Source organism: Bactrocera oleae, chromosome 6 (genome assembly GCF_042242935.1).
Source record: "Bactrocera oleae isolate idBacOlea1 chromosome 6, idBacOlea1, whole genome shotgun sequence".
Taxonomy (NCBI): Eukaryota; Metazoa; Arthropoda; class Insecta; order Diptera; family Tephritidae; genus Bactrocera; species Bactrocera oleae.
Window position 1 is genome coordinate 69,523,951 of NC_091540.1, and position 110,143 is coordinate 69,634,093.

The 110,143-nt window shown below is 35.2% G+C and overlaps 2 protein-coding genes across 3 annotated transcripts; one reads left to right on the forward strand and one right to left on the reverse strand.

Moving 5' to 3' along the window:
- Positions 1-1,808: 1,808 nt before the first annotated feature.
- Positions 1,809-2,962, forward strand: LOC106623906 (brachyurin). Its single transcript, XM_014243542.2, has 2 exons — positions 1,809-2,165; positions 2,232-2,962. The coding sequence occupies exons 1-2, from the start codon at positions 1,822-1,824 to the stop codon at positions 2,827-2,829; spliced, it is 942 nt and encodes a 313-aa protein (XP_014099017.2). The 5' UTR covers positions 1,809-1,821; the 3' UTR covers positions 2,830-2,962.
- Positions 2,963-28,772: 25,810 nt separating this feature from the next.
- PVRAP (PVR adaptor protein) lies at positions 28,773-99,018 on the reverse strand. Of its 2 annotated transcripts, XM_070112119.1 has the most exons (7): positions 50,876-50,964; positions 50,392-50,729; positions 47,208-47,951; positions 44,146-44,251; positions 30,323-30,635; positions 29,777-30,123; positions 28,773-29,688 (listed from the first exon to the last, which is right to left on the reverse strand). In XM_070112119.1, the coding sequence occupies exons 3-7, from the start codon at positions 47,744-47,746 to the stop codon at positions 29,488-29,490; spliced, it is 1,506 nt and encodes a 501-aa protein (XP_069968220.1). In that variant the 5' UTR covers positions 47,747-47,951; positions 50,392-50,729; positions 50,876-50,964; the 3' UTR covers positions 28,773-29,487. The 2 variants fall into 2 exon arrangements, with proteins under 2 accessions (XP_069968220.1, XP_069968221.1); XM_070112120.1 differs by lacking the exons at positions 50,392-50,729; positions 50,876-50,964 and adding an exon at positions 98,890-99,018.
- Positions 99,019-110,143: the final 11,125 nt, after the last annotated feature.

A 110,143-nucleotide genomic window follows, 5' to 3' on the forward strand; every position in this document is an offset into this window, starting at 1 on the left:
GCATCACACTTCGGCCGAACAACTCACGATGCATTATGTTCGCTGGCTGTGCACACGTGACATAATTAAAAGCATCATTGTGTTCATAAATCGTTGGAACGTGCCATATTATTTGTGTTGCTGCAGCAACAACAACAACGTGTTGTAAGTGTGTACAAACAAATGCTGCTGTAAGCCTCACATGTCGCCAACAGCTGTTGCTGCTCACAGACAAATTATGTTTCGGCACACATACACACACACACACACATCCAATCACACAAACGGTATATACTTTACGGCAACAAAACAACATGGAACAACGCCAGCAACTTCAGCTAAAATAGCGATAACAATAAAAGTGGCAACGCGTGGCAACAGCGAGAGAATATAACGTCGGCTTTGGTAGTAACCCATAAAAAAGAGCTTAAAATACGCTTAATAATCATTAGAATCAATAAAGTAGCATAAAATATGAGCGGCGCTTAGCGGGGTTGCATGCAATTATGTTACTGACGCAATGCGATGACTACTAGATGAGCTGAACGCACTTGGACGGCTTTAATACTGGGGAGTTTTAATAACCAAATATTATCTCTGTACTTTGGATGACTTGTACGAACAAAGTGACCGGGCACCCTTAAAAGTCTTATATGAAAGAAGCTTGAGGTTATTGCTAATGCGGTCATGCACTACTTGAAAAGTTGTGAGCGCACAGTCAGCGTGCTCAGAGCCAGTATGGACGCTAGGCTATCGGAGTGAATGCTCCCGTGAGAAGACTCTAACTCTTACTCTTTCTCTTGGCTACGAAAGAAAAAGACACCACAAATGAGAGAAGAAAAATTTGATATATTCGAGAAAAAATTTCATGTTTTTAGAAAAATTACTTTTTCATTTCGGTTGCCAAGATGCAAAAAGAAGTGCTTATCGACAAGGCACCAAACGCATTACGATTCTTATTAGAACAACTATGACATCATTAATCTTTCTCAAGAACTTAGAAACCTGTGGTCTAGTTTCAAAATAATGATATATTGACTCTTTCGTAGAATTTGAGAAGAGACTTGGTGGTGCCATTTTTTACGCGCTCATAACTGTACTGAAAGTCATTCGGAATAGCGTTCAGACGCACTCGTCGATTAATTAGTGGAGGAAAGGAGAACTCTGTGGTCTTTGAAATTTTATACAAAAATAAAATATATTGATGGATTAAACAATTATATTGCACCATGGACGATAAAAGTTTGGAGAGATTAGCTGAGATTTTTATGACGTCACTCATTTTTATATATTTACGTTCATCGATTTTAGCCATCTTCTACTAGTTATTTAGTTTCAAAAACTTTTTGAAAGCCAAAGTGTAACGAACATCATAAAACTGTTAGTTCAAATGGCTGCGCCTAACAGCGAAAAGTTGCCTCCTTAGTGAGTATGTAAACTAGTGGTTATTTTTAAAGATTAAGGCCAATTCAGAATACATAGACAAATAATTTTTTATTTCAATGTTTAACTAGGTGAATAGTGTTGATAGTTAGTTAGTTTTTAGGAAAAAAAATATCGCAGCGGATGCTAGCAAAGTAAGACAATCAGCCGAGTGTTCTTCTGCTGACGCTCCACTAAACTGTACTAAGCTTCGATAACACCATGAAGCTTTAAATCTGTTAACTGATGAACACTCTCCGATACAAGCGACTACAGTAACATACATACATATAGTTTAAAATAATTACAGCGCACACATACTTTTACGTACTTTGGCTTTACCTACAACTAAGAATCTATAAAAGCCTCAAACGCTACTTATTCATATTTCCACTGCAACACAGAGAGCCTCCGATAACGATGGCATATTATTCGCTGGTGTTATTCATTTGTGCCACTACTATTTTCACTACCGCATATGCCACATCTGCAACGGTGCAGGAAATGCATCGGAATTACTTTGGCGGCGGTATTTACGATTTCTGGTATTGGGACCTCGCCTGGCTGGTGTGGGACAGACAGTGCTCCAGTTATAACATAACACGCGCGGTGGATACGCGCATTACTGGCGGCGACCTGGCCGCGCCCAACATGTTCCCCTATCAGGTGGGTTTGCTGTTGTTGCGCGCACCAAAAGTCTACCAATGTGGCGGCACTCTGATATCAGTGAGTTATGTGCTCACCGCAGCGCATTGTTTATATAAGTAAGCTAAATTTGCAAATGCTCTACTCGTTTGAATAATAATAATTATTATACGTTCGCAATGCAGGTCGACGCGCGGGAAAGTGTTTTTGGGATCCATCGATTTTGCCAATCCGCTCACCTCGGCTGCTGTTTACAATGTGAGTGAAAGTGATTTCATCGTTTATGAACGGTATGTGCTGCACGGTGGTCGTGATGACATCGGTCTTGTGCATCTGCCGTCACCGGCCACACTCTCTGCCGCCGTACAGACAATACCGCTAGCGCCGCGCTTCATGACACAGTCATTTTTGGAGCGTGAAATCGTCACCACATCTGGCTGGGGTCTAACAAGTGACAGCGCTAGTGAAAGAATGATGTTCAATTTGTTGTTGTACTATGTAGATGCGCCCGTCTTGCCGCTGCGTGAGTGCGCCTGTTATTATTTGCCCGGCTTGGTGCGTGGCCCCAACCATATTTGCGCGAGCGGTGCTGGCGGACGCAGCAGCTGTGATGGCGACTCTGGCGGTCCACTAACCTATTACTATCGCAATAAAAGCTATTTGATTGGTTTGACTGCCTTTGGCAGCGCTGGCGGTTGTGAAATTGGTTATCCAGCGGTGTACACGCGCATAACGTCGTATCTGGATTGGATAGTTGCGCGCACGGGCATAAAAGTTGATTGAACGAAAGTGTGCGCTGCGTGTGCAAATACTCTTCGTCAACTGAGAGTATATTTGTATTTGTATTTGTCTTTGCTTGGCTTTTAACGTCGTGCGTTAATTGCTTGTTTTGCTATTTACTTGTATTGTTTGGTATATTTTGTGCAATAAAGTGTTCCACTAACGGTATTTATGCATACTATTTTCGTTGTTTGCTTGTCTAATGCTTCGTGCAAGCAATAGCGTCGTGCAATTTTCGTAATCGTCACCCACAAAGCGACCCAAACAATTAACGCCTAATTGAACGCCATTAATTATGCAACGCATGGTGGGGAGGCAGAGAAGCGTGTGCGTGTGTTGTTGTAGAAAATTGCTCTGGAGAGTAAAACAACAAAGTGTGCCGAGAACAAAGCTATCAACGCCAAAAGATTGCTGTAGTGGAAATTGTTCAACTGTGCGTCTAGCGCATTGACTAAACGCTATACAAATGCTGGCACGTAGCAATTGAGTAGATGTTCACTCACACACACATACACATTCACAAGCATTTAGAAAGTTCGTGTTATTGCTATTTTTTTCATCTTCCACTAAGTGCTTCTCTGCTCTTGAATTTTGTCTTGTGTGGCACATTGTTTACGCCTGTTTATTGACTGGTCTGCTTTGCTATTGCCTGGTCGATGGAAGTGACAGTGCGTATGAGCAACTAAATTGGGCAATAAATTTTAATCAGCTTACATCTACCAAAAGTCGTTAAATTAATTGTAATCTATTTATTTACGTTAAAAAAAATTACTAAGTAAAATGTGTTACAGTTGGCTTTCTGGCAATTATTTAATTTTTATATAGTTGGTGGGAAATTAAACTACAATCTCAATGAATGGTCGCTTAAGGAGGTGTTCCAATATAGAGGACTGAATTTTGCGCATTATTTTGACGCTTGATAAAAGAGAAAAATAATTAATACAAATATCAGCTATATTTTAATACTTTAAAATAAAATAAAAAATTTCAGCAAAATTACACGTTGTTGATGGGGAGGGGAGAAAATGCCAAATCCATCTTACCACGATTTTCACACTTCTAGTCATCTGAAATAAAAAAGAAATGTTAGAATCGCAATCAGTAGAAATATTATTATAAAAAAAAGTTTAGGATCTGAAAAAATTATCCGAAAATGCCAAAATGAAAGCTTGCGGTTAGCGTTGGTGGAAAAATTTCACTCCGATGTAGGGTAGCGATGTTAACATTGAGTTCGCTGACTGTGCGCTCAAGACTAGTGAAAGGATGTCCAGACTCCTTATCTCTAGCATCGAGTTATTTTATGATGAGACTAATTTAATTGCCTGGCCACAACGGTATAGCAGAAAACTGTGAAGCTGATGAGCTTGCTAGGAGAGGTACTTTTATCTCAATAACTGCGGAATGGTAACGGTAAATCGTAAGAAGTCTTTGCTCTTAGCAAGGTTCACCTTTCAATGGTTGTAGGAGTTTTAACTGGACACTGTCTGATCGGGATTCACGCAGTAGGTTTGAATATCTTACCAGATACCAGCTGCATCAGCTGCATGGAAGATTATAGCATAAAATCATCTCAATACTTCCTTTTCCAATGTCCGGCTTTGGTAAGATCAAGGCAAAAACACATAGACATCCAGGTGAAATAGAAATAAAATACTTAATCGGATCAACCGTCTTACCTAACCTAATCTAATCTAACACAGTTTTACAAGTATAAGCTGAGCTAAAGTAATATGTTCCTGAAAAATGCAAGTAAAATATTGAGGCGATATCGATGTGCAAATCCAGAATGCCTTAAATCCAATTATCGCAATATAAGTTGACCAAACATTGGTAGAGCCATGGGCTTTAACATTTTTAGACATGTTGGTGATGATGTTTTAGATCAAGGGTACAAGCAAAAAGTGTACATTTTTGAGTTTGTGAAAACTTTCAAACCTCTAGCAGATCGAAATTTAAGACTAAGTTTCAAAGTATCAAAATAGTTATTTATATAAAAATCTTTTTACAACAGTTTTTCATTATTTTGACAAATTTTAGATTGTTTCAAAATTTCAAAAATATTTTGGGTACAGGAAAATCAGGCACCAGCGAACTTTTATTTAATAAAAATAATAACTTCTTTCCAAACGTTTTGTATTTATATAACTTAAATAATTTCCCTCCGTTCCACATAGCACTCAAGCCAATGAGCAAGTTCCATGCAAACTTCAATTATTCGCACTTTTAAGGAAAATTTTCTTTTTGCGCAAACTTGCCGAGTCGTTATAACAACAATTCAAACGATAAGCGTAAGACCCGTTACGCCCAAGTCGATAAGATATTACACCAAAGTACAATTTCAAATTTCATTCATTGTTTTCTTACTTATGCAACACAACTATATTTATTGCACTGCTGCTGCTTCCTGCACGCTTGGCTTCCTCTTTTCTCATTACACTTCGGCATTTCTGTTACTTTTATGTTTATCCGGAAATCTGCGAAATTGTGTCAATATCAATAAAATTAGATTACAATCGAAATCGATACGTGAAGCAAGCAGTGAGGTGAAACATAAAATGTGGCATATGTGTGTGTGTGAACGTGTGTGTTATGTTGGGTGGCTTTGGGATGTCGACAGCAAAACTGCAAGATTATTGTTGAAGTAGCTGGCATGAGATGGTGGCGTCAAATTTAGTTGTGGCATATAGCGTGCAATACAGTGTGGCAAGTGGCGTGTGGCATGCGTCAAGCTACAAGTCACATATTCCGGCTGTTAAGATGACTGACAGACGGAGTGTTGTTGCGTGTTGTTAGCTAAAGCCGACACGTACTCTAACTGATGGGTTCTGCTTGTGAGTTTGGCGTTATTTCGACACACACACGCATGTGTACACACGGAAATACTAATGATGATTTGTGTCTCGACATGCTGTGACTTTACTGAATTGTTTTGAAAAGCAGGTCAACATTTTGAAGTGGAGTGAAATGGTAAGAGTTTGCTCATGTACACACACCTTGAGGGGAGTACTCTGGAAATTTACAGCTGTGTGTTGATTATTTGTGTATTTGAAATTCGGCAGAATTTTCTAGCACCGAATGGCTGATGTTTAGAAGCTCTCTCATGAAAGACTCTATTGAAGATTTTGATCGCTATTAAATCTAGTTTAAAATAAATGTAACTTGGAACATCGTTTACATAAATTTTTAGACTGCTTGAAGTCCACGTCTTAGATTTCAAGCTTATGCAATAATCTTAATTTATATACCGTCAATATATACAAACAATTTTTAGAACCAAAACCCATATAAATAAGCAGCGTGCACAACTTAACCACAACATGGCCAACCGAAATGGCTTTTGAGCTGCGCAAAGTTTATTTGCGTGTCCTCTGCAATTTTCAAGATTAAACTTACGCACAAGTAAGCACTTGGAGCATCTGTGTTACATGCCTACAAACATACATAAATATAATATTTACAGTGGCAAAATCTTCCACACGCATCGTCAGCAAATTGCCGATTTTTGTTTAGGGTCAAAGTTTTGCCAACATCTCCTCGGCTGGACGCGCTCCAGTTGCACTAAGTGCTTTGCTCCTTTGCATTATCACAAATATTATTTTACATTTTGATTATTATTTTTTGTGTGACTTTTGCGCAACTTAAATTGCTGACACCAGCAACATAATGGCATAACTGTTGCTAATGAAATTTTATTAGGCCTGCTGTTGGTATTAAAATTATGTCGCTTAAATTTTTATTTTTTTTTTTGCTGACACAGTTGGGTTGGTCCTGCTGACACAGTTTCGTAAAATAAAATTGGCAAAGTTTGCTAAAGTGCCTGCGATAATATTATTAAAAAACAGCCGAACGATTTAAAGTGCGTACAAAGACAGGGTTTATAATCATATTCCGGAATATAAAAAAAAATTAGCGCAGCTGGAGAAAATATGTATACATTAATTAGATACAATTTTTGATGGAAATCATAATTTGTTAGGAGGAATGGCAGTATTGCTTATATTACTTAAAAAAAAATTATATTAAATATATTATTAGAATTGAGCAATACAAACCCATTCAGTGCGTGGTTGCAATTCTTTTTGGGAAATACAATTTCCAGAGAAAATTGTAAGAGGGTTAGAGGATTGCTCTGTCCATTTCTCTTTAACTATTTTAATTTTAAGAGTTCAGCAATCGTAAAGGTCAAACACTTTCCCAGATATTAAATTATTTAGCCATTTGATCTCACTTCAGACCTATCGTAGACTAGACAAGGCAGAAAAGCTAAGTTCGCTACGGTATGAAAACTTGCGAAAAAGTTTCTGACAGGGGCTGGTAAACCTAAAAGTGGAATAAATATTATATAAAGTAAGGTAAGGCGAAAAAAAAATTTTTTTTTGCTTAGCTTGGGGGTAAAATTTGTGGATTATAAACCTAGAGGCAGCTTTTAAAATAAATTTCGAGTTAAAATTTTTATTTCGTAAAAATGTTTGATGTTTTAGAAGTTATAGAGAGTCAACTTAAAAAGGTTTTTTGTGACCATTATTGGAGTTTTAAAAAAAGTCTTAAACGGTAACATGCTTTCTTTAAGCGTTAAAATAAATTTTGAGTCAAAAGTCAAGTTCGGTATAGTATATATATAAATGTGAAGAGTTTTAACCAAAATAAGATTTTTTTTTTGTCCAAAAAAATTTTAATTCGATATATACTTTAATTTACCTCTAGTTGTTAAAGATTATTTTTTTCCAAACATTTTCTTAATTTATAATACAAATTTTACCCTCAGGCTAAGCAAAAAAAAATAAAAAAAATTTCGCTCCACCCTAATATATAGTAGGCGAATGAGCACAAGGTTAAAGTCGGAGTTGGTCATTTGAAGTCTATTGCCAACGCCATTTCTAAAGTTACAGAAGTTTCCGAAACACTCCAAGAAAAAGGAAATTTGCGTGAATAACAGTAAATGTAAAGTATATTTATAATCAAATAGTTTTATTAAGTAAAAAAAAGGGTTGGTATGTAAATATAATAAACTATGCATTTTGAACTAAGACAAAATTTTTGATTACTTTGCTTTTTGGTTAGGTTAGCTCCTATGGGTGATCGCCAAGATGGCAGTCGCACTTGGCTGCTTCTAACTTCAAAGGAAAGAGGTATGTTTGCGCAAGTTTCATTTGGATGCCTAAATTGATAACGAAACTTTAAAAAATTTAAAACAAAAAAATATTATTTATGACAGCATTTAAATACGTTTTTGTTTTACATTTTGTAAACTCAAAAAACTAATTTAGTTTCACACAACCCAAGAAAATCTCACAATTTGCAGTTTTCAAAACCGATTGCATTTTAATTGAGCTCCAATACGCCGAAAACATACCTTCTACAAAGATATGACAAATCTCGACAATTGCTTCGCATGTTGTTCGCCGCCACTGCGTATACGTGACTAAAATGTTCGATCAGTTACTTGTGGCACAGCCAAAAGGCAAAGCAGAAAGGCGAAAACAAACAATTCACACAGGAAATGCCAACGCTTATCCAGGACTAGTAACGACCTGCCGCTCTTAATTTCCGTTCACCAGTGGGTAGGCGATAAATTTTCGCAAGGGTGGCCTTTCTACGGCTTGCCGTTGTACCCGGCCACTGCCGTGCAAACTAGCCAATGCTTAGCCTTCAAGGCAACGGTGAATTTTTGTTTTTCGTATACGCAGCCAATCTGCAACTGCGTGGGCTACTCACCAATACTCACACAAATAACATACTTATCCTAGCTAGTCGTTGTTGCATATGCGATTTCAGGCTGCAGCGTAGCACTCACGAAAGTTTGCAGTGTTTTGCACGCTTTCAATGGTTCCAACTTGAAGGGCCTTCGCATTGTGCGGCGTTCCAGGCATTCGGTGTTACTTCTTCTGTGTAATTGCGCCACGTCTTTGTGTTCACTCGGGGCACCACAGTGCTCCGGCGGATTTGCCGTCCGTCCATCGTCTGTGCTGTCTTCGCCGCCGAAGGCGTGAAAGTGGAAAAGTTTTGCTGGCATTTGCCAACACTTCACCTTACCGAAAACCATTTTAAAGTACTTGTACGAGTATGTTCGTCCATTGTTCTAATGGAAATTTCAATTTCTCACCTCACACACGAACAGCACGCACTTCCGTCACTACGTCTTTATAGCAGCAATGCTTAAAGCAATTCGAAATGCTGGCTGAGTTGCTGCTGCACACACACTTACTCGTACATAGCATCGTTTGTGTGCTTGTGCTTGCTAAGCGGTGGCGGTTTTGCGTAGAAAACTTTTGACGGCTTTTACGTAACTGCTGACCTGATTTTATGTGGTCTGTGATTATTGTGTTTGACTAGCTCTCTGGCTCTTGCTGTACTATGAAATTTAAGTTTTTCTTTGAGTTTTGTGTGCAAAGATAACGTAAGGATAATCATTTGGTAAAGAGTTGTGAGTACTTCTTTGATGAAGACTGCATTATAATTAGCATTTATCTCATTCATCTCATGGTTGGCTTTTGTAGTGGAGGAAAGTAGTACGAAAATAATAAGATAATAAAGCATCTCATTAATTTGACCGTATTAAAATATTTATATTAAAAATTTTCTATGGATTTTGGAATTAATGGCATATAGAATAAGTACTAATATTTTCTTGGTCAAAACTTTTACTATATAAGAGTTGATTAAATAACTGGAGGGTAGCAATAAATGTTATGTTATTATTTTTTCAAATTCTACAATACCAAAATTTAGAAATATATGGAAAATAGTACATTGTATTTAATACTTTATGATCACCCATATTCGAATGTGAATAGGCATATAAAGAAGTAGAAGGAGGGTGTCGATTACTATTCTTTCTAGGTTACTGATAGATTTTAGATAAGAATCTACTGAGTTAAAATGATAAACAAAAGCCGAAGTGTGTTATTTTCTTCCAAATGTTCTATGAATTTATACTTTCAATTAACAGATTTGAACATTTCCATAAAAGAGGTAAAGCATTTTATGAGAAGCCTTTATATTATATGATATGATATTGCTTATTAAGTTGCGTCTAGTATTAGCTCTAAACTTTTGAATTTAATCAGAAACTAAAAAAGAAGCTGCTGACTTTAATGAGTGAGGAAGTCATGGAGCTATCGGCAGGCATTATTTTTCAAATAGCTTGATCTTTTGGAGCATATCTAGTAAAGCTCATCATAAATTGGGCAATCTTTTGAGTTTTTATAGTTTGGTTAGGATCTCGGTATGGACCGCTATACAAGTTCCAAAAATAATACAGTTAGTTGTTTTCAACGCAGTCCAAAATCTTTGAAATTGAGAGAGCTCGAACTAATTTACTACTCTTAAAAAGATGTGCTCGTCCTTGTTTATATAAGCATCTATTTCGGAAAAACACTAAGAGTAAGTCAGGCTCGTTTTTGGCTTTCACGAATATCAGCCTGATTAATCAACCTAACTTAACATACCCAATACCATGATGCGATTCTTAATTTGAATTACTCGCACAGTCTTTATATCCTGAATAGGTTACCGCAAAGTTTGTAACACCGAGATGAGTACATCGGAGACCCTATATATGATCAACATGACTAGTCTATTAATCATGTCCGCCGGTTCGTCCGCCCGTATATACGCGAAATAGTCCATCAGTTTTTGAGATATCGATCTGAAATTAGACACCAAATGGCTGCTCATTTGTCGGCACCGCCGATATCGGACTATTATTGCATCTAGCTGACATAAAAACTGACCTTTCAAAATCATGTTCTGGTCGAGAAAATTATTTTATTTTTACATTCCACGAAAAAAATATTTAGATCGGACCTCTGTAGCATATAGTTACCATACAACTGAATCCAATTGAATTTAGTTTTTCGCTCAAAAACGACCTTTTTTAGGTCGTTTCGAGGACTATTTTGCTTGCTAGAAAATCCAAGAAAATAGTTAAGGTTATCTGAAAATATCTTCAGAAACATATTTGTAAACATTTACAATGGTGTTAAACCAGTAACGTCCGAAGCGTAAAAACGGTGAATTCTCATAGTGTTGAATTCGATTATAAATTGCACAATTTTATCATTTCGATTTGAGCAGTTCGAAAATTGAAAACCGCCAACTACTAAGTTCTATTTAACTGCAGAGACTGCGGTGTAGCAATTTTAAATGCTTAGGAAGAGTCAATGTAGTCCGATGTATTCGTTCATTAGCTCATTTCGGCGCTCGTTTATTTGAAATGACACTTAAAATGGTTGGGCAATAATTTATATGAAATCCCTTTAGCTGCGACATTGTGCCTGTGACCATTTAAGTACACATACATACAGATAAGCCAGCAAATAAGCGAAGTTGGAGGTGTTGAAAGGTACAAAGTGGCCAATGTGCCAGGTATAAAATGCCGCGACGTGAGCAATTTGAAACGCTCGCTGGATATATTGCTCATACTGCGCGCACAATGAGCATTTGCGGTGGCAGCAAAGACATATGTATGCGCATACTACATAAGCACTCAAATTTATTGGCATCGTGCTGATAGCGAATTGCGAGCTCCAATTGCGCGAAACGATTTTATTGTCACGGCCATGGTCATTGCCCACTGCCAGATGGCAGATGGCAGGCAGGTTGTAGAAAGCAGAAGACAGCTGTTCGCAGTCACCTTGGCTAATGTGGTTCGCTTGCGCGGAATGCGGAAGTCATGGAAAATGGTGACCCCGTGGTTAGTGGAAAATGTGGATGATTGGAGTTCACCGAAAATTTAAGGAAAGGCGAAAGCAAAAAATTTGGCTGACGGATGTGACTAAGTTAAAGATGGTTATTTTTTTGCTTTGCTACTTATTTGTATTGCATTTGAGATATTGAATTCGATTGCTCCATAACCTATCTTTTCGGAACTAATTCACACGATATGTGTTGGGTGCGTACTACCGTAAGCTAGCATGAATCTTGGGTCATACTACAGCATATATACACGCGCATACAGATCCATTCACTTATTTAAGTACCTGTCCGCTTTAGCTTCTTCTGAAAAATTCGCTTTCGAAAGCGATAAATTGTTATTGCCTCGTTAAGGTATTGGTTATGTTTATTTGTGTGTGTGTATGTGTGTTTGAGCGTGCGATAAACGTATGTGTGAACGAGCTCTGGCATTCATGTGTTATCCAACCGGAATCCTTTAATTTATCGCCACTAAGGTCAATAGCAAACACGGATACATATAAATAAGCATAAATTGTCGCTATGTGATCGTAACTGAGGAAGTGAGAGTGAGCGATAAATTTAATATGCTTTTGCCTTCTGTCCCTACAAATAGACATACATATGTACGAGTATATGTGGCAGTTATTGCTTGCGGCAGGTGAGCTGAGGAAATATGTCGCAAATGATATTAACTGTGCCGCAATTTGTGTGCAATTGGTCTAGGCAATGCTCTCAGAATAAATAAATTGCTGAGCAAGTTTAGAGTTTGTAGTCTGCGGCGGCTTTACTGCGACTATATATGAATACGTACGTCGTATCTAGAAACAACTTAAAATACGTTAGCTTATAACTGTCTTCGCTGCTGTAATAAATAGTAAATTCGAGAGTAAACTATTTTAACTTTATATATCATAGACTTGGTGACTTTTAGTGGTGATATAATTAAATTAAATATCATCAACTAACCCTTTGGGATTTTTTTTCTGGATCTATGATCTCGTAGCAAAAGTGCTCTTCAACGTTGTTTGTCATACGTTAGCTGCACAAACTTTGAGCAACAATCAAGATCATCTGATATTACCGAACTACTTAAATTAATATATTCGTACATATATTGGGTCTATGACTATATTCACGTTTGTTTGTTGCTTTTTCGAAAATTGAACGTTTATTTAAGAAAACATGTACAAAAGTTTTATTCAAAGTAAATAAATTGCTGAGCAAGTTTAGAGTTTGTAGTCTGAGGCGGCTTTACTGAGGCTTAATCTTAGAAAGAAAGAAATCAACTTAGATTGCGTTAGTTTGCAACTGCCCTCGCTACAGTAATAATAACTAGATTCGACAGTAAATTATTTAAACTTTATATATCATAGACTTGGCCTCTTAGTGGTGATGTAAAAAAATGTACATTTTTTTCTGATCTATTTATGATTTCGCAACAAAAGTGCTCTTCAAAGTTGTTTGCCATACGTTAGCTGCACAAACTTTGAGCAACAATCAAGATCATCTGATATAGTTTGGAAATATATATTAATATACTAAAATTAATATACTAATATTGGGTCTATAACTATATTCGCGTTTTTTTTTTTAATTTGAACATTTATTTAAGAAAAATAATAATTGCCATCTTTCTGGCGATTTGTGCTTTCCATCCCAAAGAACTGAGCCGGCTTGGCGACCAAAAAGAAATCAAGCTAATTTCTGATAAACTGTTCTAATGTGAACCGTATTCCAATGATGGCATTCTGCACCGACCGGAACAAATGGTAGTCAGAAAGGACAAGGTCTGGCTATAAGGCGAGTGTGGCAAATCTTTTCAACCACTGATTTTGAAATAGCTTTTAACCGGTTTGGCAACATGAGCCCGAAAGTCTAGTTGAAAATTCGTTCGAAAAATGAGCAACAAATTTCGTCTCAAACACTGACAGGCTAGTTCCTATATATACAAACGGACATGTGTAAATCAATTTAGCTCGTCACGCTGATCATTTATATATATATACTTAGGGTCTCTAACGTTTCCTTTTGAGATCAGCCTAGTTTTTTGATAGTGTATAGGTATAGTTTAATAACAAATATAAAGAATCTCGTTAGTTTTTTCTCCCTATATATGACTATATAATACTAGAAAATATCGCGCTCGCCTAAATTGATTCGTACCGAAAGTGAATAAAATAGGTTCGCTATTTTACTTGAGTCCTAACAAATTGCGAGAGTATCTAGAATTTTTTAGACTGATCTCTTGCCTCATAAATAGTTTGACTTTCATAATAGCTGCCATACAATAAGTAAAGCTTTATGCACTGCCTGCACGGTAATTTTTTCTCTTGCTTCATTTATGAATACCAAAATTTCTCAAATCCCATTATATATATACAAGTGTATACCTATATATTGTATCAGGTTTTACTTAATTTCATATTACTTTTTCTAATATTTCTACTTCATTTGATGCGAAATAGTTAAGCCACTGTACGTTTTTCGTTACCACATTCACCAGATGGAGTGTCTTTAACAATTTTAAAGTTTCTTTTGTTCTCTTCAACCGAAACATTTTCATATATTGCTTTTAGAGTAAACCCATGTGACATTATCTCTTTTGTGGCCACCGCACTTTCGTTGACACTTGCTTAAGTCCGCCTGATAAATATTAATAAAGCCACTAAGCCACTGAATACAATGTAACTTAGCAGGGGATAGACGCTCACATATACATGTATATAGAAATATGTAAATATGTAAGGATGGATGTATGGGTATCATACTTAATATGTATAGATATATTTGTGTTTATGTGCAGCATGTATTTTGTCCACTTTGCAATATCATTGTATCTAAAATAGACTCAGTCAGTCACACACACATATACACAGATAATTCATCGTTACAGAGACATGGCTTACATTGTGCATTCTATTGTACGGTGTATGTGTGTGTGTTGGTTGTGCGTGAAAAATCTGCATAACAAAGCGAAGCAAGTCCAAAGCCGAGTTGAGTCAGCTCATGGCTGTTAAAAAATTTCTATGTAACAGTTTACGATGAGCAACAATGGCACTGGGATTTAGTGCAGCTTTGCAAGTGCAAAAAAATATGAATGAGGAAAACTAGAAAAATGAATATCACAAAGTCAACTATGTTAAACACTGCTGCGGAAACAAGTGCAACTTTGCTTCGGCATTTTGTATGGCAAATATTGGTTTTTGCAAGCAGCAGCACATTGTGGTTGCGTGTGTGAGGACCAATCATTCGCCGTTGATAAATTTATGAATATAGGAACATTCATATTTAAAATTCTGGAAATTTTGGAAAATTTTAAAAATTCATATTGTGTGAATTTAATCAAAAGCAGAACTTGCTAGAACTTCGAAGATGGCAATATGTCACATTAATAATTTTCTACGATTTGTGTGAAGTATTAACCATAGTTTATTTTATGTTGTAGTATCTAGACTATATTTTAATTAAACCTGCAGTAGTTTTGTGAACCAGTTGCTTTCAGTAAGCTTATATTGAGCGTGTGGAGAGACATTTTTGGTTAACACTTGCATATATTAATCTAAATGTAATCTTTTTAGAAGTGCCGTTATAACAGGAATTACTTGCATACACACACACATGCTATCCATTCCTTTTTAACACGGTTGCACAACTGACCATGCAATAGATTTGTGAGTAATCCGTATTGTGCTCCGAAATGCTTTTGTATGCCACAATGTCACATAGCCAGACATGCAGTTATGCAAAGCGACCCAGCAGGAAATTTAATATTGGAAATTGCATATCATAATTCCTACACTCTTGGTCTGCTAAATCAAATTCCAATTGTCTATGATGCTAAAACTTAGAGAGTGTCTGAATTAATGGGTTAAGCGAGTATAGAACCGTATTAAGACCTAGTTCTGACAATTTATTCTTTGAGTACAAGTATATTATATATATTTCTATAAGGATATAGAAAATTTTACTTGAGTCTGTGAAATAAATTTTATACCAGCATTTTATTTTAAAATTAGCCAATATTCAGATTATTTTTGTCAAAAAGCGAATTTATTGGCTTTAAGTACACATTTAAGGGCCAATCAATTGCTGGAATTGTAAAACAAAGAAACAAACGTTAACATCGGTTACACCGGAGTTATAATACCCTTCACAAATACAAAAATTCTTTAGAAGAACTTGATTTCGTTCGTTCAGTTTGTGTGGCAGCTATATGCTATAGTGGTCCGATATCAGCGGTTCCGATAAATAAGCAGATTCTTGGGGGGGAAAGGGCGTGGGAAAATTTTCAGACATATATCTCGAAAACTGAGGGACTAGTGCGTGTATGCGAGTATACAGGCAGACGAATATTGCTAAATCGACTCACCTCGTAATATTGATAATTTATTTTATACTTTTTAGGGGCTTCGACGTTTCCTTTTAGTTGTTAAGAGCTAAACCTGTTGAGGGTATAGAAATAGTGATTTCTCGGTCAAAAAAGAAAATTAAAGTTTTAATCATATAAATTAAAATTTAAAATAGTTTAATTCCAATAAATGTCGTATGTATGAATATTAAAGCAGCTATAGCACTACTCATGCGCAACTAATATTCAAATGCACGAAAATGGGCAGAAGTTCGTGTGCACCCAAATACCGATTCTCAAATACGAACAAACCAACGCACACATGAACTATGCACATCCAATTGTTTATCAGTTGGCGCCACAAAATTGACCGCAACAATTGCAGCAACAACAACCACGACAACAGTGTATATGAGCGGCAGCAATGTTTGCAATGAGCGCACGGCCACAATATGGCCAAATGAGCCCACAGTGGTAATTGAGATGATCAAATTGCCACCGCTGCTGTCATTACTCTGTTGCGTTGCAGCAATCATTGTCTCGGTCAAAGTGACGCAGTGCTGCAAGCAATTTTCCATATTTGATGATATCGCAAGCGCTCAATTAGTTATTGACCGGCGAGCAAAGTTGGTCAAGTTCAATGAATGCATGTGTATGTGCGCATATAGAGAAATATATATGGGCCGCAAAGTAAATGCAATTTTATTAAGTGATATATGAAGATTGATCTGTACGGTTGCTAATTCATGAAATATCTACAATATAATTCAGACTTTAAGCGTACGAGGTGTGTTCAACGGAAAAGGTGAATTGTGATTTTTCGTGGGCGGTGTATGCATTGTCGATATTTTGTTTTTGTTATAATCGGACACATATGTTTATCATGTGCTTGCATTAGGAACGAAATTCTAATAGCTGTTTGTTTTTGATTAAGCTGTGTCCATTTGTCTGTTCGACCGTAGCTGCTATACAAACTGAACGATCGGAATAAAGTGCTTGTATGGAAAGCATTTTCATTTGATGAGGTATCTTCACGAAATTTGGCATGGATTATTGTCTACATATACATACATCATACAAACTGAAGTAATATTTGTGAAGGGTATTATAGCTACGGTGCAACCATGCACATTTAATCCATTTGAACGAATTGTTGTATGGTGAAAATGAAAAGTTATTCCTGTAAGAATTAAACGATCTACACAAAATGTCTAAAATAATGTTAGCTGTAAGTCGAATCGCTCAAAAGTTATTCGAGGTCGAAGTTCAACCTTAAATCATTTAGAATAATTTGTAACATTTTTAACTTCCCGCTAAGAAAATGGAAAATTTTCTAAAAATCGGGAAGATATTGGTTTCACCCCATTTTGCAAAAATCGAGTTCTCAACAGATCTCGACGTTCTGAGGGTCGAGGAAGCTTCCCCGAACATTTCTACGATGATGTCCGTATGTCTGTATGTATGTGTGGATGTATGTGTGTGTGTGTGGATGTATGTGACCCTCTTATAACTTTTAAACGGCTCAACCGATTTGAATAAACTAAACGGCATTCCAAAGGGTTTCATTGCACTTGAATTTCGTGTGAGTTTGGACCCAACCGGACCAGTAGATTTTGAGAAATGTCAAAAATTTTGAAAAATCGTTTTCGAATTTCTTCCAAACGACTTGACCGATCGACACCAAAAACTAATCAGTTCTAAACCTTGAAGAAACACATCGTTTGCCGCAAACCGGATCAAAATCGGTTGATTTACTTGCGAGATATTGAAAACGAAAAATTTCGAAGAGCTCAAAAGCAGTGAAAAAAGCGAAATTTGAACGTTAGCGTATGAAATTAGCGGGAAGTTGCAGGGATGGCCCTTGAAGCCAACCGTTTTCCACATTTTTTTTTTATTATTTCACAAAATAATGCCTGAAAAGCGAAAATTGTGTTATTTAAGACTTGTGTTGTTTTTATTCGATAAATTTATACATTTAGCACGATTGAAAAAAAGTAGTAAAACGGTATTTTATAATAACATAGTTGGTGTCACCTTTAGTTACGGTATTTAAGAAAAACACATACAAATTTTTTTTTCTAAGGCTGTAAGTATTATTTCAATTATCATAATCAAAGATTAATATAAATTATTGCTGATTCTTTTGGAAATATTCTTATGTACATTAAAGATTCTTTTCTCTATACTTTTTATTTGTTATAAGTGTTGTCATGCAACGTTTATTTGATAATTTGTTTGAATAACGCAAAATTCTTTTGAAGTCTGTTAAATTCCAAGCTTTTTTGAAATATGTCTTATGTATTTTAATTCAGTAATTGCATATTTTTTATATAGGTGGCAACTCTTTTTAACCATTTGTTTCGCTGGAAGACTTCCTATACCACTTTAGTTTGATTCCGTGGTTGTGTCATTCGACATTCCACTTTTTTGATTTTAAATATAATAACAGCTGGCAACCTTGATTAAAAATAATTTCATCTTTAAGTTTTCTCTAAACTCATTTTTTCAATAGTTTTGATTAGCACAACAAATAATCCAAAAAATATTCAAATCGATTAGTTATTCGTTAGGATGATGCCCCGGGACTAGAGTGACGGAATTGTGTTATTCACATTACCGTTGCAGTCAATCGAATTTACTACAAAGGATAAGAACTTTAACAAACTTAATAGGAAGTCGAAGCCATCTAATAGTGCTGTAATTTATGCAGAATTATTCTTAAAATATTGAACATGATTTGATGATTATTTGGGATAAGTTAAAGTCATTAACTAAATATTTTTTAACGGCTACGGCCTTTTCATTATTTTAGCATTTAAATATTTTTACCTTAAAGTTTCAACTGAACAAATAATTTCCTTTTTTTCTCATATATGATGGGTCCGATTGAAAAGCATTTAAGTTTCATCGATTTTTATCTTAATTCTCCGTATAAATCGCAATATTCGCTTGCACTATCTTAGCGCTTTACGCTTATCGACGAACTTTACACATCAGCGAATGCGACATTGAATCTTAAAAAATTCATAAGATTTTCATACACGTCATTGCCATCAACAGCAGCAGCGGCAGCAGCTTCATCATCATTCTGCTTTGAGCGACAGCAGCAACAAGGCTTGGCCGAAGCGAGCACTCGATTGCACTGCATTGCAGCTGAACTGCTTTTGCACGTACAACGACCGATATTATGAGTGCAAACGTTGACTTGCACATGCCTTGGAGTGTGTGTATGAGGAATGTAAACATGTGCTACATACACACATAGGCGTGTGTGTGTGTGTGCATGCCAGCTTGCTCGCCTGCAGAGAACCGAGCGCAACGCAGCCAACATTTGCACACCTGCAAACATACACGGTAGCAGCGCGCTGCGCGTTTAAGTGGCGAATAAAAATCTGTAATCAGCAAAAACGAAATGGCAAACGAAATGAAATACGTGGAAAAGCGCAAAAGTGCAAAAAGAAAAACTAAAGGCAAAAGAAAAAAAAAATGATATTTTTCTTTTGAAAAAAAAGTCGGAATTTTGCAATGAAAATTTATTATTGATTATTATGCATGTGTGTAACGCGCATATCTCGTAAATTGAATTGAATTTCGCTGTAACGCATCACTCAACGACGCGCTTATCTCCGCACCCCTCAGCCCAGCACACTCTCGCTACTGTTGCGCTCACGCTTTGTTGCCTGTTCGGCGGCGTGGAGCTCGTTAAGCAGTTTCGTGTTAATTTCATTTGCATTATTTTTTATCAGCATGTGTTTTTTGTTCGCGTTCGTGTTGATTTAGTGCAGCAGACATGTGTACGTGTATGTGTTTGTTATCGATCATACATTGGCGGCGGCTTGGCGCTTCATAGGTTACGTATACGTCACGTATGCCTGTTGCAATTAAATGAGCATATTTGTACACATTTACATACATATATATGCATATGTGTGCAGGCGACTGTGCGTGTTGTTGATGCACGTTGCAAAGAGTTAATAATAACGGTGTTGGTTGCCAAGGTTGCCGTTGTGATTGTCATTGAGAGTGCGCTTGTAAATGCGGCTGCTCATGACAATGACGACTGCGAAAAATCAATGTTAATTAATGCGATTTAAATGTGTTTCGCGCATACTGCCAGCGATAAAAAGTTGGAAAGCTGTTGTGTTAAGAAATTTTAAACTTTAACTTTAAATTGTAATTGGAGAATTAATTTTATATTAAATAAGGAATTCAAAGTAAATAATATCTGAACGAAATTACTAGCATTGCATCAATGCTTTAGATCGTTCACTTTATATGGCGGGTATGGTATTGTGATCCGAAATAAGCAATTTCTTCGGAGATTACCTCATAGCCTTAAAGAATAAATCATACCATATTTCGTGAATATATTTCTTCAAATAAAACAGTTTTCCATACAAAAACTTGATTCCGATCGTTCAGTTTATATGACAGCTATATGCTATAGTGGTCCGTTATCGACCGTTTCGACAATTGAGCAGCTTCTTAGTGAAAAAAGACAGGTGGACATTTTCAGATCGATAGCTTAAAAACTGAGGGACTAGTTGTATATATACAGACAGACGGTCATAGTTAAATCAACTCAGCTCATCATGCTGATCATTTATGTATATATTTTATAAGGCCTCTGATGTTTCCTTCTGGGTGTTGCAAATTCCGGGGCAAAATATTTAATAATGGTCCAATCATTTGTCTCCTAGTAATCACTTAAGGAAATTTTAAAAATGTAGGTTTTAGAAAAAAGCGTTTAATGATCCACTGATGGAGCTGATTGAACTTAGCGTCTGCATTTGTGAAGACTTTAACGCAAAATTTTGAATCGAGATATATATTTAAAAATTTATTGTGATCAAAGGTAAGATATTTTAAGGAAATATGAGAAAAATCGTTAGTTTTTTTAATTTTACATTAGGTGTGCTCCTCAAAGATCGACCGAACCAAAGGCAGGTCTGATATTTCCAATTCAGCATTAAAAGATAAATAAGCCAAATAAAAACCTTTCATCCATTTTGCAACGTCGCTAATTTTTTAGTGCATTTTTCAGCCATTTTTTCGTTGTCGACTCTTACGGAAAGATCTATTTTTAACTTTGTAAATTCCACGTAATAAAGTTTGCGCTATTTTTAAGACAACTGTTCGACTTAGGGTCACCCTCGTCTGTTAAATAATGTGAGGATGGACTGATTTTGAGGAACCAGCAGATCTCTTACCCCAGCAATTTATTAATTTAACCTTTCTCTAAAAAAAAATTACTTTTTCTTTACCGTTTTTTTTAAGCTAGCCACTTTTAGTTAAAATAAATAAATTTTTAGCGTCAATGCTTACAATGTTAACCAAACATATTATTAAACTAAGTCTCTAATCTTTCTAATGACTCTAACCACTACTATATGTATTTTGATGTAGGAAGCTAACAGTTAATAATAAAAAAATACCAATTTTAGTAGTAAATATTAATGTATTCAAATTTAATGTGCGCCACAACTGAATAGAGCTCAGGTATATATAAACACCACATAATGCCTTGATTACCAGCTGCACACTCATTGTCATTGCCAAATCACTAAGGTGTGCCACATCTACTTTTTAAGCTTGTATTCACTAGTTATACTAAATTCCTTTCAATGCCTTCTTACTTTGTTGCATAATATCAACTTCTTGCAACAATGTCATATACTCCTTAATATTACACCCACACCCATTTAAGAGCCTATCAACAACTACACACACATACAGCATAGCGTTCCCTTTTTTCGACTCTTCGCCAAGCTTATTCATTGCCGCAGCATGTTTGTTTAAGCAACATTTGCATGAAAACTGTTACTGCCACTTAAGCGCATCCTTGGCAACTGCCTTGGCAATGAAGAGAGCCGAATCAGCGCGACAAACGATGTTGGTAAGCGAGTACGAAAAGTAAGATGCTGCAGCAGCGAGCAGCCAATCTGATGCCTAGCGAAAAAAGAAATGAACTACTCGCTTATTAACGGAAGCCACTTTTGTGTTGTTTCCTTCCTGGCAACGTGGCAATGTAATAAGTCTTCCAGCTGCCTCGGCGTCGACTCCGCCACCGCGCAAGCATCCACAAAATATTTGTTTACAGCTACTTTTCTTGCGTCTTTTTTCTTGTATCTACTTTATTGTGCTTCTTTCAGTTTTCTGCTCTCTTTTTTATTGTTGTTTGTGTAATTTTTTGTTTTGCTTGCCAGCATTTTGCAACTTTGCACGCCTTTCGCCCCGCATTTTTCCCTAGCGTATAGTATTTTTCTATACTTGAGCCGCCAGCGTTTACTTTGCACTTCACCGTTAATATGTATGCACTCGTGTAGCTACTTCGCATCTTCGCTTCTCACACTTTCTAGGCCACTCTCGGCGCACATTAGCTTCATCGCTGCTTCCATTCATTGCATTGCAAGGCAACAAAAAAAGCCTAGCAACGAAATTTACGCCAAAGTTTTAAATCTAACTGAAATCTGCGTGCCGGCATAAAATTGCAGTGCTTAAGATGAGCAACAACAATTTATGCGAGCTGCAAACAGCATCGTACGAGAGAAGCATCGTACAGTAAGAAGAAGAAACTTACAAAAAACTAATTTGTTGTGTATATGCAAGAGCAACAACAACAGCACGTGATAACAAAAAGAGCAGAAACTTGCATTCAACATAAACAACAACAAAAGCTGTGCGAAGAGCAAAAACTCGAAGTACTTACAACGAAATGCAAACAATGCCTTAAGACGTGGAGCTTAAAAATTTCCAACTATACTGTCGTACATATGTATGTGTATGTGTATACAAGTGTGTGTGTGTATGCGAGTAGTTCTTGTAAATTCTATGTCTTACGTAATAAAGTTAGTAAGCAAAACTTACCACAATAATACCTTTGTAACCGAAAAATATTTAGAATAGTTGCGCATGTAAAATATTAAAACAACTTAACCAAACAAAATGGCAACATTTTACTAAATTTATTTATGAAATTTAATTTTTGTAAAATTTTTGATAGAAGCCAAATTTTTTGTATAAAATACATGCTATTTCAAAAATTCATCAAAATATAGACAATTATAGACAAGAAATTTGTGGTACATCGCGCTCTTAACACTTTTAAGGGCAAACAGCCCCTACACAGCCCCTGGCAGCCTAAAATAAAGGCGATATTTGGGAATAAAACAAACCAATGTATTAACTGTTTTAAAATTTTTACCATATATTTATAGGTACATATTTTTTATCAGTATATATTAGCAGAACACACATACAATTTTTTGTGGAGAAAAAAGTAAATATTTTTCGTGTTAGGCGCGTTTGGCGATGGCGCTTAAAAGAGCCTCCCACTGTGTTTATACATATTCCTTATCTCTAGCTTGAAGTTACTTTACGATTATACTGATTTGCTGATGAGTTTTCAAGGACAGGTACTTCGGTCTCAACAACTACGGAATGGGAATGAGTAAGATCTCCTTTGGCTTCCTGTGGTTTGCTACTGGACCGCTGGGCCTCAGGTCAGCCTAGCAAGCGTTGCAGCTGTGTAGTCGCAAGATCCTTCTGGCCCGGGGTAAATCGAAATAGGTCTAGGAAGCTCTTTGCTCTCAGCAAGGTTCACTTTTCAATGGTTGTAGGAGTTCTAACTGGACACTGTACCATCGGGTTTCATGCAGTAGGAGTAAACATCTTACCGGATGCCAGCTGCATCAGCTGCTTGGAAGAAGATAAGTTAAAAACGTCTCAATACTTCCATCTCGAATTAGTCAAATCTAGGCAAAAACATATCGGATCTCATACTTTTAGACATCCAGGTGAAATAGCGGAAATATACACAAAACACCATAGCAGACTTGTGATAGGTTCAGGGCGCTTTGCCCATAGCTATTATTCCACTGCAGAAGTTTTTCGTTTGGCTTCACAAAGGACTGAATATAACCAGTCTAAGTATGGCCCCTCTGTCATGTCGAGGGAAAAATAGTTTTAAAAACATCTTGACCTTTGACCTCATCATCAGTAATTTTTTCTAAATATCAGAACGCTGACGTGTTTTCGTATGCTATTTTTAATCATGTTTTGAACATATTCACAAATTTTCAGCCTTTTGTAAGTTTATGTAATTTCAGCCTTTATTCTGTCCGGATTTTACCGGATTAAATATAAAATTAAAATTTTATAAATTTCGATTTCATCTAAAAACTATTACACATACAATGAAAATTTCGTCAAATATTCCATTTTGGGGATATTTTCTCTAAAACGTGCGCATTTCGCGCTTCACACATTTTCATAAGTGTTAAGGACGTGCCATAAAAAGTATATACCCATTACATATTTCACGCTGTCTCTCCCTCACGCACCGACTGTGTGGCGCCTAGCTTCCCTAATCACCTACTTTTGTAGCAAAGTACAGCACAATTTGCAACTTTTTATGTTGATGCACCGACATTATCCAATTTTAATTTGTTACCAACGAGCGCGCCCTCGCGTGCACGTAGTAAAGTCAGCTAACGAAGAGAAAATTAAATCGAGAGGAAAATAAGAACGGAAAAGTGTTTCTACGCATTGCAACGAAGCGTGAAAATCCAATGAAGAAAAATGCTCTAATGGCACGGATGAAAGAAGGCGGCGAAGAGAAAAAGTGTTATCGAATCAAAGTTGGAATTTAATTTGTATCCTTTGACCAGTAATTTCCGCTTGCTGCTTGTCCTACTTGGAATCCTTTTTAATTGCGGTAATTCTGTACACATTTCCAACTGTCGTGTATAAAGTTAACTTGCGCCGGCGAACAGCTGTATCAGATGAATGTTGTTGTGGTGTGAGTTGGACGTTGACTCATGCGCTTCTTAGGCTGCAGACCATTTGTTGCTTGTCTTGATTGTTGTTGTAGCACTTGTTATTGCAGATAGCTGCTTAAGTCATTGACGCGCGTGTTGGCGAACAAATTACATTAAAAAGTTGCCAATTTCTTCAAAGACGTTGCGAGTGTCTACCTTTTTTCAACTTTTCTTGACTTCTTTATTTCATTGATATGCTAAAAGCATGCGGAAGGAGGTTTACAATTCGACTTAATATTAGAATTTTGTGAAAATAGTTTTCAAATAGACTAAACGGTGTCTGAAACAAGAGTTAAGATTATACTAACAAAATTTTAAGTCCGATTAATTTTATGTAAATGAAGCGTGGTTCATTAGTGGTAGTGTCTTGTTGATGAGCGCCCTAGAGTAGAAATCTGTTAATTGAATTTCGAAGGGGAAGAGTAGCTTAGTTTGCTATTGGATACATATACTACATAGAGAGTGGAATCAATTAAGAAGAAATATTTATAGATTCATTTGCCCTTACTCTACACTACAATGCTTTTATGCTTAGTCTCAATGCAGCTAAAATAAATTTGAATTATTTTTTTTACGAAATTGAGAAATATTTCTCGAGTTATAGTAGATACTTAACTAGTTTCGAGTATACGGCCAGTGAGCTCAAGGCTATAAAAGCTATCTTGCCATAGCTGTCGAAGAAAAACACATCCCTCTGTCGTCCACTATATTGCGGATATACTACAGTTATTTTTATGGCAGCCATCTGATATTAGGTAGTTCCATGATTATATTGGTAAGGGTGCCATATTTTGAAAAAATTAGGATATATAAAAATATTTAAGCTTACATACAAATTTTTAGTGACATTTTTCAATTTCTAGCTTGATCAGAAATATTTACTAAATGAAAGTAGTTATTTCAGTAATGCATTGCTCTCAAAAAGGGTTTTTCTATAATTTCAACGGAAAATAGTAATTGTTCTGACAGAAGAGCTTCTAAACCTTTTTCTCAAGTTTTTCTTAGCTTCTTTTCATATTTTTGTTTTTATTCCAATACATTTGAAGTCGCATCCCGAAGTTTTGAGCATCGATGCTACAGTGTGTTAGTGTAATTATTACTTTTGGTATATATATGACACCCCCTCTTCCCTTTGTCTGCAGCTATTGACAACGCAAAAGTTTTACTCCAACATTTTGCAATTATCAGCTCCGTTACACATGAATGCGCATCCCGAACTTGCAGGCATTTAACCTAAAAAAAGCACATTTAAATAATTAGTTGAAAAAATTAAAAATTGCACCGCACTCAAAGTCAAAGTCAACGTCAACGTCAAAGTCGCATTTACATCATATGATATTTGTTGTTGTTTTTTTGTTGCTTGTATCAAACAAATTTGCGCTTCTCAGAACAGTGAAATTTATTTCAATGAAAAAATAATAATATCTGCCGAGTTTCCCTAATGCGACGCAGTCAACGAATAAAGAACACATTGCAGTCAGCTGTGACAGCTTTGGATACCTGGCGTCTTTGGGGGCTCGCTACTTGTCTCTCACATCCAAAAATCCCACCCGCTGACAGCAAACTTTTAGCAGCAGACAGCAGCCATTGGAAAAATAAGTCCTTCCTGCCAATTTCTCATTAAATATTTAAAAAGCAAATAAACAATTCGGCAGCGCTGCGCCATCGTTGAGATCTTGAGCGCTGTTCGAAATCAATTATAACAGCAAGGTAGAGAAGATAACTGGAAGTACGCGGAGGGAATGTGAAATGCTACTTAATGAAAGACAACAGGAGAGAGAGTTTTCTCCGTACACAAAAGTAACAGAGTCAGCTTATTACACTTCACACTCCACACCAACCATTTGGAGCCGCTTACTCATTTTTTGGCGAGCAAATTTCAAAGCATTCGAGACTTGCGTTTGTGTGTGTGTGAGTGCGGCATTCATACATTTCTATATATAAAATTTCTAGATTTCTTTTTTGTTTTCACTCCTATCATAAAAATGATTTTCGTCACATTTCATATAAGCACCTCAACTTCTCTAAATGCTGATGCCATCACTTTGTTTTTGTTTGCTGCGTCATATTTGAATTTTTTTTTTTTTTGTTTTTGTAGCCATTATAAATTTCAATTGTGTGGCGTTGCTTTTGTTTTTGCATAAGCGGAAAAACTTTTTTAATGGAACATTGAATGAACACAATTTTCTTAATGAGCAGAGTTTTTCGATTTCATTGTCGAAGCGTAGACGACAGTGAAGCAAACAAACAAAACACACTTTGTAATATACACATATCTAGGTTGTGTCGTGTGTGTGCGTGTGTGGGTACTTGAGAACACATTCGCTGGCGTAACCCACTAAGAAGTAAAATTAAATTTTTAAAACTATCAAATAACGAAGTCTAAAAGCACTTAGCTTAGTGAATGGTAGGTCCTGAAGGAGTTAAGAGACCAAGTCAACTTCAAATATTATAAGGGAGTGGAATATGTGACATATGTAATTTAAAAAATATTATATCACCGAACAATCAAACCCGTTTGGTTATGGTATACTCATTGAGTGGCCAGTAAATCGACGGATGTGAAAAAATTCTTAAATATATATTAATGTCCAGTACATTTAGTGATGTCCTTTAAACTTCCAGCTTTTCTTTGTATATTTTGCGTGCTTGTAGCATTTGCTTCATATTCATATCCAGCCTAAGTCATGTTATAAGCTATTCACTGTAAACATACTAAATTAAAGGTTAGAATAGTTGTTCTTCCTAATAAGTATAGAAAAATGCTTTTGGCATACTACTAAGTGCTTTATTTTCTTCAATGTAAATATGAGTTTACTAGGCACACTTCAGAAGTAATGCCAATTTTCAATACAAAGGTCATAAGGTATCTGATAATATCAATTTCATTTCTGTTTTTCTTCAAACTAAATTTTCATGCTTTCGAAAATGTACCACATCGCTGCTAGTTATGGGTTTAAAACTGAGTAAATCTGCTGAAAATAACTTTCAATAAGTTTTTTTATTATTTATTAGTTGATTACTATTCACTAGCAAATTTTAAGCACAATTGATAATCGCCAATATAGTAATTCATCTTTCAGAGAGGAAAAATATGACTGACTTTAGCAATGCCATTGTTGTGTCATTGTGACGTAAGAAAATAGCGCAGGGTTGCATTTTGTTTGCATTCATCTAATAGTCCAACATGTGTTTTACTCGTATTTACACGTACTTAGTTTTATTGCTTGCGTAGGTATAGTTATTTGGCCACCTTTCGTGTCTTCGATTATTGTTTCCTGCCGGGTTTTATGTGAACTAATACCAAAGCAGAATGAGTAATAATATAATATAACAAAATGATTGACTTAAATAATGACAAACTTAAAAAATATATAATATATATATATATATTTTGAAGGCCGGTTTTGAGAAGATAAAGAACGGTTTTATCGGTTGGGTTGAAATTTTGTGTGGGGATTTAAATTGACTTCTTTTTTTTCTGTCTATCCGAAGCACAGAAAGCTTTTAGTAAATTATTTGAAGATACTTTAATTAATTATGTTATATTGTATTTGGGGACATACTTACGTGTCATCAAAAAAAGGGGATATTACAAAATGTATGCAAACATAAAGTTTTTGAAAAAGCGTGTCGTGAAGACGGTAGGTTTTTGATGTGGATATATTTTGGTAAAGGTTACCTATCCTAAAAATAAATCAAAGTACGGTTGCGGTAGTACTCGAGTTTAACGTATTTTATCTATAAGCCATTATGATCAGGTTTAATAATGTGATTTAACGTTTTCCGTGTCTTCAAACGCAAGTTTAATCAATAATTTTAAGATTAGGCGGCTCTTGAAGCATATTAAATTTTCTAAAAATGCATGTGTTTGATGTATTTATATAATAAAATGTCTCTTCACGAAAATGTCCGGGAAAACCCGAAATTTTTTTTTTATTGAACTTGTAGCTTAAATTAAGCCCTTAAGAAAAACTCTGCCAGAGCCCCTCAAGTGATTATAAGCAACAATTTGGAAACTTCCCTTTTTGAAAGTCCTTGCCTTTTGCAACATACTCACCTTTTCACTATCGCTAGCAGTTTTGGAAAAAAAATCGCATACATTTCTTATGAAAACTAAACAAATTTATTTTGCATGTCTCACATTTTTGATTTTGCACAAAATAAACTATATTTACAATGAACCGAAAACTTTTCAAAGTTTGCTGCAAACATGGCGTTTCCTTACACAAATAATAATGCTATAATTATAATTAATATTTGTACATAGCCACACATACATATAAATGCGTAATAGTGTACGTTTGCCACCCTTAACAGTTACACACCAAACAACTTTAACATTAAATACATACAGACTAAGTAAACTATGTAAGTAGTTTTGCAACTGGAGCCATTTTCGTGCGCCGCAGTCACCTGTAGTGTCACTTAATGATATCACATTTTTCTATAGACATTTTTGTTTTTTTTTGTTGTTTTTGCTTTCATATATCTACTAACATGCATACGCAAATATGTTGATACATATACATATCTACAATATATATATTTATTTTAAACAATTTTGTGTGCGTAGAGGGTATGCTTTTTGTAAAGCAATGGGAAATTATAAATTATGCTGTGAAAAGATGGGACTTAAGAGTACCAAGCTTGGATGAACGAGTATGCATGTTCCAGTAAGGTATTTATTTAGCTTATAGTAATTCAAATTTTCATAGCTTGTAACATAATTTGTGCTTCTTTTGTGCTTATTCACATCAGGTAAGACCAAACTATAGCCACTTTACTTATAAATATACGCCACTGCGCAATTTAACACTACTCGTTTTCCAAAGTTTTTGCGCGTAAGTACTTCACCAACATTTGTAGTGAATCGTAAGTGTCAAAGTCATCGATATTGCGTCTCGATGAGGTCATATTTGTTGGGCGTGGCATGGCTAACGGCACTGGCAGCAATTCCGGCATAACAGAATGGTGAGTTATTAAGGCCTGCAGCGTGGAGAACTCCTTGCGGAAGCCCTAATAGGGAATATTTGTGGTTGGAAAACAATTATTTTGAAAAGAATTTAAGTATATACGATTATTGTAATGTTGACTAACTACTCACCTTTATTTTATAACCTCTCGCCGTTCGTAGTATAATGTAATTCGCCGTTTTTGGTCCAGGTGGCGATGGCACACGCAGCGTTAAGGCAAAACAACCCGGCTTGGAGGTGCTTTTGCGCACTAAGAAGGCACCAGGACTTTTGCTCGACAGCACTTCGACGGCTATGTCACGTGAAATACCAGCTTGAAACCACGAGGCATCCTTGAGATCAGCTTCCTCGGTTTCATCTAAGGCATCCGCTGTGATTGTGGTATTTGTAGTGGAATTGGTGGTGGTGCTGGAGCGCATGGCTGCTGATAATGTGTTATTGCGCAGGCGATTGGCGAATATTTTCGGACTGGAATTTGCTGTTGTAAGATTTGAAATAAAAGCAGAGATTAAAGAAAAGATAATTATGATAAAAAGACCGCGTGATTTTCTCATAGAAAATTCCTAAACAAAAAAACGTTTATTGGAAACTTTTCGTAAAGATGGCTTCTAAGATAAAGTTTCAGAAAATTAATAGGTGTGGTAAATATAATTACCGTTATTTCATTATCTACTCACCACTACTCGTTTCACGCAAATAACGCTTCTTTAGATTGAACTCGGTGTTGTCGTTCAGATTCACAGTGTCCAGCATGGGTATAGCCGTCAGCGATTGCCGGCAGGAATCACCGAATTTGCTCGCAATAAATTTCTCCGGCTCAAAGGCCTCCTCATTAATATAGCCATTCGAATAAATTTTGTTGCTTGCCGAATTATGTAGTCTGGCGTTGCACAGTGTGTTTGTATTTGTTGTGCCCGTGGGTGTGCCAATGCTGACAAGCGGTCGCGACTCCTCATTTGAACGCAGCAAGCCCATGGTTAAACGCTTGACCTGAAATGTGAAAGAGCAACAACAATTCAGAAGACGCATAAAAATATGCAACACACATTACATGATTTTAAACGTCGCCTTAAAGTATGCAATAAATATGTAAATAGCGCTTTAAACGCAACAAACTGTTACGCAGCCTTAAAGTATGTTATACAAAATTTAAGCAGCTTAAGCTTTAGTGTGCCCATTCACTTTGCCTGCGCTTTAAGTTATCCTTGAACTTCAAAGTTTAACGCCAACTGACGAGAACAGACGCACAAACACCGTCAAGTACTTAGCAGTAGTAGTGGCTGAAGTTAGCTGAGAGCAGGCAGCGCGGTGCGCTTTTGAAAGTACCAGGTTAAGCCGCAAAAATGCACTTTTTCACGCTTTGGAAGAGTTGCGAATACAGAGCTAAAAAATGTTGAAAGCGGCAAACTAAAATATGCGCCGCAAAGTCAACAAAAAGCAAAACGAAATGCTCACGCTGAAGTGTTCAAGTTTAAGTACAGCCTTACGCGCCGTAAAGTATGCTTTGATTTTTGTTTTGCGCACCTTTTTTGCGCCGCCTTTCCATATTATTCTTCTGTTTCACTCGACGCGCCGTAATGCATGCAATGATTTTTTTCTGTATTTTTTTTTTCATCTTGTTGCTTGCTGTTACCTTGCCTACTCTACCCTAGGTGAGAGCAGCGACCGGCAGTCGTGGTACACAACCCAACATTTGTGGGCGAATAAATTTCCGGCTATAGAAATTTATTGCCAAAAACCATAGCAACAAACTGCAGTGCAGTGGGCTATAATAATACGAATACCTACGAGAGCGCACGGTAGCCGTGCTGTCATGAGGCGGGGTAAGAGGCAGCGCTTGTGTGAAGTAATGTAAATGCATAGCGAAAAGTTTTTCCCATTCAATCGAACGAAACTGCTGCCACCTTTGCGGCATACAGACTGCAGAGTGCCTTGCCTCCACAACGTGTTGGCTGTTAGCTGACTAACGGTGTGGCTTATACCTGAACTTGCTTGGTGGCAGTTCAACCAATAATTTTTTGTACGCCTTGTCCTTCCCAATTCAAGTTTACTTGTTTTTACACGACTGCGGTTTAGTCACAGTTCGGCGGAAGTGACTGAGACTGCACTTGCAGCAGAACGAGGCTGGTGAGCGTCAGCAAGTGAAAACAAAAAAAGATGAGAGAAAAGAATTTATTTGACTTAGTCATTGCTGGCGCACTTAAGTGGCATGCTGCAGCCGCTCGCCTGTTGGCTAGTCCAATATGCGACCCCTGCGCTGTTGCTCATTGCATCTTATGCTTGTTCGTTGTTGTCAGGTGTGGGTTTAGTGAGTGAAGACGACAATAAGTTAATGCTTGCGAATGAGTTCTTCTATTTATGCTGCTGTAGTTGTTGCTACGCTGTGCCGCACCTCATGACAATGCAATAATTTAGTAGCATTTAGACAAAGTTTTGCGCTAAAGCTTATTCAGCATCGCCACTTTTGAGCGCATCGAGTATCAGTGAAAGCAGGTGGGTGTGCAGTCGCTGGCACTCAAACAATCTCAGCGGACCTTTTGGGGTCAGCGGCGTCAACTTAAGTCACATAAAATTTAGATAAAGCTTTGAAAGTATCTGATCCGCAATGATTTTATTTACTAAGTGGTAAATGATTATGTGCTTTCGTTGCTGGTTCTTTCATCGAATAGCAGCTTTCAACTAAAGTTAAGTTCTGAGCATTTAATCATACCTTTATGTTAAAAAAAATTGAGTATCTCGGAACCTAACTAATTTAGTGTTAAATATATCTGTTTTTTTTTCTTGGCAGAGGGCACTTCAGAAAATTGTTGATTACTAATTTTTCTAGAAGAAAACGTCCGTGGCAAGCAATGGCAGTACGAAAGTTATCTACATGAAGATGGGTATGAAGAAATATTATGAGAATCAGCGAAAAGCAGTTGTTTTACACCTGTTTGATTTTCTTGTATATTCCATAACCACCGAATATTTTTGTTAAAATTGCTGATAATATTACTTTCGGGTCTATATTGATACTTGTATATATAGGTGGCATAACTTGATTCTTATTCCATTGTTCCAATTTTAATAATATTTATAATATTTAATATAATATTTTTCCCTTAAATAGGTCGACTTTTGTAGCTGAAAAAGTGTTTTTGCAGAGAATTTCACTTCGTTGCTTTAACATGATGAAAACCTCAGCCGAAAATCATCATATTTTACCTTCCGTTTTAATCATAATTATTAATGAGTGTTCTTATTTTTTGTTCGACACTGTATATATGTTGACAATTTTTGTCTAATTGCGGAGAGGTTTAGTGCAAGTAAGCAACTTTAAATTTAGTATTGCAGCGTGAAAAATTAATGCTAAAAAATATCCAATACCAGTAAAATCAACATTAAATGTCTCTCATCTTAAAAGGTTCATAAATTTATTAACATTAGTAGCAAATTTTCAATTAAAAATTCGAAAAAGTGCAAGAATTTTTTTAAGAATTTAGCGACGTGTTCTTAAGTAACGATGATTTTTCATTGCTTTTACGCCTCATTTGTCATGCCAGTAGCAATTGGATTTCACATTCACTTACATTTCCATTTAAGTGGAATTCTTTTTCTCCCGCATTTTATGGCGTGTAACTTACAATTTCATGGTAATAAACTTCAAGTACTAATGCAAGTATATACCAATACTCACACAAACACAGTCAAATACATACTATGCTTGACAGCATTTTTTCGACCACTTTTCGCTGTATACCATTAGATATTTTAATTTTGCCTGCCTGTTTGTGTATGCGTACTTGTGTCTATGTATGTGTGTGAGCAAAGCGAAGTGTTTTCGTGTGGATATGCACGACTGCACAAATGAAAACAATTTGCGAGAATATTCTCTACATTTTCAGCTTCATTACTCATACGCCAGGGCGGGCGGAGCAGAAATGTATATATATTTGGTACAAATACTCACATGTGGATGGAGTTGCATATATGTAGCTTGATGCATGTGTTAGAAATGTTTTGCCAAAATTGAAATCATAAAAATTATATGGCATTTCTGGAAAACGTTATCCTTGTTTAATTGCAATACTGCCAGGAGTTGCCAAGGATATATTTTTGAACAGTCATATTTAAAATGCCGCAAATATTTCAAAAACTATATATATTTGAAGGAAATTAGTGTCGCAAGAATATGAATCAGAATTTTGTTTACAAAAAAAAACTTAAAAATATTTTCAAAAGAATGAATATTAATATTTATTTTGTATGAATAAAAATATTTTTTTTGTCTAAAAAATTTCCAAATTATTTATTCAATAATACACATTTACTTGGCTACCCTAAGTTCATACAAGATATTTTGCTTTTTGAGTATATTAAAAGGAGAGTTATTTTACTGTCTGTTTCATAAAATTAATATTTGACGATGCATTATACATATTCATATGTGTAGGAAGTATGTTCGGAGGTGTGTCCTTGTTGTTTTGGCTTTATTAAACTGGCAAGTATTTCAAGCATGTCAAAAGGATTCTCGATATACTAATATGTTTATTTAAATACCTACATTTATATGAGTCAATATTATAAAAAAGTAACAGTACACACGCACTAGTTGAGGTCGAAAATATTGAATAAATTATTTTATACTAAAATTATATTATTTCTAAGCATTTTTCAAATTTTAAAAAATCTGTTTATTTATAATAAAATATATATCAGCATTAGTAAATATTATTGAAATATCAAATATATTCAAAAATTATATTTTCAAGTGTGTAAAGTCATATTATTACAAGAAATAACTGGAAATTTCAGGCTTTTGGAGGATAAATTTTTCCTAAAAATATAAAGGGCCAATCTCAGAAAAAATTCATTTAAAAATATTATTCAGTTTATATATTAAATATATTTCAAGTTTGCTAAAGAAAAGTTTTGTAACAAGAAATTTAAAACATCAAGGTATGTACGAGTATATATTTTATTAAATATTTCCTTGTGAAAGCGGTTCCACCTTAATATTCTCCCGTTTAAATGCAAATACGATATATACAGCTTGATGCACATATATTTCTCTTATTCTATTGTGTTTGCTCCACATACTTCAACTATAATAACGAACAGACTGTCTGTGTGACGGCCTGATGGCCTGACGGCCTGACTGCGTGACTGACGTAGTGAAATTTTCATTTTCTCTTTGTCAGCTGTCTGTAAAATTATTTTTCGGTAAATTATTTTTGGCTTCTTGTTTATGTAGCATACAAGAGTCATTACAAACATAGTAGCAGGCAAAAAGAATCAACACACACACACACATACATCCCTTTAAAATACATCCAAATCACTATGGCAGCAGACGCAAGCACTTTCGCAGAGTTATTAGGGTGGCGACGCACCGGAAGAATTGCCATGCCTACGCAAGCCAAAAATGGTTTAATTGAAAACTGGTAAACAACAAGCGCTGACTTTTAAATAGCACAACAAATACTCATCCTAAACAGAGGCATACTGGAAATATTTATGGGTATGTGTTTATGCCACACATTTGCCACAGCTGTTGCACCACTTAGCAGCCGTGTCAGAATTCGTTGTCGTTTTTATTGTGGCTTGCGATGTATATTTGGCATCTTGCGTTTGGGCGACTTAAACAAATCACTTATTATTATATATAAAATAGGATATATTAAGTTTTCTACGGTGTTTGTTACATCCAGAAGGAAACGATAAATGATCAGCGTGATGAGCTGCGTTGTTTTAGTCCTGTCCATCTTTATATACTTGAAACGACTAGTGTCACTTAGTTTTTGAGATATCGTTTTGAAAGTTTATCCACTGCTCACTTGTCGGAACCGCCGATATCGGATCTCTACCAAAAAGTTCTTGTATGAAAAGTTTTTTTTTTTAAATATATCTTTACAAAACTGGACATAGATTATTGTCCAAGACAGCGATACAAACTACGAAAAAATTATTCAGATCGAATCACTATTGCATATAGATGCCATACAAACTGGTCGATCAAAATCACAAAGTTTCTATGAGAAATGCATCTGTGAAGGGTAATAAATCTTTGGTGCAGCCGAATTAAAGCTTTTTGCTTGCTTTTGATGACACTACATTTATTTTTTAAACCAAGCGAAATTCCTAGCGGGAACGATTCCAACCTCATAAGTATGGGCACAGCTATGCTTAGGGTAGCATGTAAACACACAACGTATCGTCCACTTAACTGCACGGCTTAAACGAGTACACAACCCATACACACACATGCACACTGTGGCATATTTTGTTAATGTATGCAAATTTAATGAAGTGCCTCTTTTGGTCAACTGCTACCAACGGCCGGCCAATACAAGCCAATGCCACACAATAACTGTGTGACTAACTCAACGCATCAACCGAATTGACAGCTGAGCTATGTGGCAAGTACAGCTGTTTAGACGCAAGCTTTGTTTTTGGTTATATATTAAGAGGTCTGCAAATGTGGGAAACAGCAAAAACACAGTTTTCAAAATTATGTATATATAATGCTGCTGTCGAACTTGCTATCCACACACACACACACACCCACACAAGAACTTTCGGTCCTTTAGGCACATTTTGTAGCGCTGACTTTTAATGTTTGGTATATATTTGGAATTTCCGTCAACATTCTAGTGAAAATTGTTGATGAGGCGGTTTTGTGTTTTTGCGTGTGTGCGGCTGATCGCAAATATCCTTTTGCCTTACATTTTGCACACTGCTTCCTCGTTGAACGCATTTGTTTTGCTGCTGCAGTCATTTATGCAACATGTCACTGTTCATCCATTACGCCAGCATTCACCCACTTACCCGCTCGCCCACTTGTTTACCCAGTCACGCACGTGCCTGGCTCTTTGTGTATTCACACACACACACTCTCTCACTCCTTCGTCCATTATAAATGCGTGCGATTCCGTACTTCAACCAATTTTGTGTGGCACACAGTCGAACTGCTGCTACACTGATTGATGGCTTAATGCTGCGAGCCCTCGTGAGTGAGTGTGAGTGTATTGCTCCACTTGACAAGCGCACAAAGAAAAGCGCACGCAACGCACATAACCAGCAGCTTGGCTGCAGGCTACTCCATCGACAGCCACTTTCGCAAATTTATGCAAAATCCTTGCAACAACTGTTGTGTCGTTCAGTGTCATCGATGCGCGCATTTGTATTTTGTGCTTTACGATCTGTTCGGAGCATTTCGTTGAAATGTTTTTATTGCCGTTACGCATTTAGTGCTGTGCCTCGGCGATGTCCAGAGCGCGCGGCATCATGCACTGACTTTGATTGCATTGTAGTTCGCAACGACTGATTTGCGGTGGCACTGCATTTTTATTGTTGCTGCCTGTGACGTTAATATCGAAGTGACAACTGGTATTGCGTAAGTGTGGTGAAATTGATGCTGCATGAAGGATTACGTCTAACAAATCACACATGCGCCATTAGGAAGGAGAGCACTAACCAAGCCATAGTTATATTAGTCAGAGAAAAAAATTCGCTCCCTTAACTCATTTTATAAAGTGCTGCAGTTATCAATTTTAATAAAAAACTAGATAAAACGTTGACACCGAAGCTATAATACCTTCATAAATACAAAAGATTCCATACAAGAACTTGAGTTTGAGCAGTCAGTTTCTACGGCAGCTATATGCTATATTGGTCCGATCTAAATAATTCCTTCGAAGCTTATACCGTTGCTTTGGACCATAATAAACTTCAAATTTCTTCAAGACATCTCTTCAAATAAAAAAGTTTTCCATACAAGGACTTAATTACGATCGTTCAGTTTTTATAACAGCTATATGTTATAAGGGTTCGATATCGGCGGGTCCGACAAATAAGAAGCTTCGGATGGGTGCCAAATTTCAGTTCGATATTCCAAAAAATAAGATGGCTAAATCAACTCAACTCATCATGCTGATAATTTAAATCTCCGACGCTTCCTTCTGGGTATTAAAATATTATACTAGTAGGAAGTAAGCTTAGTATTACAAAAACTAGTTTCGACTATTGTGTTTCGGAATCATTTGAGAGAGTCCTCTGAATTTCACAGCGCAGCCACGGTTCAGCAGAGGGCCGATTGAACCGACCGTTTTCATAAATAATATGACTTACACTTTCCTTTGAACCGACAATAATATTGTCTTAATGAATATTCTAGATGTTTATTGGCTTTATCGCCTCTTGTGGCGATCGATTTCTAAATAACCATTAATTGTTCTGATATAAAACAAAATGGTTTTTATGTATATATAAATAATTAATATTTCTGAAGTATTAAAGATAAATTAATGACAATCAAAATAGATGTTGGGAGAAATTTTAATGCAAAATGCAATCACTGTAGGTATCCCTTTACTTGTCATACAAAAAAATTGACATTTAATATTTTTTGATAAAAATGTTAAATGCAATTCGCTAGCTCTCAACCACAGCCACACTACTCAGTTTCTCTTACTGCAAGCTTTCTCTATGAAATCTGTTTTATAATCGCTGCAGCTTCGTACATGCTTCACATAATCCATTTGACTTTGAGTTATGCAAGCGCGCGCGCGGTTGTATCGAACTTTTGACTAGACACACGTATCTGAAATTGAATCTCTCGCAGCGACAAACAAGGAAAACTAACCACACTTCAACGCACACAAACTCACATATGCAAGCCTTAAGCAACGAAAGTTGCAAACCCGACTACCGTATGCCGTATGCATATATATGTATATGTTTGTGTGCAACAGTCAAACACTGCGGGCAATCAGCTTAGTTGCCATCGACAGCAGCCATCAGAACGAGAATATGTTGATAAGGTTTTGGCGTAAAAACCAAGCGCACGCTCGTTTACGCCAATACTCACACACCGATTTACACTTTAGCTCGTATTTCATGAAATACACACACACACACGCATGTGTGGACTAGCTGCTCGCATGACTTTTGACAGGCGCGACCGTGGCGGTGTGGAGTTCAGTATTTATTTCTGGAAATTAATTTGCGTATCGCTAAAAAGGCTGCCAATGAAGCACGCCGCAAGGGCAACAAAATGCGCAGCTACAACAAAAAACAAACAGCAAAAACAACAACAATGTGCGCAAACATCAATACAGTTCAATAGACTGCCGTTGGCATTAGCATCAACATCAACATGGCAACGAAATGCTAAGGATAGGCCATGTTGCTCATACGCCTCCGCGCACCCAACACACATACGCCAATTCACACACCGCTAATAGAAGTTTTGCCGCTATCCATACATTTAAAGACATATACACGGCATAGACTATCTAACGATTGTATCTGTTTATTTGCACAACACCGTAGCAGTTTACAGCAAACAACCAGCAATTGCGTTGATTTAGCGTGTGAGTGTGCGCGTGCAGATTTGTTTATATTTGTGTGTTTGCTTTGCAGCGGTAGCGGCAGCGGCAGTGGTAGTGTCAGCTGTTTGTGTAGTGGCAGATTAAATTTCTTTCGATGTGCAAACGAGTTATGAAACTGCTGGTCATTGGTGTGAGTAAACGATTTGAGCGCACATCCACACATACGAAACTTTGTATGTATGTATTATATGTGTTGTTTAAAAGGGTTAAAATGTAGGCGTGTATGCAAACGCATATTTCAGGTTTATAAAGAAAATTGATTTATTGACAAAACAAAAGCGTCAGAAACTGAAAGCTTGAAAGCGAAGTAGGCGGAAGTGTTAGTTTGCTTCACATTTTTTTATTTGCTTTGAGTTAGTTACTTGTGTATAAAGAGCAGCGGGTTTGTCACCACACACACATATATTTGTATATTGAAACGAGTGCAATAATAAAGCAATTTTGAGGCATCAGCTGGAGTTATTCCCTTATATCCTTATAACATGTGTCACAGTGCTGCCCATGACAGGATTTATAGCCACCATTAAGTTAGCGTTTTGTCTGTTTTGCTTATTTCGACGTGACTTCAACTTTTTTTGTCTTGTATTCCACATTTCTTTTTCTGCATTTACTTTCTTTCTCTGCATTTTATGTTTCTGATAAAACTCTATTTTTCTTTCCAATGAATTTTTTCACATTTTTGCTTGCTGGTCTTAAGTCGATTTAAAGTAATAGCACTAGATAAATTTTTCTTATAATACATAGTTCATGCTTTGTCACATAAAGTGATGATGAGTCCTGTCATTCATGTATGAGAAATTATTATAACCGAGACTTTACGATATTAATCTATGTAGTGTCATATACAAACATATACACAATCAATTATTATATTATTAGATCAAATATTAGTATACCTGTTTTTCACCAGATTTATTAAAAATGTATTATATGCATATTGATTAATAGAAAGCACAAATAAATAGCGAGAGAATATACGAACCTACACTTCTGATTGAAATATATTTATTTTATGCTTCGTCTGCATGTAAAATTAGATAAAAGTCTTTTTCAATAGTTTCGCATGTAAATTACATTACAACAATAAATATTATTTATAAAACTTTTTCTCCAACACATTTAAATCTTATGTATGTTGTGGTAAATTCCTACACTTTTATCGCCACGTGATTGAGTAAGACTTTTACAAGTGTTTTGGTTTATTCGAAACAAATGTTGCGCCAACACGTGACTCGCGAAAGCCCCATCCATATTTCCACTTAAGTCATAAGCATTAATGCTAAGTATAACATAGATATTTACATGCTTACATACACGTGAGCAAACCACACGCACGAAAATGAACTTGAGTCAAAGCAAAACTTGCGTCTGATAAAAGTTTGGCCAAAAACGTGCACATAAGTTATATTTACCATTACGCTCACCTATTCTTATCTTATCTGGCAGCGTCTTCGCTTCTAGAAATACGAGTACATACTAATATATACGCATTTATTACTAGCCTTGAGCATAAATATATAAATATAATATTTGGTTTATTTGCACAACTTCTGCTTTAGCTTGTCGTCTTTATATGTTTAGTCGTGTGTATTTATTTGTCAAAGTTCAGTTATCCAAGTACTACATATGGTAAATAATGTCAGTGTAGTTATTTTCTTGTATATATTAATGGCGCAAAGATAACAAAAGATTTGATGCACTTGTAAACACAAGTAGTTGCGAAAACTTCTAGTCTAACTTGTCTGCAGACAATTAAGTATACCTTAAGCATAGTTATAAGCACCACAAAAGACAATGCAAAATACGAGATGCGTAAGCAAAACCATAAAGTTGTCTTCGTGGAGCTTTTGACTGTCGAAGTAGTTAAACGAAAACACTTTGCTGTTAATTATATGCAGTTGAAGGAATCTATTTCTTCGCAGTTAGCGTTTGTAGACTTTATTTTAGTATTTAGCATTTCTCTACATACATACTGATTTATTCAATGCTAGCAAATTGCAGTTATTAAAATATTTAGTTAATAAAATAAGTTTGAATTATTATGAGAAGCGTAAAGCATCTATTTGAGCTCCCACGCCTTAAACTATGCTTAGAAATCGAAAATAAAACACAAACTAATGATATATAATAAATAAAAGTAACAACTAAGGAATGACTATGTTCGGGTGTAACCCAACATTTTATACTTTCGCAACTTGCAAGGATCAAGACCGTGGAAATACTTTCAGGTACTGGCAATACTTTATTTAAAAACTGTGGCGAAAGAATTCAACTTTCAATATTCGACAATGTTTTGGTAAAATTTTCATCTGCTTCATAGATGTTTGATTTGTATACTGAAAAGTGAATGAATCAGATGAAATTTAAAAGTTTGTTATATGAGAAGTAGGCGTAGTTGTCATCCGATATCGCCCATTTCCACAGCCTATCATACATAGGAATAATTTGGTAACTTTAAACACACACTAATTTGTAGAGCACTAAATTTCCTTCATAACTATGAGTTTTCCGCTTTTTAATCTTTTTTTTTATTGAGTTACAAAATTTAAAAGAAAACAAGAAAGGAAGGTCTAAGTTCGGATGTAACCGAACATTTTATACTCTCGCAAGGTCAAATGGTATACTCGTTTGAGATTTCTTTGTGGATTGACTGATATTTTCGGTAGAAGGTCAACTATAGGCACTGGGGTCCACATATTTAGTACTTAGGGGCTTGAACAGTTTTGGTTCGATTTAGAAAATTTTTGGTCACAAGGTGGCATACTTTAAACGTATTATTCACGCAAAGTTTTACGCCGATATAATCATTGTTGCTTGATTTGCATAGTGGAAAGTGAAAGAATCAAGTGGTATTTAAAATGGTGTCATATGGAAAATAGGCGTGGTTGTAATCCGATTTCGCCCATTTTCGCACTATGACATAGAAACATGAAAAGAACGTTATGCACCGAATTTGGTTGAAATCGGTTAAGCAGATCTCAAGATATGGGTTTTCACCTAAAAGTGGGCTGTGCCACGCCCACTGTCTAATTTTGAACGCGGTTCCTATAAAGTCATCTTATACCATCTCAGAGATAAAATTTAATGTCTCTGGCGTGTTTAGTGCTTGATTTATCGCGCTTTTAGTAGTTTTTAACAGTACCGTTATATGGGGAGTGGGCGGAGTTGCCACCCGATTTTAACTATTTTCACACCGTCAATAGAAGTGCTAAAAATATTTGCTTCCAGTGAATTTTGTTATTATAGCATTAGCGGTTTAGGAGATATGCACATTAAACCTATTAGAGGCGGGACCACGCCCACTTTTTAAAAAAAAATTTTAACTGCAGATGCCCCTCCCTAATGTGATCCTGTGTACCAAATAACAGTCTTGTATCTTATTGCGGAGCTTAGTTATGGCAAGTTATTTGTTTTTGATTAATGGCGTTTTGTGGGCGTGGCAGTGGTTCGATTACGCCCATCTGCAATACCAACCGTCTCACGGTACCATGAAACATGTCTACCAAGTTTCATAAAGATATCTCAATTTTTACTCAAGTTAGAGCTTGCACGGACGGACGGACAGACGGACAGACGGACGGACAGACGGACGGACGGACAGACAGTCACCCGGATTTCAACTCGTCTCTTCATCCTGATCATTTATATATATATAACCCTATATCTAACTCGATTAATTTTAGGTGATACAAACAACCGTTAGGTGAACAAAACTATTATACTCTGTAGCAACAGGTTGCGAGAGTATAAAAACTAATTTGCCTTAAAATAATTAAACTTAAAGCGTTACGCTTTCCGGAGGGATTTATTAAATACTGTCCTTTTGGCAAACATTTGACAATATTTTTTTATTTTGTTTCACTTTATTTTAAAGAGTGTTCATTTTTTTTTAAATTATATGTGTGGTATATAAATGATTTTCAAAGCACGTTTCTCTAATTTGTTGAACAATTCTAAAAATATGACACAAGTTCATCAAGAACGACATTTTTACCAATTCTTAGGGAACTGGTTGAGAGAAAATATTGCGCTTTTTACCATCCAAACACTTGCAAAAAAGAAGGAGCAGCCTAAGAGTCTATAAGAGAGAAGCAAATAGACAAATATATGATTGACGGATAAATAAAGAAATTTCTTGTATAAACCACTTCGGAAGTGTGAGCCTGATTCTAGACAAAATTAGCGCAAAAGGCAGCTGTTAAACTTTGAGTTTTCTTTACGACGAGTCTCTCGTGTCAACATTGTACTCTAAGCTTACTTACTCTGTTACAAATTGCTTAATTTAAAAGAAAACTTTATAAAATATTCATAGTAAAATGAAGCACTAAGGATCTGCACGAAGATTACCGCCAATTTACAATACCAATCAGGTTAATCGCTAATGTAAAGTATTTACTTGTGAACACATACAAACACACAACTAAAGCCGAACCTTCAGTTTGTATGTGTATGCGCCAAAGCAATTTTAGTTAAATTAAAGTTTACAGTCCCAATGAGCATTAACGCAGTGACACTGAAATCATGTAAACCAAGTAAGCTGCTTTGAGCCAAAACGAAATCAAATGACTGAAAATTTGTTAACATACACATACACAGACATGCTTGCGCTTACATAAGTAGTCACTAGCAAGCTGTTGCAAATAATATTTCACCCATTCTCTAGACAATAACGACACAAAGCAGCCTTCAATGTATCGATCAGCAATAAAGTTGATGAGGCAACCAAATGCGACTGCCAGACGCGGCAGCGCAGCGACCGACCCCCCACGCGTAGTCACCCTTATCAACGTCAATATCGTATAAAATATGCAAAAATAATAGCGAGAAAGCAAAACTTTTGCAATTCACTTTAGGTTTGTGCTTTGAGCGCTTTTCAACTACACACACACATACATACATACCTCTGAATACATACCTATATATATATCTATATATATATATATATATAGCTATACATGTATTCATAACACAAATGCGCATTCTTCACTCGCTCAGCTGTCAATATTTTGCGAGCAGAATTTCTCATTCTCGCCCGCCTCAAATAGTCGCTTTGTATTTTGATTTCTATTTACACACATACATGCATATTTATATTTTATAACAGCACTTATTGGCATGTCCGTACTTACCAGGGGCGGTTTGTCGACCAAACGCTTGCAATTATTCAGCTCTGTGGGTGAGTTGTCTTCGTCCGAGCTGGGTGGCGTGTGCGCGGCTTTCTCGTTGTCATTGCAGCTGTGTGCATGTGTATGTGCGTATGCGCATATTATCATTATCGAGTATGAAGTCACACACATACATACGCGGACAAAATGTTGCAGAAAAGGGAAGAAAAAGTGTACGAAAAAGACCGTTAGCATTGTTTGCGAACACAGAGAGACACAAGTACAAGTAATATACGGAATATAAAAAAAAAATATCACAAAAAGGAAAAAAAAAGAATGTTGACTTCTGTTGACTAAGCATAATGGTGTAGTTAAATATTTATAAGTAGTGTCGCTTTAGTAAAATATGGTCTGGATTGTTGGCTGTGTGTGTGTGTGCACGGCTGCGGCCGACTTGTGTACAGGAAATTGCGTAAATGTTTGTGGTGTGTATTTTCCGTTTGTTGTCCAACACATGATGAGCGTGGTGGCGCACACATGTGACCGACACATATACATAAGTGCGCGTTGTCTGTGCTTAAAAAGTGCATAAGTGATTTTGTGCGCCCTTTTTAGCCCCTCATTGGGTTTTGTCTGACTTCACATTTCGAAGATAATCGCCATTGACAAATGCAGTCAATAAACTATAAAGCACATTTCGGTATTTAGATACATGCAAATATGTGTGAGTGTGTGTGTGTAAGTGTGTTTGTGACAGCGTTGTTTATGTGCTAAATGGTTGTGGAATGCATTGTGGGTAGTTGGGGTTGTTGCATGCAGCAAATGCTTTTGTAAGTCGTGCGGTTATTCATGTAAGTGCAGCTGCTTGTAGATATGTATTTAAATTTGCCAACAAATGAGGGTTGTGTTGGAATTTTTTATTTTTTCATATAGTCTGATAGCATTTGGTGGTGCTTTGTATAGTTATTTATTATAGCATGCGAGTTATGCGCCCCTCTTATCTGCTGAGAGCAAGGAATGCATTTATGAGTTAAGAAAAGTGCTGAAATTTGTTTTATTTAATTTCCGTATCATTATTAACGCCAGCTGTGTTTTGTTTCAAAAAAATATAGCAATTTTTGGAAATCGTTGGTTTGATATGGATATATGAGATGACAAAAGAAGTTTGAAATACGGCGGAAGAGAAAAAAATGTATTTCATACATCGGAGTGCGTACTACCAGGGTCATGAGTTCACTTATATTACATATTAAACATTTTGAAAATATTTCTATAATGGAAAAGATTTTTATAAAAACCACGAACATATCTTAAACGGGTTTAAAACCATAAAGTATGAATATTAACATATGAATGGGATTTTCATTCAAAAACATTAAACAAACTGCGCTTGATAACTACAACAATGAATCGCTCAGAAATGTCGCTTATTAAAAAACCACATGCCGTTCAAACTCACCGTTTATGCTTAAGACAGACCTATGGTCTTCCTTCTATAATGTGTACTACAATAATAGCTCAGAAAAAAATGTACTATATCATACCAGCATAGTGACACACATTGGAATTCTATATGTTTGACATTTATCAGCTGATGTAGAAAAATTAAAATCAACTAAAAGAAAATAAATCTAAAACAGGAAAATGAAACAAAGTTACTTATAAAAGAAAATAATCTGAAAAGATTTTATTACCTGATGGGGAAAATGAAATATTTTACACTATCTCTACGAGCATTAAAAACGATCAAGCAATATAAATGATGTATTTCAAGAAAAGGGTTTTGGCACAACATTTTTTCCATTTGTTGTTTCAGATTTTTTTCGTTTATTTTGATTTAATATTTTTTTTTACATGTCAAAGTGACACAAAACATATGATTCTGTTAGAAAAGCTTAAAGCTTTGTGTGTGTTTAGTACAATCCATCGTAGCACATTACACAACACTCCATAATTTCAATTGTTTCTTGAACATTATTGTAGCACAGAACGCCATTTGCTTTGGAACAAAAATTCAAAATACGGAAAATACACACATATGTATTCTGTACTTCATGTACTAAACGTCAGTCTTTGGCACTCACCGCTCAGGCACTAATTAAGTAAAACTCCTTATAAATTGTATTTAGAAGATGTTTTATTCATACATGTCCAATATATGGCCGAGAAATGAGAGATATATTGAAGACTATTTGGTAAATAGGTATTATCGAAGCTTTAAAAATTAAAATTTAAAAATTTTCGTAACTCGCAAAATACCTCGTAAAGGTTATATTAGTACTCGGTTTCAATTCTACGGTCCATTTTCGAACTAACCCGTTTCTCGCTGACCAATTTTACATTTATGGCATATTATGGAAAATGCCTACTTTACCTATACTTTTAGGCAGCTTTTTCGGAAGTTGGGTACAACTTTTTCAGATGAAACTTATTTGCATATGGAAGAATGCTAAGTGAGTTAAGCCTATACATTAGTGAGCGGCCTTACTGCAAAATGCTCCAAAATTGTTAAACTTTAGATTCGAATGCATTCCGAATATCACCGATATGGGACCGATGGCACAAACTGAGTTCGATTTGGAATAGCATCACTTAAAATACCAGTCTCCGCAGAAAATCGGATTGCATACTATTTTTTACAAATAAAGAAGTGGGAAATAAATAAAACCCTTGATTTGCTTAAATGGTATTATGTATGCAATAAGGGAAAACCCGTTATTATATTTTCGAAACTTTGGTTCTCCATAACCAAAAAGAAAAATAGGTATACATATATAAAATTTAACTTAAACCAACCAAACTCAATTTCTGGCGATTTCTAACATATTTAAAGAAATATGAGTATTTAGACTACGCCTAGAAATGCACTTCAAAACCACTGATATGAGTCATCCAACAAGTTTATGACCAACATTTCACATTCACTGCGTTTTATGCGCAGAACACGTGTCTCGACAATTGGCGCGTTTCAGCGCGTTCCACTTCAGCATTTATGCTATTATGCTCTAATCTTTATAATGTGTCGAATCGCTTTCACTGCTGCTTTAAGCTACAAAAAAAAATTAACAAAAAAAAATCATACTCACTTCAAATTCGCTTGCGTGAATAAATGCAACGGACGTCGATTGCGCCCCACCGAGCCATGCAGCTGGGGCGATGAGGGTCGCGAGTCGTTGCCAACGTTATGCAGCTGCAGATGCGCGGGTGGTTTTCGGCCACCACCCAGCGTCGACACGCCACTGTAATGCTGAGTGACGGCGCTGCCGACGGCATGCATATTTGTACTTGAATTGGAGAAGCCGTGCGCGGTGCGAAGATTGTTCGCATTCTTCGTCTTTTGCAGTGTCTTCGTGGGCGAAGATGTGGACGAGGAGCGGAAGCGTGAACCCGTCAACACAGCTGCCAAATTGGCGGCAATGCGATTGTCGAAACGATTAAAGTAGCTGCCGTTGTCGACGCTCGGGTGATTGCTGTTACTGTTGCTGTTCCGATTGTTGCTGTTCGCCGTGGTTGGCGATATTGTGGTTGACAGTGTTATTGTTGTTGCTGCTGGTGCGACATCGATGTCGACACCCGCAGGCATTGTGTTGCTATTACGCTCATAATCCAAATTATTGTTAATCATTTTGAGTTTATGCGTCGATTATGCGGTTGTCCTGTCGCGGCGAAGGACACCTGCGGCGCTTTTAAGCTTTTATGTTTTCTTTGCTTGTATTTCACTGGAGAACTTTTTCACCTCACTTTTTGATAAATTTTATACCATTATTGCTTACTTTCAATGTTGTTTTTTCTTAAATATTTGTGTTGATAAATATTTTTATTTTCGTTTCCTGGCAAAAAAAAAGAATTAAGTTATGCTGTATGGCTTTACTGTGTAACTGATAACTGGCAATTGCTATTTGCTGCGGTTCAGAGCTTCGGAAGCTCGTGCTGTTGCTTCAACCACATTTTATGCCACATTACCAAAGTTAATTCAAGCGTAAACTGACAACAACGCACACTTAAATACACACACAAAGATACCGTAACGGCAATAAAATGCACAAAAACAATGGCTCGCATCCAAGGGCAACCAAAGCATTAAGCCGGAAGGAAGCGAGCGTTGGCAAACCGCAAAACTCACAAACAACAATGCCAATGAGGCGTTGCGTCGCATCGAAGGCCCAGCCAATGTTGCAGTACGAAAAGGGAAGTAAACAAAAAAAATACTTCAGTGCATTTCATGTGGGTGAGGCAGCAAAAGGGGGAGACAATCATGTCGTCGCTGCCAAAAAATGCTTTAATGGTGGTGGCTGCCCGCTAAGTGTACGAGGTTGGTATTCGAATGCGCTAAAATGAGTGGTCGTTGGCCAAATTAACTTTCGTCACTTTTCAAATAATTTTTTCGATTGAATGTGATTGCTTATAAATTTTGCAAATAGCAATAAAGATTCTGTAATAGAATATAACCGATAGCTCAAATTTAACGCATCTTTAGCTATCTGTTATCGAATTGAAGTGACCTATAGAAGCTAGTTGCTAGATTTATTCGAAATATAGAGGTAAAGTTCAATGAAGAACTAATTTTCTATTAGATAATATTTTAAAAAATCTTAGTTAAATATACAAGCAAACATCTATGGTGTGTATGCGAATATATAGCGAGCCGTCATGTTTAAAGTCAATTTGGAGAGAAAAAAGCAAAAATATTTTTGTGAGACATATTTTAGGCACCTTATTTCTTGGTAAACAAAATTAAAATGCCATAAGTTGAAGATTCGAAAGATTATGGAGAAAATTCGACCTCAAAAACATTCTAATTTATATGTGTTTCTAGCCATTGAAGGCGATGAAAATTGCTAAGAACTTAACAAGGGCGAAATAGTGGAGTATAATTATTTTCTAGTGTGTGTGAGCAAATCAGGGTACTTTTCTTGGAGAAGTCTATTTAAAGAATAAATGTTACATGATAATAAAATAAGGAATGCTCTATATTCAATATGAAAAAAGGTGGAACATAACAGTATAATAAAGGATTATTAATTCTCATTTAACGTGACAGTAACAATTGATTTATAACAATAGATTTCTCCGCACCATTTGCTTTATACGTCAGGTTTATTTTATGAAACAAAACTTCTCACAAGACCCGCTAAATAATTTAATTTCTTCTTCTTGATTGCGTATTTGGTTTTTACTACACAAGAGATAATGCCACACCATGGCTCGCACCACGTAGAATACTTTCACAATTCAAGTTTTGGTATTCAAGGGTAATGGAGCATAACTTTGCTTTTGGTCCTTTAGTTAGTAGTTTAAGTCTATATCGGAATTTTCGACTCTTGTTGCACTTTAAATAAATCTGAGTGATGTAACAAAACCTTATTTGAAATACAAAAATCAATCTATATAGAGTCTTGAGTCACTTTCATAATCTATCGATGATATAGAATTTTTTACCATTTATCTACGATACGATCTTTGGCATATATATTTTCTCTAGTATTATTAGGTCTTCAAAAAAATTGTTGGCGTAACTTTTTTGTTCATAATCAAAAGTGCTGCAGTGGTAAGAGTTCTAGTATAGAGAAAAAAATATTCTTTACAGAATAAAAGAAATTTGTGAAACTTTTTGAAAATTCAAAAAGTTAAGTTTTCCTTTAACAATTGTTACTAATATTTTTTTCAAGCGTCCTTTCAGGAAGCACAAACTCGCCCTAGCCTCTTGCAATGTAACACTGCATCATAGTCAAAAGTTCCAACTATTTAAATGGACCAGCATTTTGAGCTTTGTTTACCTAACCTAACTTAACCTAACCATCCAAGTTTTTCTTTGATCGTTTCAATACTGATCTGAGCTCATACCCAGCTTTCCCTGCTATTACTACCAACAAAAAATTTGTTTCCCACACGCCTCGCAAATTCGCTTTAAATAAATTGTTGGCATATTTATGCGCATTAATATTGCAATAAGTGGTTGAGCAATGTGTGCTAATTAAAATATTTGTAGTGTTTGGCAAAATTGTTTTCATTAATAATTGAAAACTTGTTTGCATTAAATATTTTACACTGAAAAGTTGAAATTTTTCAATTATTGACTTATATGTTTTTGTTTGTTTGTGCGAAATTATGAATTGCAAATGCATTTTTTTGTTTTTGGTTGTAAACTCGCTTTCGCATTTTGGTTGCATATTTTTGGTTTCTCATGTTATTGCAATTTTGTGGCACGATTTCGAATTGTTCAAGTGTGTTTGGTCGAATTATATTTTCGTTAATTTCGCATTTTAATACCAATATACAAGTAAGTGGCATCCAATTTTTTGTATTTTTTGTGCGAAAAGCATTTCATTAATTTTGTCGTCAACTGTCAGCTTTTTGACTGAGCGTTGAGTGCGCAATTTTTTTGACATTAACCAATTTCACTGATTGACTTTGATTTTTGTGGAGTTTTGATGAAATGGTTGTTGTTGTTGTGTGTTTCGGCGTTTCAATGCCGCTTTGTTGTTGTAGTTTTCATAGCAGCTGTTTTCAGTTTTATTTAAATTTTTTATTTTTTGAGTGAGTGGAATCCAATTTCATGTGTTGTTTTTTATTGTTGTTGTATAAAAGGCAGCCGATATGCATGAAAACTAAAAGACAAATAAAAGCGATATTATTTGATTGAATTTTGTTTTTGCATGTGCATAACGGTTAAACGTATTTATGTACGCAATGTTGTGTAAAATTAAAAAGTTGATGCGAATAAATTTTAAACAAAATAAATTTACATACTGACCTTTGATTTTGATCGCTGAGATCCAAGCTCTTCATTGATGCGCGCGACAATTTTTTTTCGAGAATTGTGCTGGTTCAAAAGTGATATGTTGGTCAGGCGTCCACTGCTGATAAATTACTTTGCATATTTTTATTTCTTTTTTATAGAAAACTAAAAAGACAAGAAATAATATATATATTTTTTTTAATATGAAACATAATATTTATCCGTTTGTTAATAAAATTATTTAATAGAGAGTATGGATATTTTCAATTAATTGCTGCTTACACACTATATTTTCTGCAATAAATATTGGTTACGCAATTATTTGTGCATATTTTTAGATAAATGTAAATATTAATATCAATTTTACTCAGCAATTTTTTTAGTAAAAAAAAGCAAGCTACTAACGGTATTAAAAATATTTATTTTTTACCAATACAATTTTTTTAATTTCATATTTTCTAGCGTAACCCTTGGCGCTTGAAAATTGCAATACCCAATATATACATTTTTGTTCTAAAATAATAGTTGCTCAATTACAGGCAGTATCGAACCTTCGAGTCTATTTCTGCTACCGGAAACTTTACACTTAGCTTTTCAGAATTGGCTTAAATCACGCAGGATATTACATTTGCGGATGAATATCAAAACAAGGAAACATTTTGCCTGGGAAGGTGTCTGAAACTTATATTATATATGTATATAGAAATATGTATAAATCTACATATATTTACATGACGAATAGTAATAGCCGATGTACTCCAAGATTTCATGTTTTTTAATTGGCATTATTCTACATATTTATACATAAAAAAATTAAATAGTCGGATATACATTTTTAACATAAATTACTTCACAAAAATACTTATGCTTGTATAGGGTGACCCATTTCAGGGTTTCCTACTTTTTTGAAGAAAAAAAAAAATCACATAAAATTCAAATTTAATGGGAAATGTTTATTATCATTCGAAAGAACATTCTTTGGCATTTATTTTTTGAAGATTATCTCTTTCAAATATTAGCCCTATGTTCTATGCTCAGATGGTCCATCCGTTAAATCCAAATTTCATCGTCAGTCCGAGTTGCTGCGGACGGCGCCGAATTGACCTCCACGTTCTTCGTGTACACTCCCAACAACGGCCGCTATATTTTCTTCACTCTTTCAAGATGGGTGATGGCGTTGCGAATAGTACGCTCAGTAGGTCGATTACGTTGATCAGAAGTTTAGCGAAGCGTGTGAAATACATTCTTTACAGAACGTGAATTTTCGTAATAAATTTTCGTGGCGTAGTAAGACTTTCCATGATGAAAAGCTAAACAATACTGAACAAAAATAGCAGGACAGCTTGACACGACTCACGTGTGATCTGTTCACAAAAAGGCTATTAAAAAAAGTAGCTCTACTTGGATCACCCGTTAGAATGTAGGTCTGCTGAGGAAACAAAAAAAAACGGATGGGATATCATACTAGCATAACTTCAAAGTTTCTCCGAAAATAAATATTTGCATGAACTAACTTGCTTGGAGCCCCACATAACAAATATACACGTTTTTCTACGAAATGGTTGCCTGGTATAATCGACAAACACCTCATTGGGCAGCTAATCAGCTGTGTCATGCACAAAATAACGAAATCACAACCTTTTCAGGTCTTTGCCGCAGACTTCTATACTAGCATATGTATGTGTTTGTGTAATCTACACTACTGCTATGTGGAAAAAGCCCACAAACACGTGAAAATAATTTCGAAAGCAAAAAAGATAGTTCTTTACAAATAATCATCTGTAGTTCGTGAGTAAACGGTCGTGCAACCCCATCAAAACGCGCCACAAAGTTAATGAAACTGGCTGTGAATAAAAGAAGAGTTGCGACGGCCGCAATCATTAACACCAAGTCCCAAAGGATGAAGCGGAACAAAGCCAATGGAGAATGCGCGCATGTATGAGTGTGTGTGTGTGTGGCATAAAGAGCTTGAGAGTCGGCTGTCGGCTGTTAACGGTTGAGTAAATGGCTGGCACTATGAATAAACCAGAACTCATTCAAGCGTTAATGCGGCTAAGGGGTATAAATGTAACGGTGGCAAATAATCACAAAAGGAGTGTTGTTGCCAAAACCCACAGTCGTCACAAATAAATATACATAAAACACAACAACAACAAACACAAATAAAATGAGTACAAGTTTGTGTGAAAAATAAATGCAATATGAGAAAATAGAAAAATTGGCAGAGATTAAAGGATACTCGGCGCAAATGTCTTCTTAATTACTTCACAACGAGCTAACGAGCAGCGCCGGTTCGGTAGGGTGAAGGAGAGGATCGCTTGAAAGGGGATGTGTGAAATGAGCGTGTGACTGACTGGTCAAAGGGCGGAGCGAGCGATCGACAGCGTGCACTGGACTTGTTCACCGGCATGCGAAAGTGTACGAGCCAATGACCGGGCCAACGGCCAGGCAATATAACTGTAAAAGCGAAGTTGTGAAACAGCGCAAAAAAGGAGAGAAATTTCACAAAAAATTTTAACAATTTTAGCGTAAGTAATTCAACGTGCAAGCAATAAACATGCACACTAGCTTTCATGGCGGAAATCAACGAATAACGGTAAACGTAGCAAGTGCCGACAGATGCCTGCCAACACGACAGCCTTCAAACGGAAGTAATTTAATTAATTACAAATGAAACGGAAACTCAGCACAGCTTCCAGGGATGGCTGTACGCAACTGCTGACAAGCGTTATACAAACACACACACCGCCACAGCTATACACAGCCATACACGTGCATTCGCCTGGCAACTCAATCGATGAGCTCAAAAGCACCACAAGCAATACCTTTTGCTCGGCTTGTTTTCCTGCTGATTGTGCAGGCAAAACATTTATTTATGCACACACACACACACACCTGTATGTAGGTGTGCTGATATGTTAGTGTGTGTATATTGCTTTGTAACATATACTTCGCTTGCGTAGCGCGCAAAGTGTAGTTGTTGCGCCAATTCGAGATTTAGCTTTAATAGCAGCATCAGTTTCGCTGCCAAACACGCCAATTGTTGGCCAGTGCAATTTTCAATAAAATTCCTTGTTAATATCTGTATGTATATATGTGAAAGCGTTGGTGAGCCTTTGAAAAACGAAAATCTGATATTACTTTACCGAGTAGTCGTATTGTGCTGTTATTGCTCTGTATGCCTGTTGTTTCTACTGTTTGTACTCACGTTGAGTTCGATTGTGTCTTAACCGGTTGGAATGTAGTTAACTGATTTATTGCCAGCTTAAAAGGTATGCTCTTTAATTACATATACATACGCATACTATTCCACTTAATTCAGTTTCTTTGAATCAGGGCGTAAAGATTGCTAAACACTTTCATAGTGTATAGGTTGCACTGTGTTAAATAAATAATTGAGAATACAAACTGACGAAAAGCAAAATTGCTTGTTATTCTCCAAAAAAGCAAAATAATTTTTTAGAACTTTATGTAAGTTATCAACTTTATTCAAAAAGCAATGCGAAGTCTTTTGTTTCTTCGCTATATCATCTCCAACAAGTATTAACCTTTCCTTCCCATTATGCCATCTTTTTATATTAAAATCCGGCGCGTCCTTACCCGATGAACAATGAATAATAATATGACACCCTCCACTTCATCTCATGAGATTTTACCATCACCCTCTACTGCCCCAAATATAATATAAGATTGAGCACTGCGGCTGGCTCTAAGCAACTGAAATTATGATACTATAACATACATAACAGTTTTTATTGAGCTTGTACTGATCAAAGTATTAGTTCCAAGATTAATTTATTGAAATTACAAATCAGAAAGATGTTTTGTCTTCAATTTCGATTGATAGTAAACGACATCAAAAATTCCATCTCTGTTTCACGTGGATTCCGATTTTATATACGAACATCTTATCAAACCATTGGATTATCAAATTAGACGGCACAGGCATAAAATTAATGCCTTACTACTAACTCTTCGTATGTATTTTTTTTTAAAGATGGCAAATTATAAATAACTCGTAATATATACTCTTGCAGGACTCATACTGTATTATGCCTTAGGATAATAGAGTTTTATATCATGAGGTTAGGTGGTTTAATCTATCTAAAAATAATTTCTTAAAACCCTGAAAACAGTTAGGAAGCCAATTTTTACATTCTAATGGAAATCATTCAAGTCTGCAAGTTATAGCTCAAACAGTCACTGACATTCCTCCCTACCGTACTTAACGCCTTGTCTAAAATTATTTTGAAGCGAGCAGGAAATGTATTTTTTCGCTTTAAATCAAATGAAGTTTTTAGACAACGACGCAACGACAAACATATGTTATGATGTTATAAAGTAACTATAAATTATCAAGCTTACCAGATATATACCTGGTACTATCACCGCTATTTACCAATAAGGGTCAGAAACGATAGTAGAATGTAAATTTTCACTTTCCCTTTTACACCCAACCTTCATGTGACTTCCCAGAGAGAACCTCACGAACGCAAATTCTACAACCGACTCACAACGCTGCCAATTGCATGAGAGTTATGTGGGTGAGTTAATGAGTTTCGGGAGAATAAAATGCTAAGCTACAGCTAAATTTTTATACACATTAACTCGTTGGCGGCCACAACGAACTTGATGGCACAATGATGAAAAGTTAGAGAATGCCAGCTATCGGAAAGCGCCCCATACCCTGGAAATGCCATTCGCCTCGTCTTGGTTGCAATAATGACTGCCTGTATTTAAACAAATTTTCAAATTGCGTGACTGTGCAAAGTATTTTGTGATAGCAGCAACTATTTTCAGCGTTTAATGGCCTTCGCCCGCACTAGCCGCCCAGCACCTTCACTGCAAATGCTGTTGTACGATATTAGAATCGTTTTTTTGTTGGAATTACAATTATCTCGAAACTAACTATGTTTGTTGGCTTGTTAGTTCTGCTAACGTGTTGTACATAGTTGTAGTGCTATGTGTAAGTGTCGAAATGTTGACAGGTGCCATTCTTACTTTGCCCACTATTAAATCGTCCATCAGCTCCTAAGCGCCGAGCTTTGGGTAATGACGATGTTCGGCAGAAAAAACGGATTTTTGTTTTCTTTGTGTGTATGTGTGTGGGAGCTTTGATTATTTTGTGTAGAGACTATTTTACGTTCGCTGTCCTATACATATACATAATTGTGTTTTGAGTTTGTAATGACACAAAGCAATTAAAATGATAAAAAATGCTTTGTTTGGCATTAAAAGCAAAAACAAGTGTCAAAAAGCTCATATCAAGACCATTAAAAGTAATGACTGTTTGTTTGTTGTTAGAAAGCATCATAAAAGCTCTGTTTAAGTTTATGTAGATATGTGTTCGGCTATTTAGGGAATAGGGGCATAGTAATAGTGCTCTAAAACCAAGTTTGAAAATTTGATAGAGAAAACTGTTCATTTGACTACATCTAAGAGACATTGTTGGAGTTAATAGGTCGAATTTGGTAAGTCAATGGCATGCCCATAAAATAACACCAAAGTGTACACAATTGTTTCTGTACTTTAATATTAGTATGGAAGCTAGTTTTCCTCAGAAAGGTAACAAGAGAGCTTCAATATTGCTTTTTATTGGAAAACTAATCGACGTAGTGACAATGATCCATATTGCAATATACACAGTCGATATACAGGTGTATAAAATCACACAAAATATTTTAAAAGCTTAACGGTTAGGTCATAATCAATCAGTCATTTGTCTCAGTATCAAACTTCTGCTTTGTTAGGATATCTAGATACATAGCTGATATCACTCGTTAGACCCTTTATTCTTTTATTATCGGTGAGCGTTAATATTAAGGCTATGAATTTGGCTTCGACTCTCTCTGAAGTCAGCATATATTTTACGGATTGCTCTTCTTTTGAGTGCATCGGTGCATCAAACACGTAAAACAGAAATCTTAGAAGTCCCAACATCAATTATTCGAATCAGTAGATTCATTAAATTGTTATAATAGGAAATATGTATTTTCCTAAAAAAATCTGAAAGTGAAAGGTATCAATTGATTCATATGATAAAAGCTTGTAAGCTTTTTTGCAGATCCATTTAATACTGATCACATATGACCCGGACTGACAAAAAACTACATAGTCGTATACAAGTTATTTATAAGAAAGTTTTTATCTTTAAAGTGGGCTGCTGAGGATGTCAACGATTAAACCAATTTGTATACACTTGTTACAAGTCTTGGCTGGGATGGCGCGCGTAGTCTTCAGCGATACAAAATGTGTTGAGTCAATCCATAAGAGATGTTGAACCTTCTGCTTTCTGTCAGATGCCAACATGACCGTTTTAAAGCTTTTTCGATGTTATCGTTATTAACAGAGGTGGATGGACGACTCGCATAAGGCAAGTTTTCAATAACTTCACGACCTTCACTGTTTGCTTTGTGACACTCAAATACTTGTGTTTTTGATAAAGTAGACTCCCCGAAACAAGAGATTTACAATGATGCCGTAGTCCTGATTATATTGGAAACACAAAATTTCAAGCAAACTTGTTGTTAAATTTTGTTCTGTGATCGATACCACTTAAAGCCATTTTAGTGGTTAAACAATCTTTCTTATCTCGGAAAGAGGAGTATTTGGTTTGTAGGGAGCACAATTTTATACCCAGAAAACGTGAAGACGCACATCTAAAATGAAAGGAAGGAAGCAAAGCACATTGTAAGCACACATTGCTCATTTGTTTACTGTTAAATACTTCAAATTTTATCAAATTCATTTCGTGCAACTGCAAAATTTTAAAGTTTAACCTGAAAATTTCTTAAAAATTACCTCTCATCACGATACCTCAAAATCGTCGGACTATTTTTATATAATCCTGAAAATAAAAATGCTTAATTCCGAATCTGATATACACGTACCTCTAATTTATTTTTCTTCTTGCCTCCTCTCATCGCTCGCTTCCTCCTTCATTCGTAGTTAGGGGAAGAACGTGCTAGAATGCTGAATGGCCTAAAACATTTTCGGCAGCACTGTGTCGCTTAGCTGCCAAAATCCATTTAAAACATTTCCTAAACATCGACAAACCCTAACGACAGCAACAACAACATCAAATATCAACAGTGCGAGCAACAAAGATTGCAGAACGTTTCGAAGTAAAACATAGGAATAACTAAAGGCAGCCCGGGGCCAAGTAGTGCCGAAAGCAGTTTGCGAAATTTAATAGTCCAGTTTTGGGAGTCACGGAATAGCAGCGCTGCCGACATTATTTAATTCACGCTGTGCCACATAGACGTGTCTCTGTGTGCGTGTGTGTTTGCCAGAAGGTAGAACTACGAATGGCTTTCCTACGCAAATGGCGTGCTGTGGCACTATTTGGCACCGCCTGACACTCTTTTTGTGCATATAAATTGACAGAAACTTTAGGATCGACCGGTAGGGCGCCTCATTCCCGCATTTTGGGAAATGGGGTGTGCGCGACTTCCGGCGGCGCGTGGAAAAATAATTATTTGTCGTGCAGGGCAAACATTATTCACTGTACATCCGAAGAGAATTAAGCGCCAAAAGGAAGTGAATGCGGAGGAAGGTGTTTAGAAAAAATCAAAACAAGTGCAACGCTGAACGACAAAGTAGTAATAATGGATAAGGGAGAATATGTGTGCGCCGTTGTGAGTGTAAAAGCGGCACAAGAAGTCTTGCCAGCGAATTGAGTGTTACAGGAAATGTTTGCAATTGTTGTTGTTTATGGCGTGTTTTCTCAATTTATCTATGTAGATTTTTTGTGCTTGACACGATTTTTTTTTTTAAGTTAAATATTTCGACGTAGTTTTCAAGCCCATTTTCGAAAAATATGTTCTTAAAATTTTACAAAATTCAAAGCTCCTCCTCTGATTTTGAAACTTTAAGGTTATTAAATGTTGTCGTACGCAACCGCTGATTAATTTTCTTAACTTCGTTCGTGATTTAGGCTTTAGTAAGCTTAAGTTTAGGAAAGGCTTAAGTTCACTTTTAGAATTTTTGAAATTTGGTGTGATAAATATAGTGGCTGTATTTCTCCTTTGTCATAAATATTATACTATTAAATTTTTGTATTTATTTATGCTATATAATTTATATGTTAAGTCTCATTTTACTTTTGTAATGCTTTAGATTTGTTTAGTTTTTTTGTTGAACAAATGTAGCTTTCTAATATAATCAACAATTTTTATATAATAAAATAAACTTGAATCGATTGATTTGTTGATTATTAGGTCATTTTCATTTTGATTAGCGTCAAATTAATTTTTTAAAGTTCTTCAAAACGCTTTAGTCAGTTTTAAATTTTTTTTGAAATTGCATTATTTTATGATATACAAGAAAAAATATTTTGTATACCTTGAACAGGATATATTAAGTCTGTCGCGAAATTTGTAACACCCAGAAGGAGACATTACATATGTATACTCGTATAAATGATCAGTGTGACGAGCTGAGTCAATTTAACTATGCCTATCGTATCTGAATTTTTGCACGCGTCCTTTTCAATATTTCAATTTGACAATATATTTTCACAACATTTGGCATAAATTATTACCTTAGACAACGGTACGGTCTTCAAAAAATTATTTAAATCGCTGCCATACAAAGTGACTGATCAAAAGTTCTTGCATGAAAATTTGTTTAATTTAAAAAAGCTTTCTTGTTTTATTAATAAAATGTTCAGAATAATAATTTTTATCTCAGTAAAACCCTTATTATTAATTACTTGTATTTCAATTGAGTTGAATCTAGAAAGTCGCAATCTTTTATCTTTCATATATTTTTGTATTATTATAAAATCAATGGTTTTAATAAAATTACCTTTTTTCAAAATTAGTGACCTCGTAATTAAATATATTTTGTGCGTAATTTTCTCAAATATTTTGCTTTCATGTGAATATTGAAGGAGACCCATAATCAACAATTTTCTGTACGCGAGTTTTGGACTGATGTGGCAGCCATAATTACCACATATTTTGCATACAAAAATATTTCGCTCAATTTACGTTTACCATTTAACATGTATAACCCCGCCTAAATCCCTCACTTCGGCACCTAAACTCACCCATTTTTTCACTCAACTTCTACTTCAATGTTTTTAAAGAAATGCTGTTTGAGGGCACACCGACCGACAGGCGCAACTTAAAAGCGGCACTTTCTTACGATTTGCATGTCTGCGATTAATTTATCCAGCATTTTATGTTGTTTTTGTCTGGCACAAATTGCTTATGAAAATTAAATGAGAATTTAACATATGTGGTCTATGCGGCAGCTGTCGCTTCTGTGCTTCTTCACATTGTATACTTCATGTATGTATATGTGAAGGCAACATAAGCGAGCAAATTAAGCTGAAAAACAACACAACATACCGAAAAAGTTGAAAAGGAATTTGAGCGTACTCATAAAAAATGATAAATGTCAGCGTTGAATGAGCGCTTAAACTCAGTAAATGTGATTTAATGCAAGGCAGCTGGCATAAATAGCAGCGATTTGGAGAGCACAACAACAAAAGCAACAACACAATGTTAATATAAGCTGCTTTTCATACTTTTAGTTTCCTTTGAAGTTGGCTGGCATTAAATTATTCCACACTCGCTGCCTGCTAGGGAGTTGTGCATATGAATACCTGGTTACTTATACGCCACGTGGGACGCACACGATTCCCCTATCATGAAACTTTCTAATTAACAGCCGAAGCGTCAACTACCCTACGAACTAGCGCCACGACGCTCAAGCCTTTGCTCATCTTTGACTTGTAATTCTCGGCATATCTTCACTGCTTATTATGCTTGTTGCTTTTCAACCTTTGCCGCTTGCCGCTGGCTGTGCTCCATTCGCTGCTCGCTGCTAATGAACCTCGCAGGTATTTTGCTTAAGTTAACTTGCGCTTATTTGCCCAATGACATGCTATTACCTGCTGACAGCACCTAAAACTATGCTGAAATATATTCATACACTTTGCCGCAAGTTCAGCGGCGTAGCTGCAATCGGCGTTCCTTAGTGGTTTTTCTCCTACTTGTACTTGTATTTTTTCTTTCTGCGTGTCTACCTGCACTTCGCTTGAGGCTTTACTTTAGATCCTTTGCTAACTGATTAAAATTTCATTAGTGTTTGCCTGCCTGAATCCCACTTCAAATTCCCCCGCCACTTGAAGTGTACAAAGAGTAAGTCTGAGCGAAGCAACTTAAATTATTTTTTTGGAAAATATTTTTGGGTGTTTGGTTTTACTTTTTTCAGTGGAGCTTTTAGGGTTTCAAGCCAACTTTCTTTTAGGAAATACTTTGAAAAATTTTATCATTCACATTCAGGCTGTAAACAAGTTGTAAAATGCATAAAATTGTGCTACGTCTGATTAGCCTAACCTAAGCTCATCTCAATTTATTTAAATAAATATCTTTCACATTTTATTTCCAGGATGAAGTTGTCTGAAGTGAGGATTGTAGAACGTTTTGTTCTCAAAATTCCATTTACTTCTATTTTAAAAATATACAATGGACAAATACGGACATTTCTGATCTTTTTTGTAATGACTTCATGATTGTGTGCAGTTGAAAATAATATTTTTCATTTCTTCTTTATTTTTTCTTTTAAATACTTTCTACTAATAACTTAAATCATTTTTGTGCTCCTCGTCATAGCTTAATGACTGTAATGATTCTTGCGTCTCCTAAACCATAGATTATTGCTTAGATATTTCATGCTCGAGCGTTGATTCCTAACACTTTTGCATGCTATATACAAACATATCTGTATGCATATATTTTACATGACATACCGATGTAAGTATGCATCTCAGTTTTAAACGCCCATCCCAATCATTATTTTCGTGTTTTTTTTTTTTTTTTTTGATTTTCGCAACCCTCCTCCAACTTTTTAGTGTACGAATATCCTTCGTCTGCTGCCGCTTTTCATATGCATAGACGTGTGTGCGCCTAAAAATTGACAACACAATTTCGTTAGGCAGTAATTGTCGCTTCGTTGGCAGCCTACTCGGCATTTGGTTCAACTGTGCGTTAAGCTGTAGCAACGAGGTGGAATTGAGTTGACATAATTCGATTGGAATCTGTTTGCCTTTGCTTGATTCATTCCGTTTGAAGCGGAAGGGGTGACGTAGGTATTTATTTATGTATATTACATGCTTGCCGAATTTATTCTCGGTGACGATGAGCATTATGTAAGGAAATCGAATTGGCTGTATTAAATTGACTAGCAAAATGATAACATTGCCGAAATTCAATAAGAAATAATCTGCAAGGGCTTCGACCAAAATGAAAAATCGATATGTGGGAGGAGTTTTCTTGCAGATTATTCTTTGAATAAATGTTTGTTGTTCAAAATTATGGCAATGTTGGTTTTTAGATATGCATATAGATTGGGAAATTGTAGAATTTTGAAGTGTTTATGAAGAGATATAAATGATCAACTTATAATATATATGTTTATATATATATATATATAATATATGTATATGTAAATTATATATACAATGTATGTACAAGTATATATACTCGAACTAGTCCCTCAATTTTTGAGATATTGATACGCTGTTATACAAATTGTCCGATCCAAATCAAGGTGAGCATCTTTTTATACCCTTTATGCTATATAAATGCACCTGTGAGGAGTATTATATGACTTACCGAACGATGACCAGATACTTGTATATGATTAGCATAAAGTACATGCATCATCCCAAGCTCACCAGAAAGCACTTACTAGCAAATAACTGCCCAAAAAAGTTTAATATTTCAATATATCGCTAAAATATCTTACATTTATTATTTTCCTATACACATTTTAATGCATTTGATTTAAGTTGTGAATCCTAATATTCAAGTACTAGTCAAAATTCTAAAATTACTTACAGCTTAAATTTTCCTAAACCCAATCGTCAGTGTGAAATTGATGGTCAGTCAACTTCAACCAGGCGGAAATGAATTAACAACAACAAAAACGGTAATATACACATCAAAATGTGGTTTCACAAAATACTTAATAAATATGATTTGGACAACTGCATAGCAGACACGGCAAGTTCAAAAGGTGCCAGCCAAACTTTAATGCATGAAAAGCAATGTAAAAAGCAAAAACAACAAAGACACCTGCAGCAAGCATACAAGCCCAAATTGTACTTTATGCTAAAGCAATACTGATATATATGCGCACATGCACATACCCACTTGACAAACGCAAAGTATTTCGAAATGCTGCCAACTGCTCTTTATAAATAGGAGCGCTTTGGCATTTCATATGTCCAAATGTCTCAGCAGCTAACTGGAATTGCCATTACTTGTGCATGCCAACTTTCAACTGTCTAGCTGAACACAAACACACACGAATACATACATACATACATATATATATATACATATATGTGCTTGCTTGCATTTACACATGCATTTGCATACGCATATCTACATACGAGTATGCTTGTATGCGTGTTGGTCTGCACAGTCGTGCTAAACACTTGGCCGTCCATTCGTCTGTGTCTCATGTGAGTTTTACGACCGAATTGCAGTTTATTACATTTTCTGCCATGTCAGTGGCTCGTTTCGTCTGTGCTGGCACTCACCGTTGAAGCTGCTTCCCATTGCTGCCGCGCTTTGTTGCTTATATTGCAGCAATAAAATTGCCTAAGCTGGACACAGCCGTCTACAAGACAGCTTTACAAACATTTTTACGCTATTTTTTCTTCATATTTATCAGTTCTTCTTCTTTATTAGAACCCTTTGCTTGTTTGCAATTTTTCTTTTCGCTCGCTTGTTATACAATTTTAGCTGACTTGCCGAATGTAGGTCAAGTTGTTGTACATAACCGATTGTTCTAGTATATATATATGTATGTAAATATGATATTTGAGTTGGCAATAAAGGAATTCAATGAAAATATATACATATATACGAGTAAAAAGCATGCATTGTCATTGTCTCCGATACATAAAGTTTGCTGATTCCATTAATTTAAGCGGACAGTTAAAATTTTTCGTAGCTCTCAAAACTTCCCAAAAAACGCCGACTGTTGCGCCTGGTAACTTAACACAGCGATTAATTTTATAAAATTTTGGATCCCCTTGATCTTCGAAAAAGATTTTTCTGCTAAAAATTATCTAAAATCCAAAAAAAGAAACAATATTTTTACAACAGGCGAATACGATAATGCTAGAAGCCAAAATGTTAGTTTTTGAAAAAATGGCGGCTTGCTCAATAAAAAAGTCATATTGTGTGAAAAAATTTAGAGTGGCTTAAAAAATCGAAATTTTTAAATAAAAACCTAATTATATATTATTATATATATATAGTAAATCTCGGTTTTTTCGGTTTTTCAACTACTACTAGCCCTTTATTATACTTCTCTATGCAAAAGCTTTTTAATTGCTTCTTCAAAAACTTTTATTAAGATTGGTTAAGGATATTGGTTTGAAAATTATGGAATAATAAAAAGTCTTTATTTCAAGAAAAGAGCATAAGTCAAAAATCATCTAGTCATTTGCAGTTTGGCACAAAAAAAGAAAAGTTGAATATTTTTTCAAGTACTTTTACTAACACTTTCCAGTTATGTTATGCAACACAAACGACATGATCGCCCAATAACTCTCTTAATAGAATAGCACCTTCTTGCTTTTTATTCTCGGCACGAATTTTTTGCTGATACTACATAGCTATTTACTTGCCTTTTTCTGATTTTTTTTAATGTGACACGAAAAAGCCTTTACCTATATAGCTATTGAACAATTTCCGCACCGACATAGCAAATTTTTCATTGCCGATTTATGTTTTACCAAGCGTCCGTTACCCCTACTCACACATACAAACATGCATATTCTTTAGAGTTAACATTTGCTCGCCTGCAGTCATTTCTCGTTGGCAATATTGATTTTCAGCAACATTTTTTACTCGAATTCAACAAACTACCTTACATACATATTTATATATCTACATATATATATACCTATATGCGCATGCCTATTTCAGTAAAGGTGTGTAAATTTGTGGCTAACTATATCTACGATTCACTATCACTTGTGCACCCCAGATCTACTTGTATGTTAGCAAAGGTTTCGCTTGTTCGAAATATGCAAATCCAAGTTTGTGCAAGTTTGTTTACATACTTACAAGTAGCGACACTACATTTCTATTTACATAAAAAGAATTGTGAATTTCCAAAACATTTCAATTGATTTGGGCATTTATTGCTTTCGGTAATCGTTGGCTTGGGAGGAAAATGTAAATAAACTGCCATTACTACCCATCTAACCATGCATTGGTGTTGGTGTGGGTTATCTATAAGGTTTGTTTCACTTCCAATGCGGATACTTTGGGGTATTGCAGAATTTGAAATTGTATTCTTGTTCGTGGGTTCGGGGGGAATTTATTGTCAGAAACTTAGATTTTACTTCGCTGCTGTGAATTTGCCACGTACATTGTTGTTATTATTGTTGTGCGTTCAAATGAGTGAATGTGTAAAAATCTGTGCGACAAATTTTATGACATTCAGCGACGCAGGCATGCTATAAAATGTCGGCGGATTAGTCTTCTGCAGCAATTTTGGCTCAATTGATTGGTGATTTTACTATCTGGTAGTCTGTTTGCTCACCTATTTTAAATGCAAAGCAATTTTTTGCTTACGCTTGCGGTGTTTCATGTTGGAATTTAGCTTAGAGGTGAATTGCAAATTTAATTAGTGAGATTTGCATTTGAGGGTTGAGTGAAAAACTGTCTGGTAATCTTGGGAGAGCTCCATTGTGATTGTTTTTTTTTTTTTTTTGTTTTAAGAAAGTTTTGAAAAAGATTAAGCTCAAACAAATGTTAAATTTGTATTTGTGGAAATAATATTTTTTAGAATAACTAATTAATATTAAATTAAGTACAGACTATGTGTCATGTAAATGCTGTTATAACCTTTCTTTCAAACAGAAAACACCAAGATAGCGAAAAAAGGACCGTTAGCCCCTAATTCAAGGGGTAATTTCTAATATCGATGAATTTAAAAATATCGATTTTTTTTTACATTTTTGTATTGTATATCGAGTATACATATAATTTTTCTTATCTTAAATTAAGAAAAAACACGTTTTTTCTGAACACCGATTCTGAGTTTAGAAATTTAAGGCGAGAACCAATAATAATTCAAATATATTAAAATTGCAATTTTTTATTGGTGAGACTTAATTGAAATATATTAAAAATTTAATTGGAATCGGTTTGCTAATTGTTTTCTTTAGCATTTCTTGGACTCATTTTCATTTATTCTCAGAAAAACCTTTAGTTTAGTATTCAAAAGTTTTTAAACAAAACAACTGGCATAAGACTAAAAATTGTTTATAAGTTGTTTGGGTGATGCGATTTCTGTTCGATATCAGCCTTGTTCTTAAATAATTCCTGTTGGTCTACTAAATTTGATCACAATCGGTAAAGTCCTTTAAGTTAAATAAACACATATATATATAGCTTTATATTACCACTTGAAAATTTAACATATTTTTACCGGTAATTTTTACAGACTTTAATAAATTATTCGTTATCATCCGCTTATGGGATTAAAATTTCTGATTCTTGTTGCACAACACACTTCGGCATAACCGATTACATAAAATCTGTATGAAAATCATATAAAATTTAAATATTATTCAAATTTATTTATTAAAAAGTCAACAAAGAGACAAGAGTGATGTGATAATGTGAGTATAAAAGAAAATATCCACACAAACTGCTTATTTGTTTTCGTGAATTTATTACATTGTTTTCTTAAATAAATGCATTTAACCTTTTCAATATGTACGCAAACGTGTGTGTGTGTGCATATGTATAAGTACGGCTAATTAAATGCATTTATCATACAATAAAACTTTGAAAACGCTCTGCAATTAAGCAATTAAAATGAGTTGACAACAGTGACCGCTGTGAAAATGTGAGCAATATGCGGAAAAGCAATACAATATACATATATGTACGTGCACGTACGTATATATTATAAATATATTATTATATTATTTTATATAACGTGCTTGTGTTCGAAAATAATGCGTGTATTTTGGGCTAAGGAATATGTGTATCCAGTTTCATCAAGATATCTCTAATTTTGCTCAAGTTATCGCTTGCACGGACAGACAGTCACCTGGATTTCAACTTGTCTCGTCATCCTGGTCATTTATATATCTATCTCGATTAGTTTTAGGTGATACAAACAACCGTTAAGTGAACAAAACTATTATACTCTGTAGCAACATGTTGCAAGAGTATAAAAATGTTGCAACATTTCGAATAAGTAATGCAAATATATATAAAATATGAACATAAATCAAATACTTCCACATTTTTTCCACGTATATCAATTTCATAGTGTGTTCGCGTACTTATGTCACTATCAAATTACAATAATATTTTAGCGCATGCGGCTTGATAATTAAATTGTACTTTTTAATTGATATTATTGAGCATGTTTACATAATTAAACACTATGCATAATTAAAGCAATTAATGTGACTCATTGAATTTAATGACAAAGCGAATTAATTATTTAAATAACCAAATGATATCGATGTGGAAAAATATGGAAATTCGTAAGTATTTAAGAGACAATGTTTGAATACAGAATACTGATGGTAGCTTTATATATATAAATCATAGGACTTAGCTTAATGATTATATAATAGTTTTGTATTGTTTTCTTTGTAGAGAGATACATTTTGAATAATTGCAGAAGCAATGTATGGTTTTTATTTTATCAAACATTGAAACTGAACCACCAGGCTGTATAGCTCTTTATAAAATACAGTAATAGTACGTATTTAAATATTTCGAACAATTTCATGATATTCACTATCTATCAGTTCAAAACAAAAACCACTTAAAAGGGCATTACGCACTAAATCACGTTTTTTACGTTTTATTTTTTGAAAATCACTCAATCTAGTGCTTAAAACACTAAGTTGGCAGTCCTAGTGGCACCAAGAGCTTCTAAAAGCAGATGGTGTATTTACAAAGTATCTACAAAGCAAATAGAGATGATGAAAGTTTGTTGAGGTGCTTGGTTTCCATTTCAAAATGACTTAAAGTGTAAAAAATTGCACATTAAAAAAAAAACTGATCCGAATTTGATGGTTGTAGCATTTGCCGTATAAGATTGACTAATACATTTTATAAACCATTTAAGTTAGAGGATAATGAAGATTATGTTCATATTTTAACTCCTTTATAAACTTACCATCTGATCAAAATTGACACCAGTGCGCGCACAAACCGAATCTTTATAAAACTTCTTTCCAGACTGGTATTACATTTTTACAAGTTCTATTTCCATATGCCAAATTTGGTATAAATTTAATAACCTCTTTGTCTGAAATTTATAGCTTCTAATGGAAGAACGGCAACAAAATGGTTAAAAATGTTAAAAAAGTGTTTTGAGGAGTCTCCTTTATCGCAAACATAAGTATTTGAGCTGCACTGCGCATTCTGTGAAGGTGATAAAGTCATTGAAAACCTGCCCCATGCGAGTCGGATATCCACCTCTGTTAAAAGCTACAGAAACAGTGCTTGCAAATCAGCGAGATAGGGATAGCAGAGAGATAGCAGAGGTTCTCATCATCTCTTATAGATCGACTTAACAGATTTTGGTTAAGGTTTTGGGTATAAAGCGTGGCAATGCGAGACTCGACATGAATGCAAAAACGTCGTCGAGTAGAGGTTGAAAAAGTGATGCTTGACAACGTAGCTGAAGATCCTCTATTCATCACACGCTTCATTACTGGTAACGAAACGTGGGTATATAAATATGACTTCGAAATTGTTCAGGAATGCAGCGAATGGCTTAAACCGGAAAAATCAAAGTTGGCTGAATGCATTAAAAGCCATTCCAGCCGCGGCTTTTAACAAGTTTATGAAAAATTGGAATAAGCTTCGACAAGCTTCTATTGGCTCAGGAGCCTATTTTTAAGGCATTACTAAGCTTTTGTATTAAATATTTGTGAATGTAAATTTTTTGTCACGCCGGGTCAATTTTGATCAGATGGCATAATTAATAACAACTCTTTTAATATGCTATATTTCGATTCTGAAGGCTAATTTCGAAAAATGTAAAAATTACTTTTTTCTTTTTGATTAAATTTCATGAAGAAGTGTATTTTGAGCCAACACCCAGCACAGTGTTTTGCAGTATAAATATAGAGGCAAACTTTCTGCAATTATCTTGATAATTTTATAGTGTATTTGGCAAAATTAGTTTTATTAATCATAATCAATCATAATTTTATGATTATTGCTGTTTACACAGAGAAATTGAAATATTTTGCAATACGGCAGCACAACAGCTATTTAATTGGAAATGAAATATGTTTTAATGATTATTTATGTAAACATATTTAAAATAACATTAAACATTCGTCGAAGCTTCGAAACGTTGCCAAAGTAATTCCATTTAGTTATAGTGCAGTAAAACATACACTTAAACATTTGCGCTCTCAACAATTGTGTAACACGTATGTTTTCATAACTGTTCACACAACTTTAAATGTTCGTACATAAGTATGGTTAAGTGCTACACATTGGTGTAAGTAATTACGTCTGCTTCTATGATTACATATAATTGCTTGCATGGAAGAAATTTGCGGAGAAAATAGATAAGCAAAGTAGCAATAAAGTAAACGCTTGTACATGAGTGTCTGCATACTATATATATATATCTCACAAGATATATATATGTGTAAGAAGATTGAAAGCAATTAGTACAGCAACTAAGACCCGCTCAGTATGTATATATGTAGTTGTACGGCATATAACTGCACAGATGTGGAATCTTATTTTATACACATGCAGAGATTATTATTTGCTTGCTGGCTCCCCAAGGTGCTGTTGGCCGCTTCTAGCATATAACTAACCAATATAAATGTCTTATATATATATGTGTGTACATATACAAACCACATGTGCTGCAAATGTGTGCAATTGGTGAGCTAGTACAAGTGCATACACAAACAAATATTGATAAACTTACATAGATATATATCGTATACGATCACATAAAACTTGCTACTGAGTAGCACTCAGTGGTCAAGTGGTTAGACATATAACAACATAGTGGAAAATAAAAAAAAAAGATAGCAGAAAATATAAGCCAAAATACAAAACACCACAACAACAGCAACACATATAGTGCCAACCAAAGTCCTGCTGACAAGTAAAACTTTGCGCTACTTAAACACCAACTAAGCAAATTAGGTCACATTAAAGCATACACAGACTAGATTTGGTTTACTTCTGTGTATATACATACATATATATAATATTAATATTCTATATACATAATATTAAACACATATATGCATATGTGCCTAACATTCTGTTTATTTTATAGTCAATATTATTTATGACTTTGTTTACTTCACCGCATCAGCCAGTCGTGCCACTTAGTTTTTGCCGCGCGCAAACAGATGACTTCGCAGCACGCATTTTGAATAAGCGCTTATTTATATTTCGTAGCTACTCATATTAAATACACATTTATGTCAGCTGTGTCCTTGAAAAGGAGAGTTCAGTATGAGCAACTCATATCTGCTGCTGAAGTGAATATTAATTGCCTGGTTGTCGTTGCGTATACGTAACCTAATGTTTGGTACGCTAAATGAACACACAGGTGTGTAGAAACATTTAATAACGGTGTAATGAGCATCGTTATGTTTATTTATTAAACAACGAAAGTCGGATGACAAAATTGTTGTTATTATCGTTGAGTATACAAGTTAGCAATAATATTTTTGTTGCAGTGAAAAGTGTGAATAAGTACCAGGAGATATGAAAATTGTAAGCAGGAAATATTGATTGATTGAACTTGCACTTACTAATAATACTAAAGCATACTTGTTGAATAAAATAATTAATTAAAATTCATAATAATTAAAGACTAAGATTTGAAGTTTGTTGAAGTTTTCTGAATAATTTCATTTAATATTAAAAAAAAAGTGAAGTAAAGTTGTTCTCCCAACTTCCCGCCAAAAATAAAAATTTAGCAAAATAAAATTGTCTTAAATTTACAGCACAACAGTATTACTTTCCAAAATTGGTTTAAAATTTTCTCCACTTCTATATGTGTCTATATATGTATTTGAAATATTGTACGTGATATTGTTTTTGTCCGCACCAAAGTTGTTTCTGTTATTTTTGACGGCCATGTCCTATCTTAAGGCACTTCGACTTATCTGCAAACAAAAACATTATAATCGAGGCAAGGATTCTTGACACTCTCACAACAAAGCTGTGACACCCAAAAAATAAAAAAAAACAACATCAGCAACATTTCTGCAGTGCAAACATTACAAACACATGCAGCCATTTACCCTTGCGTATAAATAACACACACACACTCTCATAATATACCAAGAGTTAATGCACACACATACACACTTTTCTATTTGCCCATCACTGCCATTCAGTGGCTTTGAGTTAACTTGTTGGGTTGCTCGTTAGTCCGTCATTTATTGCCTTTGTGTGGCAAAACAAATTTTTAGGTTGCTCCACATTTTCTACTACTTATCTTGTTATGCTCGTTCGCCTGATCGGCTTTATCAATGTTTTCTAATCAAGTCATTTTCTGCTCTATGCCTTTTACACATCTTCTTGGTTTGCCTGGAATTTTCTGCTTTATTTAATTTCAGCTATTTGCTATGTTATTTCGTTAGACAAATTTATTTTATTTCTTGTTTGTTTACCTCTTGGCCAACTTAAACGCTGTAATACTTTCTCAGCTATGTGCTCGTTTTATCATTAAATGCCCGAAGTTTTAGCAACGCAACACTTGTGCGAAGTTAAATGTTGTGGATAGATGTCTAAGCCAATCAAATTATTTAATATATTTTATAAAATAAAATTGTTAAAGTCCTTAATCTTTTGAGGGTTTCTATGTCAGTCTGTGATTATTAGTTGTTGTTAAAAGTCTTTAAAAATTACCGAATACTTATTACCTGAATTTTGAAGAGTTTTATATAGTTTTGGTTTTTTTTTACATTTTTCCTCTGTTCGTTCATTCGTTTCAGTATGCTTTACTATGTGTTGTCTAAATCGACTCAGTTCGTCCCGCTGATCTATTATATATATTTCATAGGGTCTCCGACGTTTCCTTTTTAATGTTACAAACTACGTGGCAAACTAAATATACCCTGTTTACTTTTTTGGCAACAACAAAATTTCAATAGGATAGAAATAATGCAGCAAATTTACAAAGCACAGGTCCTAAACATTTTTTGCAAATATTCTTATTGAAATATTTAGATGTGTTTGGCAGCTATAGAAATTAGATCCTTTTAAAAATGTTTAAAAACTTTATTATTTTATAGCTTACTTATCTTCTCTTATAAAATTTTGCGTTAACTCAAATATTCAAAAGTCTGAAAACAAAGATTCTCGATTGATATTTTCAAATATTTGATACTTATTTTTATCGGTATTACCCCTTCTCTTAAATGATGGAAAATAAAGGTGTGAAGAGTAATACAGATTTTCGTTGGCTTTTGTTTATATATTTGAATATAAAGCTCCCTCAATATTGGCTACGAAATTGTCACTTTCCTCGCTTGTGCGTGCACCAGCCTTAAACCCAAGGATTAACCAACGAAATTATGCAACACAAACAATGGGCAGGCTAAAATGCGATGGGTGGCCTACGAACTAAATGGATGCTTTTAATAGTTCGAACGATGCGAATGAAAGGCTTGAAATTTTACGGTGACATAACTTGCTTCATACACGAGTAACAGTGTATATGTATGTATGTGAGCGCACAGCGACCAATGCTGACAATCAAAATAAGCTCACACACCGACCCACAAACGCTGGGCAACAAATAGCACAACAACAAACACGCCAATCACAACAACCAAGCAGGCAACCAACCGATAATGGGACAAAACGGACAACAAAAGCGTCGAGTGATACCTGAACTGCCGCACTACAATGCACGCCTGGTCAGGGGTTAGCGGGAAGCAGCAAAGTTGGCGGAGGCGAAAGAACGAGCAGCCAGGCTTTATGTGTAAGCTGCGGTCAAAATTACGAATGTTTTAAGGTTGTCTGCTAGGTGTGCGTGTGTGGAGGTGTTTGTGAAAGCTGCATGAACCTTTCGGCAAGGCCTTCGTATAATCACGATTTTCACGCGCTTTCATGATAAAAACAATGGCAACAAATGAACGCACACATTAACGCAATAAAAGGGGAAACCGCAACGCACACACACAGCAGACAGCCGATAACAATGCCGTTGTTTTTGTTATTGTTGATTCGCATGATTCGCAGGAAAATGAATGGCGCTTTTAAAGCATCGACGCGTAGTCGTAATTTAAAGGGTCATACACGTGACTGCGTCATTTTGCAGTGGCCATCAGATCTTCGCTTTATTCAAAGCTTTATATTTTATTTTATTTTTTATTTTGGTTTTTTTTTTGTTGTTGTTGTGGGCGCATGCCGTTTGCTTGTCCTAATGGACAGCGCAGTGATTTTCGGCTCTTTTGACCAGCTTAAAATGATTGTTTGAGGTTGGCAGAAGAGGAAATGGCAAACAAAAAATTAAATCTCTGCTTTCGAAAATAAAATATATGCGTGGGCACGTCAGCTCCACTGCGGCGGTGGGTAATGCGTTAAAATTATAAAAGATTTCACGCTCGACCGCCGGAATTAAATGCGCAAGAAATATTGAAATTACAAACGCGGCCAAATGAGTGTGGTTTTTCACGCCTTGTGCTATTCGACAAAAGTTGAGGTAACCTTAACATATTTTACTTATACATTTAAGCATACGTTGTTAAGAATCTTAGATTTGTTGATTTTGAATATTTGCTTAAACACTCGCTACAACATCTAGAATCTTTTGATATAATCTGGAATTCTGAATTTTGAGAAAAAGCTTTTGATATTTCTTTTTTTGTTAAATGATAAAATTTGGCCTAATTGGGTGCAGAAGAAATTTCAGTTATAATTCTAGTGAAATATAAACTGGCTGGTTCTACGGCAGATGATTGCAAATTATGATTGCTCTCATTGTTGCGTCAATGTTGCATTTAATAAATACATAAATAATTTTCAATATTCATAAGTTGTATATCACCATTAATTCAATGACTGTCATGATTATCTGGTTGCAGGTTTAAAGGGGTTTGACCGGTCTATTTTATAATTTTTTCGGCTTTAGGTGTACTTTGTGGTCTTTGAAACATTATCCAATGAGTAAAAAATAAAAAATAAAATTGTTTCGTGTTCCTCTGCAGTATCGAAGCATTTGGTTTACTCAGCTTTGGCGCGTTAAACTGTAAACGCCTTTTCTCGAAATTGTATTTTCAAAGTTAGGTGACGATTATACTCGGAGAAAATTTTTTTTATTCCAACGTTAACTACGGCTTCGCAAAAATATTATCTCGTATGCAAATTTCTTGTAATTATAGCCATTTTTATAAATAATGTACTGATAATCAAAAATGGTATACGGAGAATTGGTCTCACTGCCGCCATTTTGCATCTAAATGTCGATAAATATATTTTTGTACTCTTGCAACATTTTGCTACAAAGTATAATAGCTTTGTTCACCTAACGGTTGTGCGTATTGAAATCCGGTTGTCTATCTGTCTGTCATAATAAGTTCTTAAAGTTCAGTCCTTTTTGAGAGCTCTTGTCAAAAAATCGATTTGTATATATATTATATTATATATATATATATATATATATATGCACATATATATTAAAATATGCTCCGAAAATTATAAGTTGATCAGGCAAATAGTTTCGAAAATATAATATGAGCGTATTTATTGTCTGTAAGTAAATTTTCTCATAAACGGTTGAAAAAACTAATAATTTTCACACGACCGTCTTAAATAAAATTGTGAAGTACTGATCGAAGAAATAAGATTTTTGATGATAGTTTCGAATTTTTACCACTTTGAAGAAAATATGTTTTTACACTATATATATTTTTTTTGGGAAAAATTGACTCTTTAATAAAAATGTCACTTTTAAAGCTGTGCATTACACGAACATATTTAATTTCGGTTTAAACAGAGAGTTTAACAGCAAGCCCACCAGTAGAAACCTACAAAAAATGTTGATAAAATTTATACAAATAAATAACTGTCTTCATTCAAGTTAGTTCCAATTCAAGTTTCACTGACTACATGTGAACATAAAAATTAAAGTATGCTTGAATACACCCCCACAAGTTTTTACGTTCTTACTTTTTCATCAAGCACAAAAAAAATGTTTCACGGAAATGGTATGAGTTGTTTGTAATAGCCACAGGCGCAGACATTTGGGGTGACAACATCATCCATCAATGTTGACAACAAAGCCACTGGCCATATTAACTCCAACACACCTACCAAACAAGAACTTCGGGTAACAGCACAACATTTGAAACATTTTAAGTAATATCAACCACCCTGTAGATATGTACATGTAAGCCATACATATAGACATATGTACCACCCATTAGGCCGGCAGGTAATCTAATCCAATTATTCAACAATACGCAATAAACCATAAAAGTAAAGCACACCCAAATTTTTTTCCGCAAATACACTCACACCCACATCCGCACCCGCTTCCACACCTCAATAAAAAAATCGCATTGATGAATGTATTACAGAAGAATTTAATAGAAAAGCGAATATAGCCAGAGGTAAATCAACCCAAATTGTGAGTGAACTTAAGAAGTAAAGAAGCATGCTGAGGGCATAAAAGTTTCCTATCGGACTGGTTGAGGCTTTGCGTTACTTAGCTGGACAAGAAATTTGGACTAGCATGAATATTGAATAACCGCCGGCAAACTAAGTTAGGTAACCACAGGCAATCATTGCTTTGTTGTTGGACAGTTTGATTGGCCGGCTAGCAGATTGACTGAGCTTAGTTAAGCACACAGCTCTGCGCATACTTATGTAGCTAAAACTTGGGAAAACATGTGAATGAATATGTACATATATACATGTGTTTGATTACATATGTAAACAGTGGCTGATAGACAGTAAAGGATGTGGATTCAATAAACTTTCGATTTGGAAATGTACCGTTAACTTTAAGCTCATTGTAGCTAAATCTTATTAGAGAAGTCAAGAATTGTAGTCTTCTAGTGTAACGGTATCTCTACACATTGATACTGTATAACGTCAAACTTGCCTCAAAGTTTTTAGGTGGCTTCAAATATAACAGCTTATTTGATAAATAATTCTTGGTATTGCCAGATTTCATGACAAGCGAATATGTTGAGTATGGTTGCTTCTTTCTGAAACCGGCATAAAAGCTGCTCTAACAGAGGTTAGAAAAATTCACGATATCTAAAAAAAGAGTTAAAAAGTTATTAGAGAGTAGGCATATTTTCAAAAGAGCAGAAACTATGCAATTTTGTGTATTTTATTCTAATCGAGTCGGGACAGTATAGTTTTTAGTTTTGCTAAAGAATCATACCTATTTCGTTGGGGGTTCAGGTCACCACTGAAGAAAAAATTATATAAAGTATTCTATAAAAAAATGTGAAGATGATATAACTGCATAATAACACTAGTACTTCCAAACTACTGGATGTATTCTGGCAATGTCACAAAATGTGTAGTGCTGACGCTCTATGTAAAGCTCTCACACGCTCCAAACCCCCCAAAAAAAGAAAAGAACATTGCAATAACACTAAAAGAATAATAACAGATATGCAGAGCAGAACCCAACTTCACTTGCGATTGCAATAACATGCCGGAAGGCATGCCAGCGTATTACAAGTTATATATACATATAAATATATATCTCTGAAATGTGTAACAAGACTATGAACCTGCGATGCTGACGCTTGCACCAAATCGAGCAACAGACGAGCTACCATGCATCAGCTGTGCAACGTAGAATATTGTGTGAAATTTCAAATGTCTCGCGGCGAACACGCATAACACCGCAGACGAGCTACCATGCATCAGCTGTGCAACGTAGAATATTGTGTGAAATTTCAAATGTCTCGCGGCGAACACGCATAACACCGCACATACATACAGTCAAAATATTAGCGTACCTTAGGCAGACTAATAGTGGCTGCAGTTGTTGCAAGTGCAGAACTACCACAGTTGGCAACGGCAGTAGCATGCAAGCCAAACTGACAGCTGAGATGTTTGATATATGCAGACGCACAGCCAAATTGCGAAAAAACGTTGATACATGTGTTCATACTCGTACTAGCAAAAAAATAAAAACAACGACGAAAAAACGAAGCAACACTAAAAAGAAGTACGTGCTGCGGCAGCATTAGCCACAGTTGTTATAGCAGCGGCGAAAATAAACACTTTGAATAGTGCGAGCGTGCAGCAAAGTGCTAAGCAATAGGGCAGAAATGCATGATGTGCCCGAAAAACAAGCACTCACTAACGGCAAATTGCGCAACTCTTGCAGGGCGAGCTGCACGTTGCAAGTTGCCAGTTGCTGTTTGCTGGCGGCAGCAGTTAATGTTGCACGAAAAATGCGGCGAAAAAACGGCAATTTACACGCACGCACATACAAGCGTATTTATGTAGTGTTTGGTGTGTGAAAATTGCAGAAAGCAACGTGATTGTGTACACATACCTAAATACATTTTATGTGTATGCGCGCCTTGAAGTAGGCAACGCCAGCACAATTTGTTGTTTGGCTTGTAACGGAAATACTGTATGAAAAGAATAAAACAGAAATCTGTGTCACGCATGGCACTTCATATACTATATTTTTTGTTTAACAGTTATATTTACTTTTTGTTGCATGCGTGTCACTGAAATGAATTACTTTTGTGTGTACTTGAAATCGCTTGCTGTGTTCTAGCGCGAATTGTTTTTGTTATAGAAGTACTTTAGGTGTGCGTCGTATGATTCTTAAAGGTCTGTAATGGTGTTTACATATGTAATAAACTGTGGCTGCATTAGGGTAGTTCATAATACATTTTTAAGTATTTTAGTAGTGAAAGTGATCTATTAGTTGCTTTTCCTAGTGAAAAATTTTCTGCGTACATCAAATATCTCTCAAAAGCCTTAAACTTGTTATTTCTTTATATAGCATTTACATTTTACAAATGGCTGGCAACACTGCTCAAAAACTCTTTTTAAGGGTGAAATATCTGTTAAATACCTCTAACCTTATTTTACGTTTAATCTATAACTATATATAAAACAAAATTGTGAGTGCTGCCACTTTTCCAAAAATATTTTCCACAAAATTTATACTCAATTCTGCTTTTTTTGTTGTGCTTCACACTAATTTATACATTTTATAAACAAAATCAACAGGTTTTAACGCTCCTGCAACATATTTTCAAATATTGATCTCTCTAAATTGTAATGTTAATGTTGCAATGATTCGTTAATATTTTAAATGGGCGGTAACCCCGCTCCAAGAATATTATCAATGTGAAATATAGATAGAAAGTGAAAATATGTTTGTGCACATCAAATATCTATCAAATACTTCTATACCTATTCAAACTTTATTTTATTTTCGGTGCTGCCACTTTTTAAAAATATTTTCCATTAAAAATCATACTCAAGTATGTTTAGCTTGTATTCAGTATGATAAGATATTTTCTAATTTATAAATTTTTTTTATAACAAAATTTTTAAGCAGATGGCAACGTTCCTGTAATATATTTCCAACTATTCATTTCTTTAAACTGCCGTAAATCAACACCCACGTTCTAGTAATTCAACCTGCTGTTCCATTTTATTGAATTACATTTTTTAAATGGGTGGCAACTCTGCTATAAAATATTTTAAAACGTCAACCTTCTTAAAGGGTTTCAGGTTGACACCGATAGTTTACCCTGACCTTATGATATACAATATTGGATTTAAAATTTTCAAACAGGTGGCAACAATCGAACTCTAATTTTTAATTTTTCCAGAAAAAAAGTTTTATTTAAATATTTTTTTGAGTGGCTTTCAATTTTGTCATTTTTATCTAATAAAAGTCATCTCTGCCAACACATAGCATATAAGGTTGCTCATACGCCGCGTACTACCAATTATTTCAGTGTAAATAAACAAATACAACTGCTTATTTTTAATAATTAGCAAGTCATCACCCTTACATTTTACTGCCACTTAACATTGTTGTTACTGTGGTTTTGTAGCGAAGTGGTTAGGTCAAGTCAACATCACTATTTACATACACATACACACATATGTACATAATATGTACCTTTGAATTCAAGAGCAACAAACTAAATACATACATTGACCCCAATCGCTGCAGTCGACTGCACCACACCACCAAAGTGAGATGTCAGCATATTTGTAAACAGTTGCGCAACAACATTTGGGCACAACAACAAACTTATAAGTGTATTGGTTGTGCTAATAGAACTCGCAAACAAAAGCAACAACCACAAAACTACGTTATAATCTTAGGAATTGTGGTCTATGGGGCTCTCTACCTCTCACCACTTTACCACCCCACCTTGTCTAACTACACAACCCACAAACTAAATATTTATTTGTTGTTGTTACCCAGTCTGTCAGGTCAACGAAGTGTGTGTATTTAAGTAGGTCAACAGGCGTTCGTTGGCATGATGCAGCAACAGCAAGTTAAAAACTGTCTTCAAGTAACAAATGCAATGCCATATACCTTTGCTGTAGAGTCCCTCCAAGCTGCACGCTGTACACTAGAGTTGTGGGCGGGGCAGTGGAACAGAGTCAACGCACTCAAACTCGCACGGCTACGAGCTAAATTGTTCCATGTGTCCTTATGCACTGCGCAACAGCTGTAACAACAACGACAACGACACTAAATATTACACAAACCGTTACGGTGGCAGTCGACAAGTCCTGCAAGTGACACAAAGTTGTCGAGCAAAGTTTGTGGCGCGAGTGTGGTGCCGCCGGTATGTGGCAGCAACAGCCGTCACGCGTTTCACAACCAAGACGCGTCAACAGCAAGTGCGAGTAATTTTAACGTCATTTTATGCATTTTATGACACTTTGACACTTTGGCCGCTACTCAAGTTGATGGTCGTGGCACGGTCGGTGGCTGCCACATGCCAGCAAGTCACTGCGATTTCTTGCCACCAGTATGCTAACTGACTGTTGCACTACAACAATGAAAATGCATAAAAAGACGACGCAATGTAGCACCAATTCTCCATCCCATTTTTATTTGCATAATAAATGTTTAAGAGATGCCACACAAATTAAATGTCGCAATTAGTTCGTTTATGCGCCACCCTTTATTATGTCAGCGCTATATAAAAATCAAGCGTATATAAATGGATAATTATTATATTTACAACATTTCGCAATTGCATTTCATTTCTGCTTGCCTTATTGCTTTGCATTGCGTAACTCTCAAAGTGACGGCAGTTAGTCAACAATACACAGAAGCGTTGAGAATTCCGTCTTCTAATTGCACTAAATTGAATGCTTAATTAAAAATTAATTGCTGCATTTACTTGCCGCTCTGGCCTGGCAAGCCAAAGGATGTGTTTTGCATTGCAAAAGCTCGGTGCATCTGCAACTTAAATATGGTCATGAATAAATTTTGGTTGGCAGAGTTGCTAACTTTCGACATTTGTTTGTGTGTGTTTATTAGAAGCTTTTCATTTGAGTACATTTCATTGCTTTATAAAAAAAGTTATCAAGCCTTAGCACTGCAGCTAACTTATACCGTCAATCCCCCAGTCACATACCATCTGATCAAATTTGACTCGAATTGTCTTATATAAACTGCTCGCACAAACCGAATCCATAATAAAAACCCATAAAAATTGGTAAAAATTTTTTTATGTTCGTGTGAAGTCTGATCCCCATATGTCAATCAGCTGTTTGTTTACGACGCGAAAAGTTTGTCTGGCGATTTTTAGCATTGAAAAAACAATTTTACTAGAAATATTGTGTTTCCAATAGATTCACGGCTACATAATTCTTGAAAGTGTTGCAGAAGTGTTTTGCCGAATCAACTTTATCACGAACTTCAGTATCACGTATTTCAGTGGCGCAAAGCATTCAGTCAAGGCCGTGAAGTCATCGAAAACTTGCCTGATCCGAGGTGTAAACACACATCTCTGTTAATGATCTTAACATCGAAAAAGTTAAAGAAACAGTTCTTTGAATTGAGTGTTAGCATCAGAGAGATAGCAGAGGATCTCAACATCTCTCAGGGGTCGACTACACACGTTTTAGGTAATGTTTTGGGTATGAAGTGTGTTAGTGCTAGACTCGTACCAAAAACCCTGAATCTTTTGCAAGAACTACGTCGAGTAGAGATGCTTGACAATGTAGCTGAGTACTCTGCATTCAGCAAACTTATAATTACTGGAATGTGGGTTTATGACGACGTCAAAACTCTTTAACAACAAGACGCTCCAAAAATGAGCACAAATCTAAAAACACAAAAAATTAGCTGAAGGCACTATAGTCTATAGGTATGTTATGAAATAACTCGATGTGTGTTATGTAAATAAATTGAGAATATTGTTAAAAGAAAGTAAGAAACACTTAGAATGTTCATAATTGAAGAGAGAAGAATTTTTAATTTTTTCGAAAAAGTTGAAAATGTTCCAAAAAAAAAAAATATGGTTACAATATATTTTTCGATAAGTCAAAATTTGAGTTATGCGTTTAATAAATCGAACTCAGCCACTAGACAAGAGCACTAATAGGTTCAATGTACAAATAGACTAAAGCATAGTGGTACTTGAATAGAGTTCTTATATTCGCATCGCACTTGTCAAGGTGGCATTTTTGCTAAATCAATTGAATCCTGAAATGAATATGTATTGACAGAATAAGACGAACAATGTAAAGTCTAAAGTTAGATCAAAAATAGATATTACAAGAGTTGTGATTTTTCTATGGAGTAGTTTCCGGAAATGTCTAGTTTCTAGAAAAACATACATTCTTAAAATGTTGACCTTACTAGCATTCACATGGTATGTATTTAATTTGGCTTGACAAATTGTGACTGTAAAACGACAAAAGATAGTACTAAGTATGATTTCTTAAAGTAAATTCCACTTCATGTTCGAGAACGTGAATAAACCATTTACACATTTTTGGTCACAAACACATTTGTCGCCGATTTCCTACATATTGACTGGTGTATTCGGTACAGAGGCAAAGCCGGCAGTTTGGAAAATCTTATATTATGTATAGATAGGAGAGCTAGGGAGACCATAGCTTCAATTTTATTCATTGACAATATGATACATTTTTATCAGTGAAATAAACTATCTGAATTGTATCAAGACATCTCAAAGATTGACGTACACTTTTGGTTAAAGTCAGGCATATGTACTGGGGTGATCCTATTCCGTATCACGCACTTTGAAAAGTTATAGTGAGATTTCGCCCACCTTTCCTTGTAAGCAATCAATATTTGTGCGAAGTTTTATTGCGATATCTTTTTCGATGCTGGCATAATATATTGTAAAGGAAAACAATTGAATTTTAAAATTGATGCCCGTATTGTACAGATTTAAAGATATTATTATGCACCAAGTTTAGTTGAAATTGGTCAAGATAAGGGATTTCAGCTAAAGAACTGCTATGAAATAATAAACATTCTTAAAGACCTAGCATCTTTTGTGCTTTTCAAACATTTAAGTTATCTCTCTACTATCGCAAAAGAATATTCTGAAATCAAAATGCGAATTTGCGCTCACGACTTCCTTGTACCGCAAGTGTCCTGTCTAAATGAAAACATTTATCAGGTTTGCGCGTAAACTGCACTCGATCAACTTTGTTTTCGCAATGAAATTATTAAATTCACAAGAAGAGTTGCGTAAAGTTCAACGTTGAAGTGACTCAAAAGTGCAAAAAGTCAACAACCGCGTTGGTTAAGCGAACACAACCACACGAAAATGTGCCGTCTCCAAACTGGCAACAGGGTGGGGTTGCTGCTCTGATGGGTTAGTGTGTGTAGGTGAGAGCCGAAGTGCATGTGAAAGCGCTAAAGGGGCACAAAATTGCGAGCAACATTTCAACACGTTATAAATCTGACTTTGTCGGCTTCACTTCACAACATGAATTAAAAACTTTCAACAACACCGACGGCTACACGAACAATAACAGCAACAGCAACAGACATCAACAGCCATAAGCTAGTGCAAACAGTGGCGTCGACAAGAGTATCAGCAACTACAATACAACAGCAACAACTGCCGTGATATAACTTGCTAACAACAGCAACAATAACAACGACACTTTGGCAGTGCACCAACAACACTGAGAATGACGTAGAAAATGTCGTTTAACAAGCAGCGCTGCCTTTGTAATATTCACTATTGAAGCATTGGGCAACAACAAAAACAATAACAACAGCAGCAATGCAAATAGAATAACCACAACATCCGACGGCAACAATGCAACTTAATGCTATGCAATAATATCCAATGCTGCTACCACTCCTGTACACAGTAGCAAGGACACACATACAAGCATATACCATACATACATACCTACATACAAATGGTATAACTGGTATCTGTGTTTGTGAATGCCAGCAAGCGGCATAATGACAGTTGTAATATATGTATGCATGAATGTGTCAACAACAAAAGCAACAGCTGCGGCAGCCGACATTGTCGAGTAAATGTTGCAATGACTTTCTGACTTCTCTGTTGGAAAATGAAATTAAAAAGAATGGCTTGAATGAGAACATGACACCATAAACGTTGCATGAACTCTATATTGGAATGGGAATAATATGAATGGTGAGAAGAATTTTTATACAAATATACAATAAAATTGCCATTTTAATTACGAGCGGTACCCAATAAATCAGTAACTAATTTTATATAAACTGATTTTATTTTTTATCAGAAAAGTTAATTTTATTTATGTATTTCGATGGGGCTTAGAGTCCAATTGAGTATTTAATAAAATAAAGGGTTTTCGATATTTATTTTTTCTAATAGCTCCAAGTCTGTCGGCAATTAACTTTTACTATTACTTACTTTACTCTGCCAAACCACCTTATTAGAAGAATTAGCTTTTAATCATTTTAATAACGATGCCCATATTGTAAAAGTTGGACATATGTGTTCAAAAAAATTAGATTTTTAATTTATATGAATACCTGATCTTTGACTCCTTATATCATCTGTAATATCAGTTTAACCAATAAGTCTGTATATAGTTTTTACATTTTAGTATATAGTATACTATAAATTATAATAGTTTTTCCCATGAGCTCAGTTTCGAAATTCGAAGGTTTATATTACAAAACTTCGAAGTACTGAGAAATCACTTTTTTATTATTTCATAGTATTAATATAATAATATAGTATAATCTAAGCTATCTTTTAAATTTTGTTGATCTCCTTAACCTTTCAGAAACAAAGGATTTGACAGAGAGCAAATAACATTCATTTTCCCGGACTTGCTTTAAGTTATCTCTCTTATAAATCTAAACTGATTATCCAAATAGAAATATTTAATAAAATTAATGTTTTCACTTCTTCGAAACAGCTTCTAGCAGAAGGTTGTACATTAGGGTGGGTAAAAAAAATGTTTTTTTTTTTAATTGTAACGGGAAGGTCCTCCGCCTTACATTTCTTTTTTCTTATTAGCAGACAGAAAGATTCATATCTCGCTCCCAACTATTTGCAAAAATAGATCCTTTCATATACTTCAACCGTCAGTAGCCTTCAAACGATTAGCGTTAAATTTTCTACAAATTCCACAAAACGAAATGTTTTCCCAAGTATTTGTAAGCGAAATAAAATTTTTTCTATCTGATAATAAGAAAAAAATAGATAACTGGAAGGCGGAGGACCTTTCCGTTACAAGCAAGAGGTCATACTTGGAGCGACTTTCTTAGAGGTGTCTATCAACCAATTTTTCAGAGTGCTAAGCAAAAAAAATATTCATTTCTTTTTGACCTACCCTATTATACATACCCTTTAACCAAAGCGTCTGTTGAATTTTTTTTATTTTGATTAGTTAAGAGAAGTATTTCAGAAGTTTTCTGTAATACACTCCTGAATTATCAAACTATCCCTGTGTTTATGCATACGCAAAGTTCATATCATCAGTTAAATCAGCTTAAAATTAATAAAAATTCCTGGAATTGTTAAATAAAAGAAAGATAAATGTTTTTCAAAATTTAATTTCCATTTCAATAACTTTATTATAGGTGTAGTAACTCATATAAAAAAATAAGCAATTAAAGCAATCGAAACAAAACGTTAACATATATGAAAATTTTGGAGAAATGTATTTTTTTTTTTAATTTTTATATATTTTTAAATAACTTCAATCATAATGTAAAGAAACGAAAGGCAAAAGTTATTTCACTTTTATGACGACCCTATGTGTTTGTGTTTCCGAATTAAAGTTAGAGTTCCAAACCAAAGGCTTCAACTTTAAACATTTTACTAAGCTGAATACTTGCTGTTAGATAAAAGACCAGAAAGATCTATTTTAAAGTTCTAGCTCATGCACTTTTTTTGGGGTGTTTGATAAATCTCTATCGATTGGTACAAGATTAACTCTTTTACAAGTGTGAGAACTTTGATAATTTAAATCAGTTGTCCACGACATTCTGGGCTGATCATGGACATGAGAGGCAACAGGTATTGCCAAAACTCATTGGCAACAATACGTAATAAGGCGGTAAGTTAAACAAATAATACTAGAATATATTTTTATTTAATTGTATAAATTAATATATTTCCAGAATAGATTTTTTTGTAGATTGAGGCCATTGCTCATCAATTTAATTTTTATACTTATCACCATAGTCCTTCTTAGACACTTTCATGCAACATTTCTGTGTAAACAAATGTTGTTAATAGGTAAGGAATCAGTTTCTGACAGAAAACCACCAAGAGGTATAGAAGAAGACTAATAAAGTTGATCCTTAACCTATACTTAATGGAACATATTCGACTTTAGACTTATTAAAATATATTTCTATAGCATATATCTTGAGAGAAATTGATAATAAGAAGCATAACTGCTAAACAAACAGCGCTTTCTTTACTATAAACCATAAGTATATATACATATGGTATATACAAGTAAGTATGTATGTGCATATATAAGGCCATTGCAGTATTTTTATGACACTTGTTATATAGTTAATACCTTATTTGGTATAACAAATGCTAAAGTGGATAATTATAAATTCGCTTCTTAATTATTTGATTTGCATACATGTATGTGCACTAGAGTGAACCAAACATACTAATATCGAAAATATGAATTAAAATAAACCTAAGTACAACAAATTTAATCAAAAAACACTGAACCTGTATATTTTATTTTTTAACTTTTCGAAATAAGCATAATTTTCTGTGTTAATACGTGAGTTCTGACCCCAATACTTGGCTTCTTTTATTGGAATTATATTTTGACGTGGCGGCTGCCAAACCCAGCGCCACAACCCCCGTTGCTTCACCCTAATGTACCTATGATACATACATATATACAAATATACACAGTTAGAGAGAAAAATATATAATATCTTATTTAAGCATCAAATAAAGTGTTAGCAATACAATAAATATCATAGCAATGCTACAATAGCATCACATATATTTATAATATGCATCTGTATGATTGTTTTGAAATTTAATTACTATTGTACTTAAGGAAATATAACTGCTATATTAAACATATTGCAGTTATACGCACACATGAATATAATTTACAACTGACTACAAATGCGTATGAATATTTATATCATAGTAAGTTATATAAAGCAAACAAACATTTCTAAACATATTTTCAACAAATGAGTTAGTCAGAACTTTGTGTGCTGTCGCATAAAGATCATAATCAATTTCTAAGCCAGCGAAGCTTGTAAATTAACTCAACATGCTTTTCGCATAAGCAGAACAAATGTTTATCTAAAGTAATAAACTTGTGGAGGAAGCTGAAAGTCAACAACAAAAACAATATGCGAAAATTTAAGCGACAGCAATGACTGCGAACGCTGTCCATTTCAGCAAAATGTTAGCAAAAAGTATAAAAGCAAGCTTATTTGTATGTGTGTGTGCGTGTGTGTGTGGGCGTGCATTTGAGTATGTGTTAGCAAGGAAACACATGAGTAACGGTATTATGTTCATGTCATGTAAATCGGATTTTAACATAGTCGCTACTTTAAATGCTTGCATGAGGGTGTTATTTGTTATTATTGTTGTTGTTGTTGTTGTTAAAGCAGACGCTTGGTTAGGGCCAACAACCGACAGTCACGGAGGAGCATGGAGGCGCAACTTCATTATTCGCGCCTAAATGGAAAATTAAACACATTTTCCACTCGTACGAGAACCAAATTACACGCACGCATACACTTAATCTTTGTTGTGTGTGTGTGTGTGTGTGTGCAGTTATGTGTGCGCTCATATTGAAATTGTCGCCGCAGTGACGGCAAGGGTAACAGGCTTAATGGCAACATTAAAAGCAACAGTAAAATTTTGCCTTTTACATTGCCACATTCAAACCAACTCACACACACAATACCAAATCTACGTGACTATACCAGTGCGTGGTTTTGTTTTGTTTCACTGGCATGCATGTTCATGTTTATGCGTATATCCTTCCGGTACACCTACACATTCCTCCTTCCATATATATCCTCTGCGCCGCAGCAAACTTAATATCGCTTGTTTTGCCGAAATTTCGCACGCTGCGGTGTTGGTCGTTAACTCGTACTTCAAGGGGTCCTGTAGGAATATGCTAACGTAATAATTTAATGAGGCGTTTGGTGGGGAACAATTTCAGGTTATAGAGGCCAGTAGTGATGTTCTTAATTCAAATACGTTAAATGAAAGTCAAGTTTCGAGTTGCTTGAATCGTAATCAATTAGGTTAGGTTGGGGTAGATCTTAGTGACCGGCTATCACGCGAATGATACTTCATCCAGTGCCTTGAACTGCAAAGCTCCCAGATATCTAAGCCGAGTTCTAGATAAGGCTGAACATACACAGAAAAGCTGCTCCAGCGTCTCTTTCATACCTACTTCCCTGCACTTCCTACATGTGTCATCGTTAATAATCCCATAAGGCTCTCATGTGATATCAGTAGTCCAGTCCTGCAGTCCTTTGGAGTACGTGTGAGTAAAAAGATTATGTATTTTTCTTCGGTGCTCTTGCACATGATCTTGGCGATTCTGCATGTCCTTGCCTTGATCCTCTGCTTTTCTGCAAATCTCGTAAGCAATTTCGTTTCCAGGACTTCCTTAGTGGCCTGGCGACCAGTATACATATATGCAACCGCTTTCGCCAGCCACCACATCCACTACCACTCTACTTCTAAGGACATTCTCTGATGTAATACGATGTGCGCCTGGGTTTAGACGTATATATGGATATTTTTAATTTTGTTTCGATAATTAAAGAGATATGAAGAATAAACTGTAACTAACCCGGGTAGTAACATAAGCTGAAACCTTTTCAAAATCTTTCCAAATTCCAACACTATTAATTACACCTCAAGAGCAGACAAATTAAAGGACCAAGAATAAGTTTTAACACCTGGTATACTACTATAATTGAATTGTCGAATTAGTACTCAAATGAAACGTCTGTCGACCAGTTAGCCTATTTTTGTATTAAATTAAACAATTGTTTCTCTCAATTCGCCGAAATGTAAGAAATTTTGTTATACTAAATAATTTACTCATAAGGGAGAAAAGCATAGAGTTCAAAGCATACTTTTTCGCGTGCAAAAATATGTAATAAACACACATCCTCCAATAGTGCCTATGATGTCTATTATAATCTCTACACCTCACCTACTTCTACGAAACAAAACAAATTTCCACCGGGCTGCTGAACTTCGTCGTAGAATATAATATTGTATTTACGCGCATATTTGTAGCAGGTACAAGGATATTACCGCCCTATTTGGCTACATTTGTCCGTGAAACTCAAATTTACACACATACACACACTCTTGCATATACGCAGAAGTGCGGATTTTCGCACAGTCTCCATCGCTGTTTCTGTCGATTTCGTTTTCCTCATTTGCGTATTGCGTTTCACTTTCTGCTGCTTGCTGCTTGCCTGGTACCGAAAACTGCAATTGTGTGGGTGTTGCCATGAGTGATGATGACGTTGCCACGCATTTTGCAATAACACGTACACATACATACATATATATACCTACATAAATGTATAAATATAGGTATGTTTACAGATATAATATTATATAATATATATATAGAATTTGGGTCACGTGTTTGTGTTGCATGAAAAATGGTATGCACAGTAAATGATATATGTTATAGTTATAGAAATTTGCAACGAAGCTATAATAGCCGTCATAAATACAAAATACTCCTTACGAGAACCTTAAACGGACATGTTGTAAGGTAGCTATATGCTATAGTGACTCGATCTGAACAATTTCTTCGAAGATTGTACTGTTGCGTTTGACAATAGCCCATGCAAAATTTCGCGAAGATATTTCGTCAAATTAAAAAAGTTTTCCATACAAGCACTTGAACTCGATCGTCAGTTTGTATGGTAGCTATATGCTATAGGTCCGATATCGGCCGTTCCAAAAATTAAGCAGCTTCTAGGTGAAAAAAGAAGAGTGCAAATTTCACACCGATATATACAGACAGACGTACGGACAGACGGACATTTTATATAATATATATATTACTAATATTCCTTGTTCAGGGTACAAAAGGAAAAAATCGTATCGTAAACCTTCACGAATAAAAAAATTTACAAACAAACCCTGATTTTGATCGTTCAGTTTGTATGGCATAGTGGTCCGATATCGGTGGTTCAGACAGCAAAGTATGTGTGCAAAATGCCAGAGCGATATCTCAAAAACTGAAGGACTATTTCGTGTGTATACAGACTGAGATGATTGACTGAAGCTTTGTTTCTTAGAACAGCAGTAAAATATTCGTCAAAAGTTGTTACTCATAAGCTTGGGATTTAATAAGCTTTATTAAAAGTGGAAACAATTGAAGAAGTATAAAGAATGATGAATATATTGAGAAAACTGCTGAAATAGTTTATGAGGAATAAAAATATTTTAGACCATATCTAAATTAGGCGTGCTATATTCGAGCTACCATTGGCATTTTAATTCTATCGGTGCGCACAGGGATCTTACACTTATAGATTTTAACAGTCTGATCAGAATGCGGATTTTATAATTTTTTTATAATTTGTTTTATTTTTTAAATTTGCTCGTCTGGTTATGGGCAGGTTTTCGAGGCATTACTTTTAGTCTAACATATATGAAATTGCTAAAATACATTCCTAATGGTATTAGAAAGGCCATCGAAAACTTAAATCAGACCAAATTTTTTGGGTTACCACCACCACCACGAAGATAATTATAGCATCCGTGTACATATTATGTATTTAAGTCTTTGTTTTTGTTAATAATCTTAAATATTTTTTTTGGGATTCAATGCGAGCAAAGCCGCGGGTTAAGCTAGTATAGCATATTTTCTATAGTCTGTTTTTTCTCGAATAAGTACATATCCGAGCTGGATAAAATTTTCTATGAATGGAATATTATGTGCTAAATAAGAGAAAGTTCTTTATGACTACGACATTCATTCTGACATTAGTATTCCTAATTTAACTTAATGCAACTTCAAATAACTTCTCGAGACTAAAAATTTAGTAAAGAAAGAGATCCAATGGCTCCCTTATAAAGAATATGATTGTCGGCGTAAAAATAGTTCCAACATTTTTCGAGCGGAGTACGAAGTACGTTTCAGTTTCCATACTAAGTAACTCTTAGCAGATTTTTTGAAAACCCTGAATAAGAAACTAGTTCAGTAACTTAAGAAATCAAAAACTCTTTTTGGTGTTTAAAACACTTAACTTATTGTATTATCACGGTATGTTAAGTTAAGAGCATCTTAATAATACAAGCCTCAGTTAATACCACTTTTTTACAAAGCATATTGGCGAACTAAAGTAGTAATGAGTGGTCTGGAGAGCTGCTCAATTATAAGGCAGTTTTCGTTGTTGTTATCCATTCTGCTAATTGAAGGATTACATTGGTATCCTCTTTACCACACCGATGTTAGATGAACAGATTTTCTTATATAAGCACATAGAAATATTGTCTGTACAGACATATATGGATATAAGCACCTTAACAACAAGCGTAAATGTGCTCGCATTCACCCACGTGATCAGCCTTTCGCAGCGCTTGCCATTTCGATTTCGATATTCCCGCCGCATGACCAGAACAAATACCAACACAAAACAACTGCAACAACGACAAACAACAACTGGCAGCAGCCATATGACGAAAGCAGCTAACAACCAGTTGGAGGAAGCACTAGCGGCAAGCACTACATCGCATTTGTAGCAATAGCAAAACAGGGAGAAAATATGGCATTCGTCGCTAGAATTGCTGCAGCGGCAACAGCGGTGGTAACGCGGGTGGTTATGACATCATCGCCATGACGATACTTCATTAACGCAACTTTAGTCAGAGTTTGCGCTATTAAATGCTTAGCAGCTACTAAGCCGGCAAAAACGTGCGCGGCGCCAGACGAGTTGGAAGCACCGACATCCATCCGCCAAGCAACCGTCAGCGAATGTGCGTGCGTATATGTGTGTGTGTTTCGTGTGCTTGAAATCTGCTTCTGTTTGCTAGGCTACGGTTGCGAGGTGAATTCATTCAACTGCCGTGCAACCTTGTACCTTGCCACAGCAGCCCTCCAGCTGAGTTGGCGCTATCAATTCAAAATGTAAACGTCGTGGCAACCAATGTTGACTGCCAGCAACGCAAACATATACACATAACAAAAACAAAACATTGGTGCGAGTGCTGATGCCAGCAACACACACACATACATACAAACAGAGAGACAAACACAGAAAAACAGTTGTATAATGAAAAAAGTTGTATCGACGAGCATAAGCAAGGATTTGGCCTGACGGAAAGCGAATGTTGCTGATACACACACAAGTACACCGCTGAGTGTGTATTGAGTAGAAGTAAATTAAAGCGATTTTAATTACGGTTGCCACGACGATGAATGGAAATGTCAACGGTGAGCTCGTGAATCTGCAATAATATGAGTAGCAAGTGCGCTGTAAGACTTCGCTTGCTGCTGCGGGCGGTCGACACAACGCAGATCAAATATAACGGCGGTGTTGTGGGTGGCAGTGATAGAAATACCGCAATAACAAGTAAAGTAAACCTCCGTGTTGCTGCGAAAAAAGAAGCTTCGGATTCAGTTTCAGCTATGGCTTTGGTTTGAGCTTCGACAAAAGAGTTCGAAACGTATGTCAACGGGATAACAGTGAATTATTGCACGTGGCAGCAACGTGCAGGGATTTCGACTCATATTCCAGCGTCATTACATATACGCTAACTGTAGATAGCTGTGGCTAAGCAAAGCAAAACAATGGCAAAGTGAAAAGGGTTACCACACATACATCTGCATATATACACACATATATGTAATCGTGTGATCATGTGGGTGGGAAAAGTGAAATAAAGCGGCTAAATCTGCTTTTGAAAGTGAGATTTGCATATGAACCGTTATTATCCAAAACAACGACATTGTTGAAATGAGCATGAATGAGTATTTTGCATGAAATGAGTAATGAAAATGTAGCATGCAACCAATAGTCTCTGGAATTAATGAAAATAGACGAGTATTAAGGAATTAAATTTAAGGTTTTGAATATGTATTAGAATAAGTAGCGACTTGTCATGTAGAAACTTAACATATGTATTAATAATTTCAATAATTCTCTTTACTAAGGCAAACCGGCATTCGAAAATTATTCAAGAATTTCAAGTGAAAAAAGTATTGTTGGCAAAAATTATTATAAATAGACTAGTGCAGACGCCTGCGAAAATAGTACAAAGCGAAGGAAATGTAAGTTTAAATTCATTAGAAACGATAAAATAAGAAAGATAAAGTAAGAAAAATGGAATGAAAAATAATTTACGGCCGATCTGAGGTCGGGAAGTGGAAGGGGTATTCTCTTGCATATTTTAAGAAAACTTACTATAATAATATATATATTTTGTAAACAATTAGCAAATAAAGTTTTTAACGAACAAAAAGCCTACTGTCTTTTTAAAAAGTCTGATATTTTGCTGTGAGAATCTTATATATATAACTTTTTTCTATAGGTCTCGTAGTTTTACCGGAAATTGAAATAAATAATTTTAATGCTTAAAAATTATAACACGACCCCCTACGTTTTTCCGACCACAGATCGCCCGTAAATTATTTTTCCTTTCAGTTTTGTTATATTATCTTTCATTTACAATGAGTTTCAGCCAAATAAGAATTTCTTTGCTTATAAAATTTATTTACTCTGATCTAAAAAAATATCTAGAAATGTGGATATATCTTTATGCATATAACTTCACTCGATCGATTTTGATTACCTTTCCAATAAAATATATTTCGTATTAAATTTGTGGAGATCTTTAAATTCGTAGTTTGCTACTTACTAACATTTTGAGTTTTATGAGAGCAACTAAATAAAGAGTTTAAAAGCTTAGGAATTAAGGAAGATAATTATTGTTGTCAAACTCAGAAAGAAAATTACTACCAATCAACAAAGTAATGCTCTGTATTTGGTGTGATCAGAAGGGCATGAGCTTCTAACACAGCGTAAAACCAATGGGAAGGCTATAAACAAAATTGAAGCAAGCAATTGCCGAAAAATACTCGGAATTTGCAACGAGACACGAAGCAATAATTTCTCATCATGACAATGCTCGGTTCCATGTTGCAAGACCACTTAAAAACTATTTGAAAAACAGCAGCTGCGAAGTTTTGTCTCACCCGCCTTATAGCATAGAATTTGCCTCTTCTGACTACCATTTGTTGCGGTCTATGCAGAACGCCTGCACTAGAGCAGTTCTTTTGCGATTGAATCCACATATTATAAGAATGTTGGGAAAATATTATAGCATCAGATGGACAATAGTTTAAATAATACTTTTATACATATTTTCTTAAGTAAACGTATATATTCTGACAAAAAACCGCACGAATACAGTTATAGACGGAACAGAATTATATATATTATATATCTGACTATTTTTTTAGTCGTCATTTGAGGTCTCGATCAATAAGCTTATCATATTTTATCATAAACATACTAAGATGAGATATGAGGCCATTACATGAACTTTACAGAACTTATAGGATAGAGGGCCAAAATAATAGCAGTACATGTCATAATATATAGATATCTCTCAGCCTAATACGGACAAACATTTGCAAAACCATGAAAATTGTATAGTATTTTACCGTTAGTGAGTTCCAAGAAATGGCAAATCGAAAATTTTCAATTTCAAAATATTTTGAGCAAAGGCATGTTTCGAAATTTTTTTTATTTAACTGATTTTTGAAGTGTAGAGGAACTATATGAGTATGAGGTATAAGGTATAAGGGAAATAATTAACACACTCTCTTCAGAAAGCATTATTAAAAAGTCAACTCTGTAAAAACTTGTTCAAACATTTTATTTTTCTACAGCTGAAATTACTCTTTCAAGTTAGACTGGAGGAGCCCCATTCTCATTTGTGCTTTAGGTCATAACTATATTCAACAAAGGAAGGAGAGGAACTTGAAAATTTAAAGGCTTATCCAAGCCGATTTTTCTCGCTTCATTTGCTTCAAAGAATCTTCCCTGCCTTAAAACGAATTTATTATTTCTACACTTTTAGGATTTTCAATGCAACCCTTCAATCTTTAGCACTAGATATCACAATTTAATAAGCGTGTATGTGTATAACTCCCGATATTGAAACTGCATGTCAATGAGCTGCGTGAAGGCAATGACACTGTCATTACTTGCAACGACGGCAACAACAGCAACAGCGGCAATGCACATACCGACAGCAACAACATGTTGACAATGGCAACAAAAATAATAACAGAAGATTGTAAATAAAATGAGTTACACGGAAACGCCGCGATGGTAAGGCAAATAGAAAATGAAGAATATCAACAACAACAGCAACAGAGGAGAAAGTTTGTCGACGGGGAAAACAACGCGCGACGGTGCAGTGCAACGTCAACGCCAACAAACTGTCAACAACAGCAAGTGGCTGCGCAGCGAAAATAGCAGCTGCAGCGACAGCGGAAACCACAGTGCGAACCGTGTGCGAAGTTAATTAGCCTGGCCCCTTCGCAGCGTGGGCTGTTCCTCACCTAAAACTGGGGTATGAAATTATTTGTGCGCAACTAAAGAAATGAGCTGTTAAGCAGAGACATGTACGTGTGTGCATGTATGTGTTGGTGAGTGGGTGCCGTTGATGAGAGAAATTTATATTTGATTTTTTTTTTCTTTCGTTTTCTATTTGCAAAATGCCACACATTCACGCCGCTGGGACCGGGGGCGCCACCAGACTTGTGGCAGTCACTTTCAGCCGCATTGTTGCGTTGCACTGCTGTTGCCGCTGTGGCATTCAACATGGCGCTCTTGCGCTTTTTATAATGTTTCATTTTATTTTATTTTCAACTTACTGCCGCTCAACGCAATTTGCAGGCGTCTAAAAATATTTACACTTGCTTATTTAAATATCCGCAGTGTTGACATGCATCGTGGTGTCTCACGGTACTCTTTCTCACGGTGTGTCTGCGCGGTGTGGCGCCACTACTGCAGTATGATTTTTGCATATCTTAGTCGTATCCTTGTTGGCGTTTTTCGTAGTAAAGGTGCTTGGTGTTTGTTGTTTTATTGCACTTTATAGGTGCTTTAAATATATAGCAGAATATATGAGTTTTTCTTAATAAATCCTTAGTGTGGTTTCAGAACAAAATTTTATATTAAATTATTTAAACTAAGAAAACTCTTATTAAAAAAATTAAAATTTAGACATGGCTTGAATATAGCAGGTTCCACAGCTGTCAAAGATTTTTAAATTTTTTCGAATTGTTTTCAAATTCATAATCAATCTCAAGAACGTTGTGTCTAAAATTCATATGGATTGAAGCAAAATTATCGAAATTGTGAGTATTTTTATATATATCTTATGAATGTTTTAGATTAGATATCAAAACTTTAACGCGCTCTCTTCACAACTAACGTTTCCAAAGTCGGTGCTTCTCATGATATCAAAACTACTGCACCGATCGTATTGGAATTTTGAACCATATTTCCATACATAATTTACGAGGTAATGCTGGGGAATATTTTTTTGTTCAAATTTGTTGTTAATTATTATTTTACAGTAAAAATATCGACCAACCAATTATTCGCATAAAATCGAGTTTTTTTCTTCAAAGAAAATAAAATGATTAAAAAATGGAATTTCAAAACCCTCACGTTGTTACTTGGAGCAAACTACTTGTATCACCTAACGAATAAAGCTTCATCTTTTGATTACGAAAGATCCAGCACGAAGTTATTAGGGCACTGCATGTTTACTTTTTTTTTAGACGCTTCAGAGTAATTGCTGACCTTGCCGTATTTTTTAATATTTCTCCATGAAATTTCTACAGCCTATTCTTAAATCTCATACTATAAGTACCATTGGATTAAAAAAAAAAATTTATTTTAACTGTTTCATAAAAATAAGCATAAAAATGGGCCTTGCTTTACACGAACTAACCCTAAAACTATTTTGCGATTCGAAGTTAAATATATTAAATTTTTAATACATTATTTTTTCACGTTGGAAAATTTTTAAAATTGTCTTAAAACCCGTTTCTTATAAGTTTGTCCACACTAATCTCTTCTTTAGTGCTTAAAATATATAATAATGATTTAAAAATTTTTTGGGAATTGTTCAGAGGTATGTTCTTTGACTATGACTAAATCCCCAACACAGTGTGAACTTATTCATGTCAAAGTTGCTTAACCTGGCTTTTGGAAGAAAAACTAGCCACACAGTTCGACAGGCTTATATCAACAAATATTTATTTCGTACCCAAAACTCCCTCTTACTTAATTAAATTTAGCTGAAATAACATTTGCACTGGGAGTTAGAATAGTCTAGAGTCCTAAAAAGGGCTTAATTTTGACAATTTATACTTGGAATACGCAAAATGGAATCAAATATCTTTAGTTTAATAAAGATATATTTGAGTACATAAAGACAAATAATATTGAACCTTTATGGGCAACGCTGATTCCCGAGCGAACTCTTGCTACATGAGACAGAAAAATACGTGATCTTAATCTACTTAAGTCGTATTTGTAAACCACATACGATTTCCCAAACTTTTTTCGCAAACTGTCCATTATAAAATAAAGGTTAAACTCAAAGGTTATACTGAAATATATAGAATATTGTTATAAAAAGAATTAAATTTTGTATTCTACACCTTCCAGTATATTGTAATCATTACTACTATTTTACAAATATTTAAATTATATTATGCTCTCTTTATCTACCTCTAATCTCTATTCCATCTCTTAAGTCTTAAAAACAATATTTTTTAACCTGCTTGGTCTTAACCATTTAGGAGTAGTCTCGAATTGCCGCAACATTTCCGAAATGCCCTATCTCTCTTAAATAATTTGTTCAAAAAAATATGTTTCGACATGTGGAAGCGACTTTTAGTGAAGCAGATAATAGAGCACAACACAAATCCGCGCAAAAATTAAAACTCTCTCAAAGCCGATAAAAAATTTCCCCAATTGTTCCGTTTTTCTTTTTAGAAATAATATTTACTTTTGGGTAAATGGATGCCAAAAAAAAGAAAGACTTTTGAACGAAATGTTTATTGTAATATTTAATTAGTTTTTGTACCCTAAACAAGGCATATTAAGCTTGCCACGATATTTGTAGCACTCTAAAGGAAACGCCGGCTCACCAAATTCTTTATAGGTTATTATCTTAAACATTGCTATAATCTCCAAACATATTGTTATCATCGAACCGCTATAGCATATAACTGCCATCTAAATTAACCGATTAAAATCAAGTTAAAGATTTTTTTTACCATTTAATGCTATAAAAAGTAAACACTGTGAAGGGTATTATAGCTTCGGTGCAGCCGAACGTTTTTTAACGTTAACGTTTTTTCTTGTTCTTTATTTTCAAGAGTGTCAGCCTTTTCAACTTCCGTAAAAAATATTTTGTTAGTATCAAAACACCAAAAAGTTTTCAAAAATTGTTTTTTTGTACATATTAATTACGGCCACACACCAACAACAATTTTCCGAACAAATTCAATTGAGTTTGCTTTGCTATTATTCCAACACTTACTTGATTGCTTTCCATTAAATTGATTGAGTCACTGATGTTTTGGCAGCGTCATTGAGTTAGCTACAAGGGCTGCATGAACATTTTGTATGAGTGTGTTTGTGCGCATATAAACACACATTGCCACCAATCGTAATTGAAACTTATCAAACAAACGATTTCGGATTTATTGCTGATATTTCACTTTCACTGGCTGGCCGAAAGCCTGAAGGCAAGTCAACGCACTCATCGGGAAAAATGATAAGGAATGCAAAGCATTTGCGCTGATTCGATCACACAGCGTAAACAACAACATAAACAGAGCAGTGTGTTTCTTTTATTTATTTTCCGTTAAATTTCATAGTCTCCGCACGCGAAACGGAATTTTTGGCAGCCGTTTTATTGGCTTATCAATTGAACGCGTCGAAATGGCAATAAACATTGGAGCGCAACAACAGTAACATATAATAAATCACAACAACAATAACAACGCAAAAACGTTTGCTTTGCGCGCCAAAACTTACGAAACTCGCACACACAAGCTCACAGGGATAAGCGCGCAATTGGCAAATCAGCGGCTGTGCGCCTGAATGTAGTCCATAAAATTTGGGGCAACACACAGAGGAGCTTCACGCGCGTAGCAGGCGATAACAATTGCTGCACAAACGACAATAAATTCACGCCAAGCGATTTGTGTTGCGCGCTTTTGTTGCTTTTTTCTTGTCACTTTATTTATTTGATTACACACACACCCACACGTTTAATGTTTATTTTTGTCACCGAAACGCTAAACACACATACGCTTGTGTAACCAGCTGCGTTGAGTTTACGCTTACGAAAGTTTACAGTGTCAACAAAAGCAACAAAAAATTAAAAATAAACGCAGACGGTAGCACAAAATTGAAGATATTGAAAAACACAACAACAAAAACAAGTAAAAATTTTCAAAATACTCTTTTTTTAAACTAATTAATACCCTTTCCAAGTAGCGTTCTTTACAGTAACTTTCGTAAGTTAACGGATTCTGCCGGAACTATTTCTATTGAACGCGAGTGCACTCAGCTCGTCGGACTGCTTCACTTCGCGGCTCGTAAGGAACTGTTTCGCCAATTTGCGCCAGGACAACATTTTATAAACACCAGCGGCACATTTCACTGCTGGCATGCTGCCTTTGCGAAACTTGGTGTGGCGCTTCTAATTCAATGCTGCAGCTTGTGGATTGCAATGCCAAGTTTCGCATCTCTCGCATTACACGGCACTTTTGTAGGTATTTGTGTGCTGCGCAGGCGCCAAACTTCCAGGATACACTAAGCAAGCTCTCCGCATGCAAGCTTGCATAATAGATAATGTTTGAGTCCCTGTGTTTGGGTTGTAGATAACCCTCAGCTGTTTATATGTTTCTGCTACTTTAAGCTGTTAAATGCAACTGGTGGTTGCGCTGTGCGAAAATTACAGTTATTGTGTTTAATAACCACAGGCGCTTAACAGTTGTGATAATATTGTGAAATCAGCCAACCACAAGTTTGTGGGTCACATATACTTTGGATTTCCATTATGCTTTCTAGCATATTGAGTTGCCTCTCAGTGCTTTAGCTAAATGTATAAATTTTTTATATACACTTGTAGAACAAAATAAGACATTATTACTTATGCACAACTTTTTGGTAAAATATATCTGAAGGTGATAACGTTGGCTCTCTAAAATCATCTGCACGGAAAAATTTCACATAAAGAGTTAAAAGACTAAGTCTTAATCTCAGAGCGCGGCTATTTAAGTAAGAATGGAAAATATGACTCTGACGATTTCTTCTGTGTATTACAAACTTCTTGTCAAAGGAGAATTTATTCAGTTTAATAATTGGATAGAGGAAGGGTGACTTCAAATTTATACCAGAAGTTTTGATACCCACATATCTAATCTGCACTTAAGTTACAAATAAGTAAAGTGAGTAACAATCATCTTCTCTAAAGATGCTAATTCTTAAGCTTCCTAAAATAGGCTTTCTTAGTGAGTATTTCAGTTGTCTCGCTTTGGTCCATACTCACAACACTTACACAGTTTGAATATATTACGACAAACGGCGTATTTTTGGAGATCAGCAACTCACTACATTTGCTTGTTTTTGTTGTCATGACATTGGACGGAACTTTGATCATTTCTAGAATTCCTCTATAGTCGTTTTTATTGACTTTCTTATAGCTATTTTACTTACAAGTGTTGGGCCCCCAGCAATAGTGCGACAGTGAGAGAAAGAGTGAGAAATATGCTTTAGTTTTTAGTTCTGAAAACACTTTTTATATATTTTATATAGTAAATATACCGAATATATAGCATTGAAATCTACGATCAATCGTGATAAACGCTATGCTCGGTACCAAAGTTTCGATTAACATTCATAGTGTACATATTCTTCTTATCTACCAACCAAGTACTCGAAAAGTTTAGTCTTTTTTACATACGTATATATATCAAAGCTCTGATTGGCTGATGACACTCAACCTCAGCTGTGACTAATTTTGAGCACATTTATTCAAAAAATGTTATAAGCTTATACAGCTCTCAATGCCTCCAAAATAAAACTTACCTTTAAGCCAATAATTGCTTTCTCTGCCACCCAGTAATTCTATTAACATCAGAGTTATTATTATTTTAATAGCAAAATGCTGTCATCAATGAATTTTTAATGATTTATCAATGTTTGTTTATTGCTTATCCACCACCTTTCTCTGCCGTCACTGCCACAACTTTTGTTGATGTGCGGTTGTATGTCCTGCCGATATTGACTTACTTGTTGGTTCTTCTGCTTCGTTGCGAATAATTTCCTTTATTTAATGGCTGGTATTTTATTACAAAAGTTTGTTTTCCATTTTGTGGCATACTTTTTTCATCGACGTTGCTCCCTAACGTGTCATTGATTCTAATTTTATTTAACTATCGAGTTTCTTTAAGTTGCTACGCTGGGGGTTTGTTGCCTGGCACTTTTAAATAAGTTATTTGATATTCTTATATTGTACATGAAAAAAAATTTAAATTAAATAATGATGGGTAAGTGCTTTTACGTGTTCGTTATATACATTTTTTTAGCTTTTTTGCTCACAATAAATATTTCGATCGTATAATAGTATAAGGTTACAGTATATCATCTGTTTTTGAAAAATTTCCAGAATGTCAAAATGTAGGCAACAGAATTACTTAAAAAATCGCAAGCTGATTTCGATGAGATATCTACGACTAAATCTGCGGACATTTTCAGTCTTACCTTTAAAACAGTACTAACAAACAGTAGTCAAAATAGTTTCCCTTTAACTTTTACACCAATCGATATTGTTTTATTTACAGGTATACGATGTCCAGGGATAACTGTTTATTTACATAACGGTAGTGGCATGTCTGCATCACATACTAAGTAAATAAATGAAATTCAAAACAAACAAAGTGTAACTGTGGCAATTCGAGCGCAACGAAAAACTATTTGTCTGTCAACTGAGCACAACAAACACGCGCCAGTCTCGTAAGTTGTGATAAAACAGTAGAGTAAATGAAAAAGTAACAAAATGTCAAATAAAAAATATATTTTTATAAAATAACTCGCATTTTCATTTCATATTTTACCATCACAGGTTGGGGCCATACAAGCTACAAAATATCAAACTGATTTTGTTCTGTATGATATACTCCGGTGGTGGTGATGGTAATATCACGAAAGCCCAGTTGAATATTTTATTTTCTACTAAAAAAACATGGCATTTATTTCTGAAACAAATACCCAGAAATTCCTTTTTTATATGACACTTTGCTGGCTACTACTGAAGTTTATTAATTTTAGTCGTTAAGGTAATAAATTTAACTTGAATTCGCCTCTTTTTTTTACTTATTTAGAAGCTTGTCAATTTTGTCTTGTCCCACTTGGGCGAGACTGTTTTGTGATTCCGAAATTTTGATTATAATTATATATACTTCAGTTGTTATATATTCTTAAGGTACGAAATCTAACTAATATAGACAAGAATTCATTGTGTCCATAGAGTTGAGATTATTGTTCTCTTCAGTTTTGGAAGATATGTTGATGTCAGAAGTGCTGTTTGGCTAACTGAAAATATCATTGAACAAGTACATACTTCTGACTGAAAAGTATAGAGTACGGCAAATTGATTACTTGAGAGAGGTATTGTCAATCATTTTCGATCAATCGTCATATACACAGATTTATTACATCTCCAATTCCATCAAGAAAGATATTTCACCCGTAAGTTTTTTGGCAACTTAAGCATGGTGAATTATTTTTGGAATCGAAATTACTCCGTTTCCTATTTTTGAAAAACGCAAAGTCCATTATCGATAAATCAAGGTCTTTTTTTTATACCTTTAAGTTCAGATAACGCAATATCACGGGCCTCTCTTTATTATGGAAACTCGCAAAAAGTCACACCGAGCCACGGAGTCTGGCGAATATAGCGGCTGAACCATCGTTACAGTATTGTTATTGGCTAAGAATTTACCAAAAAACAACGAATTTTAAGCTTTTAATAAAAGAAAATCACGTCTAACCTTAGCGGCTGCTGAAAACTTTTTCGTACTTCAGTTGTGTATATACCCACATAATGAAACAAATTGGTAATTGCACTTTTCAAACCCACGAAATTTTAATTTTAAAATTTCCGTTATTTTTTTAACACACTTCGTTTAATGCAAACTAAATCAAAACCAACAGGACCAGCAGACTGATGGCAAATAAATAAATTACGAAGTTGCAAAAAAAGGTAACAGTTAATCAAATATTTAGTGACGAAATTTGGTGCGAAAATAACGCAAAGCCGTGCTTAATCTGTGTGGATTTGAAACTGAAATGAAAGCTAAAAAATTAAATAAATTTGCACAAAAATAGCTCCAAGCTGCTTTGCTTGTTGTAGTTTGGATATTCAATTATTTATAGATAAATAAATGCATCTGCCGCACCAAACAGCTAATCGACCAAAACCGCTTCAAAAATTTGCAACAAAAGACACAATGAAATTCGAGTTTTACCACTTACAAGATCCTTAATGATTTCAAAGCATTTTGTTTTTTAGCGCTCAACAAAATCACGCTCCAATGACTTCTCAAGCAGCCGAACAAGGTAAACGTTAATGAAAATCCTGCAAAGCACACAAACAAACAAATAAGCAGCAAAGAATAGGGATTCCAAGCAGATTTGCATCTTGGATGTAATGTGACAGAATAGACAATGAAGTTGCAACACAATGCAACTCTGTTGCTTGAGTCAATATTGAGCGGATAAATGAGTGTAGGTGTGTGTGTGTATGCAAATAAATCTCTGCTGTGAAGATGTACAGACAGATACACATAAGGAGAAACATCCTTCGAGTTACTTAACGTCCTTATTGTGTGCCACACTCAGCACACCAGGTGCATGCCACTAATAAGCAAACAATGCATTGGCAGCAAATCCTGGAGTAGGAGACACTCACCGGCAACTAGTGTCCGTCCGCTATGGGAGTGATCAGTGAGACATCAAATATGCTGAACATCACTTTGGTAGGACATAACTAAGCGGATTTGTTGCCGCTGCTTCTGCTGCTGTTGCTGTCATCAATGCGTCTGACGAATGTAAGGAAAGTAGTTGAAAGATTTCAAAGACACGCCGCTTACCGCATGCAACACTGCCGTGGAAAGTGCATTAAATTGTGTCACTTCGTGTGTGCTGATTTGTATCTGTGTGTGTTAAGAGCATTTCGCAAAGCTGCTTTGCGGTGCTGCAGTAGTTGTGAGGCGCGAGAGTTACACTCATGGGTCTCAAGTTGCATTACGTAGGACAGAGTCGCCCTATATACTTGTTGCTGGAAAGGTATTGTTAAATATATGTCATTATTATTTATATATTAGTGCAAATAATAGAGTTATAAAGCGAACTTGACTATATTTTGCTGTATTTCAATGCATATGTTGAATATACTCAGTAATAAATACTTAATTACTTAGGCTTGGATTGAAGTTCAGCTATTAGAATGTTTTAACTTTATATTTTGTTGATTTAACTAATAAATATATTAGGTATGCAGCACTAAATGAATGTAAGTCGTTGCACTGCAGTTCAGCTTCAGCATAAGGTTAAAACTCTGAAGAAATGATGCGGAAAAGCTTTTGAGGCGCAGGTTCGCAATTCAGTTTGATGCTAATGCAAGCTGAACTTTATTGTTGAGATCTCCTACAAACAAATCACTCATTTTAAGCGAATATTGTTATAAGACGCCATTTATCAGATAATAGTTTTTTCAGCAGCCTCTTAAATGCAACCATATTGTGGAGATTAAAGCACTATTTGTCGAAAATCAGTACCACGACCTTCGCTATGATTGTGGTCTCCTTTTACATGAAAACTAAAAATTCCATGAGAGTTATATAGAATAATTATGTAAGCTATGTTTAAGAAATATTCCCTCAAATGGCAAACCTAGTGTGAAACCAAACAAGGCGATTTTTTTCATATTTCATTAGGTTATACCTTTGAACTATTATACTAATATTGTAAGTCGCTATCTCAAATCGTTTTTGAGTTACACCCTCCATCAGTTTATCTTTAAAACCGTTTTTCTCAAAAGTAAATTTTTCAACTCTGCTTGAATTATTACTCTCAGACAAATAATGCGATCACTATGAGATATTTCTGCAAGTTCTGTATATAGCTCTCCATATAATGATATAGCAGTTTTTTTATCTGATCAGAAATCGATTGGTAGCAGTCCAAAAACGATCAAAATTTTGAACTTTGCTTAAACTATAACTTCATCCATCATACATACATATATACGTAATAACACATCCGAATCACTTTCAATCAATATTTGTACACCAATTTTGAAAGTCTTTCTTCAAAGATGACACGCATATAGTTTTCAGTATTTTGTTGTTTTTGTAACTTAGCTAAAATCGAAAAGGAAAGTGAAACCGCAGTTAAATGAAGCAAGACTTATTGTAAATTTTCCCACAGCTCTTTGCTACGCTTATCTTACTTAATAACACTGCGCATTCTTCTGCTTCTTTCACTTAGTAAAAGACGACCGGAAAGCAGAGTGGCTGCAGAGCAAAAACCATTTGCCACACACATTAGCCGTGACGAGTTGCAATTATGTAAGTAACTGAGTGGTGTTGAAATTTAATTAAATTTCAGTTAATTACAAAGCGCAGACAACAACAGGGCGCTACACAAAAGAGATATGCCTAATGCACTCAACGCACACACACACACAAATATAAATGCTGAAACAAACGTGTGTGAGCCAATATGCTTTAAAGCGGCAAATAGCTTCAAATAATGTCTACATATGCTCCGATTTCAAGTGAGCTTAGCAGCTGTAATATTTTCGCACATAAAACGCATTTATTCACTACACAGCACATACCAACACGCACACATAAACGTGCAGTGTGAATTTATTATTGCATGAGTTTAACATTTATTCGACATTTTAATCCTTAAATCAATCGAATTTCATTTCGCCACACACTTTCATACATTTATACATATATATACACAAATATATATATTTATACCAAGTTGTGTGCCAGGATAAGAATTTTCCAATTCACCTACATTTCCATTTAAATAGTAAAAGTAGAAGGCGAGTAAAAAGAAATGTATGATAAACAGACGTTGAGGTAGCCAGCTGTTCATTTACTATGCTACGATTATATAGGGTGCTGTTTAGTGGTACGAAATTAGCTGGCAAACAGGCTGTCAAAGTAGGGACAGTCTTTATTATATTTGTATACTCACTATATTTTAGCAAAACAATAACCTTAAAACAAGTTTAAAAACCCAAAATTTCAAATCTAGCGTTCTTTTCGAAAAATATTACTATTATTAAGACATGTTCTTAAAACAAAAAAAAAACAAAAAAAAAAAAATTCGAAACTTAGTCTATCCACAAAAATTTTCGAGTATTGTCTGTATCGTGCCAACTCCCTCAGTTCATTAAATAATTTGCCGGCTTCTTTGAGAATTGTTCTTGTGTAAGTTGTCTTGCACCACCCTCGATTTTATTTCCCTGAGGCGTCCTTTCCAATACTGAATGAGTAATATCGCCGACGTGCTTCCTTAAAGTGTGACCCAACCATTGTGTATCCTCTCCATGCAAAGCTGACCTGTAATTTTCCATAAAGGCTCGTTCGATATTCGTATTAAAAAATATACATTACAACGCAAAGTCCATTATCGATAAATCAAGGTCTTTTTTTTATACCTTTAAGTTCAGATAACGCAATATCACGGGCCTCTCTTTATTATGGAAACTCGCAAAAAGTCACACCGAGCCACGGAGTCTGGCGAATATAGCGGCTGAACCATCGTTACAGTATTGTTATTGGCTAAGAATTTACCAAAAAACAACGAATTTTAAGCTTTTAATAAAAGAAAATCACGTCTAACCTTAGCGGCTGCTGAAAACTTTTTCGTACTTCAGTTGTGTATATACCCACATAATGAAACAAATTGGTAATTGCACTTTTCAAACCCACGAAATTTTAATTTTAAAATTTCCGTTATTTTTTTAACACACTTCGTTTAATGCAAACTAAATCAAAACCAACAGGACCAGCAGACTGATGGCAAATAAATAAATTACGAAGTTGCAAAAAAAGGTAACAGTTAATCAAATATTTAGTGACGAAATTTGGTGCGAAAATAACGCAAAGCCGTGCTTAATCTGTGTGGATTTGAAACTGAAATGAAAGCTAAAAAATTAAATAAATTTGCACAAAAATAGCTCCAAGCTGCTTTGCTTGTTGTAGTTTGGATATTCAATTATTTATAGATAAATAAATGCATCTGCCGCACCAAACAGCTAATCGACCAAAACCGCTTCAAAAATTTGCAACAAAAGACACAATGAAATTCGAGTTTTACCACTTACAAGATCCTTAATGATTTCAAAGCATTTTGTTTTTTAGCGCTCAACAAAATCACGCTCCAATGACTTCTCAAGCAGCCGAACAAGGTAAACGTTAATGAAAATCCTGCAAAGCACACAAACAAACAAATAAGCAGCAAAGAATAGGGATTCCAAGCAGATTTGCATCTTGGATGTAATGTGACAGAATAGACAATGAAGTTGCAACACAATGCAACTCTGTTGCTTGAGTCAATATTGAGCGGATAAATGAGTGTAGGTGTGTGTGTGTATGCAAATAAATCTCTGCTGTGAAGATGTACAGACAGATACACATAAGGAGAAACATCCTTCGAGTTACTTAACGTCCTTATTGTGTGCCACACTCAGCACACCAGGTGCATGCCACTAATAAGCAAACAATGCATTGGCAGCAAATCCTGGAGTAGGAGACACTCACCGGCAACTAGTGTCCGTCCGCTATGGGAGTGATCAGTGAGACATCAAATATGCTGAACATCACTTTGGTAGGACATAACTAAGCGGATTTGTTGCCGCTGCTTCTGCTGCTGTTGCTGTCATCAATGCGTCTGACGAATGTAAGGAAAGTAGTTGAAAGATTTCAAAGACACGCCGCTTACCGCATGCAACACTGCCGTGGAAAGTGCATTAAATTGTGTCACTTCGTGTGTGCTGATTTGTATCTGTGTGTGTTAAGAGCATTTCGCAAAGCTGCTTTGCGGTGCTGCAGTAGTTGTGAGGCGCGAGAGTTACACTCATGGGTCTCAAGTTGCATTACGTAGGACAGAGTCGCCCTATATACTTGTTGCTGGAAAGGTATTGTTAAATATATGTCATTATTATTTATATATTAGTGCAAATAATAGAGTTATAAAGCGAACTTGACTATATTTTGCTGTATTTCAATGCATATGTTGAATATACTCAGTAATAAATACTTAATTACTTAGGCTTGGATTGAAGTTCAGCTATTAGAATGTTTTAACTTTATATTTTGTTGATTTAACTAATAAATATATTAGGTATGCAGCACTAAATGAATGTAAGTCGTTGCACTGCAGTTCAGCTTCAGCATAAGGTTAAAACTCTGAAGAAATGATGCGGAAAAGCTTTTGAGGCGCAGGTTCGCAATTCAGTTTGATGCTAATGCAAGCTGAACTTTATTGTTGAGATCTCCTACAAACAAATCACTCATTTTAAGCGAATATTGTTATAAGACGCCATTTATCAGATAATAGTTTTTTCAGCAGCCTCTTAAATGCAACCATATTGTGGAGATTAAAGCACTATTTGTCGAAAATCAGTACCACGACCTTCGCTATGATTGTGGTCTCCTTTTACATGAAAACTAAAAATTCCATGAGAGTTATATAGAATAATTATGTAAGCTATGTTTAAGAAATATTCCCTCAAATGGCAAACCTAGTGTGAAACCAAACAAGGCGATTTTTTTCATATTTCATTAGGTTATACCTTTGAACTATTATACTAATATTGTAAGTCGCTATCTCAAATCGTTTTTGAGTTACACCCTCCATCAGTTTATCTTTAAAACCGTTTTTCTCAAAAGTAAATTTTTCAACTCTGCTTGAATTATTACTCTCAGACAAATAATGCGATCACTATGAGATATTTCTGCAAGTTCTGTATATAGCTCTCCATATAATGATATAGCAGTTTTTTTATCTGATCAGAAATCGATTGGTAGCAGTCCAAAAACGATCAAAATTTTGAACTTTGCTTAAACTATAACTTCATCCATCATACATACATATATACGTAATAACACATCCGAATCACTTTCAATCAATATTTGTACACCAATTTTGAAAGTCTTTCTTCAAAGATGACACGCATATAGTTTTCAGTATTTTGTTGTTTTTGTAACTTAGCTAAAATCGAAAAGGAAAGTGAAACCGCAGTTAAATGAAGCAAGACTTATTGTAAATTTTCCCACAGCTCTTTGCTACGCTTATCTTACTTAATAACACTGCGCATTCTTCTGCTTCTTTCACTTAGTAAAAGACGACCGGAAAGCAGAGTGGCTGCAGAGCAAAAACCATTTGCCACACACATTAGCCGTGACGAGTTGCAATTATGTAAGTAACTGAGTGGTGTTGAAATTTAATTAAATTTCAGTTAATTACAAAGCGCAGACAACAACAGGGCGCTACACAAAAGAGATATGCCTAATGCACTCAACGCACACACACACACAAATATAAATGCTGAAACAAACGTGTGTGAGCCAATATGCTTTAAAGCGGCAAATAGCTTCAAATAATGTCTACATATGCTCCGATTTCAAGTGAGCTTAGCAGCTGTAATATTTTCGCACATAAAACGCATTTATTCACTACACAGCACATACCAACACGCACACATAAACGTGCAGTGTGAATTTATTATTGCATGAGTTTAACATTTATTCGACATTTTAATCCTTAAATCAATCGAATTTCATTTCGCCACACACTTTCATACATTTATACATATATATACACAAATATATATATTTATACCAAGTTGTGTGCCAGGATAAGAATTTTCCAATTCACCTACATTTCCATTTAAATAGTAAAAGTAGAAGGCGAGTAAAAAGAAATGTATGATAAACAGACGTTGAGGTAGCCAGCTGTTCATTTACTATGCTACGATTATATAGGGTGCTGTTTAGTGGTACGAAATTAGCTGGCAAACAGGCTGTCAAAGTAGGGACAGTCTTTATTATATTTGTATACTCACTATATTTTAGCAAAACAATAACCTTAAAACAAGTTTAAAAACCCAAAATTTCAAATCTAGCGTTCTTTTCGAAAAATATTACTATTATTAAGACATGTTCTTAAAACAAAAAAAAAACAAAAAAAAAAAAATTCGAAACTTAGTCTATCCACAAAAATTTTCGAGTATTGTCTGTATCGTGCCAACTCCCTCAGTTCATTAAATAATTTGCCGGCTTCTTTGAGAATTGTTCTTGTGTAAGTTGTCTTGCACCACCCTCGATTTTATTTCCCTGAGGCGTCCTTTCCAATACTGAATGAGTAATATCGCCGACGTGCTTCCTTAAAGTGTGACCCAACCATTGTGTATCCTCTCCATGCAAAGCTGACCTGTAATTTTCCATAAAGGCTCGTTCGATATTCGTATTAAAAAATATACATTATTCTTACTAAAAAAACACACCAAGTTCTTGTATTGAAAATTTTTCAATTTGACGAGATATCCTCAAGAAATTTAGCATGGTTTATTACCAAATACAAAGTTGTAATCTCCGAAGAAATGGTTTAGAACGGATCACTATAGCATATAGCTACCATACA

Excerpts from the sequence above, each read along its gene's own strand:
- LOC106623906 (XM_014243542.2), top strand. The coding sequence starts at position 1,822 with ATGGCATATTATTCGCTGGTGTTATTCATTTGTGCCACTACTATTTTC. Across the intron at positions 2,166-2,231 it reads GCAGCGCATTGTTTATATAA|GTCGACGCGCGGGAAAGTGT; the intron begins GTAAGCTAAATT and ends TTCGCAATGCAG.
- PVRAP (XM_070112120.1), bottom strand. The coding sequence starts at position 47,746 with ATGATTAACAATAATTTGGATTATGAGCGTAATAGCAACACAATGCCT. Across the intron at positions 30,124-30,322 it reads TTTGCGTGAAACGAGTAGTG|CAAATTCCAGTCCGAAAATA; the intron begins GTGAGTAGATAA and ends ATCTTACAACAG. Across the intron at positions 29,689-29,776 it reads CGAGAGGTTATAAAATAAAG|GGCTTCCGCAAGGAGTTCTC; the intron begins GTGAGTAGTTAG and ends ATTCCCTATTAG.